Below are 144,179 nucleotides of genomic sequence, written 5' to 3'. Positions count from 1 at the left end.
GGACCCTTCCTTCGGGTCATTCTGCCAGTTAAAGGGGCCGGCCTGATTTTCTTCGGGAAGTGTTTGGCATGAACAGTGCTCATCCTGTGAGGAAGGATCAATTAATTCCTCGTCAGTAAAAAACCACCAGTCCGTTTCCTTGTTATGTTCCTGATTACCAGTCACCTTGTTACAGCTACACAGCGCTTTCCCTACTGTTGCACTGTCTGGAGTGGGAATACTAGTCATTTTTACCCCTACGCTATCCAACGCTTTCCTTACTGTTGCACTCTCTGGAGTGGGAATAGTAATTTGTACTCCTACGCTATCCACCACTTTCCCTACTGTTGCACTCACTGGAGTGGGAATAGTAATTTTTACCCCTGCGCTATCCAACGCTTTCCCTACTGTTGCACCCTTTGGCGTGGGAATAGTAATGATTACCCCTACGCTATCCAGCGGTTTCCCTACTGTTGCACTCTCTGGAGTGGGAATAGTAATTTTTACTCCTACGCTATCCACCGCTTTCCCTACTGTTGCACTCACTGGAGTGGGAATAGTAATTTTTACTCCTACGCTATCCACCGCTTTCCCTACTGTTGCACTCACTGGAGTGGGAATAGTAATTTTTACCCCTGCGCTATCCAACGCTTTCCCTACTGTTGCACCCTTTGGCGTGGGAATAGTAATCATTACCCCTACGCTATCCAGCGGTTTCCCTACTGTTGCACTCTCTGGAGTGGGAATAGTAATTTTTACTCCTACGCTATCCACAGCTTTCCCTACTGTTGCACTCACTGGAGTGGGAATAGTAATTTTTACCCCTACGGTATCCAACGCTTTCCCTACTGTTGCACACTTTGGAGTGGGAATAGTCATTTTTACCCCTTCGCTATCAAATGTTTTCACTACTAATGTTTGTATTTTGTTATTAAATGTATGTAATATTTTTTTTAATACTTTAATGTGTTAATTAAATATAGAATATTATTTTCCATTCAAAATGTTTTATATATGTGTTTATTTTATTTTTATATAATCAGTAAAGTTTATAAATTAAATAAAGATAATAAGAAAATGTAATTAAGAAAATATATGTATATGTACACATGTATTGTGTTTATAATCATTAAATTAAGTTTATTTGTTATAATTAATTAAAATATAAATGTAATTTAATTTATTTTGTTAATAATATTAATATTATTTATTTATTTAATTTAAGTTATATTATTTTTTAAAGTCGATATTTTTTACATCTATATTTTTACATCCATATTTTTGAGTCAATATTGTTGTACTTACCTGTTTAAGTATAGGGATTCGATATTTTTGTAGTCGATATTTTTACATCTATATTTTTGTTAACTATATTTTTGTTATCGATATTTAAACATGGAACCAGTCTCATTCATGGTGGGTTAAAAATATTCATCATCACGCTTATTGATGTGCTTTAGATGCTGCCCCCCCCCCTCCTTTATTTAGGTTATAGCGGTGTTTCAACTGAAGGTTGGAAAGGCTTAGCACACTGTCTTTTATGCGAAAATAGGCTAGTGTTATGAAATTGTGCATTGTGTGTAGGGGCTATCTCTGAGTGCGTGAAATGTATGTATAGTATGTATATGTACGTGTCATGTGCATATGGGTCAATATGAGAATGCTTTTGTATGGCTGGGTTGCTAACCAGGTGGCCAATGGGATGTGAAAAGCAGGCCCGAATGTGTTGCCCACATGTGAAAGACAAATAGCATTTTTATTAAAATGTGACACATTCCTTTTGCTAAAACCGTATCTCCTGGAAGCCAGTGAATGGGAGGGCAGTTTACATCAGGAGCCTGAAGGTTTATTGCAGTACAAAGAGCCCGGCTCCGGCAGGTATCACAAGTGTGCGACCTTTCACTTTTCCTAGGAACACTTTCTATCCTATTTAGGCCGAAGTAACGCACACTAGTGAGAATGATGAATTTGATTTATGTACTGACCAAATGGAGAAGTGAAGGATCCCCTGGGTTTGGGTTCATCCTATCTCCCTCCACCCAGAATTTAGAGACATTGTCATGTTTCAGATTTACCCCTTCTTCTTCCATCCACATAGAAACATAAGAGCTGTACCATTGCACATCTGACTGGCATCCCTACTTTACACCTATACCTCAACTCGGACTATCGTTGCTAGATGTTGGGGAACACCACTGTTAGTATTAGTACGACTGTGCTTGTGTCCAGCCATTAAAAAGAGTAAGTATTTTCAAAAGAAGGTCACCTGCTTAGGTCATCTACTGTCAAAAAGGGGGGAAGGAAGGAGACTGGCCCCTGGGTAAGTTAAATGAACTATGAGATGCACGACGGGCATGAAAAAGTCTTTTTGTGCAACTAACACTGCGTTTTTCGTCGGTTTCGGTGCTTGGTACATGTATTGTCGCGCCCTATTCTGTATTGTATGTATACAAAGACCGTGCATTTTATGTTTTCCTTTGGCTTATGTGCTTACTAGCAGCCCGTCCCGACGTTATCCGGGTATGATTTGCTGCCGGCCAGTAGTATATTGTTTTGTAGGATTTCGTTTTGATAGCATTTCTTATCTGTGACAGGCCTGTGAAACGCTCCGATTCACAGTGCACTGCTGATGCACTTAAGAGTGCGCATTCAGTAGTGTGTGAACTCGAGTTTCCCTACTTTATTTTTCCTTGCAATATTATATAGCGCGAACTAGATAACATGGCATGAGCACAATTTACATTACAGAAGAACACATTAATTTGTGGTAGGCACGGGGAGACAAAGCAATTTGCCTGGAATCACAGGATGTTGACCTGTTGCCGAGATTCGAACGTAGCTCCCCAGCTCTAAAGTTCGCAATTCTAGAACTTGTGGCGGGAGGTGTGTCTAAAAGTGTATATCAGTGCTGGCCATCAATCAGAGAGACCTGTGCATTTTTCAAATCGGTGGTGAAAAAATATGAGTATGTTGCTGGAGATGTGGGCCGCCGTGCCACCAATGTACTTACCGGTGGCGGTTAAACACCCATTATTCCGCAACTTTCTTTCCGCAGACCATCACTCCGCATACTTTCATTATGAAAGTACCATGACTCCGCAATGCCATTATAACGCATGGCATTACATTTTATATGCTTTTACCACACATACATTTACAACGAAATTCGTTGTAAATGTATGAATGGTAAAAGCATGTTTTTTTTTAATGTTTGGATAAGGTAAGTATGGGTATAGGGGTATATGTTTTGGGGTACTGAGGTATATGTTTTGGGGTGTTTGTGTATTTTAAGGGTTCCGATATAGTTTTGGGTTATGGGTACAGGGGTAGTTTTAGGGTTCAGGGCTAGGTTTGGGTTTTGGGGTATAGGGGTATTTTTAGGGTTCATGGGTAGTTTTGGGTTTTGGGGTACAGGGGTATTTTAAGGGTTCAGGGCTAGGTTTGGGTTTTAGGGTACAGGGGTATTTTTAGGGTTCAGGGCTAGGTTTGGATTTTGGGGTACAGGGGTATTTTAGGGTTCAGGGGTAGGTTTGGCTTTTGGGGTACAGGGTTATTTTTATGGTTCAGGGCTAGGTTTGGGTTTTGGGGTGCAGGGGTATTTTTAGGGTTCAGGGGTAGGTTTGGGTTTTGGGGTACAGGGGTATTTTAAGGGTTCAGGGCTAGGTTTGGGTTTTGGGGTACAGGGGTATGTTAGGGTACAGGGGTAGGTTTGGTTTTTGGGGTACAGGGGTATTTTTAGGATTTAGGTATAGGTTTGGGTTTTGGGGTACAGGGTATATTTATAGGGTTAAGATGGGTTAGTGTTTAAGGGTGTTGGGGTATTTTAAGGAGTAAGGGTGGGTTTTGATTATGGGGTGCAGGGGTATTTAAAGAGAGCAGGATGGACACCCGGAGATGGAATGTACAGAACCTGGGAAGAAAAAACAATGTAATATATGACACAACGTGCGCCCCGCACACGCCCACACCCCCATCACACAATATGAGACATGGCATGAAGGACGGAATGTAAAACAACAGTTGATGGACAGAATGCAGAACAATATCATACATTCACCCCAATACAGAGATCTGGGCCTAAATCCATCATTTTTTTTGCACTCCACACCACCCCAGTTCAGACATGGCCATATGCAAATCAGCCTTGACCCTTTGCCTCATGGGAACATTACAGGCCAAACTGCCAAGCCATGTCTTTCCTGGACCAGACTCAATTATCCTAGGACCAATTTCTGGCTATCAGCCGTCTTCAGCCAGGATAGCTTGACTCCAGTGGTGTGGAGAGCATGGGGCTCACGTCTGAGCATACCCATCCCACTCGGGGTGACAAATGCAAAAACAACAGCTGATGGACAGAATGCAGACAATGTCATACATTCACCCCAGTACAGAGATCTGGGCCTAAATACATCGTTTTTTTGCACTCCACACCACCCCAGTTCAGACATGGCCATATGCAAATCAGCCTTGACCCTGTGCCTCATGGGAACAGTCCAGCCCGAAGGGCGGAACGTACCACACGCCCCCCGCCCCCAGCACAAGCCCACAGCACAACGCAGACACGCCCACAAGGGACTACTTTTCTGGCATGGTTCTTTTACTTTTTAAATGTATATGGTGGGCGTCTGCATAGCCTATGTCCTTCTGCTGCAACTGCCCTTTCCAACGCTGTATTGGGTGTTGTGATTGGTGCTATGGTTCCTGAGATTACCCGCCTAAAAGGTTTGGGCTCTCTCTTTATTATATTAGTATGGATTATCCGAATTGTCCTGTACTGTTCTATGTGGTAAGTGCACTGGAGAGCTGCTTGTTGTTGTGCACTCTCTCTCTCTCTCTCCCTCTCTCTCTTTCTCTATCTCATTGAGCCTACCTACACTGTCAAGGAATGACCATGCTGGGACCAATTCTATAAGACAACTGGGTGGACTCACTCTTAGCCATTCACTTCACAGAATGCTGTGAATACGCTTTTGAATAAATAAAGACACTGTACCTCACAAGTACACGTCTAATTGGCTTTAACACAACAGTGTTTGAACAAATTGACAGGAACAAAATACCATATTATGCCATGTTTCTGCCCCTCCTTTCTGTAAAATGATGGAATTTCAATTGGCTGAAAATGAGAGGACGGGCAGACTAGACTGATGTCCCCTAATATGACCCTTAAAAGGGAGCTTTAAGTCAGTGGCTTTTGTTTGAATGCCTTAGTGGCACCACCATCATCGTTCATGTTACCACAAACATTGCATATAAGTTGTAAGGACATCGCAAGTCCTTCATTAACTAGTGAAGTAGCTAGGTTTAAAGGATGATGTAAAAATAAGAATAATGTTTACAGAAAAGGATTTGAACTAAACTGAAAGGGATGTTGTAGTAAGCCCTGCTGAGGGGGTACTGAGGTCAAGATGTTTAGTTAAAAGTAAGGAACATTAACAGGATGGGACAGTGCTCAGCCTGTGTACTTTATGGTGCACAATACTAGGAAGGGTACCTGTATGCCCATGTTAATAGCGCATCGTACTTTCTATTGTGGTTAACAGATCTTGAAGAGAATATAGCCCTGCAGGAATTTGTTTGTAACAACAGGTTTTTGCTGGAGAAGTCAGTTTAAATTTGACAGACTATATCATTAATATTTAATCATTTTAGATTTCTTGCAACAACCATAAACGTAAAAGGAATGGACACAAGAGATAATACGTATGCTGGAAATTACTAGAGGTGTTTGCAGACCTGCACAACAGTGAAGGTTCATGAGTGAATAATATACACAGATGTAAAGATTCAGAGTATCCATATTATCTTTCTTTTAGGTAAATTATACATATTTCCCCAGCTGCTTGGGATTGGGAGAGAAAACTAAATTGTGTAACGTCTTCCTCTGCCAGTACTCTAAAAATGTGTTTTATACTTACTAATAGATTCAGGACGCCCTCCAGTCATTGGAAGAGAGAGGTCGGATGCGATGCACAGCTTGGCTGCTTGTCATGAAACGCCTATGACCACGACCAAGGTGGAGCTGCAGAGCAAAGATATGCTGGATGAGGCACTATCACCGACAAGAAGAATGAAAGAGAGAAGGGCTGTCCAGAAGCCCACCGCCTGTTGATCTACTTGTGCCTGAAGTCCCAGTCCATTGGGCCTAATTGGTGGGCTCACTTGTGGGGAGTCTCTCACTCCCATCTCCAGTCTGACCCCACTCCACCCTCTCTTCCTTTGACTCCCCCAACCCCGTTTTTTCACATGGGATTTTAATCCACTTGATGAAGGAACAGTGCACAAAGATAGAATAGGGTTAGTAGGGATGAACTTCACGGATCAGGAATAAGGTGTCGGTACCCTTTCCCATCCCAGAGAAAGAACGACCTCGCCCTGCAACGTGGAATCTGGATCCGAGCTGGATGCATAGCTCCACCGCTGGTGTTCAACTGCGCCAACGCTAGATGAACAATGGGAACCTACCAGTGATGGCTCACTGTAAAGGATACTGCGAAGAAGTTTGACGAATATCATTCCCTGACCATCAATTATATTAGGTTGAATTTCTCTCCCAATCACCTTGTATTCATTATGCCCCAAATAGACAAGAAAAAGGTTTTCCTTTGAAATTCTACATCAATTGCATCCATAGTGTCATTGTATTAATAATAGCATAGGAATATCATACCATATGGAAGAAAGAGTAAACTGTGTATCACCAGGATTATACAACACCAGTTGCCCTCATGAATATACTTATTAGTTGGGCTCCTCACACAGTCCAGTTCTCAATATTGCACTTAGTGGTCCTTATCCTACAAAACAATTAGTATGATAAACTTGTTTTTGTGTTAGAATGAATTTACTGCATCATCTAGGAACTATGCTCATCACCAAGTTTAAACGTGTGGTACAGCAAATATCCTTTTGTATACACTGTCTCCCAATTTGTTACATTCACTGCATAGGTTATTGACAATGCTGTTTGTACTGATAGCGATCTTCTTCTCCTGCTGTCTGTACATCTGCCTGTACAACCTGTATGCCACCAAAGACTACAATGAACAGCCCAACTGCATGTTTAGCTATGGGGCAGGAAGTAAAGAGACTTATGGCAATAAATATTGAGAAAGAAAAATGTACTTGATAATGATACTATCCTCTACCACCCTCATTCCCCTCCAAACGATTATCATTGTTGTTTACCCACCCTCTGCTTCATGTATAATCATGTTAACTTGTACACCACCACAGCAGATGAACCTGAACAAAAATGACCTAGCTTATGTTAAAAAGCAGGGACTGTTAAAATCGATAAACTTTAGGTGTACATAAGCGGCGTCCATTTATGTTCACCACAGCCATATTGTTAAAAGTAAAATGACGATCGTGAACATTTCCTGCGCCATCTTGTTTTGTGGAAATTTCTATGAGCACGTAATCTGCAGCCATTTTATCCATCACAGCCATTTTGTATTCTGTTGGTCACCTCTGTTTCACCCTGCTCTTACTAGCATCCCTCTGACCAACCTGGTATGTGAGCTGGGGGCTATAAACTCTATTGAGACGACGAACATCAACACCACTTGCTGCCACAAACTTGTTTTTCCTCTCATCTCTGTTTACAGGCAAACCCTTGGACATTCTTACACAAACAGGTTCCAAATACCAAACAGACTCTTGCAAACATGGTTTATTACACTGCAAACAGCAAGACTTGTTTTTGTCAACAATGGGACCTGTTTTTATCAACAGAACAGACTCTTAGATCTGGCCGGTCTCACATGTTTTAGACCCTGAAGCAAGGCCCAGCTGCAAGATAAAATTGTCTGTTTGGCCTGGGTGGGATGATGAAACAATGTTGGGCTTGTGTGACAACCTGCCCGGGGTGGGGACTCAAGCTTGTGTAACCATGTTGATGAAAGAATGTTGGGATTGTGTGAAAACCTGGCCGGGGCGGGGACTTAAGCTTGTGTAACCATGTTGATGAAAGCAAATGCATTGTGTCAAACCTGTATAAAAGGAAGAGCCAAAGGTGTTGCCGGTAGATCACCTCCCTGAGACATCCCGGTGTCTGCAGTTGATGTGGTCTCCTCTTAAGAGTAATAAACCTTTTTCTTGCCTCCCAGTGTCCAGCGCCTGCCTCATTATTTTGTTAGAGAATCCAAAGTGAATTAAAGGTGACCCTGCGTCGGGCAGCTTTGGGGGTCTTAGGAGACTCGCTGCTTTTCACATGGTGAACTAAAATATATGCCCACACAGGGATAGTAGTGTCCAGCACAGAGAAGAAAAGAAGATCAAATCAACCTGAATAAGAATTTCTCAGGGATTTCTTGGAAGCCCTCACTCACCACCCTGGGTGGTGACATGCTTCATCATCGGGCCCACCAGGAGAAGCCGAATGCCTCCCTGGTGTGCTGCAACGCCAGGTTACTGCGGAGCGGGATTTTTTTGTGACAAAGTGTATGAAAAAGTGAGTTTTAAAAAATACCAAACAGCTTTACCAAACAAAAAACTTAATTCCGTGGTTAGCTGGGTATTGGTTAAAAGGTATGTGCAGGGAAATATACCAACTAATGTGTTGGGTGTTTTCCCCTTTTAAATTACAACAGGGTCAACATGTTTCTGCCCTTTAAGTGTATGGATATTACTGGGCATTCGTCAGGACCATGTAATTGTGTACCTCGGTGGTGTAGGCGCGCTAAGGCCTACCCTAGCCAGAGGACGTGACAGGTAAAAAACAGAATTATGTGTCAAAAAAGTGCAAAAAAACAAACCAGAAAAAAGGGGTTCGAACAATTTTGATGAACCTGTGGTCTGAAAGAAATGACAAACACACATGAAAAGACAATACAAACAATGTTAATAATTGGACTGGAGCGTCTTTTTGCTAACACTGATTTCAAAGTTCTGTGCTTGGACTAAGGTGAAAAAACGTGTGCCCGGGGTGAAAAAATAGAGATATTTTAAGCCTGAAGCGGTGCGGGCCAGGCTGTCTCAGGGCATACAGTTTTTGAGCAAAAAGGACGATCGCAAAGCAGACATCATGCCATTCGTGCTGGTGCGATCAATGCGCCCAAATGGATGGCTGGTGTCTATGTTGGACCCTAGCGGTTCAACCAATTTTTAACAAATAAATAAACTTAAAATGAATAAAAATGGCGAGTTTCTCACTTGTGTATTAAAAGATCCACACTTCATGGGTCTCGGGAGGGGGGTGGTGGCGACAATGGCACACCCTACAGAGGTAAATAGAGGAACACAAAACTACTTAGCGATTGGAATGATGTAAAGGTTACTTAGCTTAGCGTGGGGCAGGAAGGTGCCTGATGGTCATATCAGAAAGATTCTTACGCCCGCAACGCCAAACACCCGCTAGGCACCTAACGCTCTCCTCGAACCGGACCCCGTGGATGGATGTCCGGAGATCGAATGGCATTGAAATACTCTCTCCGTGGTAAAGCGCGCGGTGGAGGGCGTAGCTTTGGGCAGAGGTAGGCGTGCCAGGGGGTGTGTGTATGCCCAATCATAGTAGAGGACAGAAGTGAGGCTTGGGATGCAAGCCCTTGCGTTGTTGTGGGGAATGACATAACGCATGCGCCTCAGTAGCCCAACAGAGTTATGGATCAGACCGAGGCTTGTGATACAAACACTCGCGTTGTCATGGTGAGTGATTAGGTCATTCCTTGCAGTGACAGAAGGCTCGTTCGTCAGGTGACGAAGAGTCTGATAGAATCGAAAGGTAAAGTGGACAGTTGTATTTCCGATTCTAGATGGACAGAGCAGGAGAAACAGAGCAGGAACAGCGAGACCAGAACTCTGGCGGCAGTAAGTGGTATAGTTCACATAAGTGGAGGTGAGAAAAGGATCATTGGGTCTGGCGATGACCTCGAGAAACAAGAAGACTGAGGCAGGCTTACCGCTTGAGAACAGAGGACCAAGGAATCTGGTCATTAAGCCCATTGATGTGGGTACCCAGTCTATACACCCAACGTTGCTCTTTTTCGAAGAGAATATTGGTGGTATTTCTCTCCGAGGTGACTTGCTCGATTATTGTCCACCGTAGATCATTGGGCGTGTGGTGTTGTTGAAGAAAATGTTCACTCATTTTAGTTGCTGACTTTTGACACCTGATGTTGCTGCGGTGCTCGCAAATCCTTTGTTTAATTTTGCGAGTTGTCATCCCTATATACCTCTTCTGGCAGGGACACGTTACCATGTAGACGACATTGGTCGAATTACAATTAGTATGGCTCTTCTGTGTCCATATCTTTCCTGTTTCGAGTGAAAGTTGTTTCGTGTGCGTGGTAAGATGGCATACGCTACAGTTGGCACAAGGGAAGTGTCCTGTCACGGGGGGCAGGCCCCATGCATCTGTGATCGACCTTATAGTTCCGGAGGCAGAGGTATCGACCTTCGGGCGTGTGTGAACCAAAGAGTCTTTTAAACTTGTGCCTTTTTTGAAAGAAAAAAGGGGTTTTTCCCAGGTTCTTTTGTTGCTGGTTAGGATTTTCCAATGTTTGTTCACTGATTTTTTTATTGCATCCGAGATGGAGCTGTAGGTGGTCACGCAGGTTAGCGGTATTTCAGATGGTTCCCTGGTGCTTTCTTCCAGCAAAGCCTCTTGTGGTTGGTTTCTAGCACGTTTGTTCCCTTTTTCCAAGATCTTTTTGGGGTAGCCACGTATTTGTAGTCTTTTGGTAAGGTCAGAGGCTTGGGATTTGTAGTCCTTGATGTCTGTGCAATTTCTCCGTATTTGGAGATATTGGCCGTACGGCAGGTTTTCCCTTAAAGGTCTTGGGTGAAAGTTTGAGAAGTCTAGGAGGTTATTTTTAGCCGTGGGTTTGTAGTGGGTAGTTGTTTTCGAAACTGTCCCACTTACAGTGATGTTAACATCAAGAAATACGACTGTTTCTTTGCTGAAGTGATTGGTAAACTTCAGGTAGGGATCTCGGGTGTTTATCCAGGTCAGGAATGTTTTTAGATTATCCTCTCCACCTTTCCAGATCAGCAGTATATCATCAATATACCTTTTCCATAAGGTAATTGAAGAATGAAAGGGGTTGTCATTGGGCAGGATATTTTTCACTTCAAAGTCATAGACATAAAGTCCAGCTATGCTGGGAGCAAAAGTACTGCCCATTGATGTTCCAGTACTTTGCAGGTAAAGCTCACCTTGGTATTCGAAATAATTTTCTTTAAGGGCCATTGTGGCACATTGGACTATAAACTCCTTCGGAGTTACATAGTTCCACTCAATGGAGTCTAAGGCTCTTTCCATGACCCTGAGGGTGTCATCTTGAGGAATGCTCGTATATAGACTCTCTATATCGAGTGTGACAAGGATGATAGAGTTTTCTGAAAAGGTAACTTGTCCAAGGAGTTGTAGAAGGTTTTTGGTGTCCCTCAGGTACGTTTGGGTGTTTTGTACTAATGGTTTAAGGTAGAAATCACAGAAAGTTGAAAGAGGTTCAAGGACCGAGCCGATTGGTCGTCCAGGTGGTGGGTTGATGTTTTTATGGGTTTTTGGTAAGGTGTAGAAGTAAGGGATATTGCTTCCACTTCCAGTGAGGAACGCTGCTTCATGTTTGGAAATCTGGTCATTTTCCTCTGCCTCTTTGACAAGGTTGTGGATGCGTTCCTTCAATTCCGGTGTAGGGTCTGCAGTAAGTCGTTTGTAGTTGACTCTGTTGTCCAATAAAGTACGACATGCTTTGTCGTAGTCAGGAGTGTTTTGTATCACTATCCCTCCTCCTTTGTCCGCTGGCTTGATTGTTATGCTTTTGTCCTTTTTCAGTTTGTCTAGTGCTTGGAATTCTGCCGCTGAGAAGTTTTTGAACGTGGTTGGTAATGGTAGCGATTCCATGTCATTATAGACCGCCTGTTCAAAGGCCGTTATCTCTGCGGGGATACTGTGAGGAGGTGAGACAAATGTTGATTTTAATCTGAAGTTAGTATCATAAGCAGGGGGTTCATTGTCAGCTTCTGTTCTGGCTTCAAAAAAGGCTTTCAGCTTAAGCTTTCGGAAAAACTCAGCTAGCTCACAGTGGAGTTTAAATTTGTCCGGTCTGGCTTTTGGGACGAAACCTAATCCTCTTTCTAGGACTTTTTCTTCCGTTGGGCTTAGAGTTTTGTTAGACAGATTTGTGATTAGACTCCTTGACCACTGGTACTCGGTGTCACTGTCTTGCTGCGGGTGTGGTCGCCCACTCGGTCCTCTGTTTGCCAGGTCACTCGTGGGTTTTGGTTGTTCCCTCTTCTCCTTCCCCTTCCCCTCCCGCCTCTCTCTAAAAAAGGCATCTGGTGTTGATGGTGTTGGGGGTAGTGGGGCTGCATGTAGGGATTCCATCCCATTAGGGGAAATGGAGGATGTTGAGGGAACATGAAGGGAGGTGGACCGTTACCTGAGGATCCAAATTGTGCCCAACCAGGAGGCTGATTATGAAAGTTGGGTCGACCCCTACCACCTCTGCGTCCTCTCTGTTTGTGAGAGTGATTGCTAGAATTGCTGCTATTTGAGGAGTTACTGTCAGTATCGTCTGACTTGTTGGAGTCCCTCCGAGGTGGGATGTAGTCAGGTTCAGAGTAAGGGTAGACCGTCTTAAATTCGAATTTTTTGAGATCTTTTTGGAATTTTGTTATTTTAGATTGCATGAGAGATTCTTTATATTCTGTCATGTCTTTATTGATTTCCTCCAGCTTCTTTTTATAACCAGTAATCGTGGCTTTAAATTGTGATTCTGTTTGCTGGATTTCAACCATAAGTGCTTCAGATATGCGAAGAGCTGTCTTAATGATGAGCACAAGCCAGTCGCGGGTGCAATGCCAGGCTATCATCGCCCATTCCTTCCGAAATGTGGCATCGTTAAGGAATATGCGTGGGGCATTGGTTACTATTAGTCCCTTTGGTGCAGTGTTGGATGACAAGTAATGTTTTAAAATGGTGCCATGAAGAATAGTTCTGATACGGTCTCGTTTCTGCTCCGTGAGTTTCTCCCATTCAGCTGTATGGGAAATAGCTTGGGATATTCCCGGGTCCGCAAAAAGATTAGGATCGGCCAGAAGTGCGTCTACCTCTTCCTCCGAAAAGGTAAGACCGAAATTCGCCATGTTAAAAAAGTTTTGGTGACGTGGTGACGTACCAAAAAAGGAATTTCTAGAACTCTCACAGCTGCACGCTGCTAGAACAATAACAACAACTAGAGAGAGAGGGAAGAGGCACTCTCGGTCCCCCAGGTAATAGTTTCAATCAACAGAAGAGTGCCCACACAGAGATAGTAGTGTCCAGCACAGAGAAGAAAAGAAGATCAAATCAACCTGAATAAGAATTTCTCAGGGATTTCTTGGAAGGCCTCACTCACCACCCTGGGTGGTGACATGCTTCATCATCGGGCCCACCAGGAGAAGCTGAATGCCTCCCTGGTGTGCTGCAACGCCAGGTTACTGCGGAGCGGGATTTTTGTCGTAGTCAGGAGTGTTTTGTATCACTATCCCTCCTCCTTTGTCCGCTGGCTTGATTGTTATGCTTTTGTCCTTTTTCAGTTTGTCTAGTGCTTGGAATTCTGCCGCTGAGAAGTTTTTGAACGTGGTTGGTAATGGTAGCGATTCCATATCATTATAGACCGCCTGTTCAAAGGCCGTTATCTCTGCGGGGATACTGTGAGGAGGTGGGACAAATGTTAATTTTAATCTGAAGTTAGTATCATAAGCAGGGGGTTCATTGTCAGCTTCTGTTCTGGCTTCAAAAAAGGCTTTCAGCTTAAGCTTTCGGAAAAACTCGGCTAGCTCACAGTGGAGTTTAAATTTGTCTGGTCTGGCTGTTGGGACGAAACCTAATCCTCTTTCTAGGACTTTTTCTTCCGTTGGGCTTAGAGTTTTGTTAGACAGATTTGTGATTAGACTCCTCTTTTTCTGGTTTGTTTTTTTGCACTTTTTTGACACATAATTCTGTTTTTTAACTGTCACGTCCTCTGGCTAGGGTGGGCCTTAGCGCGCCTACACCACCGAGGTACACAATTACATGGTCCTGAGGAATGCCCAGTAATATCCATACACTTAAAGGGCAGAAACATGTTGACCACGTTGTAATTTAAAAGGGGAAAACACCCATCACATTAGTTGGTATATTTCCCTGCACATACCTTTTAACCAATACCCAGCTAACCACGGAATAAAGTTTTTTGTTTGGTAAAGCTGTTTGGTATTTTTTAAAACTCACTTTTTCATACACTTTGTCACAAAAAAATCCCGCTCTGCAGTAACCTGGTGTTGCAGCACACCAGGGAGGCATTCGGCTTCTCCTGGTGGGCCCGATGATGAAGCATGTCACCACCCAGGGTGGTGAGTGAGGGCTTTCAAGAAATCCCTGAGAAATTCTTATTCAGGTTGATTTGATCTTCTTTTCTTCTCTGTGCTGGACACTACTATCCCTGTGTGGGCACTCTTCTGTTGATTGTAACTATTACCTGGGGGACCGAGAGTGCCTCTTCCCTCTCTCTCTAGTTGTTGTTATTGAACTAAAATATATAACATATGCTAGGGAAAATGTACTTTTTGGAAATTATCTTTACCTGCCCGAATCGCTCCTGGAGGCTAAATTTGCATTTGCTCTCCCACTTTCCCCAGCCATTTGAATAGTTGTGGAAAAGCAGTAAAGGGTCTCCCAGGAGCTGCAAAGTGCCTCCTGGGAGCAAACAATAGGCGGACCTTAAGGGGCACAGATGACCCCTCTGACAGAATATGCAGGGTGAGGCTGTAAGCATCTTTTTTTGACATTACAGTGTCACATCAGGCTTGAATGCAAAATACTGATTGACAGGTGTGCTGGGTTTACATATAACACTTTGAGGGAGACTTGAAAGGAAGGGAAGTAGGATGCCAAAACAATTTTTGTGTGCCCACTGTTTGTTTGCTGAAAACCCTACTTTTGTACTACCAGACTTCTGTCTTTGGATTTTTACATATAACACTGGGGGGGGCACGTGTGCAAGAAAGGGAAACAGGATGCCAAAACATTTATTGTGAATCTACTGTCTGTTTGCTTGAAAACCCTACTTTATTTCTACCAGACTTCTGTCTCTGTGTTTATTGTAGGTACGGTGACTGCCCAAAATTGAATTTTAGTGGTAGATATGGGAGGACTCTTGGATTTCCATGTTATTCTTCAGTCCCACAGCCTCCAAGGCTTGAGTTTAGTGCGGCCAAAGAATTGTGCCATCTTGAAAATTCCCAAAGTGGGTGGGTTTGGCACTGGAAACATGTAGTCTATTGGCAAGAGCATACTGAAGAGTCACTCCTAATCACTAGCTCTTGCTAGTCATACATGTGGCATCTCCAGACACTTGTCCAGAGCACGCCTGCACCTGAGGAAGATCAGAAGAGGACTGAACCTGTTTTCTGTGACTTGAGAAGAGGCCTGAAAGACTAGAACTGCTCTCTTGAGCGCAGGACGAAAAAGAGCACTTCAAAGGTCATATGGCTCCCCTGAGGTCCTGGAGGCCTCTAGAATTGTACTACTGTGGTATTTTGGGACTTAATGGACTAAACTCAGAAGGTCAGCTATTTGAGCAGGATAAATCTGGTTGAGGCATCTGAACCACACTCCAGTTGTGCCTAGGTCCTGGTTTACTGTAACCATTGACTACTAGTGGCACTTTATGCTTCCTGGTGGTATACCTATTTAAATGCATATCTTGGGTTCCCCTTTTTGGACTTTTGTCATTTTGTAGCAATTGTGTTTATTACATTTCACTCTATTTTCTAATTCAGTTTGGGAATTTATTCATTTGCATTTCGACTTTATTCTAGGGGTAGGCGCTGAACTCCACTCCGCTGGCAGAGCTTGTGAAGTTTTGTAACTCTGTGCTCCATTTGAAGTGTGAAGTTCCGCAAAAGTACTCTGTCACCCACAAAGCCGCAGTGGAGTTTGCTTGCGCTGGCCCATCCCCATTAATTCAGGTGTGGTGCCTGCTATTTGGGGATACTAAACAATGTCAAAAGAGATCAGATTCTTCTCATTTTTTTTAAAACCCCCTCACTAACTTTTACTTGGCCAGTTGGACGCAGGCTTCGCTTCCTTCTCCGCAGAGCTAATGCTTATCAAAAGGAATCTCCAGCGTGGCCTCCCCCCTCCAAAATGAGGAAACGCAACCAACGACATTGAAGCCATGAGCACTGAGGGAAAATATCATCTGTTTGCCTTTTCCCCTGCCGCTGCACCTCGAGAACCCCCCTGAGAGGAGTTCGGCTGGCAACAACACAGCTGTAAGTGCCCACATGCTGCTCCTGAGCTAACTACTGAGAAGTCCCGGCACACTGCATGCAGGGCAGGCACAGGCAAGGCAAGAAGGTATGTGCTGAGGGGTAGCCAGTCCATTAAATTCTGATCGCCAAGAAATAATAGCTGTGAGTGCGCATTCAATAATTCAGAGGCCTAAATAGTTTTAAAAAAAATTCTTAGAGCAATGAACGAGCCCATTTATCAAATACAACTCTGCACGGTCTAATGATTACAGAACCTTTTGATGTCAAGCAGACAAAATCCCATAGTGTTTAATGGGAACAGGGGCTTACTTTAATGTGGTATATGGTAAAACATTTGTGCTGAATGTAAAGCAATGTAACTTCTTTCTAACCTGCCTCAGGGCTCCGATTTTTTTTAATTTTGGGAGCAGCTAAATGATTCATCCGAGAGTTGGCAGAAAAGAGCCGTCTGTCTTTGGCATGCCCAGTAAGTCAGCACTATTCACTCAGAACACAAAGACCTCCCTTGCATCCGAGTGGCGCTGCAGGATTTGTCCAGCTTGGGGTTGAGGCGCTTCTCTCTTTGTGGAGCACCTACTCCATCTGTGCTCGTGAAATGTAAAATATTGCATGCCAGTGATTCTGTTAAAGCACTATAAGCAGTCACATGGAAATCTGTTCATACGTGCGGGTAGACGGACCCCGCTAAGTATTCCCCTTATTCCCAGCACCTTCCAGCTCACCACAGATTGTCTCCAAACTGGGCCACATTCTTCAACTCACACATGTAATAAAGCCACGGGAAGGGCATAGTCGAGAAAGGAGAACGTGATGTAGTGTAGTTCCTATATTCCTGATAGGCTCTGCGCATTGGAATAATATACACTACAGTTTTGACATAGAACTGAGGCCAGTATGTCTCTATCAAGTACATTAAACTTAATCACTTGTGGGTGCCAGCTAACTCAGTGGTCACTAGAAACTTCTCGAATGAACAAGAAGGGATTGATTTCTTATAACCGCATAAACATGACAACTTTGTTTCCCTTAGAATCGGAACTATCTGAGAATAGTGGAAACAATAGATAACCGTTTCACACAGTCAATCGTGCATGCTTTGTTTCTACAGAGTTACACAGAAATAGATAGACAGGTGTTTCAATAAAAAGGGTTTATTGAACAGTCTTATTTCTCGTTCAAGAGATATGAACAGCTACAAATGTAAGCAAGAATGCGAAGTATAATGCGTACAGCCTTAGCAGTAAGATGAAATAATACTGCAATAGCATGGCTTGTAGCTATGACATATATCCATAAAAATACATACATAAATAACACAGGCTAAAATACTCATCTGGTACTTCTAAAATACTATTACCCCAGTGAACCTAACCTAAGTGTAGTATGAGGGAAGAAGTAGGTGTTGTTTAGCTATAGTCTAGTTTAGCTATAGTTGCCAAGATATGCCAAAAGTCCCTCTAGGTTCTAGTCCGCTCCATACCTTAGAATGAGTGTGGTTCGAATCTCTTTCCGGGTCTCGATCTCTAACACCCCGCAAGGAGAGTCGGAAACACTGGAGCTGGATTCTCTGCAAGGAGGATGGCAGCGTCTGGTCAATGCGTCAGTTGGGGACTTGACTTCCTTCTGAACTTGCCGTGGTGAGCCGCGTCGTGGAAGTAGGCAGCCGAACCATGGACCGTGATTCGCCATGGCAAGTGAAGGTATATTTATACCTTGAAGGTGTTTAGGAATGCCAGTATTGACCTAAAAGTCGGGAATAAGAACGTCATGAATGAACCCCTAAGGAATAGATGTTCATGCATAATAAATGAGTTCTTGGAGAAATCAATGTCCAAGCAAGGGGAAGTCCTAAAGGCTTAAGGGTCTGGTTTTCCAAGAACACGTTGTGACGTAGAAGAAACGGATGTAGGTGGCCATGCCTGTATTTGGTTAGTATGGAGAATGCCTAAATAAGGGCTGGATTTCTATGCCTAAATAAGGGCAATGTGAATTGTACCTTTATAAAAGCATAAATCGGGAAATCTATATACGGAATCTAAATCAACACACACAGCACAACAGTGAGGCAGTAAAATGAGCCACACAACAAAATATTAATACATCCCATCCTCAGGCAGGATGTAAATGTGTTGGCTGGTGCTGTTCCATTAGAGACCAGCTGCAGCCCACATCACTTGTTGCTCTCTGGGCAAAATCAGCTATTGCTCATTTAAGTACTTTGTCTTTAGGCCAACAGGTTATCATAGAAGGAGTTGAAAGGTGGGGCTTGGGGTGCAGGAGGATGATACGTTATTCCTTTATTTTGCACATGGGATAGTTTTATCCCTCGGGTGACAATTAGCAGAGTGCCTGTTATGCAGGTCCTTATGAAATTACAATGGCGGACAGCTTTTGAGGACGGGAAAGCAATGACGCATGCTGCCAATTCAAATTCTTGTATGTCAGAGCACACACAGCCTTTAGAGCGGTGTTTGCTGCCAGAGCGGCCAACACAGGCTGGGTATACTGCTTGCGGATGGAGGCCTCTAGTCCACCATGCTGGCTGCAACATGGAGGGGGCTACGTGGCACAGGAGAAGGCCTGGCTCCCATTCCTAAACTAGGGAACTCCACAGAATTCCACTGAGATTTTTTGCAACTCTGCAGTTTTTCTCTATGTGCTTAACTTTTTTAATTTAAAAAGTTTTTTATTGAAAAAAGCTGTAAGATGTTGTTTATGCAATTTTACATCTCCCTTTCTGTCTACTCTTTCATCTACTAAACCATTGAAACAATGGAAAAATAAAATATAAATCACGAAAAACCTACTTCTTTTGAATTTTGAATCACTATACTGAGCTGCTGATGCCATTGTTATATGCGATTACGAAAGGGCACTGACAAAACCCGGAATAGGTTAATAGTGGGAACATGTTGGCTTTGACGTTTTGCAAAGTAGGACAGAGGGATTTAGTTACCATACGTGGAAGGGAGGGAGTGATTTTGTGACCATCTATCAATTGCAGTGGGTTGAAATGGGCTGTTGGAGGCTTGTGGGACAACGGTCGGGTGAAAAATCTATTGCGTGGTGGAGTTAAAGCAGATGATTATGTAATGTACTGAAAGGGAATGTTCTTCTTTTTATAAAAGGGGATATATTAATGAAATCATGGTGTAGATAACATTGCTTATAATTTGTAGTATTAATTCTTGTGTTCATTTCAATTGTAGCAACCCCCGAAGAAGGGCATACAGCCCGAAATGCATTGGGTATTTAACGAAATAAAAGACTGCTTGAGATGAACTTTTGCATTATCCATATTCTTTGAAGAGGCCTGGATTGGCACAGATTGAATATTAGAAAATTGAAAAATGGCAATATACTTCTGATGTGGATGTGGGAGAATCAAGAGAAACATGGGTTAAGAGAAGAATAAAGAGTTCTGATATAACATTTGAGAACGGATTCAAAAGAAAATTTTTTGGAAAAAACATGCACGCCAGTGGCGACATGAAGCTGTGTGAGAGGTTTTGGGGCTCGTGAGTCCCATCCTACACAAAGTTCTTTATTAACTTATGGCTGTTGGGCATGCCTATCACCTTCCTGCACGCAACTAGATGAAGGAGAGACTTAAAAAATGAAGAATAAGAAGAAAAAACTGTTAAAGAGGTGTGCATCCCTATATCTGTAATAATGTTTATAACTATAGCCCTACCAACAGGGACTGCACCCGTGGGAGTAAGAGACTGAGAAAAAAGAAAACTGTTGAATACGTCATAATCCACACAGTTGGAGCGACATCCAAGTTCATCGCAAGCGGACAAGCACACAATGATAAAAAAATGAACACAGAAAAGTTTAGCGGCATGTTTCGTTTTTTGTACATGAACAATACATATTATTTAAACAAGGTGTTTGTTGGGTAATGTAGTTTGCACGACAAATGTGGCACGTAAGAGGCGGGAAAGCTTTGGTTTGTAGCCTATCGGGAGTGTCTACGGGCTCACAGGTGGAGGGATTTAGGAACGCGGGAGAGAAGTGCAGCAGCTAACTGGTTGGGAAAGAGGATGAGGACGGAAGGCTTTTAAATGAGCAAAGCAGGTATGCTGAGGAGTGGGATGTCAGACATGTTTTACTTGTAATTAAAAGCTCTGGGAGGCCTTAGAACACTTTCAGGCAGATACGTTAGTGCAGTAGGGTGAGAAGAACATAGCACCACGTGAGGGTTGAAGTATAAATAATGTCCTTATATCGGAATAGGTTAATAGTGGGAACATGTTGGCTTTGACGTTTTGCAAAGTAGGACGGAGGGATTTAGTTAGCATACGTGGAAGGGAGGGAGTGATTTCGTGACCATCTATCAATTGCAGTGGGTTGAAATGGGCTGTTGGAGGCTTGTGGGACTACGGTCGGGGTGAAAAATCTATTGCGTGGTGGAGTTAAAGCAGATGATTATGTAATGTACTGAAAGGGAATGTTCTTTTTATAAAAGGAGATATATTAATGAAATCATGGTGTAGATAACATTGCTTATAATTTGTAGTATTAATTCTTGTGTTCATTATAATTGTAGCACCCCCGAAGAAGGGCATATAGCCCAAAATGCATTGGGTTTTTAACAAAATAAAAGACTGCTTGAGATGAACTTTTGCATTATCCATATTCTTTGAAGAGGCCTGGATTGGCACAGATTGAATATTAGAAAATTGAAAAATGGCAATATACTTCTGATGTGGATGTGGGAGAATCAAGAGAAATACGGGTTAATATAATAAGAATCTCCTTGAACTTAAACAATGAAATGTAATTGTTTATTATTTTATGTCTATGGTTTATTAAGGATTTCATGAGTGCATAACAAATACATTTGAATGAGTTAAGAGAAGAATAAAGAGTTTTGATATAACATTTGAGAACGGATTCAAAAGATTTTTTTTTTGAAAAAACATGCACGCCAGTGGCGGCATGAAGCTGTGCGAGAGGTTTTGGGGCTCGTGAGTCCCATCCTACACAAAGTTCATTATTAACTTATGGCAGTTGGGCATGCCTATTACCTTTCTGCACGCAACTAGATGAAGGAGAGACTTAAAAAAATGAAGAATAAGAAGAAAAAACTGTTGAAGAGGTGTGCATCCCTATATCTTTAATAAAACCCCCAGCTTGCCACTAACATTTCTTATGCAGGCACTGGAAAAGTATTCTTACAGTTGGGTACCTTTGTAGTACCAGTATTGATAAAAGATGTTCCAACTTGCCACCAAAGCATGGTGGAGCTGCCTCAAATGTACCCCGAGGCAGATCATGTCTTGATAGCTGGAGCTTCTTTGTTCGGAAAAGATCTATCTTCATCAGAGGAAACTCAAAATACTAAGCACCATCCTCAATCCATGTGACAGACTGGCTTTCCAACTAGTAGGGACTGCATAAGCCCATAGCTTCACTATCAAGACATTGCTTGTTGTGAAATATTCCTTCTACGTCAACAATGGAGCCACATGCAAAAATTCTCTTCCAGGAGCCAATTTGTGATCTTTGACAAATAGAACTTAGATTACTATTACAAAGTAATGTTTATTAGTATGGGTCTGAATACATTTCACAGTTTGTATGTGGTGCAAGGACTACAAAGAAGGGTGTCATATTTAGTAAACATATATGGCAGAATAGATCAAAATGATTCTAATTTATACATTTTTATAAGTATCTCCTTGAACTTAAACAATGAAATGTAATTGTTTATTATTTTATGTCTATGGTTTTTTAAGGATTTCATGAGTGCATAACAAATAAATTTGAATGAGAGCAATAACCTACTTAAAATAAAGCCTTGGCTCCTTTTTTTACTTCAATGTTGGTTCATCCTTAATTTTGTATGAATCTGCTCCATATCTGCTACCCGGCCCAATAGAAGGTGTATGTCTAGTTGGTTTCCTGGGTGCCACTGAGTGCTACACAATCAACCATGAATCAATTCAAAAGCATTAATAATTCTGAACCTTAGGCTGACCTTCAGGGCACATTCCAGTCTATTATTTTGTCTTTGGAATAACAGACAGGGACCATCGGTGTGCATGCCAAGATTCAGAAATCTGAACCCAGTTTCAACTGAGAGGTCATGTTCCCTCTAAATGAGTGCCACAAGTAACCTCAAAAGTGTTTCGGCCTCTGTGTGCCAGTCTGCTACTCTTCAACGGGGTATATCTTGAGCAGACCATCTGTTATGTTATGATATGATGGTGATTTATATAGTGCACGGCTACTCGGGCAGAGTGTCCTGGCGCTGTACAGATCTGTAGAGGGAGTCAGAGCGGAACCTAGGCACACTAAAGGCCGAAGAGCCAGGTCTTAACCGCTTCCGTGCGGCTCAGATTCTTCCCCGGTGCTGGACATTCCAAAACAGGGTGTGGTCGTGACAGAACCATTCCGTCATCAGCACAGCTCAACCGTGACTGATGACGGAATGGTTCCGTCACCAGCATCGAAGGGGTTAAGGCTTTTCCTGAAAGACAAGAGATTGTCCGTTTCTCTCAGTGAAAGGGGGAGCTTATTCCAAAGCTGCGGGGCACAAGCCCAGTAAGAGCGACCTTCAATGCGTGCGTTCTTTACAGCTGGAACGACAGCTAGGGCTTGAGTGGCTGAACGTAGAGATCTAGCAGGATGATAGAACTGAACATATTTCCTAAGATAGACTGCAACAGTACCATGCAAGGATTTAAAGGTCAAGATCAGAGTCTTGAAGATGATACACTTCCTCACCGGGAGCCAGTAGAGTGAATCAAGGAGGGTCGAGGTATGAGACCTGCGGCTCAGGCCAAAAATGGCCCTCGCAGCAGCGTTCTGAACAGTCTGTAAGCGAGCCAGAAGGTACTCTGGGAGACCTAAATAGAGCACGTTGGCGTAGTCGAGCCTGGATCCAATCATTGCTTGTACAGTAATTCTTCTATGACAATGCGACAGTAGTGGGAGGAATTTCCTGAGTGTTCGTAGTAGACCAAAACATTGGCCGACTAGGGTAAGGATCTGGGGTTTAAAAGTAAGACCATTGTCAAATTTGACACCCAGATTCTTGGCGACTGCAGTACTGCCACCAAGGGCTTCATGGGATGCAGTGGGACCACTGGGGTTAGTGACCTCAAATCTAGATTACAGATTTGAAGTTGCTAACTAATCCTACAACTTGGAGACGAAAAGCTGTCCAACCTAATTACTCTTAAGTTTGTTTTACCCGTTGTCATGGATGTGCAAGCAGTACCTGGACTGACATCCAAAGAAGTCACCAGCACCAGTTACCTGCAGGGTTATGGTACCAGAATATTGCCTGAGAAAAAAATATTGTGTCTTAATCTTTATTTCTAAAAATAGTGCTGCTTTTGAGTTAATATTGAAAAATCTACACCCAATTGGACAGTATTGTTTCTACAAACTAAAGACAGTATATATGTTAGATGTTTTTTTGTCAACAACATTCTGAAGAACAACTGCCGTCAGTGTAACAGATCAGGCCATCACACGCAGCCTGCTGGCAGCCCGGAAATATGATCTAGAGTTACATGTTTTAGGAAAGCTGTGATTGGGTCAGAGGACCATAGGACACCAGTCATTGTAGGCAGAGGCTGTGCTGCATCCTTTGAACCCAAACAAGAGATACTACAGTATTCTAGGAGGAGCCAGGCATGTTCACAGGCCTACATGGTCTGAGTTCTAGCTGATACAGTAATTACTTCGTCTTAAGGATACTGGGAATTGTTTATTTGTTTTAAAACACGTTTTAGCTCATCAGACAGCGCATGTTTGTGCTCAACCGGCTCTTGTTAACCTTCCAACACTCTCTTAAGTTGTCACATGCCATCTCCTGAGAGCCCCAGGTAAAGAGCAGTGTGATCAGCATAGATCTTAAGCAGCTGTGAGCATCTCAGGACATTGTCTGAGGGCATTCATAAACATTTAACATCGCAGGGGACATTAATGCACCATGTGGGTCCACATGTGATGGTAAGATGCAGAAAAGCTGCTTTTCCTTCAACGGCTTAAACGTGCCTCCCTCGGAATAGACTTAAACCACATTAGGGTTCTCTTAGCACCCTGTTCACCATCGACTAACAATGAAGCTGAACCCCATGTGTAGCATCTTCCCCAGCTATGGTTCCTGCCAATGACTATGCTACACACTGAACTTAGTATTACACGTCTTTATTTGTCTGCTTGCAACTGCAAACTCAACATTTTAAATCAGCCTACATTGCATTCCGCTCTAACTCATACAGCACAGCTCTATTGAGTCCATCAGAAGCCAAAAGGGTTCCATCATGTTAACTCTCAAGACACTACATCTCCACCTCGGTTAAATTAAAAATTACAATTTCATTTTTACATAATATATATAGATATGTACAATTAAAGCTTCTCAATCAATCTTCTTGGCTCTCAAATTGTTCGACCTGATCTTATTACTGGTAACTAGGAACCATTAACCACATTGCTGCTGGACATATTCCCCTCCGGTGCTGAGGAATAATAGCAATGGGTGTTGTCATGACGGAACGATTCCGTCATCAGCACAGCTCCACTGTGCCTCATGACGGAACCGTTCCGTCATGAGCATCGAAGGGGTTAATGTCCAGAATCTGCATTGATGGTGTATGGGCAACAGCCTTCTCAGAGGCTATAAAACCAGTCTCTCTTTCAACATCTAGATTGGATGAACGATGACTTCAATGCCTTAAATGAGAAAAGTCCCTGGTGATAGACTTCCCATGGCGCTGGGCAGTCAGCATGTGTTCCATTGTAAACACTACTTGAAAGGGTCCTGCATCAAATGGAGCATCAGATTTTCTTCTCCGCATTTGAAGTACAAGCATTCAATCTCCTTTCTTGAAGATGACATTTTTTGCATGTCGGCCCATGTAGGTGTATGCTTTCATCTTCTGTTGTGAACCAAGTTCTTCACAAGAATTGCTCTCTCATTGTTTCTTTCTCTGGTTGGTACATTTAGGTAAGTTGTTTGTCATTGCTCTCCGGAATATCAATAATGCAGGGCTTTCACCTGTGAGTGAGTGAGGTGTTGAAAGATACCATATTAAAGTAGAGTTTAACACAGTTTTTAAATCAAGCTTCTTAAGACTAGGACGCAGCACTGCTTTCTTTAGCATACTCATAAAGCGTTCTACAGGACTTTGAACTCTCAAAATTTGAAAATCAGGCCATTGTCAGATTTCACTATGGATGGAACACCCCATGTCGCAAAGATGCCATCTAGTCTATCAATGACTTGGTGTTGAGTGGTAGATGAGAGATCTTTAGTTAATGGAAATCATGAGTATTTTCATCCACAGTCACCACCAGGCGATGTCCATTGTCGAGTGGACCAAATAAGACAATGGCTACTCTCTCCCGTGCATGCTTTGGGAATTCTGACATGTTTAAGGTGCGGCAAGTATTTTTTGTAAAAAGGCAGTTGCATAGATGACATTCCTTTCATTCTTTTTCAACCATCTTATCGAGATAAGGAAACTAGACACAGTCTTGGGGAGCTTGTTTTGTGGCAATGATTGCACAATGTCCTTCATGGGCCACTCTAATATTTTCTGTCGCAAACTCTCTGGTATCAGGATTCTCGGCCGTCACAGTATAACTCCTTACTGAGATGTAGACGGTTCATCTTTGAAATATTTGTACTTTTGATATTCGCCATCACTTGGGTGAGGGTAGTTGCATGACTGATGTGTAATTATATGCTTCAACTTTAGCATGTCACTATCATGGCTTGTGGTAGTTATAATTTGGGCTACTAAACAGCAGCTGGTCTGTTTGGTTTTACACTGAAATTAAAATAGGCTCAGCAGTTTTGTATGATGTACCATGACCTTTTATAGGTACTCTGGAAAAGTAGTCAGCAGGGTTCTGATCCTTCCCTGCACAATACACAATAGTATAATTGTACTAATAGTAGTCCCCACAGTCCGATGCGAGGAGGCATTTTGCCTTTTGGATTAACAAATATAGTCAGTAAAGCTTGATAATCATTTTCTGGCATAAAAGGCTTTCTGTATAGTGATATATGGAAATGTTCACAAGCCCATACCACGGCTAAGCTTTTTTTTCCAGTTTGTGAATAAGCATGTACTGTTTGGGACAAACCTCTGCTTGCATATGCAACTGCATGTCTTTGAGCATTTGGGTGCCCATTGTGCTGTGCAAGTATAGTGCCTAACCTGATTGGGCTAGCGTCAACAACAACCTCTGTATGAAGCTTTGGACTGAAGTATGGCATTTCATTAGTATTCTCACTGGCTTGTTTCATTTTCTTAAAACGTTTCTTGCATTCATGTGACCAATAAAATGAAACATTCTTTTTCGTCAAATCTCTTAACAGAGCACTTACAGTGTCATAGTCTTGTATGTATCTGGAACAGTAGCTGGCCATGGCAAGAAATTAATGAACCATGGAAATATTTTGTGGGGGGGATCAACATTTGACAGGGCTTGTACTTCAGCAGAATCAGGTGTCATACCCCCATCCGAAAAGATATGGGCAAGGAAATTTAGCTTTGTCTTGTGGAACTCGTACATATCTGCATTTATATTCAAACCTGCCTCTGCAAGTAAACAATATACTTGTGTGAGAGCTTTATTGTGCTCTTTTTGTGTAGCTCTGAAGACCATTATGTCATCGCTGTAATTGAACACATTCATGACAGGCTGTTTGATATGCCAAATGACATCTTGAAAAGGTTCTGCAGCTGTTGACACACCAAAACTTAGTCTTTTGTATTGAAACAGACCAACATATTTAGAAAAGGTTGTAATGTACCTGCAATTTTCTTGAAGTTTCAACTCATGATAACGTCTATTTAAATCAAGGTGAGAGAAAACGTTTGCACCATTTAATTGTGTTATCATGTCAGATATGTGTGGACCTGGATGTTGTTCTAGTTCAATTTCCTTGTTTGGCTGATGCATGTCAATGCATATTCGTACAGCTCCTTCACTGTCCTTTTTGGGCATTACCACTATGGGAGAAATCCATGGCGTTAGACCAGTAGAAAGCTCAATATTATCATGCTTAAGTAATCATTCAAGTTTCTTTTCAACAATATCTTGTAAAGGAAAAGCAATTTGCCTGGAGGTATCAGACTGGTACTGGGAGTTTGTACTCACTGGAGAAGAGGATTTAACTCCTCCTATTGAGATCTGGAGGAAGGATCTTCCGTTAGGGGACATACAAAGCGCTAGGCAAGTATATATGTCTACTCTCTGGTATGTTGTTTGTGCTGCTTCACTCAGGAGAAATCATTTATTATTGCTACAGAGGGCCTATTGGTCACCAAAAAGGCTAGCAAGGATGAATAAGAAGTTGGTCAAGTGTTGTCCTAAGTGTGGGGAAAAAGAAGCGGACGACCACCATATGTTCAGTCATTGCCTGAGCCTCCTGGTGTATTGGCACGATGTAAGTGAAGTCCTTTTAACAGCATTGGCAATGAGCCTGGAGGTAAGCATAAGTTTAATTATGTTTGGGGTTGCGTTAGAGGCAGAGACAAGGGTAATTCTGGGCAGCAAACGGAGGAACTTACTGTTTGTGATGATATTGTTAGCAAAACGTGAAATTTGTATAAAGTAGGTATCGCAACAATCTACCTTAAGGAGGGAGTGGTTGGACTCAATACGAAGGGTCCAAATATTGGATGGAAGGAGAGAGGGGATTAAGAAACTGGAAATCTGGGATCAGAATGTTTTGTTTTGATATTTTCACACTGGTGTTTTAATTTCGTTAAAACTGGTTCAGTAGTCCGATGATTAAGCAATCAGGCAATAACTCCCGGGCTCCCGGGCTCCCGGGTTGAGGACTGTTTTTTCTAGACCTTTTCTCCGGGTTGGCCCTGAGGGAATAGGAAGAATGGGGTTTTACTCCCTGACCATTTTCACCAGTTGGAGGTAGGAATGGTATCCCCCTGGTTCTCTTCCTTTTAGCTTATTGAATGAACAATGATTGAAAAAAAAGAAAAAAGTAAAGCAATTTGCCTATGTCTTTGAGCGACAGGACGGACATCCTCATTAATGTGCAACTTTACTTTCATAGTCTTATGCATTCCCAAACCATGAAACAAAGAAGGCAACTGAATTGCTATTTTATGGTGAGCATTCATGTTGCAAATCCAAAAAATCAGACCCATATCAGCAGCTGTGGTTAAGCTTAGTAAACAGGCACTTGACCCTGTACTTTGAAGCACATGGATGGGTGGGTGCACTTTCATTTTCTTGTGCTTCATTGATGCTATACATGACCCCTGGCTTTTTAATGGCCCTGATGCAGCCGATGTTTACAGTTTAGTTTTCAAGGACATAAGTTGCAGAAATGGAGAAAATTCATTGTACTTCTCCTCAGGCATAATGTTTATTGATGAACCACTGTCGATAATGAAAGGTATAGAAAAACCAATTACTCCTCAGCTGTGATTCCACTGGACCTAAGCGTAGCCTTCGACACGGTCAAATACCAAATCCTGGTCCACCGGCTAAGAGATTTGGGGGTGACCGGAACAGCCTTAACATGGCTGCAATCTTTCCTGGAAGAAAGATCTTTCCAGGTGTTCGAGGGTGAGGTCACTTCAAAATCTTTACCCCTTCACTGCGGAGTCCCTCAGGGAACGTCCCTGAGCCCCACTCTTTTTAATGCTTATATGGCTCCGCTTGCGGACATAGTCCTTCCTTTCCGGGTCCATATAGTGACCTATGCGGATGACACCCAACTGGTCGTAGCATTGAATCACATTGAACAGGCCTCCAATGGCCTCCATTCCTGCCTTGTAGAAGTTGCCAAGTGGATGAACCACTCGTATCTAAAGTTAAATGGCGACAAGACTGAGATCATGACTCTTGGCAATCCCTCCCTCTTTAAAGCTGACATAATGTGGCAGCTTGTTTGGGCCCTTCTCCCGTCCCTAAGACCGAGATAACGAGTTTGGGCATCTGGCTCGATCATGACCTTAGCTTCAAGACACAGGCCAGGAAGTCGTGGCTTCCTGTTATGGCATCCTCAGGATGATTCGCAATGTACTTCCCCTTCTCCCCTTTCAGGCTTGGAAGCTGATGATCCAGGCACTCATCCTATCGCGGCTAGATTACGGTAATGCTCTATATTTAGGTGTGCCAAGCTTATCACTTGAAAAACTCCAAACAGTGCAGATTTGCGCTGCAAGTATGCTTGTGGGAATCCTAAATCGACACTCGGCGAAACCTGCCCCGAAGTCTCTCCACTGGCTCCCTGTACCGGAGAGAGTTAACTTCAAGGCTTTATGCATCACTCACAAGATGTTATATGGGAATGGACCAGCTACCACTCACTCCATGGATCAGACCTATCCGGCTAATTGGCGGCTGCGCTCAGATGAACTACACCTGGCCGTTCTACCCAGGATTATGAAGTCCAGAAGTGGTGGTCAGCTTTTTTCCTACAATGACACAAAACTATGGAACTACCTTCCTCTGCACTTAAGAAAGGAGCCCAACCATCAAGCCTTTTGTAAACTGCTAAAAACGTGGCTCCTCCCCTAAATGACTAACCAGTTGCCTTAGTTTTTCAATCGCTTATCGCTGGGATACCTCCGAGTAGCTACGTGCTCAAGAAGTGCTACTTCGTTCATTCATTCATTTATTCACTTTCAGTGTAATCTTCGGGCAATGTTTGAATGACTTTGGTGCTTTGGCATGTCGACTTTTCGTTGGCTGATATCTCTCTTCACATGCAGCCAGTCAAGCATGTGCACTCTTTTCTGAGTTAAACATCAACATAACACAACTGTCTTCTTCACTTTCACTTGATATTGATGTGTAAGAACTGTTTGATGATGATTTAGAGGACGATCAACCTCGTTCAGTGTCGATTTTCCTCAACTGATGTTCCCGCTTTGCCTTAAGGGAGTGCGGTGAACGTTGCTTCTGGAACATTCAGGCGGCATTTTGTCTTCGCGTCATGAAGCACTTACTTTTTCTTCACTTTGCAAACCATTAGAAAATGGTTGTCCTTCCCACAGCTTTTGCATATCTGTCCAATGGCCTTTGTGTGAAAACAAAAATACACACTGGAAACACAACTTCTTAAAACATGTAGAAATCACTTTGTGTCCATCTGTTTTTTGTTTTGACTTATTTTTCACACTCATGACAGATTCATACTGGGTGCCTCCAGCCTCCATGTCAGCAGCTTGCCTATCAGCATGCTCTCCAGCTCTGGCAGCTATTAATACTTGCCTCATACTAAGAGTTTCCCTCAGCAGTCACAGTCTAAATGAATCTGACAAGCATCCATCTATAACTCTAAGGCGCATAACTGCTTCTACATTAAATTTATTGAACTTACAGTGTTTGATGAGTGTGACAAGTCTCCCCACAAATTTATCAATGTTTAACAAACTTGCTAGCCTTCTTGAATGAAAATGTATTGTTCGTAATCAACATTTGGATTAAACTTGAGATTCGAAGCTTCTTTAATCTGACGGTATGTGACTTCTCCTTTAGTTTGTGGCATTTTTTTATGACTTTCTTTACACCATCACCAGCAAGATTTTTGAGATACTTGATAATCTTTTTGTTATCAGTCTCTTCAAGTGCATCAATGAAATCATCAAATGTCTCTATCCAAACAACCCATCGAATGCCAATATTTTGCTTTTCGGCGTTATTGAAAGGTGGTGGTGGTTTCAGGATGGTGGCAGCATTATAACCATTTGTGGGAGTGGGTGACATTGAGGGTGGAGCTCTTTCAGATACTGTTGCCTGTCCACTAGACCTGCATCATCTGCGCCATCTCTGAGGCTCTACGAAAGATCGGCCTTAGGGTCGTTTTTGACAGTCTGTGGGACCGTGACCTCTTTCCTGGTCTCCACTGGAGCCCTTTCACTTTCAGAAAACTTCTGGAGTTGTTCTGCGTTGCCTCCTGGCAGCTTTGGTGGTGTGAGCCACTTCGGGTATGGACCGCTCTGTAAGCACAACCCTGGGCACTTCTCCTTGAGCCACTTCACATATTAGATTCGATAAGTCGATAATTTTTTCTTTTCTTGACGTCAGCTATCACCTGGTTGATCTCCGCCTTGCTGAGCTTCTGTTCGCAGCTTTAACTTGTAATTTGTGATTCTCACTGGCTGCTCTTTGAAAACCTTTTTGTATCCGCCTTCAGCGTTAATGCTCTGTATGATGTATGTTTATATTGTGTAGCAATACGGTACCTTTATGTACGGCCTGACCAGCAGGTTCTTGGCCAGTGATATGTAGATTTTCTGCCATACTTTCTTTGTCTTCAACTTCTTTACTGCGGTTGGAGCTGCGCTTTGACTCAACATGCATTGAGTGTTGATTTTGTACTTTGACAACAGCACCTGTGGCAGTTTGCTTGGACCACGGAAAAACTCTCTGGGAAGTGTAACTGCAACAAATGATCTATGGAATGCTGAATGAGTCAAACATTCTCCCCCAGTCAAGAGATCTGGATGAAATCCATCGTTCTTTTGCCCTTTACGCCACCACAGTTTGGACCCAGCCATATGCAAATCAGTCTTGACCCTGTGCCTCATGGGAACAGTCCAACCCGTACTGCCAAGCCAGGTCCTCCCTAGACTGGAAACAAGCATCCTGGGACCGGTTTCAGGGTATGTCACCCTTCATCAGCCAGGCTAGCTTGAATCCAGTGGCACAGTGAGCAAGGGACCCACGTCTGGACATACCCATCCCACTTAGGGTGAAAAGTGTAACTGCAACAAATGATGGACGGAATGCTTAACGATTCAAACATTCCCCCAGTCAGGAGATCTGGGTTAAATCCATTGTTTATTTTGCCCACAACGCCACCCCAGTTTGGACCTAGCCATATGCCGTAATCCGTGCCGCTGGAGTCAAGCTATCCTGGCTGATGAGGGCCGAAAGCTCAAAACCGGTCCTAGGACTCTTCTTTCCAGTCCAGGGTGGACCTGGCCTGGCAGTTCGGGCTGGACTGTTCCCAGTGGGTGCAGGGTCAAGACAGATTTGCATATGGCTGGGTCCAAACTGGAATGGCATGGTGAGCAAAAAACAATGGATTTAGGCCCAGCTCTCTGTATGGGGGTGAATGTAATACATTGTTCTGTATTCTGTCCATCAATTGTTCTTTCTGCATTTGTCACCCCGAGTGGGACGGGTATGTCCAGTTGTGGGTCCAGTGCTCTCCATGCCACTGCAGTCCAGCCAGCCTGGCTAATAAGGGCTGAAAGCCCAAAACCGGTCGTAGGATGCTTGTTTCCAGTCTATGGAGAACCTGGCCTGGCAGTTCAGGCTGGACTGTTCTCATTGGGGGCAGGGTCAAGACTGATTTGTATATGGCTGGGTCCAAACTGGAAGGGCATGGTGAGCAAAAAAAGATGGATTAGGTCCAGATCTCTGTACTGGGGTGAATGTACGACATTGTTCTGCATTCTGTCCATCAATTGTTCTCTTTGCAAACTCTCTGGGAAAGCACTGTCGATCTGCGGGTTACTTGATGTGTCTTCCCCAGCTGGGTGCCTGCAAATGACCATGCCACACACGTAGCTTAGTATTACACTGCTTTATTTGTCTGCATGCAACTGCAAACTCAATATTCTAAAGCAACCTTCATTGCATTCTTCTCTAACATACTTCACTGCTTTATGGAGTCCATCAGGAGCCAAAAAGGTTCTGTCATCTTAACTCACAAGACACAACACCATGGTCCAAAGTGTTGAACGAATCCTATATCTTCTACAATACAAAACAACTCTCAAGCACCACCCTTAAACTTTAAGGTACAACACTGACACTCATGGTGCACAAAATCACCAGGATTGGCAATGGCTTGTAAACCATATGGTTCTATATAATCCTTATAGCTAAAGTTGATCAAGTTACTTTAAAGTAAAGGTTATCTATGTTCCCTGTTGGGCCAGTATATTATTCTTTTTAATTCACAAATAAGTGAGGTGAAGATGTGGTTTCCACACCAATGATTTGTTATAATCATGAAATACCCATTTACCACTTGTTCTGAACTGTAAAACAGCCTTTCTGTTAATCTAATTGTCTGCTTTATCTCATATTACATCGCCTTCCTTCCATGCCAGTTGGTTTCCTGCCTTTTTCCCTGGCTCCCTCTGTAGCAGTCTGTATACCATTAGTCAAAGTACCTATAGCCCCCAGCACTCCAGCTGCTACAGGACCTCTTCTGGTTTAGTGCTTAATTTTCATCAGCTGTGTAATAACTTGTCTTTCTGCCTAAAGTAATTAATTGTAATAAAGAAGGCGCGCACAGATTTACTCCTCTACTTTTACAATGGTGAAAAATCAAGTTGAAGCTACAAACATTTGTTTTTGTACTGGGAATAATAGGTTGCTTAATTTCTTTCATGTATACATCTCCGTTCTAATGTACAAAACTATAAAATAATAACATGACTCTTTTTATTGCTTAATAAAAAGACGAGTTAATGTGGCTTTTTACAGTAGCACAGTAGAGGCACTTTCGATTTAAATCCTCACAAAATATCCTCTCATTATTTTTAAAGCCCTAATAAACTCTGCCGCAAGGGGCCTCTTACAAAAAACAGACATTACAAATAATGAAAGCACAGTAATATTTGATATTAAGATTCAGAATTATAGCTTAACAGGCCTCTTATGTTACTGATTTCTAATATGAAAATAATTCCAGAAAGTTTTATACTCGTAATGTGATTGGTACTCAGTTTGCGCCTTCACTGAGCCTTGCTAACAGTGCTTCTTTGGGAAAGGACTAATATTGTCTTTTATAGCATTAGATCTCAACTTGCAAATGTTACACAGTACAAGTGCTTTAAGTAGGCCAGGTTCTGCCAGGTTCCAGGCCCAGTCGTAATTGAAATCAACTTTAACTGGGTCCCTATAGGGCTCTATAGTCATGTCCTTATCTTTACTGTCAAAAAGACTAATCAATTTCTCAACAATGACAGTATAAACCCGTAAGGTAATGGCTCAAGATGGCCGCCGGATAGGAGCTCTGCCCTGCAGCTCCCGGGTCAGGAATGACTAAAATCGGTACAATTCCCACTGCATACCCGGCCATCCACCCCTAATTTTACAAACAACCTAACTCCACCTACATCGGACTACTATTGAAGAGTTTCTTACCATCGGAGACGACCCGACAATCCTTCGCCTCACCGCTCCTACCCTGGGCCGGCCCCCCTGAGCCGTCGCAGGTGACCAGACACTCCTGCCTCTTCACTCCAGAATGCAACTCTTTCACCACCAGATGCTCGAAGACGAGGTTGCTCCCAGCGCCAGTAACGCCACCCCAACGCTGGTCGAGCTCTCCCTTGGGCTGGGACGTGCTCCCTCTTGTTGCCATTTTTCGAGTGCTCTAACAGGCACAGGAGTGAGGTTCTCCCTGATTGCCCCCACTGGCAGGTCTGCTGGTGCCTATCCTTGCTCTGTGGCCACCTGCATGAGCCCTTTTAACACTCTCCACCACGGACGGGGTTGCTAGGGTCCTCTGTTTGCCTGCCGCCATGAGGAGTCTTTCGGCGCGGACCGCCGCCTGAGCTTGCTGGAACCCCTATGGTGCTTGCTTTGGATGGATGAGCTGGCAGGGGTATTGGCGTCCAGTTGGGAGACTTACGAGACAGCAGGACCTGGTCTACCACCTGCTGCCGCACAGCCGCCGATGTCACTGGACCTGCACCCTTCATCGCGCTGCTCCCCTGCAGATCCAACATCGAGGAATGTGCTCCCTGGGTGGCAATTCTGCTATGCTCTTAATTTGAAGAACTGCGGCATGGTGCTGCCCTCTGCCTCAAATAGTCCCCGGGAACCCAACGACCTACGCTACACCTCTCTCGCTGTACTCCCCAAGTGCATGAGGTTTGAAGCATGGCACTTGAAGATTCCGGAGCGACGTGTGCCGTTGCGCCGCACTGCCCCCCTGCAAAGCCGGGCTTCAAAAGTGGTACTCTCTGAGTAGATGATGAACAAAGCACCTCGCTCTGGAGAACCGCTGCGGTCTGGGCCTATAATCTGCACCGCTCTCCTACACGACCGAACTACCCTGGGTAAGCATGTCTCACAACTAACTTCTGCCACAATAGGTTGATGTATGGGCCAATTGATCAACAATCCACTCCTACCCCCGTTGGGCTTCTGATGGTCCCTCTCCGGACACTTTGGTCCCCTCCTCTCAAAGCTGTTAACTGAAGGCAGTGCTGGGGGCTTGCGCCTGCTGTTTGCCCGCAAGCTCCGCACATCGGGATACTTTTATAATTGCCGTTCAGATGTCGTGCCTCCACGCACCATTATGTGTCCCTACAATCACCCCACTGTATTGGCCGACTTTCCTCTGCCTTGTAAGCTTTAAAATGGCAAGGCCTGGTTGCTTTGATTGCCGTGCCCTATTGCTACCGCTGGCATCTTGTTCCCCGCTCTGTCCTCCTCAAAATGGTGGCCACTCGACTGCTCTAAATTGTTTCTATCGACCAACCTCTTGGACGCCTGCGATTACCATGCTGCGATGGATGATGCTCCTCTGCCTTGTAAGCATTGATATGACACACCAATTTTCTAACAATGGCCATCATGAGCGGGTCCCTTTCCAAAGCACTCCTTCTCAGCTTGTTGGGTAGGGATCCCGCATTTATGTCCTGGAGTCTCAGAGATCCCTCTGAGAGAGTCCACAGTGACAAGGGAGTCTCTCACAGTGGAGGCCTGGGTTTTTACCCCATTACCATTAGGAGCACAATACCGTACACCGCGACCGGCGCACTCAATGGAATGTTTTGGACTATACCCCCCTAGGCCTAAACTATAACCTATCTGTATGTACTGCGGTGCCCGAGCAATCTGTGGACGGTGACCGGTGGAGCTGTCCCATGCAGCTTTAGAGGAGTTTGGCTCTGGTTCACCCCTCGGGCCGCCACCTACCCAGCCGGACGTCGGACACTGTTTTTCCTCGTCTCCCTGTTGTGCCTCCTATACCCTCCCCCTCCTCTTCCCTCCATTATTCTCCTCTGCCTCCCCCATTCCTTCCCTCTCTTCCCTATTCTTCTCTCCCCTTGCCTATTTTTTTTCTCCTCATGATTATGCTATGCCTTTGTACTCATGTAATTCCTGTAACAACGCACCAGTAACTGATGTAACTTTGTAACCATGATCTGAAACAATGTTTGTTCCTCATGTAAAGGGCTCTGATACCTCCGGGTCTATCCAGCGCTATATAAAACTCAATAAATAAATAAAATGTCAGTGATGCAATCCCTGTTTACTTTTCACTTGTTTTATTCATTTTGTATTCCATAAGAATATTTGCGGTTTTTCAGGATGTTTTTCTGTAGTTTTTTGACCTGCAACATGTGACTCTCGTATAGTGCATACTTAGAAATGAGTCAACACCAGGTGTCTGACTCATTTCAGGTTGTGGGTGGGTGTCTTTGATGACACACGGTTAGGCGCTCTGTTATGGAAGCTGAAGGCAGTGAGAGTGTCTATAGGTATCAGAGATGTCCAAGCACATTCAGTCCTTGGTCTCTCTGTGACACACACCTATTGCTAATCATGTACTGCCAATGGTAATTGTGGTAAAGTATGAGATATGCAGAAGGATGATTACAGAAAACGTTGGAAGAAAAAGCCCTAAGTGTGTAGCAGAATGAAAGACTACAGAAGAAAGTGGTGTGAAGGTGGCGAACTGGAGTGTTTGAGGGACTCAGAAGGCCACTAACAGACCTTAATAATTTTTAAGTTACTGTCTCATATTTTCAAAATGTAAATATTTCCAATTGTTGTTATGTTATGTTCATTTGTATAGTGCCTTACTCACCTGAGAGCTAATCCAGGTGTGTGGACAAGGGGTGTAGGTGTGTGGTCCGAAGGTGCTTATATAAAGATTCAGGTCTTCAGGTTCTTGCGGTACTCATGAAGTGACCAGGAGGATCTGATGTGTTGAGGGAGGTCGTTCCATGTCTTGGGTGTGATATAGGAGAATGAGCGAACTTCAGTTTTGCTTTTGAGGATCCAGGGAGTGTCTGCAAGTGAGAGTGAGGCAGAGCTTAGGTGTCTGTTGGTGAAAGAATATGCAGCTGTTCAGGTTTTCTGTTCCTGTGCTGTGTAGGGCCTTGAATGGGTGCATCAGAAGTTTGAATTGGCTGTGCATATTGGAGAGCCAGCAAATCTTTCTGAGGTGCGAGGTTCCTGAGGATGTGGGTGCGGCATTGGAGGTCGAGTATCGGTCTTGCAGCGGCATTCTGGATCGTCTGGGGTCTGTGTAGGAGTTGTTTGGAGATTCAGGCATAGAGAGCATTGCCGTAGTCCAGTATGCTGGTGATGAGAGCGGTGTAACAGTCAATCTGGCGTTCTGAGACAATCAAATGAAGATCTTGTCAGAGTTGAGTTTTAGGTAGTTGGTTTACATCCAGTCTGCTACCATGATCATGCAGTTGGCAAAGTTGGTTCTAATGGTGGTTGTCTTGTCAGGGAGAAGATGAGGTTGGTATCATCGGCCTAGGGGATGAGGGTAATGTCTTGTGATTGGATGATGTTGGTGAGCATTGTCATGTATATTGTCGAAAAGACTGGGGCTTAGGGATGAACCCAGTGGCACACTGCATATCAGATTCTTGGTCTCTGCTGTGAATGGTGGCAGCCTTACACTTTGGGTTCTTCCCATGAGGAAGGGACAGATCCATTTGAGAGTGGATCCTTGTATGCCAATCACGTGGAGTCTTCTGATGAGAGTATTGTGGGAGACAGTGTTGAACGCCACAGAGAGGTTAAGCAGGATGTGGGGCCGCGGTTTCCCCTTGGTCCAAGATGTTTTAAAAGAAGTTGGTGGCCGCGATGAGTGCTGTTTCACTGCTGTGGTTCTTTCTGAATCCTGATTGTATGTTGTCCGGATGTTTGAAGTGGGTTGTGAGTTGCTTGTTAATGGCCTTCTCAATCACTTTGGCTAGATGGGGAATCAGAGAAATGGGTCGGAGGTTACTCAGTTGATTCATGTCGGCTGTGGGCTTCTTAAGGAGGGCGTTGATTTTTCCCTTCATCCTGGAAAGTGGCCAACCTGATGGAGGTGTTGATAATGTGGGTCAAGGTGGTGCTGATTGGTGATGCTCCCAGGTTTTAGATATGGTGGGGGCATTGGGCCATTGAGGCCTGTGGTGGATCGTCTCCGTGATTGCTGATGTCTTGTTTCTGGTGAGGGTTGTCCATACAGTCAAGTGGCCAACTTGGTTGGCGGTTAGTAGGTTAGTTATGAGTTCTCTGGGGTTGTGTTGATGTGCAAAGTTGTTGTAGATGTTTGGGATTTTTCTGTGGAAAAAAGTTGGACAGAATGTCGCAGAGTTATTGGGAGGCAACAATGTTGTTGACAGTGGCTGAGCTGAAATCATTGACAATCGAGCAGATTTCCTTTCAGTTTTTGGGGCTTGCTTTGATGCGGTCCCCTAGTGCTTTTTCCTAGGTGTCTCTAATTTGCTTATGATAGCTTCTGCCTGTGGTGTCATATCGGTCTCTCCGTTTCCTTTCTAGGTGTTTACAGGGATGTTTGGTGTCTCGGAGGTCTTCTGTGTACCAGCTGACCTGCTTGTTTAGTCTACTATGCTGTTGGGTTTGAAGGGTGCAAGGGAGTCTGCACAGTTCCTGATCCAGTTGTTGAAGTTGTGATGTCCTCGGCAAGGTTGTCTGTGGTAGTAGACTGATCAGTGCTGACTGTGCTGGGCCAGTCTGTATCTTTGATTTTGCCCCAGCTACGGCTTAGAGTGCTGAACCTTGTAGGGGTGTTGACTTAAGGTGTGTTGATATGGAAGTGGATGATGGAGCCCATGTAAGCTGTGTGGTGGATTTGCATTTGATGCTCTTGCTTGTGGTGAAGATGGGGGGGCCATTGTGTGTCTTGTGATGTGTGTTGATTCTTTGACAAGAAGATGTTGCTCAAAGTTTCGAGAAGAGCTGGGCAGCAGGGGTTGATTTGGTCCTCCAGGAGAAAGTTGAAGTCATATAGGATAATGTAGGCTCTGAAGTGGATGGTGAGCAGAGTGTCAAAGTTGATGATGAGGTTTGTAAAGATGGCTCATGGTCCAAGTGGTCAGTAGGTGAGGGTTCTGTCCAGGTGGAATTTTTCCGAGATTAGCTGCTTGAGGTGCAGTTGTGCCAAGAATGGGGAGATGTTCTCTGTGGTTGTTGTGCATCTGATGGATTCCTTGTAGACGGCAGCAAGTCCTCCTCCTGCATTGTGAAGGCAATCCTATTGAGAGATCTTGTAGCCTGCTGGGATTTCCGTAGCTATGGTGGAAGCCAATGAGGGGTTGAACTAGGTCTCTGTGATGAAGAGAATGCAGGTGCATCACTGCTTATAAGGTCCCATATTTCAGTTGTGTGTTTGCTGAGTGATCGTGTGTTGAGAGGCATGCATATGAGTGGGTGTTGACGTGTGGGTTTGCGTGTGGTGTAGGGTGGGAGAGTAGGCATTGTTGCTGCTTGTGTGGTATGTGTGTGTTGGGAGGAAGTGTTCAGGGGGTTATTAGTATTTGGAGAAAAGGCAGTGGGTTCAGGTGAAAGATCCTACTGTGGTCTGAGGTGAGGTGCGGCAGCAGTTGGCAGAACAGTGTCCAAGATCTAGCGACCTCACGAGTGCTGCAGACTTTCTGGGTGGTGATCAGACCAGGGTTCCTCGCACTGGGCGTGGTCCAAGTGCAGATTGGCACAGACAGGCTTGCTTTTGACATGCTTTCCCTGTACAAGCGGCGCGCCCACTGTGCACATCCAAGCAGCTGTCATTAAGTAGATCCTGGGCGGGGGAGGAGTCCAAGGTGCCTTGAAGTCATTTCCTGTGTTGGTAGGTGTTGGGAAATTAAGTCCTCCTTCTTGACTTCTTCTCTTCAAGTTGGTTTTGGGAGAAAACTAGTAATGTCACTTCCTGTCCAGATGGATGATGAGAAATTTAGTGATGTCACATCCTATGCAGGTGGATGATGGAAGCTCCAGTGATGTCACTTCCTATACTGATGGGAGGTGGGAAATGAATTAGCTTCTTCTGTAAAAGACGGTTTTGGCAGGAAAACCAGTAATACCACTTCATGTCCAGATGGATGATGGAAAATTCAGTGATATCACTTCCTGTGCAGGTGGATGTTTCTAACTGACCACAACAAATGTATTATTGTTATTCATTTATCTGCCACAGCTAAAAAGCATTGGCAAGGCCAAGAGGTGTAGTCAAGTCAAGTCAAGTCAAAACCACTTTATTTGATTAATAAAAATCATAAAAGTATGCTATACATATACAATACAATTAAAAATATTTAAAAGAAGTGTATATACAAGGTAAAAGTTACTGTACAAATTCATTTTACAATCATCAACAATCATTTAAAGTGCAATTGGGTAATGTACTTCAGCTGTTTTTAGGCGAGATGGGTTTCTTGTGCAGCTTTCAGTCTCGCCCTCCTACTTCTAACCGACATGGAAAAAAAGCTAGCAACACAAAACATAATTAAAGGGAATTCCAACAATTGTAGAAACAATAAGGCTTGTCTACACTGAATAAAATTCATATTCTTCAGTAAAGGGAGAATAAACATTTTCCTAGCATCGTGGTACAAAGGACAAAAAAATGTAAAATGCAAAGTATCTTGGGGGTAAAAGTCATTTTAGGTATGTGTGTTTTTTGTGTGAAAATGGTACCCAGGGGGCAGGTTATGTGAAGCACAAGATTTTAGTTTCATGTTTCAGCTACACCCTTAAATACATAGGCCATTCCTCTTTGAAAGGATTACTAGTTACACTTCTATGGCCATGCCTTTTTAAGACCCCTCACCTTTTTCATCCCACTTGGAGCACTCCATTATACATATTTTCTTTGTGGCAGAAAAACTCTGCAATATTTGGGTTCAGTTGGCAAATAATTTTATCTTGAGAAAGTGATCGCCAAACTCTTGTGCTGAGGGACTATAAAGCACCAGCCATCCCTTATATTATGTAGGCACAGCACAGATAATTCACATTGGGCTCATTCTGAAGCAAGCATGCAATTGAGCACTTGTCTGTGTGAACACGATTAATGGGCAAGCATATTAGGCAGCTCTAAGGTGTTAAATTCTTTGGTGATGACTTGTGCCTAATGAATGATCACAGAACTTAGATTAAGCTAATATCTGCCAAACTAGCCTTTCAAATGACTTCTTTTTGACAGTGCTCAATTTGAAAGGTTTTGTTCCCGCAAAGTTTGTTGCGTGTTTATCTAGGTTCCTGATCGATACTGTGACCTTATGCCCCTATTCGGCTATAAATCCATTTATTCCCTATATTGGCATAACCGTTCAAGTGCGATTTTCAGAAAAGTCATCTATGGCCTCACACGAACAGAGCCACATTCCAGCATAGTTCTCTGCCACTTCCTTTGCGACCAATTAGTGCAATGACAGAGCAGAAGTCACTATCTGATATTCCTAGATTAACACTCCGAGTTCTTCAACAAGATAAAAACTCAGCAAACCTGGAAATCCCCGCTTGCTGTGTTTTGATTAGTAATGGAACTCTAATGAGCAACTGATAACTATCACTTCCTAGTGACATCTTTAATTGACGTCTTATGTCCAGCAAACTTGCATCAAACCCGGCACCTGTCAGGTATAAATATTACCAACGCTGCCTTAAGCAAGGAGCTACTGTTGCTGATGCTAGCTGCCTGCAAGACCCCGTGTTGGTGAATCTAGCACTCTGTCGCTGCAGCCTGCTGTCCCTGTGGTGGTGAAGCTACTGATACCATTATCGCTGCTAAAGCGCGAACGATGGTGCAGTACGCTTAGGAGCTGAACAGCTGTCCCTCTGCGAAGACATCCAGCAGATTCCTCGACGCGCTGAAGAGACCCTCTGCCTTTCTCCTGCAGAGAAATCCAGCCCCGGCGTTTCCGGTCTACCCTCGCGGGTGACTGGGATATCGAGAGTGACCCCTGAAGGAGATACCAATCCTCCATCATTCTATTCAGAGGTATGGTGTTGACTAAACCCTTAGACGAGAATTCTTGAAACAAACCTTGGCAAAACCAACTTAACTTAAAGCTACTTACTTACTCCCCTTCCACGTGTTAGGCTTAGGTCAGGCACACTGGGGTAGGCTTAGTTAGAAGCACCAGTTGAGTATGTTAGCCTAATGTATATATGACTGTATATATGTTTTATTACTTTTAAACCATTGTATGGCTAAGAAACCATATCAATGCTTTTACAGTTCTATTTCGCAATACTTATCTTACTGTACGTACTTTTTATAATAACAAGTCTTGCAATTGTGGCAATACATTTCTCTTGTACGAGAAGAAAGACTGTTCAATAAATGTTAACCCTTTATTGACAAACGCCCGTCTCTCTATTCTCTACATCTCGTGAAAGTAAACTGCACTAGACTGACTGAGTGAAATACATGTCTATTGTTTCACACGACCCTAGAGATTGACTCTTGATCTGAGGAGCAAAGTTGTCATGTTGCACGGTTGTTGGAAAACTGAATCCCTTCTTGTCTGTGCCAAGGAAGCTGATCACTTCCAATGCAGAGAAGAAAGTTTCCAGTGACCTCTGAGCTAGTTGGTAACACACCCAATTAAGTTTAGCATAGTCAGTGGAGGCCTGGAATATCCGCTGTTCCACGTCGATACTACTGTTTATGTTATTCCAATGCGCAGGGCCTAGTGGGAAACTAGGAACTACACTACATGGCGCCCAAACGTTTGGTAAGGCGATAAACTAACGCAAGACGTTAGAGTAACTCAGTCGTGCATATTTCACACAGACCCCTTTCTCCCGTAAATACTCCAATAGACGTCTGGAGTGGGTGAAAGGTTAAAATCCGCCCGACCTTAGTAGGAAGAGATTCCTATGTAAAGCTCTGGTTTATTCAACGTTGAAGGATACAGTGTTCCAAAATATTGTGCACCTAATCTTTGTCTCCTTGGAGACCTACTCTGCAAAGCCTGCATTTCTAAAAAATGACAGACAGTGAAGAAGAAAGGGAAGCAGTTAGACTGGCAACCCTGCTGATAGAGGAAGACACGAGTCTCCTAGACTCAGACCCGGATGCTATTATCATCCCGGTCCACTTAAGAAGATCTATAACTTTAAAACTTATAGAAAACGGACTGACACCTCAAGGTGGTACAGTAATTTTCGTGATAGAGGCTCACGAATATCGGCAGACAGAGGTATTCTATTCATGGACAAACTTTCCAGCGGTAAACGCTAGAACAAAAGAGTTTCACTATTACAAAATAGAGAAACCTCCGGAAGAGTACGCTCCTTTCGAGGAGATTGAAATTCCACTTAAATTTCAAGAGCACCTGCTCTGGTTTAATGGCGCCCTAAAACACAATGATCACATTACCAGGCTCGGTCCACTAGGTAGACCAGGAGCAACGTGGCCGGTTCTAGCCAGCTACACACCACATCCTGACATTGTAAAAATGTCTAGAGAAGAGCTGTTAGTACAGCTAAAAACATTAATAAAAATACATAGGCAATTAGTCCAATATGTAATGCGGACTGCAACAGTCCAGCCAGCTGTTAATACACCACAGCTGACCCCTCATCAGGGGAACACAAATAAAATTACACCTCAGAACATACAATCATGTCTTGGTAAAACACCCGTAAAACGGGAACAAATTCCTTTCTGGTTAGCACAGAAAATCACTCAAATAGAGGCAGTATTTCCTGATACTACCCCTATTGAGAAACACAGAATCTTGACCATCTGCCTTCCTATGGGAATCGCACCACACGTGGAGGACTGTGACACTTGGGGTACAGTCTTTGCTTCCATTTACACAAAAACACACGGTGTTCCGTCTATGGCGGTAGTACCAGAAGTGCTAAAACAGATTCAAAATGAATTCGGTCCAGAGCCCGCTTTAAATCTAGGTATGAAATTACTGAAAGACTTCAAGCAGGTCTCGGCTATATTATTAGCCAACATTAAAGGAGAAGCAGCATCTGTGGCGATTTGCCAGAAGTTGAAGGAAACAGATATAAAAGATCCGGTTGAGCTTGCCAAAATCATAGAAAAATGCTATGAAGAATTAGGTAGAGACAGCTTGGGTGGGAAACCGGTAAAGCCCCAACTGCTCGAAAATCCTGAAAAATTATTTATTAAAAATAATTTAAACACTCCTAAAAAGAGCTGGGATGGAAATAAACAATCCACTCCCAAGGAAAAAGTTTTCCAGTCCAGAGGAAGGTCTCCTCGACGGAGGGAAAGAACTCCGACTCGAGAACGCCAGTCTCCCCAGAGGGAGCCCTCTGAGAAAAGACATAACCTTAGAAATAGGGATAATCTGAAAAAACCTGATAGATATCAAAGTATTGATACACGTCCCTCTCGATCTTTTCCACAGAATTCGGAAAGAAGAGGACGGTCAGACCCAGGAGAGCACACCAAATCCAAAGACAAGGAACCTGCTCAGAGTAAAAAAATCTCAATTTCAGAAAAAGAAGGTAGCCAGTATTAGAGTAATCAACCATGCCGAGAATACTGAGGACACAGTTGAAAAACGGGGAGTGGGCATTGACAATGTTGGACAGTGCAGCAGAAATCAGTATAGCGCGCAAGATCTTGATGAGTCATCTGGAGACAGTGGACACGAATGAATACATTCAGGTTGAAACTGCCGACGCCAGACTTAGCGAGCCCCATAAAATATACGAAATAACATTGCGTATAGAGGGTGATAAGACTAGGAAAATTAAGGGTCTATTTTGGGATAAGCTCTCAAAAGGCTATGATATTCTGTTGGCCCCCAGAGTTCGTCAGGGAGTGCCCTCTTGGCGAAGAAGTGATTATGCCTGCCTTCTCGAATCACATTCCGATTCACAAAAAATATACATATGCAAGGAAATGGGCAGTAGCCCAGGCACCTGCATTATATAAAAATCATGTAGGATGGGATGAGGACTCACCTCCTCACAAAATCCAATTAAAAAGTGAACCAACTGCCCAACGGCAGTATCCCATAAAGCAAGAAGCTAAAAAAACAAGTCAGGGAGATCTTAGATCAACTTGAATACCAGGGGGTGATTGAAACATGCACCTCTCAAATGAACAATCCTTTGTTTCCTGTCTCCAAGCCAGACAATTCATATCGTCTAGTTTTGGACTACAGACATCTTAATACATGTTGCAAAACTTTTGCAGTACAAAACTCGCATAATGCAGCCCTAATGAATAACATAGTTAGGAAAAAATATAAAACGACATTAGACATTTCTAATGGTTTCTTTTGTCAAAACATTGCACCAGAAAGCAGATATTTGACCGCTTTCTCTGCATTTGGGTCACAGAAAAAATTCTGTCCACTCCCACAGGGGTTCAAGAACAGCCCAGGACTATTCTCAGCTAGGGTAACAGAGTTACTACAAATATATGATGATGAGGCATTATCTTACGTAGATGATATCTATCTCACAGACGACGACTTGGATACTCACTTCAAAAGAGTGAACACCATTATACTTGGGTTCGCAGCAGAGGGTTACAAATTCAACTTTAAAAAGTCCCGAATTGCCCATCTGACAGTACTATTTTTAGGGTACGAATTATCAAGTGAAGGGAAAAGCCTAGCGGACAACTTCTTAGAGAAGTGCGCTGTACTCCAAGCTCCAAAAACGCTGAAGAATTTACAATCCATACTAGGTTTTCTGAATTTCGGAAGAACATACATTCTAAATTACGCAGAGAGGGTTAAACCTCTCTACGAACTAATTAAACCTGATTTTAAACAAATCAATTGGACTCAAAAACACACAGAAATTTTGAGATCACTGCAAACAGACATGTTAGCAAAAACAAAATTAGATACACGTGACAACACACGTGATCTTGTAATCCGAGTCATCCCAGGAAGATGCGGATTCACGTACCTAACCTCTAATGAGGGAGAAAAGGTACCAATAGCTTACAAATCACATTTGTACACAAAGGCTGAAATAAAATTCAGTTCAACGGAGAAAATCCTAACTGCGGTTCAGACTGCTGTAGCAAAAGAGAGGCCCCTAGCACAAGGTAAACGAATAATAATCGTAACACCTATACCGGCTTTAGAAGCGGTAACTAAAGCAAGCATTCCTAATGCTAAAGCTTTGCATCCGAGATGGATTCAGTGGGTTAATTCTCTTGCTGCAACAGACGTAGTTTACGAATTTGATCCTAACTTAAAAACACAGGAATTTTTACAATATGAATATGAATGTCCTCTGCCAATTGAAATCCTGCCTCTCGAAGAATACGGAAGTATTATATATACTGACGGATCAGCACAACCCGCAGTTGGGGGTAAGCAAGCTTACAGTGCTGCGTGCGCGATTGTTAAAGGTCGCTGGCACAAAGGAAAATTTAGACCATTGGTCACTAAAACACAATCTCTAGGAGATTGCTCGGCTCAACGAGCTGAATTAGTAGCATTTAAGATGGCGCTAGAAAATACCGATCGCGAATTCCCCACACTAATAGTGTGCGACTCTCATTTTTGCGTCAACTCTTACAACAATAAACTGCAGAGTTGGATCGAAAACGACTACAAAGATGACACAGGTGCCACAATAAAGCATAAATTGCTCTGGAACGAGGTAGCTCTTTTACACAAAGAACTACAAAAGACTCACGTGATTCACGCACAGAGTCTTCGACGTGATGGCGTTCACGTTGCAGGGAATTCATTGGCTAAAACAGCCAAAGCGGAAGCAACTAAACCGGCTTCCGTAGCCACAAAAAAGCGTACAGATAAATACATAGACGGGGAAACCATGCTGGCAGTAAAAACGACCGTAAAAGGCGACTGTGCAGCACTACCCGTAAACTATCCACTCAATTATGCATACATAATCGATGCAAACTCCGTTCCTTTTGCTCGAATCCCTGGAGTGGGGGACAGAGTAATTCCAAACACGAACAGGAGAATATTTTTAATAGTAGACGCACATATGGGTTTGGGTCCTAGGCACAGAGAGATCAAGGAATCACTGACTGAATTACAATCAGTATTCTGGTGGCCGGGAATGAGTGTAGAACACCAAATATATGCAAACAACTGTGAAAACTGCAATAGGGATCGCAGTAGCGAACCTTGCTACCGGCTACCAATCAGAAAGAGCGTAACGCTGCCTACACCCCATCCTGCGTCCTATTAAATAGTTAAGGCTAAACTCACTTAAAAAATGAGGCCCCCAGCTCTCGGCTGACGCTAGAATGGTTATAAAAGATTTGCGAGTCTTTATCGGCACATACGCAATTACCACATTCCATTCTGACCAGGGTCCTGCTTTCAGCTCTCGAGCTTATAAGGAGGCAATGGCCAGCATGGGAATTGGGTTGCGGTATTCTTGTCCGTCGCACCCCGAAGGGAACAGTGTGGTAGAAAGAAAAAACCGTGACATAAAGCAATCTATAACAGCGAAGGTATTAGGTTCAGGCGCTGGGTGGGTCAAACATTTAATAAGTGTCCAAACTAGTCTTAACAACATGCCAAGAACTTCTCTAAAAGGTTTAAGCCCATACGAACTATTGTTCGGAATTAGAATGCGTGTTCAGGTCCTCGATAGTCAGATGTCAGTGGTACAAGAAGAAACAACGCACTTTGATGTAAAGGATCGTTTGGCTGTTTTACAGGAACTGAATGAAACAAGAAAATCATTAAGCAACATAAAGTTAAAGCAACAGCCAAGTACCACTGACGAGGCACCACCAGCAACAGCCCCAGCAAGGCCTGTCTGGATTCCAAAGATTGGGGATCTAGTCAGAGAAAAGATCGCGGTTAAGAAGGAATTTGGGCCTTCTTACAGAAAAGCAGTACCTGTCTTAGCAGTCACCGGAACAAGATCAGTTGTGCTACCGCCCCTTGCTGGTAAAAAGGAGAACAGAGTCGTGTCTATCGATCTGATAAAACCACAAGCATGTGGCCTATAATCAACAGTAGGCCCAGTGGACTCCCAAGAAACAACAGAATACCCAAACTTGCAACAATCCAAGAGGTTCAAACTGAAAGACTAATCACATTCGATCAGCCTGCAGTGCACAATGAAGGACTATGCAATAATGCCATGGAACTCGTGCCTCTTGAAACACAGATTGAAACAGTTTGTCAAGAAACAACACCAGTCTACAATGATGTGGCATCAGAAAGTGCTACCGAAAGACAGATTGAAAGAACAATCCCATCAATTGACAGAACTGCCTCTGGTTATTTCATCAACTTCGACAACTTCTCTGAAGATTTAAATGACCCCGAAGTGATGCCAGAAACAAAAAAGACTTTTAAAGAAAAAGCAACAGAACTCTTTCATCAACTAAAGGAAATCTACCTTATTTCCCCTTGGCTAGAGTTCTGGTTCGGTCTAGGTGTATTTTTCCTCCTGCTTTGGCTCATCATGGTACTGTGTTTGGGAAAATTCATTGAGGGAAAATATATTACAATGGACACAGCAAGTCAGAACATCAACATAGTCCTGAAACCACACAGATCATCCCACGTGAAGAAAAGAGAACTGTCAACAGTAAATGTCACAGCAATTCCAATACCCGGTGGGGTAGTATGGGAGAAAACAGACTATGAGATCTATGGTCCGGTCGAAATCCTGAAGTATCCTCATCAACTAAAGGTTTCCTTAAGTAACTTTGTGACACCTGGTACATTCTCTGATGATTGGGACTTTAACAGTATTAATGACATGATGGCTGATTTAGTAATGTCAGCTAGATTCACAGATCATGATTATTTACAAGGTTCATCTAGTTATGAGCAGTTATTCTGTTACACCCACTATGGGGATCATTACTTGCATAAATCTGCACAGCCTAGAAATGTTTTTATGTATAATCAATGGGAACATTGTTCTACACCACCTAAAAGCAGTTCTAAAGCATTTTTTGAGAAATTCAAATACTTCTCAGGGTTTAACACCAGTAGTGCAGAAACGTTTTATTACAAACTATTAGATAAAACAGGACTGAAAACAATGCTGACAAATTCTAAATTGATATATTCAGAAGCATCTTATGACAAAATGATGACATTTGGTTTTGATTATTGGAAAAATAATATTGAAACGAAAACAATTTGGGGTACAAAAGATTGGCAGGTGCAAGGCATTAAAGCACTATTTAGAACCTGCATGATACCAGAACAAATGTTGTTTTTAAATGACACAATACACCAAACATCTTGTCTTGGCCTATCTAAGATCAAAGACCTTAAAACACCGTCTATACCAAAGCCAATACCTGAGAATACAACCACAGATATTGAGTTAGACGTGTCACAAATTTTACATTTCAACAGAACGCATCCTGATTGGAAAAAGTGGTTAATCTGGCCTACAGACACAAATAGCTGTCAAGATAGATTCCTGAATAAAACACAGGGGTTAAAAATGACCAGATTAGACTCGAGATATTCCCAGAGACAACATCCAGGGATTATAACAACATACAGTGTAGGGAAACTCTGCCTTGAATGGCTAACAACATCCACACTGGCTGAAATTAAGCAACTCTTGTCTTTACTAAAAGATGGTGCTGATTTGCGCGATTTCATTCTTGGACCACGCAAACAGCGTCAAAAGCGTTTCATAGCGACCAGTATCTATGCTGCTTACAACGAGGCTTGGAAAGTAAAGCAAATTGAAACTGCTGAAAAAATACGAGAAATTGATCGTATTAATTTAGAGAAATCACTTTCTGTAGTAGACAATGGGTTAATGACTCTGTCTTCCAGAATATATTCGTTGGACAATATTGTATCCTCTGCCTTTGATGTGATAGACAGAGACTTGCTAATGTTACAACATGGCCAGTCTCAATTACGCTCTATTATAAAACTAGGCTGGACGCTGCAAAATCTTCGTTCAGCCTATGTGCCTTGGCGTTTAATCAACACGACGTCATTATTTTCCAGTTTTAACCTTACTGATAAACAGATCAGTTTGGCACAGAAAGGAGCAGACTATACAATCCTGAGCATCGAAAAACTCGAGAGATTACCATTGACAATGTCAGAGAGTCCTGTCATTGAATGGATAATACACGGAATTATCACAATTCCGATAACAACTTTCCGATTTAAAAAGTTCCTTGAGTACATACCTGCTGGCCAATATGAACAATTGGGTAAAGGATATGTAAAATCTGAATGGAAATTACCATACACTCATTCTTGCTACAGTGACAGCGACAAAAATGTATTTCTTAGTGGTGAGAACTGTAAACATTCACTAAGCGGTATACTTTTGTGTCAGGGTATTAATTTACACGGAGCATGTGATGGAAATTCTAACAACCTTTCATGCCACCAGCTAGTCACACCTGCAACTCAGATAGAGCCCTTCTTTATGCAACTTTCGAACGGGAGTTACATTCTTGGAACGGATCACAGATGTTGTGGCCTCGTGCCAGGGAAAAGTTATCTAGTAGAAGTAACATCCATGGTCAAATGCTGTATGCAAGCATTGTTTCCGAGTGGGCCTGCAGACACAGTGACTCCCATCTGGCCTCGTCTGAATCTCTATTCTATACGAATTGATACATTAAGCAAAATGAAATCTGTACTTTTACAGACAACAGTGCCTATAACGTCATCTAAAGAGACATATGATCTTCTAGTTGCAAGGACAGCTACTGAAGTTCATGACCTTTTATCAACAAATTGCCCCGTGCATTTCGTAGAAATGTTCAGTCAACTCCTTAACATGTCTAGTGCAACAAGCATCCCAGGCATATTTAAGACAGTCTTTACGGGACTTCTAACACCCTTCCAGGCAATTTTGGGAATCGTTCCTAATTTTGTTCACTCTGTTTTTGGCGGCATACCATTATTTTTGGGACTTGTAGCAGGGATTTTATTTTTGACCCTCCTGCTTCGTTATGGCAAGCCTCGGCTCAGACATAGCTCCCATGGGAATGGAAGAGACAATCCTAGCAATGCGCTACCGGGACAGGATAACTAACGTCCTTGGATTGGCCAGGCTGAGAGATCTAAACATGACCTGGTTCCTTTCATTCAGACCGATATGGCAAAATTGCATTTTACCTGTGATACGGTGCATGCTTTGCGGCGATGAATGCGTGTTGGACATCTGTCTTTCACTTCCATCAGCAGTACCAATGGACGTCGATACTTTGCTCAGTCCAATACCGGCTCACGCATTGTGTTGTCCCCAGCGGCTACCAATCCTGATGACGGCATTCGTGGAGACTCCTGTGCTACAACCAAGTGGTAACAGTGGAGCGAGTAACAAAAGCAACATCATCCAGGTACAACGTTCTGTGAGCATTGCTGGTCCCGACTATGATGACAGCAATCATTCTCACACCTGCCAAGTTACAGCGCTATCTAATTTGGTTGAACTATCACCTGAATTTGTAGACAAATTCTTTGAGAGCCTGTCTGATACGATGTTCTCACCCGTACAGAAACAATAACTTTTAGAAGCTTTTCCGACACACAGCGTTCCCATGAACTCTGAATTCGGCCTTCAGTTTTGATCAACAAAAACTGCAAAAAGCTTTGGAACTCTATTTTTCCCTGTTCAAGCATTAAATTTTTTTTTTGATTTGGACAATTTTTCTAATATTGACCTTTCTTTTTTTTGGCATGAACAATTCTTTGCTTAGCGTAAAAACTATTCTTAGAGAACAGAAGCTTCACACTTCTATTTCTAAACACATCTAGAGACATAACAATATTACACCAGCCTCTAGCACATGTTATTACAATGCATTTATATGTGATGATTTATCTCGCCCTTCTTCTGTTAGAGATACTTCATGTGTAATTCTTATGCATAATCGTTCATTGATTTCATATGCAATAGTTTTTGAATGATTCTATGCTTTAAAAAACGTACAGTACCTAAATTTCATGTATTTCAAGTACGCCTATTTCGAATGCATTTATGTATTTTGGGGTGGGCAATGTTACACATGCATCTAATTGCTTTAGTTTTAGTAATTTGATGGACATGAATACGTGGAGTGGGTGTTGCGTGTTTATCTAGGTTCCTGATCGATACTGTGACCTTATGCCCCTATTCGGCTATAAATCCATTTATTCCCTATATTGGCATAACCGTTCAAGTGCGATTTTCAGAAAAGTCATCTCTGGCCTCACACGAACAGAGCCACATTCCAGCATAGTTCTCTGCCACTTCCTTTGCGACCAATTAGTGCAATGACAGAGCAGAAATCACTATCTGATATTCCTAGATTAACACTCCGAGTTCTTCTACAAGATAAAAACTCAGCAAACCTGGAAATCCCCGCTTGCTGTGTTTTGATTAGTAATGGAACTCTAATGAGCAACTGATAACTATCACTTCCTAGTGACATCTTTAATTGACGTCTTATGTCCAGCAAACTTGTGTCAAACCCGGCACCTGTCAGGTATAAATATTACCAACGCTGCCTTAAGCAAGGAGCTATTGTTGCTGATGCTAGCTGCCTGCAAGACCCCGTGTTGGTGAATCTAGCACTCTGTCGCTGCAGCCTGCTGTCCCTGTGGTGGTGAAGCTACTGATACCATTATCGCTGCTAAAGCGCGAACGATGGTGCAGTACGCTTAGGAGCTGAACAGCCGTCCCTCTGCGAAGACATCCAGCAGATTCCAGCTGCCCGCGGACGCTGTCCCCCCTCCTTCCTCGACGCGCTGAAGAGACCCGCTGCCTTTCTCCTGCAGAGAAATCCAGCCCCGGCGTTTCCGGTCTACCCTCGCGGGTGACTGGGATATCGAGAGTGACCCCTGAAGGAGATACCAATCCTCCATCATTCTATTCAGAGGTATGGTGTTGACTAAACCCTTAGACGAGAATTCTTGAAACAAACCTTGGCAAAACCAACTTAACTTAAAGCTACTTACTTACTCCCCTTCCACGTGTTAGGCTTAGGTCAGGCACACTGGGGTAGGCTTAGTTAGAAGCACCAGTTGAGTATGTTAGCCTAATGTATATATGACTGTATATATGTTTTATTACTTTTAAACCATTGTATGGCTAAGAAACCATATCAATGCTTTTACAGTTCTATTTCGCAATACTTATCTTACTGTACGTACTTTTTATAACAACAAGTCTTGCAATTGTGGCAATACATTTCTCTTGTACGAGAAGAAAGACTGTTCAATAAATGTTAACCCTTTATTGACAAACGCCTGTCTCTCTATTCTCTACATCTCGTGAAAGTAAACTGCACTAGACTGACTGAGTGAAATACATGTCTATTGTTTCACACGACCCTAGAGATTGACTCTTGATCTGAGGAGCAAAGTTGTCATGTTGCACGGTTGTTGGAAAACTGAATCCCTTCTTGTCTGTGCCAAGGAAGCTGATCACTTCCTATGCAGAGAAGAACGTTTCCAGTGACCTCTGAGCTAGTTGGTAACACACCCAATTAAGTTTAGCATAGTCAGTGGAGGCCTGGATTATCCGCAGTTCCACGTCGATACTACTGTTTATGTTATTCCAATGCGCAGGGCCCAGTGGGAAACTAGGAACTACACTACAAGTTCACACAGTCAATTGATAGCTACTCAGACATAACAAACTGCATAGATTTTTGCTTCAGTGTGAAGCTTGAACATTTGCACATAGGTGCTGGAAGTGTGTGGGGTGCTTCATCACCCCGAAAATATTCATGCTGAATTTCACGAGGTGAATGAGCATAAAGAAGACTTTAAATTTAGCTTTTATCTGGTCACATTTATTGTGTGTTGAAAGACAGAGGTCAAATGTCAGGCTATGTCTTCTGACAAGTTGCTGCTTATTCCTATAACATGGAGATTGGTGTTTACTTTTCCTGTCCTTCTGCAACTACAAAGTGAGAGGATTGTGAACTATGTGACCATCTTGCTGGGATACAGGGAGTGTGAAAGGAAAGGCTGTAGGATGTAAATGTTATTCTACCTCACAAACAACATTGAAATACCTGCAGATTTACTGTACAAATATTACAAAAATTCCAGTCATTAGGAAAGCCCACATGAGGCACTTTTTGTAATTCTAGATTGTGATGAAAACAAAGATTTTAATAGGGTCATAATAGATTATGACACTTTTCTTCTTAATAAATATTAGATGAAACCCAATTTCCATATTTAATCATTTGTGCACTACATAGTTTTATCAGTAAAACTTCATGTCTGTGCAAATTTAGCGGCCATTTCAATAGAAAATGTGCTCTCTGTAAATGACAGTGTGGTATCACACCATACTTAGATTATATTAATATACGTGAAACAGTGTGCTCTAAAATGCACTACAGGCTATATACTACACTTCCTGTACCACTCTCAGGCTGAATGGACAGAACCTATTTGCTACACTTGTATTTGGTAAAGGTGGGTGTAGTTGGCGGAGTACCACTACACGGAATTCCGTGAATACCCCGCAACTCCATTCCGACCCACCACAATTAATAAAACAGAAACCTCATACCCTTGATAAAACAACAAATAACTCTACCACATGCTAAAATGCATATAATCATCTCACAAAAGTGAAAATGAAAATACAGCAAGCTGTGAGAGAGGTGATGATTTTGATGTCCTCACTAACCTAGGGAGAGAACCAAGCAGATGCCTTGAACACGAAGAGCACATCCCGCTGAATTATTTGTGGTGGTCCCATCATCCTAGGACCACCCCAAGCACAGGTATGGGCAAAAATACAATCCCAACCAAAGGCCCTGCAAAGCATTATGGGACGATATTCTAGAGTGCAGTGAATATTATGGTATCCATTATCAAAACACTCCTCAAGGGGCAGGCTCTGGGCTCAGCTGGGAGCTAATACTATAATACTCACTAAACTCTAGAAACTTGCCCCATAATGCTTTGCTGGGCCTTTGGTTTGCATTGTATTTTTACCCATACCTTTGCTTGGGGTGGTCCTAGGAGGATGTGACCACCACAGAATCGTTCAGCATGATATGCTGTTTGTGTTCAAGGCATCTGCTTGCCCTCCCCCTAGGTGAGGGGTGACCCCAAAATCCTCACCTCTCTCATTGCCTGATGTTTTTCAAAGTTCACTTTTGTGAATTTGTTATATGTTATTTATTTAGCATGTGAAGGTAAATGTAATTTACCAAAGGGTTGTGGGTACAGTAGGTAACTTCATTCCGTAGCAGAATGGGAATTCTTGCATGAATTCTGTGTTTTCAATGAAATGCGTAATAGCCAAATCTCTGCAACTTCTGCTTCAGTGATGTAACTTTGATGGCAATACCTCCACTCTGATATCTGTCCCAGCACCACTGCTTTTACAGGCCTTTGACTTTTTATTTACCACTAAAATGTATTGGTGTATGTGCATAAACTAAAGTGTAAAACAAAAAGCTCAGGAAAATGGAGGTTTGTGGAGAATAATTTTCAAAAAGATTTGTTGCCGGAGTTTACATTGCAGAAATATGTAATTGTAGGCTACCAACTTGAATTGCACCCGAATGAAAATAATGGCTTCGAAAAGCAACAGTGGTGCACCAAACTTACACACACACATCAATCTGATCTTCCTTGATAAACACCTGGAGCACTCCATACTCAAGGCGGACCAGCTCCCCCATTCCTCTCTTACTGTGACCCTATTACCTTGAGTTTCTGCCGGGGCATGGACAGGAAGTCATGACAGGGATGCTACCACCTCAACAACTGTCTCCTCTGTGACTTGGTCATGATAGCACCAAACTAAATGCCACTCTACAAATACTTGCAACATGACACAGGAGTTATTGACAAATGGGTGGTCTGGAATGCACACAAGGCGGTCTTTAGGTGCCATTTCATCCAGAAGGCAGCCACACTTAAGCATGCATGGTCCTTCTACAAATTGCTCTGCATGGCCAACCAGCCCAATGCCTCCGCAAAGGGACATTTCTGAACTCTTTCACCCTGCCAAGGCTCTCTTTATCTGCGGAGCTTGAGGCTCATATAGAAGAGGGTAACATTCTCAAAAGGATGGGCCAACTCAAGATCTCTAAAGCTTCACCCCAATTTCTATTAGCGCTTTGCGCCCCCAACTTCTTCCGATCCTAATGATCTTCTTTACCGTGGATAGGCGGGGGCATCCACCAGTATGACAGATGCTTCCATTGCGCTCATAGAGAAACGAGGGAAAGACTCCAAACTTTGCCCCTCCTACAGCCCTTATCCTTCCTACAACATAGACCTAATACTATTTGCAAATGTTCTTGCTAATTGCCTCGATGACCTGCTGCCTGACTTGATCTATACAGATTAAGGTTTTGTCCCTGGTTGCAACATTAGCGACAAGACCAACCTCGCATTCCCCCTTATCAACATGGCCAGGAAAAAGGGAAGAGTCTCAGCCCTACTTTCCCTGGATGCTGAAAAATCATTTGATAGGGTGGACTGGAGTATGATTTTCACAGTGCTAGACCGCTTTGGTTTTGGTGACAGACTGAGAGGATGGCTCGCACCACTTTATGGCACCCCCCCCCAGGCAAAGGTGATGGTCAACGGCCATTGGCCCCAATTCAAATCCAATTGGGAGGCAGCCATTGCTGCCCTTTGTCCACCCTCTTATTCAACATCTTTCAGGAACCCCTCCTCCAGAGTATCAGGAATAAACCCAGTATAGAATAGAATAGAATAGAATAGAATAGAATAGAATAGAATAGAATAGAATAGATTAGAAGGAGAATTTATATAGCGCGATGGCTACCCAGGGGCGTCCCAGCGCTGTAAAAGAAAAGTGGTGAATTAAGCAGAGGAGGCTGGAGTTTGAGAGGCAGAAAAAGAATTAGATAGGAGTTGTGAGAAGGTGGCCTGATATGCAGTGGTCACTATTCTAGTGAACACTATGTATCAGTCCAGCAACCCTTATTGATGATTGGTTGTAAGTCAACCTTATAGACCAGCTATCCTAGTAGCGTGGATACGAGCAGTCTAAGGCTAAAGACTCGAGAGGGCGTGTTAAGCCAGCTGTTATACCACATATGTAATGTAATGTAATGTAATGTAATGTAAATACCAATTTATAACACGCGACAATCGCTCCAAGGAGCATCTAGGCGCCCAGAAAGGACCACCAGATGTTAGGTAGTTCCTATGCTTACTTGACCGAGACCCGAATTACACTAGGCTTTTGGCAGTCGTATCTTGTAGATTAAAGATCCAGGTTTTTAGGTGTTTACGGAAATCTATTTCTTTATCCAGTAATCTCAACTGGGGGGGAAGGGTATTCCATGCTTTTGCTCCCAGTACCGCCAGGGATTTACCCCCTCGAGTTTTAAGTCTGAAACTTGGGACAGTAAGCAGGTTGGCCGTTGAAGAACGCAGTGCTCTGGTTGGGCAGTATCTGCTGAATTTTTTCCTCAGGTAGGATGGGCCTAGGTTGTGGACAGCTCTAAAACTAATTAAGAGTACTTTAAACAAGACCCTTTTTGTAATAGGCAGCCAGTGTAATGCCTTAAGGGCTTTGGTTGCAGATGATCTTTTCGGCCACTATAAAACCAACCTCGCAGCTGCATGTTGCACCATCTGAAGTTTGTGTGTGACAGCTTTATTTGTACCAGCGTAGAGGCTATTACAGTAATCGATGCGTGATGTTACTAGTGCAACCATAACTGTTTTCCTTGCTTCAAGGGGCAGAAGATCAAAGAACTTTCTCAGTCCCTTTATTACCCCAAAGCACATGCCTGCCACTCTAGCCGCTTGTTGTCTAAAAGACAGGTCAGAGTCAAAATGCACCCCCAGATTACGGGCCAAGTTGGTTGTATGAGGTGGTATTTCAGCTTTTTCTGGCCACCATAATCGTGGGATGAACTCATTATTTGGGCCTATAGGCATGATCTCTGTTTTGCCTGTGTTGCATTTCAGATGGTTTAGACTCATCCATTCGAAGGTGGCCGTTAGGCAACCTTTGAGATTTTCCTCCCAGGCTTGGTTATCCTTATCCATTACCAGGATAAGTTGTGTGTCATCGGCATAGGCTATAGCGTCTATGCCAAATGACGAAATCAATTTTATCAGGGGTGCGGTATAAACATTAAACAGGGTCGGGCTCAGGCTCGAACCCTGCGGGACTCCCGTCAACAGCGCTTTTTCACTGGAGCAGAATTCCCCCAGGGTCACCACTTGCCTCCTGTCACTTAAAAAGTTTCTTATCCACTCAAGCACTGTCCCTGTGACGCCAGATGTTATTAGCCGGTCTAATAGGATGGCATGTGAGACCGTGTCGAAGGCCGCCGATAGGTCTAATAAAATCAAGACGGCCTTCTTACCTTGGTCTAGGGCTGAGCGGATAGTTTCTGTGGTGAAGAGGAGGGCCGATTCGGTGGAATGTTGGACCCTGAAACCTGCCTGGTTAGGGTGCCATGCATCACTATCTTCCAAGAAACGAGTAAGTTGTTTATTTACAATTGACTCTGTGACTTTACACAGGGCCGGAAGTAGTGAGATGGGTCGTAGGTTCGACAATGTGGTGGGGTCAGGGAGTTGTTTTTTTTGCAGTGGTTTCACCGCTGCCAGTTTCCACTCTGGGGGGACTTTGGCTGTGGACAGTGAGGTGTTGACAATGGCATTTATTATTGGATTGGCGATGTCCACAATGAGGTGTAAGAGTCTAACTGGACAGGGGTCAAAGGGGGATCCGGATTTTGTTGCCAGAATTCCTCTTTTGGTATCCTCCAGGCTAACTGGAAGGAAAGTTTTCAGCTGCATGGCTCCTTGCCTCACTATATCCTCCTCTATTCTGGGCTCTAATATAGGAACATCAAAGTCCTTCGTCAGCCCCTGTACTTTTCCCTCAAAGAAATCTGCGATCTTATCACAGAGTGCCTGCGAGGGCGGGATATCCTGCGCTAAACATTTAGGTTTGTTAAAGCCGTTGACAATTTTGAATATTTCCTTTTGTTTGCTGCTGGCTGTTTCTATTGCCAACGAGAAGTACCTTTTTTTTGCTTGTTTGATCAGCGCATGATAGGCATTTTTTATCCTTTTGTATTTGCTGCGTTCTAGGCTAGAGTAATTTTTCCGCCAGCTTCTTTCAGCTCTTCTGAGCTCCCCTTGTTTGTCTTTGAGATCTCGATCGAACCAGGGTGCAGATGTTTTCTTTCTACCCTGCCTCATTCTGTTTTTTCCCTGCCCAACTGTGCCTTTCAGATCATTCATCCATGTTCTGAAACTGATGGGATTAGCAGGTACTACCAGCTGGGGTCTACAGTTCCTGGCTATGGTTATAAGTTCTGGGTGGGACAATATCGTTTTCCATTCATCCCTTGTGACCATGCTGTGTTCCTTTTTATAATCGTTTTCTCGGTAGGACATAAGAGGGAACGTAAAAGGAATCAGCATATGGTCAGTCCATATTTGGGGTCTAAGGGGGTTAGTTGTCAAAGCGTCTAGGTTAGTGGCAATGCAATCTATTGTATGCCCTGCCTCATGGGTGGCTAGGGTGTCTTGGATAGTCAGGCCCATGACCTCCATGGTTTCCCGATAGGAGGCGGCAGAAGTATCGGTTGTGGACTCTAGGTGGATGTTTATGTCACCCATCAGAGTGAAATTAGAATACCTAAGTATCAATGGGCTGAGCACCTCTCCTATGTTACTCAGGAAACCCGCACAGGGTCCTGGTGGGCGGTAGATCAAAGCCCCCGAGAAGGAGAAGTTGTCATTGATTTTAATTATAAAACCCATCCCTTCTGCATCTGTTAACTCTTGCAGTGGTACCGTCGAGCAGCTGAAGGAGTCCCTATATATGATGGCCACTCCTCCACCACGTTGTTCATTCTCTCTATCTACTCTTTGTATACCATATCCAGGGGGCAGGGCATGAACCACATCTGGGGTGCACCAGGGTTTAAGCCATGTCTCCGTAATGAAGAGACAATCTAAGTTGTCATCTATCAATAGGTCCTGGATATGCTGGGCATGCCTCGGTACAGATCTGGCATTTATTAGGGCAGCTTTAAAACTATCTTGGGGTGTTGAGAAGGCCGAAACCTGGGACCACAGAAAAGTGTGGCGGCAGGCCTGGCAGCTCACTGGTCCTGCCCAGTATGAGGGATCAAAATTATTTGAGTCACAACAGGGCTTTGTTTGTAAGGCCAGCAGGTCTTGTCTATCATAGCGCCTGGGTATGACATTTTTTACAGGGTCCCTGGCCCTGCGCCCGGCCTGTGCGCGGACGGGCGCAGACGGGCTGGACTCCGGCTTGACTCCGGCGTGAATGCGGCGTGCCCGCTGAGCGCGTCCGCTGCGCGGAGTCATAGCCGTCTATTTTTATAGTCTCTAGCCCTACCCAAAATGGCCGCCGCCGTTTTCCTTCGCTGTCCCGGCAAGAGCGCCCTGAACTGGCCGGTTGCTCTGGGGGGAGGCTGATGTGCTGTCCGTGCAGCGCGGGATTCGGGGGGTTCAGGAGGTAATTTTTAAATTTAAATGAAATTATGCCTCCACCCTCAATAGGTGGAGACACGCGCTGCGTTAAATCCGCGCGCTGTGCAGGGGGGGGAAAGGACACAAAGGAGGTGGTATTGCACAAAGTATTTAAAAGATTTTTAAAATTCAAGTCAAAGCATCTGCCCGGCTCAAGCCTCAGGCATCAAGTGGCATAATATCTCGCGAACGGAGTCCTTCTACTATTTTTATAGTCTCTAGCCCTACCCAAAATGGCCGCCGCCGTTTTCCTTCGCTGTCCCGGCAAGAGCGCCCTGAACTGGCCGGTTGCTCTGGGGGGAGGCTGATGTGCTGTCCGTGCAGCGCGGGATTCGGGGGGTTCAGGAGGTAATTTTTAAATTTAAATGAAATTATGCCTCCACCCTCAATAGGTGGAGACACGCGCTGCGTTAAATCCGCGCGCTGTGCAGGGGGGGGAAAGGACACAAAGGAGGTGGTATTGCACAAAGTATTTAAAAGATTTTTAAAATTCAAGTCAAAGCATCTGCCCGGCTCAAGCCTCAGGCATCAAGTGGCATAATATCTCGCGAACGGAGTCCTTCTACTATTTTTATAGTCTCTAGCCCTACCCAAAATGGCCGCCGCCGTTTTCCTTCGCTGTCCCAGCAAGAGCGCCCTGAACTGGCTGGTTGCTCTGGGGGGAGGCTGATGTGCTGTCCGTGCAGCGCGGGATTCGGGGGGTTCAGGAGGTAATTTTTAAATTTAAATGAAATTATGCCTCCACCCTCAATAGGTGGAGACACGCGCTGCGTTAAATCCGCGCGCTGTGCAGGGGGGGGGAAAGGACACAAAGGAGGTGGTATTGCACAAAGTATTTAAAAGATTTTTAAAATTCAAGTCAAAGCATCTGCCCGGCTCAAGCCTCAGGCATCAAGTGGCATAATATCTCGCGAACGGAGTCCTTCTACTATTTTTATAGTCTCTAGCCCTACCCAAAATGGCCGCCGCCGTTTTCCTTCGCTGTCCCGGCAAGAGCGCCCTGAACTGGCCGGTTGCTCTGGGGGGAGGCTGATGTGCTGTCCGTGCAGCGCGGGATTCGGGGGGTTCAGGAGGTAATTTTTAAATTTAAATGAAATTATGCCTCCACCCATATACCCCTTGAACACCAAGTGAAAGGACACCACACAAGTGTTATGAAAATAAACAGTTATTTATTAAAGATCACAACAGCCCTGTACTCTTTATGAGGACAGGGTACTAAGCACAAACCAAAACTCTTACAAAAATACTTAAGTTAGCACAGTATATACAAATGCCCGAGGGGCACGGAAAACCATATACTTGAAAAGTGGAATGCGAAATTACTAGCAGGTAAGTACAGTACTAATAGGCTTTGGAATCGCTAGGACTTGATTATAGAATCGTTAGATTACTTCTAGGAGACCCAGGGGACTCGGGTGCAGTGTGTGCACTCTCACGCGAGATGCGGGACAAAGTCTATGGTAGCTAGAAATTGCAAAGTTAGTGTTCTCGGGCGAACCCGACCTGGTAGGGAGAAAACGAAAGTAGATTCTGACCCTTGGATAGTGAGGCTATGCTGGGGCACCGAAATGCCGAAGTTACCTAGCCCAGGGGCTGCAGCTGCATAGGACTCAAAAGACGTCGGGAATCCTCGTTGACGGACCAGGAGCCTGGAAGAAAGAAGTTGCTGGCAGGCGACCAGTGAAGAAAGTTCGGTGGATCCAAGCCTGGATCGATGGAAGATGACACCTGAAAGCAGAGGGGACCAAGTTCGAGACTACTAACCAGTAGTCAGTGGGCACCAGGAGGGCACCGGATGGTAGCCACCTCGACACGGCGTGTGGGTGACGCTGTGCTCGGAGATCTCACGGACCAGGAGGCGTTGTCGGCGACCAGGAAGGAGGATCGAGCTGTCCCACGAAGATAGAAGCTGTCGGCGTCGCTGGACCCAGGATTGGGCAACAAAGCCTTGGCAAATTCAAGCCCACGCGGTGGACCTAAAATGGCGTCTGGAGTGGACCAGGAGGGTCCGGGGTGCCTCTCTTAAAGAAGGAAGCAAGGGCCAGTCTGGAGCAACCAGACCAGCAGCAGTGATGCCGTCGGGCGTCGTTCAGAAGGCCACAAGCCAGCCGGCTAGTAGCCAAACAACGCGGTGCACAGCAAACAGCAGAAGGGCCCCACGCAGATCGTGGAGATGCTGGAGGGCTGATCTTCGGTGCTGGAGCTGCTCAGGGTTGGGGCTTCTCGGACCCCAAAGCACTCACCAGTGGAGCACACGGTGGGCTTGTTGCAAAGAAGTCGTGCAGTCTTGGCGATCGTCGGTCCCTCGAGGTCTCGTCGCACTCACGGTTCTCAGCTTGGCTGTAGAGGTGAGTAGAGGTCAGAGGTGCCCGGGAAGCCGGGTCTCGTCGAGCTGGGTCGTCGGATTCGTGATGAAGGACTTGCAGCAGACCGCAGTGTTCTTTCGGATGGTGCCTGCGGATGCAGGGTGACTACTCCTTAGCCACAAGGGAGAATCTTGATGAAGAAATCGTGAAGTCCTTTCGCAGAAAGTCGTGTCTTGATTCCAAAGATGATCTAATTTTAACAGGGGGCCCGCTCCCATCTATATACTAAAAAAGGGGGCTGACCCGGTGACTAGGTCCTGCCTATGGGTGGGACTAGGAGGGGGGTGGTTACACCCCTCTGCCATGCCGGACTTCCCCAGGCCAGGGGCTGGTGTGCCCCTGGAACTGGTTCAGACCGGCCTATGCGTAGTGAGCACCGGGGTGCCACTCAGCAGTCACCTTCCTGAAAAGCCCTGCCTACCCAGGATACACAAAACCATGTCTGGGACGGTGCTAGCACCGCCCCTGACAGGAAACCCTTTGTCCAGGCTCCCCTCGCTGGAAGGACTCCCAGCTGCAGGGGGTCAGACTCGTGTCTGTGGTGGCAGCATCCATTTTGTGGAGCTGAGGCTTCGTTTAACTTTAACCGGGGTTCACAGTTACATACATGTCGTGTCCCTCTAGAAGGGTGGAATGCTAACCCCGTCGCCAGAATTGGCGAGGGGTTAGTATTCCAATTCGTATGACACCTTACTCGACATGTTTTGATAAAGCAATACCAAAGTTAGCATTTAACCGCGAGGATTATAATGCACTTAAGAGTATATGGTATGCGATATCATGGAACAGCTATTAGGACTTGGTTCCGCAAGCTGCAGACAGGCTCAGCTCATGCCAGAGCACCATCTCACACGATTCCAAGCACTCTGCCTTCAGGATTGTCAAGGCCTGCCATAGGAGTGACTGATAGGAATCTGTGTGTCCATTTTAGGGTTAGGTATAGGTATACTACACCTACAGCAAAGGGTGATTACACGACTTTGCCCCAGCTGTCATGCAGCCAGTTGTGTCAAATTTAGGAGGCCAGCCAGGGGTGGCATAATACATGCTTCAGCCCCTGGCAGCCCTGGGTACACCCATGCCCTGAGTTACAGGGTCTGATAGGGTGGCCCAGTACCAATTGGAAATGTACCTAGGGTACATGGAATCCATTTTAAAGAGAGAGCAGTAGGCCTGGGGTCCTGATTGGCAGGGTCCCAGGTCGACTATGTCCAAAACCAGCTAAAACACAGGGCAAAAAGTTGGGGGCAACCATAGTCAGGAGGTACCTTCCTACACAACCCCCCCCCCCCCAAACGAAAGGAGATAAGGCTATCCTTGTCCAGGTAAGCCTCTATTACCTAAGTGGCCATATAAGGAAGGACCAGCTCTGGCTTGGTTTCCCCCTGTGTCATGGTCCACTAGGCAACCCCTCACCCTAAGGGTATCTGAGGGTCTCCACCATAGGGAATCTCTGCCTTTGGTGTGTCTTGGGAAAGAAGAAGGCTGATGCTGGGATGGAGTACTGAAGTGAGGCTCCTCTACCTTTGGGCTCAACTTCCTCCAATCACCATCCATCATGTGTGCCTTTCTTTCTTTAGCTGAGATGCACTGAGCTCTCAGGGTCAGCCTCTGGCTACCTAAAGCTGGAGGCTGAGTCCCTCTGTTTGGCTTACTGGAGGGACAGGTCAGGTCTGGGGTTTTTAGGCCCCATGTTTGGCTGTGCCCAACAGTGTCCAGCTGTGGGAGGTCCCTAACTACTTTTAAGGGGGATCCCTCAGGAGTCTGATTTATTTTCACTTGGCTAGGTTTACCAGCTTCAGTGATCCTAATCTGCTGATTAAGGAGTTCTTTTGGACAGGGGGCCCTTTGGGGTCCACCACTGGCCTCCCTGACCTCCACAGCCCTGGGCTGACTGAGGCAGGGTAGAGAGGGGCAGGTTACCTGCTCCAGACTGGGTCCCACCTGGGAAGGGTCCACTGCCATCAGGGGTTCTGCCAGGCTAGGCCTGACTACCTCTGGGGCAGTTCCTTCAACAGGGGTAGAGTCAGTTCCCTGAGGAGGCTGACTCTCACCTAGTGTCTGGGAGGGGGAAGACTCTTCTTCCTCCTCAATGCTCTCTGTTTGAGTGGAGTGATCCATTGTTTCAGGCTTCACAACCTCACTATCTGTTTGAGTAGAGGCTGAGACCATTTCAACCTTGCCAACCTTTTCAGGAGGGCACTCAGTTTGTGTTTGGGCTGTGACTGTCACAGCCCTCCTATCCTGTTCTGGAAAGTCTGTCTGAGCCTGGGCAGTGGCTACCACTGCCCTCCCAACCTTTTCAGGGAGGAATGGTGCTTGGACTGGGGCTGTAGCTATTACTGCCCCACTAACCTGTCTGGATAGGCCTATCATTCTGGAGTGAGTCTCTTGCTCCACCTCAGCCCATGCTGAGAGTTCCAGGTCATTCCCCGGCAAGCAATCTACAGGTAGGTTATCTGTCACTGCCACTCTCATGGGCCCTGTGACATTACCCCAACTGAGCTTGACTACTGCCATGGGATGCCTTCTCTTCACTCCATGAATGTCTGTCACCTGATAAGTAAAACCAGGGGTCAGTTGAGCAGAGGGGACCAGATGGTCAATCACCATGGTGATGCTGGCCCCTGTGTCTCTGAATGCCTCAACTTTCTGACCATTCACTAAAACTTCTTGTCTATACTTCCCCAAAAGGTGGGGTCCAGTAGTGAAGTTGGCAAACCCCATGCCAGTCTCACAGACAAGAGTGTGGTCAGGGGACCTGGCTAGGCCATAGTCCACCTGATTGCCCAAAGTAATGCCCACCACATTCTTGGGGGCACTCCCAGCACCTGGGGGATTACCACTAGTGGTAACAGGAGGTCTGGGAGTGTTACTTGGGGGTATGTTTTCCTTATTGCTATTTTTAGGGCGCTTGGCATCACTTTTGTAATGGCCCACCTGTTTACAGGTATGGCAATAAGGTTTCTTCTGTTCTGAAGGAGTGTTCTGGGACCCACCACCCTTGTTGGAGTTTTGGGGCCCTTGGGAAGTCTTCTCTGTGGATTTATCCCCACCCTTCTCTTGAGGCTTGGTTGATTCCTTTTTCTGGTCACCACCCTGGTTTTTAGGCCTGACCCTGGTTCTGACCCATTTGTCTGCCCTCTTACCCAATTCCTGTGGAGAGGTCAGATCAGAGTCTACCAGGTGCTGATGTAATAACTGGTTCTGACAATTATTTAAGATTTGCTCCCTCATAATTAGATTATACAATCCTTTAAAATCAGTAACCTTACTACCCAGTAGCCAGCCTTCAAAAGCCTTAGTGGCACAATCAACAAAGTCAGTCCAATCTTGAGACTGAGTTTTCTGGGTGTCTCTGAACAGCATCCTGTATTGTTCAGTGGTTAAACCAAACCCATCAACCAGTGTATTCTTCAAGATTTGGTAATTGTTAGCATCCTCAACTCTAGTAGTGAGGAGCTTATCTCTACCTTTACCATCAAAGGAGAGCCACAAGATAGCTGCCCACTGACTTTGGGGAACACCCTGCACAGTGCAGGCTCTCTCCAAAGCAGTAATCCATTTGTGGATGTCATCCCCTTCTTTAAAGGGGGGCACTATCTTATTCAGGTGCTTTGTATCAAAACTCCTTTCCCTATTGCTAGGTTTATTGCTGCCACCAGTGGGCTGTAGCCCACATAATTCTTGCTCTCTAGCAAGGGCAAGTCTCTCTTTGGCCTGGGCAAGTTCTTCCCTTTCAATCCTCAGTTTGATTGCCCTTTCTTCAGCTTCATACACTCTCCTCTTAGGGGAAGACATCCCTCTGTGAGAAGAGTTGAGAGAGCCATTGGTTCGAAAGGATCTGTTAGAGCCTCTTGATAGAGACCTAACTCGTCCATTCCCAATGTTAAGCTGACCTGAGAGTGGGCCCAGGAGTCCCCCAGTACCAAGCTCATGTCTGCTTAAGTTGGACCTGGTTAGTCTAATGACTTCTACCTGTCCCTTATCTGCCTCATCCCCTGACAACTGGTCCTCATCCTCCTCCTCAGCATCATCTGCTTCCTGGAGGGGATGGTCCTGGCTATCAAAGGGTCCCTGTAAGGAGGGCAAACTTCCTTCTGGATTAGAAGGGTCTGGGTTACCAGCCCTACTGGCATCATAAGCCTCTAAGAGACCAATCAGAAAGGAAGTGGTGGGGTTAGACCCCTGTTTTAGTTTCCTGAGAGTACACACTTGTCTCATCTCATGGAAGCTAAGAGCAGCATATTTTGAAGTAAGGACCTGTGGAGGGTCCACTGACACAAGGGGATACTCAGAGTTTCCTCCTTTGTCTGACATGCTGATTCTAGTGTGGTGTAAGTGATGCACCTACCTACACTATGTGTTTACCTACTGATCCCTTGCTAAGAGTTGCAGCCAAGGTGTGCTAGGCCTTGAGGAGCTGCAACAGCTGGTTCAGTAGAACTCAGAGTATTCTAAGTTTAGTTATATGTACTAACAGTACTTATGTGATCTTTCAACAAGATATTCTTAGGATACGTGTGGTAAAACAACAGCAAGCTCAAATCCCAACCGCTGCTCACCAATGTGAGTAGGTGGCCTGATATGCAGTGGTCACTATTCTAGTGAACACTATGTATCAGTCCAGCAACCCTTATTGATGATTGGTTGTAAGTCAACCTTATAGACCAGCTATCCTAGTAGCGTGGATACGAGCAGTCTAAGGCTAAAGACTCGAGAGGGCGTGTTAAGCCAGCTGTTATACCACATATACCCCTTGAACACCAAGTGGAAGGACACCACACAAGTGTTATGAAAATAAACAGTTATTTATTAAAGATCACAACAGCCCTGTACTCTTTATGAGGACAGGGTACTAAGCACAAACCAAAACTCTTACAAAAATACTTAAGTTAGCACAGTATATACAAATGCCCGAGGGGCACGGAAAACCATATACTTGAAAAGTGGAATGCGAAATTACTAGCAGGTAAGTACAGTACTAATAGGCTTTGGAATCGCTAGGACTTGACTATAGAATTGTTAGATTACTTCTAGGAGACCCAGGGGACTCGAGTGCAGTGTGTGCACTCTCACGCGAGATGCGGGACAAAGTCTATGGTAGCTAGAAATTGCAAAGTTAGTGTTCTCGGGCGAACCCGACCTGGTAGGGAGAATACGAAAGTAGATTGTGACCCTTGGATAGTGAGGCTATGCTGGGGCACCGAAATGCCGAAGTTACCTAGCCCAGGGGCTGCAGCTGCATAGGACTCAAAAGACGTCGGGAATCCTCGTTGACGGACCAGGAGCCTGGAAGAAAGAAGTTGCTGGCAGGCGACCAGTGAAGAAAGTTCGGTGGATCCAAGCCTGGATCGATGGAAGATGACACCTGAAAGCAGAGGGGACCAAGTTCGAGACTACTAACCAGTAGTCAGTGGGCACCAGGAGGGCACCGGATGGTAGCCACCTCGACAAGGCGTGTGGGTGACGCTGTGCTCGGAGATCTCACGGACCAGGAGGCGTTGTCGGCGACCAGGAAGGAGGATCGAGCTGTCCCACGAAGATAGAAGCTGTCGGCGTCGCTGGACCCAGGATTGGGCAACAAAGCCTTGGCAAATTCAAGCCCACGCGGTGGACCTAAAATGGCGTCTGGAGTGGACCAGGAGGGTCCGGGGTGCCTCTCTTAAAGAAGAAAGCAAGGGCCAGTCTGGAGCAACCAGACCAGCAGCAGTGATGTCGTCGGGCGTCGTTCAGAAGGCCACAAGCCAGCCGGCTAGTAGCCAAACAACGCGGTGCACAGCAAACAGCAGAAGGGCCCCACGCAGATCGTGGAGATGCTGGAGGGCTGATCTTCGGTGCTGGAGCTGCTCAGGGTTGGGGCTTCTCGGACCCCAAAGCACTCACCAGTGGAGCACACGGTGGGCTTGTTGCAAAGAAGTCGTGCAGTCTTGGCGATCGTCGGTCCCTCGAGGTCTCGTCGCACTCACGGTTCTCAGCTTGGCTGTAGAGGTGAGTAGAGGTCAGAGGTGCCAGGGAAGCCGGGTCTCGTCGAGCTGGGTCGTCGGATTCGTGATGAAGGACTTGCAGCAGACCGCAGTGTTCTTTAGGATGGTGCCTGCGGATGCAGGGTGACTACTCCTTAGCCACAAGGGAGAATCTTGATGAAGAAATCGTGAAGTCCTTTCGCAGAAAGTCGTGTCTTGATTCCAAAGATGATCTAATTTTAACAGGGGGCCCGCTCCCATCTTTATACTAAAAAAGGGGGCTGACCCGGTGACTAGGTCCTGCCTATGGGTGGGACTAGGAGGGGGGTGGTTACACCCCTCTGCCATGCCGGACTTCCCCAGGCCAGGGGCTGGTGTGCCCCTGGAACTGGTTCAGACCGGCCTATGCGTAGTGAGCACCGGGGTGCCACTCAGCAGTCACCTTCCTGAAAAGCCCTGCCTACCCAGGATACACAAAACCATGTCTGGGACGGTGCTAGCACCGCCCCTGACAGGAAACCCTTTGTCCAGGCTCCCCTCGCTGGAAGGACTCCCAGCTGCAGGGGGTCAGACTCGTGTCTGTGGTGGCAGCATCCATTTTGTGGAGCTGAGGCTTCGTTTAACTTTAACCGGGGTTCACAGTTACATACATGTCGTGTCCCTCTAGAAGGGTGGAATGCTAACCCCGTCGCCAGAATTGGCGAGGAGTTAGTATTCCAATTCGTATGACACCTTACTCGACATGTTTTGATAAAGCAATACCAAAGTTAGCATTTAACCGCGAGGATTATAATGCACTTAAGAGTATATGGTATGCGATATCATGGAACAGCTATTAGGACCTGGTTCCGCAAGCTGCAGACAGGCGCAGCTCATGCCAGAGCACCATCTCACACGATTCCAAGCACTCTGCCTTCAGGATTGTCAAGGCCTGCCATAGGAGTGACTGATAGGAATCTGTGTGTCCATTTTAGGGTTAGGTATAGGTATACTACACCTACAGCAAAGGGTGATTACACGACTTTGCCCCAGCTGTCATGCAGCCAGTTGTGTCAAATTTAGGAGGCCAGCCAGGGGTGGCATAATACATGCTTCAGCCCCTGGCAGCCCTGGGTACACCCATGCCCTGAGTTACAGGGTCTGATAGGGTGGCCCAGTACCAATTGGAAATGTACCTAGGGTACATGGAATCCATTTTAAAGAGAGAGCAGTAGGCCTGGGGTCCTGATTGGCAGGGTCCCAGGTCGACTATGTCCAAAACCAGCTAAAACACAGGGCAAAAAGTAGGGGGCAACCATAGTCAGGAGGTACCTTCCTACAGGAGTCCTATTAAAAAGCCAGGTTTTTAAAAGTTTTCGAAAGGTGAGCAAGTTGGATTCAGATCTGATAGGGAGGGGGAGAGAGTTCCAAGTCTTGGCCAGATTGTAAGAAAGCGAGCGGCCCCCACATCTGGCTCTTCTAATGCGTGGTACTGAGGTAAGGTGGGAGGTCGCAGATCTGAGGGAACGAGTGGGAAGATAGGCTTTCACTAAAGGGCGATTGATGGAAGGGCCTGTTCCCCAATAAGAGCGATGTGCAATGCACATGCTCTTGAATTCAATTCTGGCTTTCACAGGGAGCCAGTGGAGTTCTTTCAATCTGGCTTTTACTGATGTTCGACGGGGGATGTTCAGAAGAAATCTTGCCGCACAATTTTGAATAATTTAAAGTTTAGTGAGTGTGGACTGTGGGGCGCCAAGATATAGGGCGTCGCCACAGTCGAGACGCGAAAGAATTAGTCCTTGGACCATAATCCGTCTTGAATGGAACGGAAGGAGAGGGAGAATTTTCCAGAGTAGTCTCATTAGTCCGAAACAGGTGGCGGCGAGCTTGGTTGCTTGGTGGTTGAAGGTGAGAGTTTGGTCGAGCCAGATGCCTAGGCTCTTGATTTGCTCCTTGGGTTGCGGGGGGTCACCTAGACAGAGGGGCCAGATGGAATCAATGGATTTCGTGATGCTATTTCCAAGGAGCATTACCTCTGTCTTATCCCCGTTAAGTTTTAGGTGGGAGCCCGACATCCAGGCAGCGACAGCTTCCAAGCATTTGTGAAGGCTATGGTGGAAGTTATGGGGGGTCCAGCGCTACCACCAGCTGCGTGTCGTCCGCATAGGTGACAATTTTCACACCGAAGGGGCAGACGACATCAGCCAAAGGACTAAGGTAAACATTAAAAAAGGTGGGGCTCAGGGAGGAGCCCTGAGTCACTCCGCAATTAAGAGGTTTACTGGAGGAGGTGAACTCCCTCTCAAATACTTGGAAAGATATATCCGAGAGGAAAGATCTCATCCAAGTAAGTGCTTTTCCTGATACTCCTATCATACCAAGGCGTTGAAGTAAAATGCTATGATTTACAGTGTCGAAGGCGGCACTAAGGTCAAGTAGGATGATGGCTGTAGACCCGCCACCGTCCAAGATCCTTCTTGCCTCCTCCGTCACTGCAATCAGGGCAGTTTCTGTTCCATGACAGGGCCTGAAGCCCGTCTGGGTGGGGTCAAGTATGTTATTAGACTCCAGGCCAAGTCAGTCAAGACAGAATTGACGTACTTCTCCAGAAGTTTGCTGAGCCAAGGCAGGAGGGAGATAGGTCGGTAATTGGCGGGATTGGATTGATCAAGACTGGTTTTTTTTAATAAGGCTTTGACCATAGCTTTTTTCCATAGGGGTGGGACGATGCCAGTATGGAGGGAGGAGTTAAGCAGGTCTTGGATGATGAGTGATATCAGACTAGTTATCGGAGTGAGAACCCTCGGGGGAGCTGAATCAGTGGGTGATCCAGATTTGACCTGTCCCATGATTTTTTCTAGACTCATTAGGTCTAGTGCCGGTAGGCTGTTAAGGGCGTTAGGTGGGGCTGTCGTGGGGCCTATGTCGGCGGGGCCTCTAGGCAGGGTGGCAGAGTGAAGGAAAGAAGAGTTGATGACTTCTATTTTGTGGTGAAAGAACTCCGCTATTTCCTCGAAATGGGTCTGGGTATTGTTGTACACCTTTGGGTTATCGGGAAGTTGCAGAAGGGATTTAGCTATCCGGTAAGTCTCCTTGGGTTTAGACACTGCTTCATCTATCTTTTGCTCGTAGAATTTGGCCTGCGCTAGTTGGATATCTACTTTATATTTTTTAATGGCGGCTCTATAGCTCGCTTTATCTGCTGGAAGGTAGTCGAGACGCCATTTCCTCTCGATCCGTTTACAGGCACGTTTTGCCTCCCGTAGATCAGTCGTGTACCATGGGGCGGTTGGAGTGCCCCGCTTGGGATGGATACTTTTTAATGGAAGTACTAGATCTAAGGAGCTAGTGATCCATCTGTTATAATTGTCGTTGCCCTGAATGGGATTAGACGAATTAGTGGGTTTTGTGCGCTGTAAGGAATCCTGACACTCCGGTAGGGGGATTTTTTGCCAGTTGCGTGATTGTTGAAGCGTCGGGGGTTTAGGAGGGGAGTGATAGGGAAGGGTCCCAGTAAATGGGATAAGAAAATGGTCAGACCAAGGAAGGGCTTTTAACGTGAAGGTTGGGGCAGATGCTAAAGATGGGGTCTAAAAGATGTCCTTTTTGATGAGTGGGTCCAGGGACAAGTTGATGTAACTCGAGGGCATACAGGCTGGAGGAAAGCTCTCTGGCGATGGGGTCGTTCGTGTCGTCCAGATGGATGTTGAGGTCGCCCAGGATTGTAAAATTAGCGGAGCTGAGTGCAAGGTTTGCCGCTATCGGGGCAATATGGGAAAGAAATTGGCCCTGAGACCCTGGCGGACGATATATGAGCATACCCGATAAGGTATGAATGGGGCTGAGTTTTATAAAGAAAGGGAGACATTCACTGTCCGGAAGATGAACGGGAATGCTGGTGACTTCGTAATCTCCTTTATGGATTATTGCTAGGCCACCGCCTATTCCTTTCTTTCGGTCAAGACGGAGTATTTGATATCCAGGCGGATGTGCCTGAACCAGATCGGGGTCTGAGTGTTCCTGCAGCCACGTCTCTGTGACGAAGAGGATGTCTGGATGCATTTCGTCTAACATTAAGAAGATTTCAGTAGAGTGTTTGGGGAGTGAGCGGCAGTTAAGCAGAAGCATGGAATATAGAGTGGGCATCATTGACAGGTTGAGTGAAAAATGGAAGCCACACTGGGTACAGGCAGGGTGTTTTATAGATGGAAAAAACACAAAGAGTCCCTGGATGGTGGGGGTATAAACCCTACAGCGTAGACTAACCCAACCAGAAGGCTCAAAGGGTAGCTACGATGTCAAGGACAGGATAGTCTTCAGCTTCAAATACACATAATATTCAAATACAGGCTAACAGTCAGTATAGGAACCCTGTCTACAAATAACCACATTAGTTAGGAGACTATAATCTTTACCAGTGTACAAAACAGTTTATTAAAAACAATACAGTTTAAGTTTGCATACATATAACAATTATACATTAAATTATACAATATTTAAAAAAACCAAAGAGTCGACGCAGCGTTTCGGTGTCTTGTGTCGATGATAACACCTTCTTCAGGACGGGGTTTTTAGTTAAAAAAATCTCTAAAAGGCAAGATTACAAAAACATAATCAACAGGGGCCTATTATATACTGACGTTAGCATTGATATGACATTATCACAAATACGGACTTTTTTTACAAAAATTAAAAACATTCATGGTCCCTACATTCACATTTGTATGCAGAGGGAGACAGTCATTATTGTCAGGGTAGTGAACATGACAAATGTTCTGAATTTGCGCTCCTAGGAAGAGCCACTGAGTGATTTTACCCCCTACACTGCAAACAAGCGCATCACCTCTTTCTGACTGTGAAGCATGCAATCCTTTCCCTCTGGGGGAAGTCCATCACCCCTAAATATGAGCACTAGCTTCATAAATTGTGGATTTTGCTGAAACACAAGACGATTGCTCACCACATAACGGACAAATCCCCACTTTTTCACACACAAAGTCTGAGACCCAGTTCTTCACTATCTGAAATCTGATTTCTGGGGCAGGACGTGCCCCCAGAGACTTTGCGCCTTTGTCCTGTTCAAGACAACACATTTACCATGCTATGGTGTGGCCCTCTTGACAAACTATGATATGTAAGTTGCAACACTCCAATGTCCATGAAATGGGGTGGGTATGGGATGGAGGGTGGTTGCTACTGACCAAATTAGTATGCTGTTACTGCAAGCATTGTTTGTATGCCTTTCAATGTAACAGCTCAATAAAAATCATTGAAACATAGAAAGCAACACATTTAGAGGAGGAGGTGGAACTCATCTTTCATGTGGCAAGATATTTACCTAGGATCATGGAGGTAGGAGGGAGGCCTGGTGCACCCTCCCCTATGGAAAAAGAAGGAAGACTGAACCTAAGTCTTAGTCAAGAAGTGAAAAAGTGTGGGAGGACCAAAAAGCCAGTTTCTTACCCTTTGTCAGTAGGCTTATCTGCTATATAACTTCAGGGCCAGATTGCCTATTATCACCACGCCCTTCTTTTTCCCAGTCTTTACATGTTGAACCACTGCCCCCTGTGAACAGAAACCGTTCCTAAGCTGAGGGTAAATATTTCCATCCCAAGATAGCTTTCCAAAAGGCCACAAAAGTAAAGTTGGAATACTCCATCTCCACTTCCTGTGTCTCTTACAGCAAGGCCCACACTAAAGGTGAGCTAAAAAATAATGTTTAAAATGTAATTTATGTGTTAAATTGACAATGGTTGAGCAATCGCAAATCCATCCCATGGAAGGGTGTGTGTGTAAGAGGTCACGCTCTAGGGGATTCATCCCTTTCGCATCCTCTATTCTCATTGCAGTCTCACATTTAAATTGTTGACCCTGGCACTTGCTGAGCAGTGCAAGGAGGTCTGGGGGCTTTTTATATTAAATACTGGAGTAGCAGAGAGGCCGCAGCCCCAGGCATCTTTTGCTTTAAGCCTGTCTTTATATATGTGCAGTAAAACAACCACCTGACTTTAAATGGAAAAAGAACAAGTGTTGGACAGAATAATGAACAATGTCATATATTCACCACAGTACAGAGATCTGGGCCTAAATCCATTGTTTTTTGCTCCCCATGCCATTCCTGTTTAGACCCAGCCATATGCAAATCAGTCTTGACCCTGTGCCTCATGTGAACAGTCCAGCCTGAAACGCCAAGCCAAGTCCTCCCTGGACTGGAAACAAGCATCCTAGGACCGGTTATGGGGTTTCACCCCTCATTAGCCAGGCTAGCTCAACTCCAGTGGCATGGAGGGAACATCTGGGCATACCCGCCCCACTCGGGGTGACAAATGGGCCTTAATCCATCGTTATTTTGCTGCCAATCGAGTCCAGATGGAAGCAGTCTTGTGAAACACTTGAAGAGCAGTGTTTAATTTAAGTCCTGTCTAAGAACAGCTGCTTTTGCCAATACTCTTGGTTTATATGGGATCACTGAAATAATATCGAGGGACAAAATATCGACTTGCAAAAATATCGTTGACAGAATATTGACAGACAGAATATCGAGTTTGTATCTACAAACAGGTAAGTACAAAAATATCGAGTACAAAATATCGTTTACAAAAATATAGTTTAAAAAAAATCGACTTTATTAAAAACAGTGTTAAATTAAATTAATATTAAAATTTAATTACTAAAATATACTTAAAAATACTTAAATTAAATTTCATTTAAATAATAAATGAAATTAATAAAAATAAATTTTTACAATCATATTTGTTAAAACATATATATATATATAGTAACATACTATAATTAAATAAGATACTATTATATTACCGTACGATAGCAGAAGTGTAAAAAATACTATTCCCACTCCAAAGAGTGCAAGCGTAGGGAAAGCATTGGATAGTGTAGGGGTTAAAATTACTATTCCCACTCCAGTGGGTGCAACAGTAGGGAAAGCTTTGGATAGCGTAGGGGTTAAAATTACTATTCCCACTCCAGTGAGTGCAACAGTAGGGAAAGGGTTGGATAGCGTAGGGTTTTAAATTACTATTCTCACTCCAGTGGGGGCAACAGTAGGGAAAGCGTTGGATAGCGTAGGGGTTAAAATTACTATTCCCACTCCAAAGAGTGCAACAGTAGGGAAAACGTTGGATAGCGTAGGGGTAAAAATTACTATTCCCACTCCAGTGGGTGCAACAGTAGGGAAAGCGTTGGATAGCGTAGGGGTTAAAATTACTATTCCCACTCCAGTGGGTGCAACAGTAGGGAAAGCGTAGGCTAGCGTAGGGGTTAAAATTACTATTCCCACTCCAAAGAGTGCAACAGTAGGGAAAGCGTTGGATAGCGTAGGGGTTAAAATTACTATTCCCACTCCAGTGGGTGCAACAGTAGGGAAAGCGTTGGATAGCGTAGGGGTTAAAATTACTATTCCCACTCCAGTGGGTGCAACAGTAGGGAAAGCGTTGGATAGCGTAGGGGTTAAAATTACTATTCCCACTCCAAAGAGTGCAACAGTAGGGAAAGCGTTGGATAGCGTAGGGGTTAAAATTACTATTCCCACTCCAGTGGGTGCAACAGTAGGGAAAGTGTTGGATAGCGTAGGGGTTAAAATTACTATTCCCACTCCAGTGGGTGCAACAGTAGGGAAAGTGTTGGATAGCGTAGGGGTTAAAATTACTATTCCCACTCCAGTGGGTGCAACAGTAGGGAAAGCGTTGGATAGCGTAGGGGTTAAAATTACTATTCCCACTCCAAAGAGTGCAACAGTAGGGAAAGCGTTGGATAGCGTAGGGGTTAAAATTACTATTCCCACACCAGTGGGTGCAACAGTAGGGAAAGTGTTGGATAGCGTAGGGGTTAAAATTACTATTCCCACTCCAGTGGGTGCAACAGTAGGGAAAATGTTGGATAGCGTAGGGGTTAAAATTACTATTCCCACTCCAGAGAATACAACATTAGGGAAAGTAAACACTTCATAAATAATTAATAAAATGTATAAATGAACATCTATTAATAATTAATTAAAAATAAATAAAATTTGTATACAATATAATAATTAATATATTAAAATTACTATTTAACAATAATTATTTCAATTGATCACCTATTATTACTAATTAATAAAAATATTTACAATTAATTATTTAATAATGATAAAGTATTTAACAATTATTTGAAATTATATAAATATAAATAATTGTAATTAATTAATTAATTATAATGTAATCACTTCCCACCCAATTCCCCTATAAACTCACAACCCGCTACAAAAATAATTTAGTAAAATTTACATAATTCGGCGAAACAACCTCCGCTTTGTGGGCTTTCCGGAGGGGTGCGAGAAGGGGCCTATGGACGTCTTCCTTTCCCGGTGGCTGGAGAGCTGGTTGCCCCCGGACGTCCTATCGAACTGTTTTGTGGTGGAACGAGCCCATCGGGCCCTGACACAGAAGCCTCCGGCTGGAGAGCGGCCTCGCCCGATCATAGCCCGGATCCTGAACTACCACGACAGAGATGTCATCCTCCGGGAGGCGAGGCTCAAGGACACCCTGCAGTTCGATAATTGCAAAATCATGATTTTCCCTGACTATACAAAGTCGGTTCAACAGCAGCGACACTCCTTTCTGGCGGCCAAGGCCAGACTCCGGGGCCTGAAACTCCAGTACTCCCTGCTATACCCGGCCACGCCTTCGGGTCATTTTCAACTCAAGGACTCACTTCTTTGATACCCCGGAGGCCGTCTTTGCTTGGACCGACGAGGCGGTCCGGCTTCGCCCACATGTTCAGCCGGGGCTCCACGCCGGCTCTTCCCGCAGTTCTTCTCAGGAGCGGGGCGAACAGCCGGCCAAAGGGAAGCGGCACCGCAAGTCCCGATCGAGGCGGAGATCCTTGTCTCGGGACCCTCTTTTGGGCGACACGCAGCCGGAGACAGATCATTCTGGCGGGGGGTCGTGACTTCCAACGGCTGACCCTTCTACTGATATCTACTTCTCGCTTGGGGTCACCTGCTGACACGGCGGAGCGCTGTTCAACGATCCAGGCCGGATCTGGTGCAGTATTACTTGGCCTTTACGGGCCTCAGCTGGACTCATGTGGACCAATGCACTATATATGCGATGTTATTGCTGATGCTTATTGATGGAGGTGGGGGGGGGGGCATGTTTGGTGGGCTGCCTCCTGCTGTTGGGGTTGGGGAGGTTCGTGTTTTGGGGTGTGTGCTTGGTTAGTACTTGAGGGGTAAGTGGGATCCATTGGTATGCCTAACTTTTGGTGCTCTGTTTTGTGCCTTAACTACCGTATGCCGCGACAGGTACTTCATTGTTTCTTGAGGTATTGGGGTGGGGGTGGGGGGTCGGGGTTGTTTTGGTGGTGTGTCGGGGGGTTGGCTGTGTGGGGGGTATGGGAACTGGGGTACTGTTCGTTGGGGTGCACGTGATCTTTCTGACCTATGCTACTGTGGGGGTAGGGGCCTGGGCCGGGGGCCGGGGTGTGTGGGGTTTGCTGTATCGAGATGATGGCTGATGTCCCTTGCTTGGCGCCCTCTGGCGCCGCTATGCACATTCTTAGCTGGAATGTCCGGGGTCTCTTGGATAAGATAAAACGGGGGCGGTACTACGCTGGGCCAAAAGGGATCTTGCAGACGTGCTCATGCTCCAAGAAACGCATATGCTTGGTACGAAGGCCCTAAGTCTCCAGCGCTTTGCTTTCCACCAGGTGTTCCATGCCGGGTTTGCGAGGGGCTCCAGGGGGGTGGCTATTCTTGTTCATAGGCGCCTGGCGTACACACACGAGCGCCAGTGGCTAGACCCTCAGGGGCGCTTCGTGTTCATCCAAGGGAGAGTTGGTGTGGAGCCGGTGGTGTTTGGGTGTGTGTATGCTCCCCCCCCTCTGCAATGGGCTCTGGCTGAACGGTTATTCGCTCTATGGGCTGAACTCCCTGATTCTTTGGCGGTGATTGGCGGCGATTGGAATGATGTGGTGAATGTGGCTGTGGACCGGCGGCGGAGTCTTGGGGTGGCGCCTGTCCCCACTCCTACGCGGCTGGGCGCTATGTTGGATGTATTGGGTTGGGCTGATGTATGGCGGCATTTACACGCGGAGCGCCGCGAGTACACTTACGTCTCAGCGGTACATGGCTCCCTTTCGCGCCTAGACTATGTCTTCGTCCCACGGGCCTACCTTGCCAGAGTGAAGGGGGCGGCGATTCGGCCTCGCGGGCTCTCCGACCATTCCCCGGTGGCGGTCCAGATAGACCTACGTAGACCGCGCCAGCCCTTCCGATGGCGGATGTCCACGTGGCATCTGCAGCGACCCGACTACTCCCAGCATATTCGTGGCGCTATTGCCCAGTACTGGCAGGATAATCTAGATGTGGGGGTGGACGCGGTGACAGTTTGGGAAGCCATGAAACCCACGCTGCGGGGTGTCGATCTAGCATGGTGCTCGTCGGCTCGCCGGGCGCGGTTAGAGGGCATAGCCGTGGCGGCGGAACGGGTGGAGGAACTAGAGGCGCGCCACAGAACTGCGGCGGATGACATCTCCCTGCGACAACTCCTGCAGGCGCAGCGGACGCACTCTGCAATCTTATTGAATGAGGCTCGACAAGCGTGGCTGGCCACCCGTAGCCGGGTGTATCAGTGGGGCGACAAATCGTGCAAGATGCTTCATCGACTATGTCAACAAACCTTGCAGCCTCTTACGCTCCCAGGCCTTGTAGACGCTGCGGGTGTGGCTATCACGGACCCGGCTACTCTGGCCGCAAGCTTTGCGCATTACTATAGGGGTCAGTATGCCTCCCGGGAGGCTCTTGCTCCCGCCGCCATCGCCGACTATCTTGTCTTGGTCCCCCCGGCTGCGGTGTCAGATGAGGTGCGGGACGCTCTTGACCTATCCCTGACGGCGGAGGAACTTGGAGACGCGCTAGGTCAATTGAATGTGGGCAAAGCGCCTGGACCAAGCAGCTTCCCCAGTGAGTTCTATCGAAAATTCCACCTGCAGCTGGGGCCGCATTACCTACGTGCATTGGAGGCAGCGCGTGGGCAGGGCCGCCTCCCGCCGGACTGGCGGCATGCTGAGATCGTTGTGTTCCAGAAGCCGGGGCGACCCCCGGACCGCCACGACTCCTACCGACCTATTTCCCTTATTAATTTTGAGGCCAAGCTCTTGGCCAAAGCACTCGCGAACCGCCTGCTTCCACACATCACTGCCCTCGTACATCCTGATCAAGCTGGCTTTATGCCGCGCCGGGCGACGCGGCACAACATTCGGCGGGCGCAAGCGGCGATTGATGCTATCGGTGCCTCAGAGGACCAGGCGGCGTTGTTGCTGGCCGACATAGACAGCGCCTTTGACTCAGTCAGTTGGACCTTCCTATTCACTCTTCTACCGCTGTTGAACCTTGGCCCGACTTTCATCTCCTACGTCCGCTTGCTCTACACGGAGGTTACTGCCTCGGTGCGGATATCGGGGGCGGCCTCGGCACGATTCCCGGTTACCCGAGGCACACGTCAGGGGTGTCCACTCTCTCCCTACCTATTTGCGCTGGCCATGGAGCCGCTGGCTGCTAGGGTCCGCGCTGACGCGCTGTATCGGGGCTTCGTCTGGGGCTCGGATCACACGGACCGCGTTGCCTTATATGCAGACGACGTGCTCTTCTTTATGACCGACCTCCGAGTTACTGGCCCCCGGGTTCTGGAGTTGATGCAGGGCTTCGGCCAGGCGTCGGGACTCTATCTTAACCCGCGCAAATCGACTCTCTGGGTGCTGGGTGATGGCGCGATGGACCTTCCATGGGCAGCCTCCCTTCGGATGGCAGTGGAGGGAGTGAAGTACCTGGGAGTCTTTCTCTCTGCCTCGCCTACGGTGGCGTGGGGCCGGATCATTCAGCCGGTCTGGGACCGGGTCCAACTGGACATCAAAACGTGGACACGTATGCCCCTTAACATATATGGCCGGTCGGCCATTTTCAAAATGGTGGCCTTGCCTCGTCTTCTTTACCAGCTGCAGAACCATCCATACCCAATTGACCCGCAGTGGTTTCGCAGTGTTGACTCAGTGTTAGGCAGGTTCTTGTGGGCTGGAGGTGCCTCTAGAGTGGCGCTCCGTACGTGCTTCCTCTCTACCTACTGCGGTGGCTTGGCTACCGCGGATATGCTGTCCTACTATCAGGCCTCTCATCTCCTGGTGCTCAATGAGTGGTGGTATGGGGACCGAGGTGACCCGGCCTATGCCCTGGAGCACATTCTGATGGACGGCGCCTCTCTCCACACTCTGCTGTACTCGGCCAGGAGGAGACGGCTGCTCCCCCGCGTGACCCAGTTAGTGTTTGCCGTTTGGCGGAAGGCTCTACACCGCATGGGGTGGTGGGGCAAACTTACGGCGGAGACTCCGCTGTGGCGTAACGGCCTGCTGCCGGCGCTGGCGTCGCTGCAGGGCTTTGACGGCTGGGACGCAATCGGGATTTCGTCCCTGGGGTATGTCCTCTCCGGCACCACTCTTAAATCCTTTCAGGAGCTCAGCACTGAGTTCGACATGCCCAGGTCCCAGTTCTTTCGCTACCTCCAATTCCTCCACGCCCTTACTCCTAGCCTGGTAGGGCTGGAGCAGCTCCCAGACTTCAGTCCCATAGAAGCAAAGCTGTTTATGGGTGACTTGGGTGATAAAAAAGTCTCCCAGATCTACCGATCCCTGGTCACGCACTGCTCCCCCTCGCTCCTGACACTGAAGGCCCTATGGGAAGCCGATGTCGGCCCCTTGGACGAAGACGATTGGCGTGAAGCCCTGGAATCCCCCCGGGGGACGGCCATTGCAGTCCGCCTCCGCTTTATACAATTTAAATATCTGCACTGAGCTTATTTTACGAGGGAGCGACTGTGGCGGGCGGGTCTGATTGCCAACCCGGAGTGTCTGCGGTGTGGTTCAGAGAGGGGCACCCTCCTTCATACTGTATGGTCTTGTGAGCGGTTGACTCGGTTTTGGGCTGGGGTTTAGGGTTGCCTGTCTGAGGTGTTGGGATGGGATTTGCCCCGTACACCCCGGTTGGGCCTTTTGCATGTGTTGGAGAACATTGGGGGCAACGTCTACAAGCGCCACCTACTGCTGTTGGGACTGGTGGTGGCAAAGAGGGACCTGGCGCAGGCCTGGAAGAGCGAACGAGCCCCTCCTCTTAGTGCATGGAAGGCAGGCCTGGACTTCATCATGGGACTGGAGCAGCCTGTTTTTGAGGCTCGGGGGTGCCCCCGCAAGCATTTCAAAATATGGAAGCGGTGGGCGGACTATAGGGGCCTCCCCCTCGACCCTCCTATGGACATGGACGATGCATTGCCTCAAGATGTGGACCCTGCACCTTAGGCCGCTGACCGGCCCCACATCTATCCCTATTCCATTCTGGTTGCTTAATGGTCACGTGCACAGGGTTAGGGTGGGATAAGGGGTGGGCAGTAGTTGGGGATTGGGGGGAGTTCTGGGGGGTTGGTGGGTGGCTGTGTGTTCTGAATGTTTTGAAAATTGCTGTATACGAGGGGTTCGATGCTATGCCATAAATGTGCCTTTTCATACTTGCTGTTGACAGCCTCCTCCTGATTGTGGAGGGCTGTGCCTGCACTTGCTTGACCCTCTAATAAAAATGGTTTTGAATTTTTTTTTACATAATTACCAATTCATCAACTAATTAAAATTAATTACCAATTAAAATTTAATTAATTAACTATTATAAATTAATTAACAATTAATTTAAATTTACTATCAATAAATACATTTAAATATTTAATTAATTATAATTAAAATACTTCCCACCCTATTCCCCTATAAACCCACAACCCGCTACAGAATTAAATTACGCAATAATTATAAAAACAAAAATCATTATTAAAAATTAATTATAACATAAATACACACTTTTCACACATATTATACCATAAACATACACTATAAAAAATTAGATATTATTAACAAATCGATATTTTTTACTATCTATATTATATACTTCGATATTTTAACTTTCTATATTTTTAACAGTCAATATTATATCACTTACCTTAAAAACGATATTTTGGTCATCGATATTCTGTCCTGTCGATATTTTGTCCAGTCTATATTTAAAACTCGATATTATGTCCAGTCGATATTTTGGAGTCGATATTATGTCTGTGCACTGTTTATTTGCTAGGCGTATGGTGGCAAATTCTCCAGGCTTGTTTGCTTGGCGTTTGGTGACAGATTGTCCTACAGAAGTCCATAGCAAAAAAACATACAGAGTAAGATTACAAAAGCTGAGGCATCCTGAGAGGAGTTGGATGAGGTCTTGATATCACAGGTTCCTACTGTGGGTGACATATAAAGGGCGATTAAACAGTCAGTTCTGCTGTCTTTAAAGACTGAGAAGGGTTGTCACACCTAAACATCAATTTGTTGAGTTCCCTGGCCCTGAGCAGGAACTAGAGGAAGAGGAGGTTAAGCAAACCTAGAGGAAAAAGAGGTTAAGGGTAGCATTTTGCAGGACACTGACCATAAGTATGTATTACAGCACCTACGAGGGAATTTGGACTTTTTCAGATTCAGACTGAGGAGGAAGAGGAAGTGTTTTTCCTCCAGTACCACTGCATGAGGTGTGAGGAGATACCCTAGTCAAGGCTTTGCAGAGGTATTTCTCCAGATAATCAAAGCGGACTCTTTGATGGCCTGTTTGTCTTTTCAAGGGACAATTATATCAAAGGACGTCTCTCCATAAGATCCAGTGGATAGGAGGATGGATTTGGCTGTCATGAGGGTGTATGCTGAAGCAAATTTCCCAATCTTTCCATATATATATATATATATAGTAATAATACAGTGCACTCCTCGTTAATGGATTTCCAGAAAATGGCTGAGCAGGTCAAGCAAGGCGTGGACTTTTCAACCTCACTTTTGATAATGGAACAGCAGGTCTCACTTGTTGGATGTTTCATATTATTGCCTTGGTGCAGCTGAATCAATAGTAGGTTGAGCAGTGACTGAAAGGAGACAAATGTGGAAGATAGCCTAAAAGGCAAACACTTCACAAAATATTTGTTGATGCACCTACCCTGGTTGGGTTCAAATCTCTTCTGTTGCAACTTAAGAATCTAGTACAAAATCTGTGGAAAAAAAATTGATGGCCCAGTGAAACCACCTTTTATGGGGACTTTTTTTGCTTCACAAAGAGCCTTTGGGCCATAGTTCTTGGCGAAGAGAACAAACCAGAACTTTCGGGGGAAGGATCAAGGCCGGGGTATATCTTATGGGGAGAAGTCTGGACACAAGCTGCTGCACTATCCACTTCGACTGCGCTCCCATCCTGGCAATGCCAGTTAGGCCGATCAGGCCCATCAGCAGCTAACAGGTGGAGATCGATTAAATTATATCTAATTTTATGAGCCACCACAAGCCCTTTTTTTTTTACTTTTAGTAATCGTCAGTCAAGAGTGGGCAAAACTATCTTTGCATTAGGTAGGTCGCCATTAAACTGTTACCTTGTTTGAGATCTTAGGTGTCCCAAAACCAAGACCAAATGATTAAGTGTTTAGTTGTTGACATACCTGCTAAGGTGATGATAGAGGCTATGCCACGCTGGTCGAGTCCTGTCTGTTATCGTCCAATATCCTTGTTGGACTCTACCATGACTATTTTAGGAACTGTACTTCTGGTAAGATTGGTAGACTGGGTGGAGACTAATAATAATATTTCCGACCTCCATTATGGTTTTAGGCAAGGGACTGGGACCATTGAACAGTTTCTTAATCTTTCCCTTTTTAATTGGTAAATTAGTCCATGCTAAAAATACTGTTTTGCACTTGGCTTTTATGGGTTTGTCTAGTGCTTTTGAAACAATAAAATGCTAAAAATTATGAAACATCTTTGAAAGTGTGGGGTTGGAAAACTGCTGGAGATTGGTCATCCTCCATAAATAGTAGTCAGGGAGTCCGACAATGATGTATTTTAGCCCATTTTTATTTTTCATTTATACAAATGGCCTTGAGGGGCACCTCCGTCAAAAGGGGAGAAATATCCTGAGGATTGGGAATATTTATCCCCATTTTCGTTTACGCTCATGACACTGACCTCATAGCTAGGACTGTCAATGGCCTTCAGCAACTATTGGATGGTTTTATAGAGTTTTTGTGTGCTCTAGACTTGAAGGTGAACTACTCAAGTTGTTTATTTTAATCTGTGGGCCTACAAGTACCACATCAAAAAACTATTATATAGAGGGATCCCCAGGTTTTAAGGTTGATAGTTTTAGTTATTTAGGCATTCCTTTCGATCCCAAACTTAAATGGGCACCTTTGCTGTCATGAACAGCATTACAGTTTTCAAGAGCAATTGAAGGGATTTTCTGTATTGCAACTACATTGGGGCATAGGCCGGTGAGGAGAATGTTGACTTTGTTTAAATCTAAATGCATTTCTGTTGCCTCTTATGGGCCAGGTGTGTGAGGGTATTGTAATAGTTATAATCTCCAGAAGATAAAAAAATAGTTTTTTGCGAAGCGTATTATCGGTTTGTTCAGGCACAGCTACTAATTGTATAAAAATCTGGAATAACTAGGCTCTGTGGCGAAAGCTCGGATACGGTTTTGCTCCAGCCCTGTTATGACCTGCAGTTTTATCTAATGTTTGGAACAGTTTAGAAAGCTTCTATTTAATAAGGTTCAGTTTGGGTACACTGCATTATTCCTTTGCTTTTCTGCTTCAAGGATCATGGTTTGATAGTCTTCCTTTGTGCACTTGTGATAATCGATCAGTCCAATCCTCAATTCATCTTAAGCTCTTTTTATAAAATAGAACGTTCCCGATTTTTGGCGTCCAATTACTTTTGTCATATGAATTGGGCTCCCAATACCTTCAGCAGTTTGACTCACCCAAAAAGTGTTGTGCAGTCATGCATTTTATTAGTTGAATACGTAGAATTAGAAAGAGATATCCCTGATGATGTAATTATGTGGCCCACAAGTTTAACATGTTTCTGTACTCTGTGTGGTATTTAAAATGTGTTATTTTATTGACTTATTTAATTTTTAATATTCTTAAGATATGCTGGTATAACGATTGTATAACATATTTTAATAATGAACTTTTATGGCAATGTTTGCTGAAAAAAAGTTTGTTTTGACTTTGAGTTTTATAGGAACAAATGAACATTGTCAAGAAAGGCCAAGTGGTTCCTGCACATTATTCCGCAGGGGTATTAACCAGGGTTTCAGGATACCCCTGACAATTGTTTTCGACTGACATCTTTTGAGGAATCAGCAGAAAAGCCAGGCACTGTTTGAGGGAATCCAGAAGTTGCTGAAAAAAGGAGCAGTTGCCCCGGTTCCTATCTCACAGAGTTTGGGAGGGATTCTACTCAATCCCGTTCCTGGTGAAATGGTGTCAGTTAAAACGGACCTGGCATGAATTTGAAAGAGGTCAAAATTCACATTCCTAACATAAAGTTCAAAATGATGTGGCTGCAAAGAGCCTTTCACTACTTGAGAAAAAGAAATTTCCTTGTGTCTAAAGACCTTTCAGATGCCTATCTACATCTGCCTGTGCATGAATGATCCAAGATTTACTTAAGGCGTTGTGTCCAGCACAAGTACTTCTAATTTGAAGTATTTTCGACCAGGCTATCAACCACACTAAGAGTGTTCATCAAAGTATTGGCACCACTAGTAGGTGTAATTAATGCAAGAGGTATTCAAGTCATCCTTTATCTGGACAACTGGCTGATTTCTTATTTTTACTTTCATAAAGGTAGTCAGTATGTGTAGGAGATCTGCAATCTTTGGAAGAGGTTATACCTCTACTCCTTAGTCAATTGCCTGTTAAGGTTGTGGAATACGGAGTCACAGGATTATGACCGGATGGTACCAGGATCATGAGAGGTGGTTCAGTCCTTCTGGTGGTGGTTGCATTGGAAGAATTTGGACAGGGGACTGTCTCTGGAAACTTCCCTACTACAGATAACAATGACTGACGTGAGTGGCGAGGGGTGGGGGTGTCCCTGGAGGAACAGACAGTCCAGGGGAAGGGTCCATTTGTCAGAGGAGCAAGTCCTCGAAAACTGGAAAGAATTGAAGGTGGTCCAGGAAGCAATGAGGCATTTTGTTCCTGCTATCAAGAATCAGTGTTCAGGTTAGGACAGACAGCAAAGTGGTCCTAGTCTACATATATCACTAAGGGGGATCACAAGTTATGAGTTTTGCTACACTAGCCCAATAGTTAGGGTTGGGGCCAGAGAGCAATCTCCTATCCCCATCTGTAGTGTATCTTCTGGGGAGGGAGAATGTGCCTGGGAAGCATCTCAGAAGAGTTCCATTCTTGGGCGCGATGGCACTATGTCAGGCACTATTTCAACAGAGAGATATCTTTGATTCCAGAGAAAATGCCCTTCTGCCCTAGTTTTGTACCCAGACTTCATGTCCAGAGGCTTGGAGGGAATAAGCGTTGTCCTTCCAGTGGCCGGGGGTCTTCATGTATTTATTTCCTCCTATTCCTCTCATTTGAAGGGTTCTCTGGAAACTTTAGAAGGATCGGGTAGAGATGAACCTTGTAATTCCAGATTGGCAGTATCGTCTCTAATGCTTCTTCAGCTGGCAGTGAAGGAGTTCTGTTTTAGTACTCTGGACCCATATCCCCAGAGAGGTATCCCTCTACCACAGGGAACCTTAGCAGGTCTCCTATTGGGAGTCTGGTGGTTGAGATGGTAAACCTTCAAGCAAAGGATTGCTCAGCTCATGTAGTGAAGCTGATTCAACAATCTTGTCGCCCATCAGCATTGGATTCCTAAAGCTGTCGTTGGAGGAATTTTTAAGAAATTGTGCTTTTGACGCATCTCCAGGAATCTCAGGGAATCTTGCATTAGTTTTGGACTTTTTGAGAGTAGAGTCTCTGTTGGGATCAGTGGTTTTAACAATAAGATCACAATTAGAGCCTACACAAACCCTTATTTGTATTGTTTAGTACCCATGGATGTAATTTATGAGTTTCCAGGTGTCGCAGCTGCGACCTCTAGCTTGCTCCTTGTGACCCCTGGCACTGCCTAGGTGACACCTGGCCCCAGAGGTGCCAAAATCAGTGCCAGGCAGGAACACAGTGGTAGCTCAATCTTATATGTGTTAGTTGTGGCACCACTCTTTGTTTTCTTTTTACACTAATAGTGAATAATGAAGTATAATAAAAAAGCAACCTCTGGCTTGCTCCTTGTGACCCCTGGCACTGCTTAGGTGACTCCTGGCCTCAGAGGTGCCAAAATCAGTGCCAGGCCAGGAAAACAGTGGCAGCTAATCTTATGGGCGTTAGTTGTGGCACCACTCTCTTTGTTTTCTTATTAGTGAATTATGAAGTATAATAAAAAAGGAGCACAGTTCTCCTGAAGCAAAATTACTTCTTTAATTAAATTCCTGGTCTGGTTTATCTGAGACTTCCAGGCAAGGAGTTTACCACATTCTGCACCACATTCGTAATTAGCTAAATTACTCGCTTCCGACTTTTTCCTAGGGATGCCATTTAGGTGGTCTATTAGCAGTTGTCTTTTAGCTAAAACCTCTCTACTTTCCTCACTGCCTGATTTGATATCTGTGGGGGTTTTACTTTCATTCCTTGCTCTGGAAATATCGTCTTCCAATTTCTGAATCGTCCTTCTACCCTCCTTAAATTTCTTGTCTGCCAAGCTTATTACACAGCCTCTTATAAAAGCCTCATAGGCATCCCAGATTACCTCCAATGTAGCCAAGTCTTTGTTATATTAAAAAAAAGATACTGTATCTTTATTCAACTGCGATATTATTAGGGGGTCTAAAAGTAGAGTTCTATCAAAGGTCCACCTTTTAGTTGACACACCTCTTGGCATTTGTAGCGCTAAGACTACAGCCGAATGATCAGAGAGGTGCTCAGGGACATGTGTTGCAGAAATCGTGCAATTCAGAAATCTTATATCTGCCAAGAAGAAATCTATCTGGGAGAAGTGCCCATGTTTTTTGTTATGAAGTGTAAAATCCAGAGGGCCACCCAAACCCTTATACTCCTTCCTCCAGATATCTATCAGGCCTAAGTCCTTCAACAGAACTTTAACAAAGGAACCCATCTTTGTAGAGACCACCCTGCCCCCATCAGATCTATCCAGGACATGGTTTAAAAGAATATTTAAATCGCCCCGATAATAATAGGAAAGTTAGATTGCGTCAAATGGCTGTATTTAGTATTCAGAGGTCCTTCCTCATCTATATTTGGACCATAGTAGCCTACAAGAGTAGACCATTCATCTTGAATTTTAATATCACCAATAATCCATCAGCGCTTGGGATCTGCCTTAACATCACTTAGAGTTGCTTTAGCTGAGTACTTAATATTCAAAGCCACTCCTTTTGTATAACAAGTTTGTGGGGTATGGATAGAAAATTCCATCCATCTCTGCTTAACCTGAATCAATTCCCATTCATTGAAGGTTTAGTGGGTTTCCTAGAGAATAACTATGTCATACTTTGATTGACTCAGATATTGAAAAATTCTCCTCTGCCTACTCAAAACCTTTAGGCCATTAACGTCCCATGTTAATATTTTAATAGGAGCTAAAGAAGAGATTACATTTATATCTGAACCACCATGCAAGATTTAAGATTGTCACAGACAGCCAGCAAGATAGTTGCCCAGGAACCACTCTGTAGATTAAACCAATGAGGACTTTTTTTTCTTTTTTCCCTATTATGCTCCCCACTCAGTGAAACTCAAAAGTAACTTCCTCTAACTGTGCCCCCCCCCTCCCAAGGGAACTGTTAAAATCAAATCCAGGAATCAAGTAAAATTAAGTTGGTGTTTATTATCCAGCACAGCATTCATAACCTCCTTGCTTCAAGGTCCAGATGCAACAGACTTCCCTTCTCCCAAACACCTTCAGAATACAGAATGTTATTAGAATATAAACACGGCTCATGGACAGCCGCTCAGGAGCATCATGATGTCACTTACCCAGATGTTAATGAACATAGAAAAAGTGTGATACAGAATGTAACAGGAACCCTCCCAAAGAATAGCCTGGGCCTGATAATACTCAACTAGTAAAGATTACCCTCCCCTCCTCGGGAATTACTTGTACAAAAAGGCAAACAATAAGTTATCCCTGGGCCTTAATTTGATCTATAAAGGGCCCCACCTCCATAGGCTCTCTGAAATTAAACATTTTATTCTTCCACATTACTTTCAGAAGAGCAGGGACCCTCAGTTAAACTGTTGCACCTAAAGACCTCAGTGTTGGAAAGAACTTCCCCAGTTCCCATTGCCTGTCCTGTGTTATTCTAGAGAGATCCAATCTGATCCTAAACGACCAATCTCCCCTAGTAATAGAACCAGCTTTGAGTGCCATGGATCGGACGCGTTCCTTCAAAAGAAAGATTGTAAAGTTAACTAAAATTCTTCTGGGAGTTTGCCTATTTGCGTTTTTTGAAAAAGGGTCTCTATGAATTCTCAGAATGTCAGTTTCGAGGTCTGAAGAGTCAATGGTCAGAATAAACTCTTTTAAAAGATCTACAAAAAAAGCTCATGACGTTTTCACCCTCCAACCCCTCTGGAACATTAAGAACTTCAATGTTGTTTCATCTACTATTGTTCTCAAGGGCTTCAATTTTGTCCAACATAGATTTTTCTCCAGCTTTTAATGTTTGAATCTCAGCTCGGTTGATCTCTACTTCCTTATTCCAGGCCTCAACGGAGGCTTCCATCAAACAAATGCTTTCCGTAATTGCAGAACTTTTAACCTCTAATACTTCACAAGTGTCCTGGATTTTAGCCTGGTTCTATGGCAAACTTATTCTTAATCTCTGAGGATAATCCCTCTAACATCCTCATCAGATCAGATTGAGTAGTGCTATTAGGTCCGAAGGGGGCATTGAGGGACAATCGCAAGGACTCATCAGGTAACCCGGCGGGGTCAGTATCACAATCCCCCAGCACCTGGTACCTATTTGCGGTTGGGAGATCAGAATAGGTCACATGTACAGCCAGCACATTGTCACATATTGGATCCACTCCAGTTTCAGGCATTTTTTTCGGAGGTGTCACAACGTGGGAGGAAGACTCTGCCATCTCCGATTGAGGTGTACTTGTTTGCTGAATTTATTGAGGTACCTTAAGATACAATCTGAGGGACGGAGTTATTCTTAATTGAGATACCTCTTTCCGCTGTTGTGCCAAAGTCGTTGTAGAGGAAGGTTGAGTTTTTTCAAGGCTAGGAGAGATCTTCTTACTCACAGATTTCCTACCAGATTTTTTGGCCTAGCTCTGCTAGATCCCAGGGCCAAAGCAACAGCAATAGTGCTGCTTATATACTTAGAGGAATCAAATATTTTATTCCTTAAAGCATATCTGCTAGTGGCCTGGGCCCCCTTCACATTGACTGTACTGGTGGCTCCCGTAGACAGAGCCGCTGGGCGACTGGCTTCAGCTACAGGTGTAGCATGAGAGACCTCCAACTTCTCTCTATCGTTTTTCCCTGCCCCTCTCCTCAGGGAGATCTGCTGTAGTGAAATCAATTCACTACTGGGCACTCCTTTAGGGCATCTAAGGCTTATATGGGGGATGGAGAAAGAAACAACTTGAGTAGCCAGCAAATGCTGTTTAACAGACTCGGAAAACCACCACTGGGTCTGGGCTCCCAACAGCAAGGCTTAGCCACTGACTACTATTTAACGAAAAGAATGCCAATACTGTTCTACAATTTGAACATAAATCAGCTCAAAACATACGATTTAAACAATATGCTTTGTATTCACGTTTTTCTATGAATACATCTTTTTATTATTTTGCAACAAGTTTTTTCTTTATTAATTTGGTTATTATTTCACCACTTTTCATATTTCAAGAAATCATCTGTACACAACATATACATTTTGACATAAAATTCTCTTGACACTTTACCTTATGTACATTACCAAACATTCATTTATTCATTCAAACTTTCCCTCTCATGCATCCACAGACATTACACATTCATATATTTACACTGGAATAACAACATTCACAGAATGCCATAGATTACTCCTTTTAAATACTTTTTTTGAGCATTTATGAATTATTTGTTTTTATCTTATGGCTCTGACAGTCTATGCGTTTCGAACTCGCGGTGTTTATGGAGTTCTCATCAGGACAAGAGCTCTGACAGCTCCCGTGATCTTTTGTGGACCCAGAAGAATCTGGCACTGATCGGACGCCGTGCCTCGAGAAACGAGAGTGATTCTTTCTCTATCGGTGGTGACTAGCAAAATAGGCAGGAGTCACCGCGAACAACATTGTACACAGCATCCTGCGCAAACATACCAAGCCAGGCAGTCCATATAAATATTGATGGATGCTCAATCCGAAATACAAATGGTTGAGCGCCGGGGATGATTGAAAGCCATCATATATGCTCAGAATAACAGAGCTCTTATCCTGATGAGAACTCCATAAACACCGTGAGTTCGAAACTGTCAGAGCCATAAGATAAAAACAAATAATTCATAATTTATGTTTAACAGAGTCAACAATTACATCACTCCTCAAAAATAAATTTGGGGGAGATGAGAATACCTTAAGTCAGTGAATGGCCTTTTCTAGATTGCGCACCGTCAGGCCCATTTAAGTTCATTAATTGGGGCACTTGGCAGCAACAAACTCTGCCCGGGGTGCCCCGAAAAGAAATCCTGGCCGCCGCCAGTCTCTCAGCCGCTACACTACCGGCCACCTGCAAAAGCCGACCCCCGACGGAGCATAGGAGTGGCTCCTGTAATCCATGGGCCAGAATACCACAAAAAAAGAAAACAATAAAAGAAGAAACACCTCAGACCCCCTAAGACCTCGAGACCCCAGCAACTCCGACAAGAAGGGATACCCGGGATACCGGGGAGCAATAAGGATAGCGGAACAAACAGCAGGCAGGAAAACAAACGCCTTAACACAAACCGCTGCAGAACACCAACACGCAGACACAGAGTTCCTGCCTGATCCGATCAGGTCTGGAAAGGAAGCCTTGCCTTCGCAGTGTCTCTACAGGAACTGGAGTCGAAAAGTTGAGGAAACGCTAGCAGAAGACAACAGAGCACAACTGGGTAGGGGGATGAATCCTTTTTCAAATAGAATTATTTTAGCTTGCCCAGGGACATTTTAGAGAGAAGCTACAAACAAGCATATCTACCAACGAACTGATATCGGATGCGAAAGGACTATTGGATAAAGTGGATAAGGAAATTAGTGAATTTAAGGACTACACCATTAATCAGAAAACCAACCAATTTGAAAAAGACCAAAAAAGTTTCAACATAGAAAAGGTGTACCCTTATCTCCAACAAGACTTCTACTCACGGCCAGACTCCCGAAGATATTTACAAGAGAACCAGGGAGGATCATTCCAAAAATACATCACGTTCTCAGATACATCCTCATCAGGTAGCAATAGTGAGGGAGAAAATACAGAACAAAGAAGAACGAATAATAGGAGAGGCTCCTTCCAACAAAATCAACAGGGGTCTTTTTTAGGAAGAGGCCAAACAAAACCACGAGGGAAGCCGAGATACAACCAACCATGGGAGATGTGAACGAGACGTCACAATTACAAAAACTGACGCCCTCACTGATTTTTAACATCTCCAATAAAGTCCTGACCAAGGATGAAGAAAACATACTCCAGAAAGGACTTACATTTGTCCCTTCCAAAAGGACCGACTTTGTGAAACTAAAAACAGAAACCATTGAATTCTTCCGGAAAGTCAGGTTAAAAACGTACTTCACAGAAAATCCAATTACTACCAATATGGAAATTACTGGACTTCATAATAAATCAACTTTTTGCCCCCCCAATTACAAAACACCCAAGGAATTGCTTACTTTTGAGAGAACCATCCTCTCAGCAATTGGAGAAATGGAGAAAAGATCCAGTGGATGAAATTTAACATCACAAAATCGGAGTCCTTAGCACTAACAAACTTAACAAAAGATACATCGGTAGTAATAAAGCAAGCAGATAAGGGAGGATCAATCGTGATATGGGACCGACAATTGTATCAGAATGAAGTCAGAAAACAACTGAGCGACATCAAGTGCTACCGCAAACTGACTAAAGACCGTACAATGGAATTAAAACACCAATTGCATTCCATCATTGATGAAGCCTATCAAAAAGGATTTCTTGGCAAAAAGGAGTTTGAATATCTAAAGATAAAACATCCGAGGATTCCACTCTTTTACGTACTCCCGAAAGTACACAAGAACGCCAGCGCTCCACCTGGACGACCCATAGTATCCGGGTGTGAGTCATTGATGGAACCAATTTCGAAATTCGTGGATTTTTTCCTGAAACCGTTTGTTCCCAATGTGAAATCCTACATTAGGGACACAACTGATTTCATCAACAGACTACAAAATGTGAAATTTGATAAAGGAAGTGAGTGGCTGGTCACTATGGATATAACATCCTTATATACTCAAATTCCACAAGATGAAGGAATACAGGCGTTAAAATACCATTTGGAAACACGAGAAAAACCGGAACATGTTCCAACAGAATTTATCATACAGCTAGCACAGTTTGCCTTGAAGTACAATTACTTTCTTTTCGATGGAGATTTCTACTTCCAGACAGGAGGAATAGCTATGGGCTGTCCATTTGCCCCCGAATTAGCCATCCTCTTCATGTCTATCTATGAAGAAAAATTCATTTACCAAAATAATCCATTCCAACATGCCATCAAACATTGGAGTCGTTTCATCGACGATGTTTTTTTCATATGGTCTGACACTGAGGAAGAATTAAAATCGTTCAATCAATGGTTTAACAACAGAACCCAAGAGATCCAATTCAGCCTTGTTTACTCCAGAGATAAAATTCCATTTCTAGATGTGGAGGAATACCCTTCGGACGAAGGAGACCTAATAACTACTCTCCACAAAAAAGAAACAGACCGCAACAGACTGTTGCATTTCACCAGTAATCATCCCCGGAGTCTCAAAGAAAACTTACCCTACGGACAATATTTGAGAATTCTGAGAAATTGTCATGACAGACAAGAGTACGAGAAACATGCCGAAAAGCTGACAAACAATCTAATCGACCGTGGGTACCCCAAAAAACTCCTACACCGCTCCAAAAAACGTGCATGGTGGACTCCAAGAGAACACCTACTGGAAAAAAAGCCCAAAAAGACACAGGACCGAATAGTCATAGTGACTACCTATTGCCCAAATTCAAATATGCTAAAAAAGGTCATAAACAACAATTGGCATCTAGTTAAAAATCTGAGCGAAGAACTAAAAAAACCACCACTGTTCGCCTTCAAAAAAGAATCCAATTTGGCCAACAAACTGGTGAGAGCCGCACTACCGACAAAACCACCCACCAACTTAAGAAGCATGATGGGCTTACCCCCAGTGAAGGGTCACCATAAATGTGGAGGATGTAATTGTTGCGATTCAACCGAAGAAGGCTCAGTGTTCAAACACAATGGATTATCGTGGAAACATGAGCAATTTACGAATTGCAAAACAAAATCTGTAATCTATGGGATCAAATGCCCATGCAACCTCCTATATATTGGGAAAACCAATCAGGAGGTACGCTCTCGTATACAACAACATAAATCCAGGATAAAACTGAAGGTACCCAACGCTCCACTAGTCAGTCACTGGAAATTAAAAAATCATGATGACAAAGATGTCCGATGGACGGTGTTAATTAAGGTTGAACAAGATCCTAGAGGAGGAGATTTAGACATGAAGTTGTCTAAAAAAGAGGCCTCAATGATTGTCAGATTCAATTCGGCTACCAATGGGTTAAATGAATTATCTGAGATTTTCAAACTATAAGAAAATATAGACACTGATGTTATAATTGAGGAAGAGGTCCCCTACCAAAAGATGCCCCCCAGCGGAGACACCACCGGAACTGATTGCACAATTTGACACGTTTTTTCGTTAAAAAACACAACTTAATAATAATAACAACGAAAATCTCAAGGAGATTTTAAGCGAACATACCAGCAAGCATAAAAGTTAAGTGTCGACATGTGAGAACCCAACCATTCAAATATGGCGACCAGAATACTTGATGAAGTCACGTGACGTCAAAACCAGGAAGTAAAAATACCATCGGGCGTCTTCACCACTAGATCGGAAGCCGGGACCCGATCGGAGCACACAGCGATTTGAAGGTACGACTATCAACACGAACTGAAAACATCTGAATTCACCTTTATGGCGCAAACACCCATTAAAACATTTCCGTTCTTGACCCCACAGACGCGATACGACTCCGCGCCCGAACAGACACAAGATGCTGGCGCACAGCGTTGCATTTATCGGTAAGACACGTCCCGAAATGTAGTTGAGTTTGAAGGATTTAATGATTTATGTCCATCCCGCGCACTAAGACATTTCCGCTCTTGGCCCCCACAGACGCCCCTTGATCATCGACCTGATCGTCTTAAAAGCAAACTTTTCGGCGTCACTACTGAACTATCCGGTAAGAAACGCCAAAGTTATGCATGTGAATTTCAGCCCCAGTTCAAAACAACAGTCAGTGACGTAGTTTCTGTCCTTTCCCCATTATAGAACTAAGGAGACACACACCTTGCCTGAAGTAAGTATGAGGTTGAGCATGAATGTAACGAAACGGTGTCATCAGAAAGCTGCTTTAGTAAACGTATTTAATTGTTACACACGGGGTCCCGCTCCGTGACATATGTTGAATATATGAGGCACATCTTGCTACACTTAGAGAGGTAAGAGGCAAATATGCGGGTGTTGAACCCAAGTAGGCTCACGCATAAATAGCTTATACATTAACACAGGTCCCCCCCTTGTTTTTGTCATTTACAGCTATTGGTCCTGACGAGAACTCCAAAACTCAGGAGTTTGAAACGCGTAGACCCCTTGATATCACGTTTCTCTCGTGGAAACCATAAGAGAATTGAATAAATCTGTCGATCAAAGTGATTTACATCAAAAATTGCATATCTATGGTTTCTCTCCCATATATTGTATATAATTGTACAAAAAGTGTTTTTGTCTTTTAGAGTGTCAGTAGTTTGAATGAGTTCACAGTATGATTGCAATGTCTTTTTGGTATGAATGGTGTAGATAGGTGAGTTGTGATATGATTATCTTTTGTATTGTTCATTTGTAATGTGCTTCAAAAAATATTTTTGAAATGAAAAAAATAATTTGAACAAATAACAAAAATGAAGAATTGTGCAAATAAAATGCAGATTTGAACTGATTCAGTCTGAGAGATAAATTCCTTCCTGCATATAGTCTTGCCCATATGCGTGGTACGAAATAAGTGTAGTGAAATTACTTGGCAGTATTGGCATTTTGTTTTGGATTAGCATGGACATTTTAGGCAAGATACATTGCAAAGTATTCCAGAGAAGCATAGAGAAGCCTATGGCAGGACTAACCCACCGCCATGTTCCCTCAATCCCGAAGTGAATGCATTGATGATTTTTGGTACCAAAGAGGGTGGTGATGGACGGAGCATCTGAATCAATCAAACACTCACACCCAGTCAAAAGATATGGGTTTAATCCATCACCGTTCTTTAGCCCACTCTGCTACCCCAGTGCAGACATGGCTATATGCAAATCAGTCTGACCCTGTGCCTCATGGGAACAGTCCAGCCCGAACTGCCAAGCCATGTCTTCCCTGGACCGGAAACAAGCTTCCGAGGACCGGTTTCTGGCATCCCAGCCGTCTTCAGCCCGGCTTGCTTGAATCCAGTGGCAAAGTGAGCGAGGGACTCACGTCTGAGCATACCCTGCCACACTTATGGCGGCCAAAAGCGGTACAAAAGGGGGTGGGAATGGACGGAACATCTGAATCAATCAAACACTCACACCCAGTCAAAAGATATGGGTTTAATCCATCACCGTTCTTTAGCCCACTCTACCACCCCAGTGCAGACATGGCTATATGCAAATCAGTCTGACCCTGTGCCTCATGGGAACAGTCCAGCCCGAACTGCCAAGCCATGTCTTCCCTGGACTGGAAACAAGCTTCTGAGGACCGGTTTCTGGCATTCCTGCCGTCTTCAGTCCGGCTTGCTTGAATCCAGTGGCAAAGTGAGCAAGGGACTCACGTCTGAGCATACCCTGCCACACTTATGGCGGCCAAAAGTGGTACAAAAGGGGGTAGTGATGGACGGAGAACCTGAATCAATCAAACACTCACACCCATTAGTGTGGCAGGGTATGCTCAGACTTGAGTCCCTTGCTCACTTTGCCACTGGATTCAAGCAAGCCGGGCTGAAGACGGCTGGAATGCCAGAAACCGGTCCTCGGAAGCTTGTTTCCGATCCAGGGAAGACATGGCTTGGCAGTTCGGGCTGGACTGTTCCCATGAGGCACAGGGACAGACTGATTTGCATATACCCATGTCTGAACTGGGGTGAAAGCGTGGGCTAAAGAACGGTGAGGGATTAAACCCAGATCTTTTGACTGGGTGTGAGTGTTTGATTGATTCAGATGCTCCGTCCATCACCACCCCCTTTTGTACCGTTGATGATTTTTGGAGCGCAAACTCTTCTGTTGTAACTGTCCAAGGCGTGTGGGTTCTCTCTTGTCATTTCCTAGTCTGAAAGTCCATGGTGCTCCCTTTTAATTGCTGCTGAGTATGCAAAGGGCCAAATCACCTACAAGCTCTGGCCATTTGACCCGGCCCTTCTATGTTAGTAGTATGCAACTGGGCTGCATCCGGGGTGGGTTTGTCACAGAGTCAGGCCTGTGTCCAACACCCTGCTGTGCCTAAAAGCCGTGCACAGCATGGGGTAGGCTGCCTGTGGGAGGTTTGCAGCAAGTCCACTTAGGTCAGAGGGATGACTTTACTTATGGTAGTAAAATATGACTTTAAGTTTAAAAAAAACTAGAAATTCACTGAAAAAAGCAATGATTAAAGTAATGTTATAATTAGGTGTGATAAAAAGATCTGTTTTTGTTGAAAAAAAAGTCTTTAGAAATTCACTGAAAAAAACAAAGGTTGAAGTAACCTTATAGTTAGGTGAATATGTAAGTAACTTAATGCTGCTTTTTTCAGTGCATTTTTAAGATTTTTTTTAATGAAAACAGAACTTTTTTTATTCCACCTAACCATAACATTTCTTTAACCTTTGTTTTTGTCAGTGAATTTCTAGTTTTTAAAAAATGTAAGGAATAATTACCATACATAAAATGCAAATCCTGCCCGCACAGCTAGGCTCTGCATCCAGCCCCCCCCTTCATACAGCCAAGCCCATGCTGCACATGGCTGATATTTATATTTATTTTTTAATTAAAGGAGACCCCAACTACCAGGGCCATTCTAAAAATAAAGGAGAAAGGGGACCATGCAGCCCCACCTCCCTGAACCACATTAGGCCCTGGTGATCCCATTCCCCAGGGCCATGTATTCTTTAAGTAGCATACAGTGTGAGCCGGCATTTCTCCAGCTTGCAGGGAGCAGCTCCTAATACTGCTCTCTGCTGGTGGGAGCAATATTTTGGTCTGTTTCCCTGCCCTCATAAATGCGGGTTGGGAAACAGATCTAAAATGCGCTCTCAGTGGGTGGGAGCATTTTTGGATCTCCCGCCTGCTGGGAGTGGAATTGGTGTTGCTCCCGCTATGAGGGACCTTTTAAAATGCTCTCAACAAGTGAGAGCAAACACAGGTTTCTCTTCCCCTACCAATAGGGAAACCACCATGTCCTGGGGGTGGGCTCCCCGACCCATAGCTTTGGATTCAGCCTCAGGGGTGGACTCCATGGGGCCCTTAGAAGCTCAGAAAGGGGAGCCGCGTGGCCACACTCGCTCCACTTCAAATATTGTTGGTCTCAGGGGTGGGCTCCTTGGGACATTTAGAGACTCGGGGGTTGCACGCCTCTCTCCCCATTTTACAAAATGTTGGCCCCAGGGTGGGCGACCCGGGTGTTTGTGATGCTCTGAAAGGTGGGTCGCAGGTAATAAATGCAGCCTGGCCGCCATTTAGTTTTTGGATCGCAGGAATTTTTGCCTTTCTCTTTCATTTTTGAACTGGGGGAATCCCTCTGGGTCCCTCCCTTAGAGCTTATGGGTCAGGCTTCTCTACCCTGCTACAGGCCATGGAACTAAGTCTCAGAGTCCTGTAATGGCTGCCAGCAACATTTTCCTCATGTTTCTGGCTGCCATTCAGAGCGCTCACGGGATTGTGACTCCTGCGGGAGCGAGATGGCCCAAGGTAAATAAAGCTCCATGGGTCAATCAGAACTCTCTATTTTTAAATTAGCGATCCCACACTCTCGCGAACCCAACTGCTAGAATATACAATTATTTTTTACCTTAAAGTTCTCAAAAACTACTGAACGAATATACACAAAATCACAAAAAGAGCAATCTGTGGACCAAGATCTAGCTTCCTGCCAAATTTGGTGTAATTCCATTTAGCTTTTTTTGCTGATGACCGTCTTAAAGAAGACTATGGAAGATACATGGGAATTTTGTGTTTTGAGACCCCCTTTTTTCCCTCCCCCGCTTGACAGATCACCCTGAAACGTTCCTGGCAGAAGCTGAGGTGGATGAATCTGTTATTGGACTGTTTTGTGAAGAATTGTCAAATGGAGCTAAAGTTATTAGTAAACTAAAAAAATACTCTTTCCATGGAAAATCATACATATAGATATATGCGGGTTCTCACGTATTCTTTAAGTTATAGATTTGAGGTTTTTTGTCTTTTTTAGTCCTGAATAGGCCACTAAAGTAAGATGGCCATAAAGCGTCGACCCTTTGCATTGGAGAAGTCTTTTTGATTTGGATTGTTTTGCAGATAAATGTTGGACTGTGGGCAAGGCATGAACTATCAAAGCGATTTGTCTTCTGATCAGGCCTTGCCTTATTACTAGCATCAAGTGGATCAAAGACTGAAATAATTACAGTATCCACTGATTACATACAAAGATTCATGAAGGGACCCAGAATAGATGAAATGTCCTACTGATATATGTTTATGTTGTCTTTGAACTTTTTTGTACACCCAAAGAACGGTTGTACGTTTATGTTAATCAGTATATAATATAATATAATATAATATATGTTTGTTACATGTGTAATTAATGTACATATACACATTGGGTTTGAACTTTTTGCTGCTATGTTTCATTAAATAATGCATAAAAATAAGTGAACGGAGATGGGTGTGGGTAGTATTATTAAACCAGTCTGAGCAGCAACGTGCGATCTAGTTGTAATGCCAGTATGGAATGATATTGATATTGGATAGAATTAATTGTTGTTTTAATGTATCCTCTCTATTTAATCTCATTTTCTGTTGTACACATTAACAGCCCAGGTTTGGTGGGGCAATATGGGCAAACCCTGTGCTTATATATATTAATAATAGGGTCTAATAATATGGAGATGCAAGGGACTTGAGACGCAGTTAGGACTTTATTAAATAACATAAATATATTTTTGGACAAAACCTCTATGAAGAATAACATTATAAGGTCCAAATCAAATGTGCGGTTTAATGAAAACTGCAAATTAGCACGCCAGTCCCTGATGGGTGCGATTAAGTCCGGCCGAAGAGATCTCATAATCGCTTATAGAAAGGCCTATAAAAATGTCGAACATGAGGCACACAGGAACCTGCATATAGGGCAGTGGGAAGATCTACTTGCTGCGGCTAAAACTAAAAACTATACATCATTTTTGGCTCATAATCGCGAAAGGGACAAAAAGTTTAGTCAATATCCCACCACAGGTTTGGGAGGACCATTTTTCAAGACAATATGCAGGGCCAGTAAAAAGCGAGTTAGCATTTCGGGAACCCTCCAATTAGAGAGCTGACACCGCTTGTCTTTCATTCTCAGTAGATAAAATCCATGAGGCAATCACAACCATGCAGTGGGGGAAAGCTTCAGGTCTAGATCTTATGACCTCTACCTCTCCACAAATATGGAGTGTAATACCATACATTTAATGCCATATTAGAAGGAGTAGAGATACCAGACTCATAGCTGGGCATGGAAGTCGTGCCCATCTATAAAAAAGGAGACAAAAGTGACCTGATAATAATAATAATAATAATAATAATAATAATAATAATAATAATAATAATAATACTGATATTTGTAGAGCGCGAACAGCTACCTCGCGAGGATGTGTCCCGGCGCTAGATGAGCAGTTATAGGCAAAGCGGTAGGGGGGAGAGTGCTTAGGTTTTCTGCATAAAGAGCCAGGTCTTTAGTTGTTTCTTAAAGCTAGATTCTGTCGTGGCAGATTGGATGGTGGAAGGCAGGGCGTTCCAGATTTTCGCCATGCCAGCAGAAAAGGTCCTGCCACCAAGTCTAGATTTTCTGGCTCGTGGGACGAGTAGCTGAATCAGGGAGTTGGATCACAGGCACCTCTCCTGATGGTATCGGGGGAGTCTAAGTTTTAAGTAATAGGGACAGGTCTCCTTTAGTGCTCTAAACGCCAGAGTTCGAGTTTTGAATTTTATTCTGCTAGCCACTGTGAGCCAGTGCAGTTCGCGCAGATGCGGAGAGACATGCTGTCTGAAAGGGATGTGTTTTATCAGTCTTGCAGCCGCATTCTGCACAATCTGCAGGCGTTGAACCAAATATTTAGGTAGGCCAAGATAAAGGCCGTTCGCATAGTCCAATCTGGATGTAACTGTTGCATGGACCACCATTTTGCGACAGTCTTCTGGCAGAAGAGAAAGAAACTTACGGAGGTTCCTAAGTTTGTAAAGACACCCAGTTGTGACCTGCTGTATATGTGAAGAGAAAGAGAGATTCTCGTCCCATCTTACTCCCAAATTCTTCGTATTGGTGCTAGGTAAAGGAGGTGGACCCATTTCGGGAGGCCACCACAGGTCCGAGGGGGGATGAGTGTGTTTGCCAAAGAAGACGACTTCAGTTTTGCCGCCATTCAGTTTTAATTTGTTGGCATTCATCCAACTGGCCACATCTCAAAGGCAGCCCCTCATTTTACTAAAAGCTGCCTCCGACACATCAGAAAAGGGGAAACTAATTGCGTATCATCTGCATACGAAATCGCCTTGACCCCGCATTTTGCAATCAGGGTAAAGAGTGGGGCTAAATAAACATTAAAAAGTAAAGGGCTGAGTGCCGACCCCTGAGGGACGCCACAACAGAGGCGTTTTGGTTTAGAGGAGAAGGTGCCCAAGGCTACTTTCTGGGAACGATCTGTAAGATAGGAGTGGAGCCAACTCAGTGCCTTGTCTTCCAAACCTATGTCCTCCAGCCGTAGCAGCAATCTGCCGTGATCCACCGAGTCAAACGCGGCTGATAGATCCAGGAGCACCAGCATAGCTGATGCTCCTGAATCTAAGGACCACCTAATCGACTCAGCCACCTCGATGAGGGCGGTCTCAGTGCTGAAGCCTGATCTAAAACCTGACTGAGTTTCATGCAGAATCCCTTTTTCCTCAATAAATCTGTTCAGTTGTCGTTGTATCAGTTTTTCGAGCATTTTGCCTGGAGCTGCTAGTAGAGAGATTGGGCGGAGATTACTTAGGTCGTCCGGGGCGCCATTTGGCTTCTTTTTCAAAGGAAGGAGTGTGGCGTGTTTCCAACACTCAGGGAATAAACCTGTTGCAATGGACGTATTCCAGATGTGTAAGAGTGGTAGAGCAATAGAGTCCGACATCATTTTCCAAAGCTTGGGCGGGCAGGGATCATCAGGGGCCCCTGATTTACATTTTTGTATTTCCTTCAAGGCCTCGGGAAGGGAAATAGGATGGAATGGAGCTAAGGAAAGGGGGGGCAACACATTATCAGCCATGTCCGTCATTACTGTGGGCTCGGGACTAGTGAAGGCATCATAGACTTTCATAATTTTTTTATCAAAGAAGTCCGAGATGTCCTCACAAAGTCTCTCCGACGGAGTGACTTCAGTCTCAATAGCCCTAGGTTTAAAAAAAGATTGAACAATCTTAAAATCTGATAAACTATAGGATGCTTAGCCTCATCGACATAGCACATAAAATATACTGTCGGCAATTGTTGAAGAGAGTTCATGAATGAATCAGCGAGGGGGATTTGTTATCACCACTGCAGGCAGGATTTTGAGAGAAGACAAGCACTGTAGACCAGCTGTTTCGCTTCTTCTTGATCCTGTGGAAATATGTAAAAATAGGTAAAGGCTCTCTATATGTGGTATTCGTAGATCTTTTGGCCGCGTTGGATTTAGTACCATGGGAAAAACTCGGGATAGCTCTTACCAACCTTGGGATGCCAGCAAACCTCTTGTAAATTATTATCAGACTCCACACAAACAACTTTGCCCTAATTAGATAGGGAAATGGAAGAGGCTTAACTAGCTGGATAGGGGTGAGTCGCGGAGTAAGGCAGGGTTGTGTCTTATCTCCAACACTATTCACACTGTATATAAATGGTTTGATTGATCAGCTAATAAATTGTAGGGGTGATCTCCCTAAACTAGCACAGTGTGAGGTGCCTGCTCCGCTCTTTGCAGATGACACCCTGCTTATTTCAAAGTCACCGATGGGGCTCCAAAATTTAGAAGACCGATTTGGGAGGGGCTGTGAAGAACACGGTCTGGAAATCAATCACTTAAAAACAAAATTCATGGTTTTTAATCACCATAAGTCTTTTAACCAAAGCATAAAACTAGGCTCAGCTAAACTGTAGGAAGTCAAACAATTTGATTATTTAGGGGTGAGGATTATTAATAGACTCTTGTGGTCTCCCCAAGTACAAAAAAGCAAATTCTCAATAAAAAACGTGGGATCGGCCCTATGCAAAAAGTTAAAGAAGTCAAGCTACAGACCATTGATCCCAGCCACCTAAGTGTATCAGGCAAAGGGACTAGGGGAAGTGTTGTATGGCGCAGAGCTATGGGGGCAAGTAAATGTAGCAAACATTGAGAAGGTCGAAAACAACTTTATCAGATCGGTAATGGAACTTCCCCAAAATGCACCACTCACGCCCATGCATTTAAATCTAGGACTAAAGAGAGTTGCTCATGCAATTGCTCTTTGACCATTAGTCTACTGGAAGCGCATATGGGTGGATGATTCAACATTGCCATTAAAAGAGTCAATTCAAGACATACTACTATTTGATACTAAAGGGTGTATTGAGTGGTTTAACCATATTAAGATATGGCTGAACCAACTTGGCATGTCTGACCTTTGGCAAACCACCGGCAAAATAAAAAAGCTTGGTAAAACACCTCAAAAAGAATTACTGGAATTATGTTATGGATAGCTGGCTCAATCAGAGTACCGCAGGGGAATTGGCATGTAGGTTCCTCAACATTAAAGACAACATGCATCAAGAGGAATTCTTAAATCGAATAGAGCCGCCCTTTGCTAAAACATTATTCCTAAAATTTAGGTAAGGTATCCTTCCAATTAATAGTTTTGTCAGCAACTGGAATGGGGTTGATATTTTGCCTTGCTGCCCAATGTGTGAATTAATAATTGAGTCGAAAACACAATTCTAAATCTTCTATCCCATGTATCAGGAGACAAGAAGAACATGGCTAATCCCTATTTGCCTGATTTTAGCAGCAAACCGCTTAAGTGAGATTACCAGAATCCTGAAAATTGATACCTCAGAATATTTGGTTTTGCCCTTTCTAGAAACCTGCTCCACTCATGGGTCACAGAAGCAGGATAGTTAAAATTATGAACAAAAACAATTAGGCCAGGCTGAAACGACTATAGTGAATGGAAGACGAAGATAGTATGTAGAAGGCATCTTAGATGGTATTACAATTGATGGAACCTATATCATGCCAATGTTATTATTATTGTCATCAACTTGATCAAATATGTTGAGGTGTAATATAAATTACCTACAGATGTGTGGCATGCTTAGGTTAAATTGACATTGCAATATACCACAATTAAATGTTATACTTGTAAATATTTTAACCTTAGCATAATTGTAATTTTGGATGTTAAATGGTATTAGCACTATACACTTTATCAAAATCTAACATATGTATGGTTGTCATCTGAATGTTATATTATGGTCCGTGGTTACACTAATCATAGCTGCTTGGGGATGTTTTCCGTGATTTATGTCTAGGATCGAGTTGCTAGACACCACATGTATTGTAGTAACTCAACCAAGATCTCAAAGAGAGACTGTCTCGTCTTCCTTAATTAACTCTTCCTTTTTGAAAATCTTTTTAATGAACTGTACACGATGTGCTTTTATGGTTTTAATGTAAAATCGAATAAAGATAGTTGAATGAACTGTACACGATGTGCTTTTATGGTTTTAATGTAAAATCGAATAAAGATAGTTGCTACTACTTGCTACTATATAGAAATAATATATCTCTAGTAGCAGCAAGAACAGCTACATCAATGGGTGCTTGTCTTGGGTAATTGACGTAGACTCATAACCAATCTCTCACTTGGTGTAACAATAGGTAGCAGTTGATGAACATAAGTCTGGATAAGTTTGTAACATTCAAATACAGTTTGCATATTTTCATAAAAAATTTGAAGGTTATCTTGTATGCTGGGAAATTGTTTTGATATTTACCAGATCAGCTAGTGGCCAGGGAACATAGATGTGGCAATTCACTAGGGGCCAAAAAGGCTTCAAGTTGTACACAGGAGATGTCATCAAGTTCTTCACTGGCTATCTTGCTACTAGAAGAGAGGTGTTGTAGTCAGTCTCTTGGTTTCTGCCACCTTCTGCACTGGAGTCTTCCTTACTACTACACTGCTTCAGCACAGTAGGGTATATAGTGAGGCTAATTCTGGGTAGCAAGTGGTGTCGTCATGTCAGCATCTCATCTCATCCTTGCACCAGATGTGTTGTCGCTTGCTGCAATCATTGTTCTTGTTTGCACTGGATATGCTTGCACCCTTACTGCCAGTCTATTAGTCAGCACTATGCAGGCACTTCCTAGCACAGCAGCACTAATGCACTAGGACTGACAAAGAAGCATTAGGCTAATGCCAATTAGAATCTTAAAATGTTTATTAACAAAAGAAAAATATATACCTGTGAATCACAGTATTGCCTGAAAAGCAACTGTACAGTGAATGCTGATAAGCAAAGGCAATACACATACGAATACTGTGCATGGCCTCCTCCATGCAGGTTTCTGATCAATAATTTAACTGCAAATGTTGCACTGATACTGTCAATGACGTCATGAGTGATGTGATATATGCAGAAATTAGCAATACATGGTGAAGGTGCAAGTTATATTTACCTTATCGCATGAGTTATAGTTGCTTGGGGTAACCATAACAATAAATGGTGAATTTCAATGTTTTTTTAGATTTTAAAATCTTATGTTGCTACTGAACATTTCACCTGACAATAATCTTATTTCTAGGGTTTTTTCAACGTAAAGTAATATTTTATTACCATAAGTAAAGCCAACACCACAAGAACTTTGCATTTTCCCTGCCTGCACTTACTTGGGGACACCATCAGTGAGACATCCCCGGGAGATCGGGTCCCCGAGGCCATTGTATTGCCCCCCCCCCCTGTATTTAAAAGAAAGTCCTGAGGTATGGTCATTGCTCGGGGAGTGGGGCCGTGCAGCCACCTTCCCCCTTATTTAAGATACCGGCCCAGGGGATGGTGTCCCGGGGGATTCTTGGAGGCTTGTGGAAGGGGCAGTATGCCCCCTTCCCCTTTAATTAAGATACTGGCCCCGGGATGGGGTTCTCAGGGCCTCTTGGAGGCTTGGGGAGGGGATCAGAAAGCCCCTCTCCCACTATAACATACACTGTGCTGCCCCATGGGCCTGGCCCACCCGGGGGAGGTTCAATAGAAGCGGGCAGGGGCCTGCAGTTTTTATTTTATTTTACAGCAGGTTTGCAGATCCTCTATGAATTCACAGCAAAAGTCTCTGGGACCCCACCACCAGGCCTATGGAGTCAGAGTATTCCTACTTTGCTAAAATGGCTGTCACTACTTCCCGGTTGAGATGGTGGCAGCAAATCAGTTCTCAGGACGAGATCTGTTGGCTCTGCGGATCCTCGGCTGCGTGATATATTCAGTTTTTTAACCTTAATTTCTCCAAAATTACTGGACGGATTTACACAAAAACACAGGTAGAACTCTTTCTGTACCAAGATCTAGTTTACTGCCAAATTTGGTGGTTTTGGCTGTAGCTTTGTCTAAATTTCGTATGGAAAAATTAATAGGGAAAAAGTGTTTTGGGACCCCCCCTTTTCTTGGGCCACCACTTGACAGTTCACCCAGAAATTCTCCATGTGCAAACTGATCAAAAATAAGCACTTTTTGGGAAGTTTCCTGGAGATTCATTAAACAGCGCCTAATAAATTAGCAACACAAAAAGGTCATTTCCTATAGATCCTAACTTTAACTACCCAGTGGTAACCGCCACTAGGTAATATACAAAGGTAAAAATGCAGCAGTCAAGGAGCTCATTTATCCAAATAGGCTTACAGCATAAAACCAATAAATTTGGACCAACATGGTTGGTAAGTCCATTGTTTGTGTCTTTACAATATATAATCCATCCTAGTCGTTATACAGCATAGTAGTCCATACTTCTCCCATTTTAGTCTATAATGAAAAACTATGGGATATGTAGTTCTTACGCATTAAAAGAGTTATTCATTCAACCTTTATGATTTTCATTTTATTGTTTTTTCACTGCAGCATGTAAGTTACAGAGCAATATAGTTTGATTGTCTTTATTGCTTCCTGTGGACAATTAGCTATTTTATCGTGATGTAATTATCTAATTGTTATGGCTTTGAGCTATAATGTCTCCAGGAACTTTCTATTGAGCAAATATTTTTAACATTTGCGAAATTTCTGATCTATCATTTTATTTTTATTTGTTTCAAGTTTTCATTGTTAATAATCTCTTGTCAATAAGAATATTAACATCGAAAACTGTCAGCGAAAAACCTATAAAGCAGACCCGGCCCTCTGGTATCACTCAAGCAATTGCGTTACAGAAAATAGATTGCTGCTCACTTACATTGGGAGCGCGGTAAAAGTCTACAACAGTGGTTCTTAACCTGTGGTCCGGAGCAATAAGGTGTATATAAATATAGAAATGAAATTCACATTTTTAAGAAGTTCTGTAAATGTGAAGAAATTTGTAATTGAAGGCCACAAATTCAGATAGTATCCTCAGTTTGGTTCGTGGGAGCAGTGTAAGGGCATCAAACAGAATCTGGTATGGACAATGAGTGGCCTCATTTTAATTTAGAAAGGCTCTAACCTACCCATTAACATACAAAATTAGATTTTCCTACATTTGTTTGTAAATTAAATAAAATATTTATAATTTGTGTATTTTTATGATGAACGCTTTATTTCTGTATTTTTTGTGTATTGTTTTGCTGTTCAAATCATCAAAAATGCTTAGAGCATGGTCCCCTGCTTAATTACTCAGTGGGTGTACCCGGATTCCAGTAATGATTCCGTGGAGGTCCCCGGGTTAAAGTAACGATTAACTGGGGGTCCACAAAAGTCTAAAGGTAAAGAACCACTGGTGTACAAGATTGAAACTATCTTTACACTTGCAATTTACTTGCATCTGCATTTGTGCGACCCCGCAGATGATTATTTGTTCACTTTCTTCTGTTAGACCAGTCATGTGGGAATTCCCTCACTCTTGCACAAATCTATAACATTTCGTGGCCATGGGACCCTTTCATTTTCTACAAACTTTACACTTGCAATTTACATAGGGTAGTAGGTTGCATCTTTCATGTTGCTAACAGTTTCAGCCATCCAGTGCTTAATTTGTAGAAAAATATGTGCAGCTTGCACCACACATTGCCCCTGATAGTAAAAGCATAACTACTAACCATCACACTACAAGTGTGACAATTCGAACAACAGCCCCAAAATTATAAGAATGGCTTGGGCGGTAGGTAATAGTCATTTTGAATATATATTGAATAAATAATTAACAGCCCCTGTGGTCATCTCTAAATTAGCGAGATAGGGCCACCCTGTTGGAGACTGTCACAAGCACTGGTGTTGACAATTAAGTGCCGGTGGCGAGCACCGGAAATCACAGGCTCAAATTAAGCACTGCAGCCACCCCTAAATGGCCTCATCAATCTTGTGTGACGTGCTGCGTCCTGCTATACGTTTGCCTGGCTCTCTTTATGGCTGTACGGAGTGCACACGGACAGCACCCGCAGAAGACAGTGTGATATGTTTTGCATTAAAGTGTGACGCCATCGTGCCGTGGGGCCTGAGTACTTTGCCTCATGTGCTGCCCCGTTTTCATTGTTTGCTGTTTTTCATCTTTTTTCTACCACTTAAATTAAAGCAGTTCATCACTGTGTGTCTTTATTACTATATAGTCAGTGTGTGGGTTGGCAGCTCACAGCACTGGGCTCAGGGGAAGCAATAACTCTGCATGATGCATAGAGCGCACTAAGCAAAATCAAAGCTCAACTACCACAAAAAGGAATAGGAAAAAGGAGACAGTTTGAGAGAGCCACTTAACCCCCCCCCCCCCACCCCAAAAAACACTTTATCTTCAACTTTTTCCATAATATAATATAATTCTGAATCTGCTTGTAGCCTAAAACATTTCAAAAAGTCGTAATTTCGTTCTCCCTAGTCCATCATGTTAGAGACATCCTCACACAAGCAGTGCTAATGTTCTCACTTTTAACATCAGTCCACTGCTTAAAGAACCAAATGGCCCTCGGCGATATCAAATTAACCATCAGCATTTACCAAGAGGAGAAGGATTCTCAACAACTCTCTTGCATAGTTAAAGGTGCCCAGAGGGCATTAATGACATGTTAGGTGTCTTATCATTAGTATTTCCCATGACATCAGCTAATAGTGACTAGGCTTTTTACTTCTGCAATGTAGGTCACTTTACCTGATTTCCGAAGGTGAAGAGAATGAAGCTGTGGTATGGGACAGAAGTAAAAGCTGCTCTAGCAATGAAGCCGCTGCTCCTCGCCTCAACAAGGTAAATCCAATCTTTTAAAGGAGCCATCCGATAAACTTTCACAAAATCTCGAATACCAGAATAAAAACCTAACCGTGGGGAAGAACAGGGATTTCGCTGAACATGTATGAAAATCCTCTTACCGGAAAGAAAAAATATTTTCTAGAGTCCCCTCACCCACCAGGGTTTCCCCTAGGTGACATGCTTCATCATTGGGGTCCTCTCAATCCAATGCAGATTTGCGGAACTACGTAGAAGCACTAAGTTGTGGAAAATGTGTAGTGTAGTGAAAGTGGAGTGAAAAAACAAAATGTTAAAAATCAATCAATCAATCAATCAATTTGTATAGCGCGCTACTCACCCAGAGGCATTACACTAAAGGGGCTTTTACCCAGGCAGTCACGGGGACCTGGGCGCTATGTGGTACATATAGATACGGGGTCCCCGTAAGAAAGGTGTGATGTACTAGCTGTACTAGCACTTAACAAAATTCAAGAACAAAGTTCACAATTTTAAGAAACTTCCAAGTATTGCAGTTTATTAACAACACTGAGCACCTGTAATGGTGACATGCACTTTATATTAATTAATATGGAATAGGAAGCCCCAAGGTGAGGGGAGAAAGGAAAAGAAAGGGGGGTGCTTAAAGATGTGAAGTTCAAAAAGAGATAGGCACATTTAGTCAAAAAAACACAATGTTGATACCACAATCAATACAGGAGTGTTGTTAATCTTTCGGAGCATGCGTAGGATGTTAAAACACGATGATGAGACGGCGTTGACTTGTCTGGTCATCGAGAGGGAGGAGTCTAGGATGAAGCCCAGGTTGCGTGCATGGTCCGTTGGTTTGGGTGCGCTGCCTAGGACCGGGGGCCACCAGGAGTCGTCCCAGGCAGAGGGTGATGATCCGAGGATGAGGACTTCCGTCTTGTCTGAGTTCAGTTTCAGGCAGCTGTTCTGCATCCATTCGGCTACTTCTTTCATCCCTTCGTGTAGGTTGGTTCTGGCGGTGGTAGGGTCGTTGGTGAGGAAGAGGTTCAGCTGGGTGTCGTCGGCGTAGGAGATGATGTTGAGGTTGTGTTGGTGTGCGATGGCTGCGAGGGGGCTCATGTAGACGTTGAAGAGGGTGGGGCTGAGTGATGATCCTTGTGGTACGCCGCAGATGACTTCGGTGGCCTCTGATCTGAATGGGGGGAGGCGGACTCTCTGGGTTCTTCCGGCCAGGAATGAGATGATCCACTCTCTTGGATACCGACGTTGTTGAGGCGTTGTACTAGGGTGCGGTGGCAGACAGTATCGAACGCTGCGGAGAGGTCCAGGAGGATGAGGGCCGCTGTTTCCCCGTTGTCGAGCAGGATCCGGATGTCGTCTGTGGCTGCGATGAGGGCGGTCTCGGTGCTGTGGTTTGCTCGGAAGCCGGACTGTGAGTGGTCGAGGGAACCGTTAGTCTCGAGGAATGCGGCAAGCTGACTGTTGATGGTCTTCTTGATGACTTTGGTGGGGAACGGGAGGAGCGAGATGAGGGCGGTAGTTCTTGAGGTGGGTGGGGTCTGCTGATGGTTTCTTCAGGAGGGCGCTGAGTTCGGCATGCTTCCAGCTCTCCGGGAAGGTGGCGGTGTTGAAGGAGCAGTTGATGATGTCTCTGAGTTGGGATGCGGTGACGTAGTCAGCCTTGTTGAAGACGTGGTGGGGGCATGGGTCGGTTGGCGATCCGGAGTGGATGGTGTTCATCGTGCGGATGGTGTCTTCGGTGCTGATCGGGGTCCAGGCGCGGAGGGTGGTGGTGGGGGGCGTCGGTTCTGTGGTTGTGTGCGTGGTCTGATCGCCGAAGCTGTTGTGTATGTCTCCGATCTTGCTGTGGAAGAACGAGGCGAGTGAGTCGCAGAGGTCTTGTGAGGGAGTGATGTCGTTGTTGCTGGTGCTGGGGTTGGAGAGCTCTTTGACGATGCTGAAGAGTTCCTTGCTGTTGTGGGCGTTGTTGTCTAGTCGATCCTTGAATGCTGATTTCTTGGTGATGTGGATCAGCTGGTGGTGTGTGGCGTGCTTGAGGGCGGTCATGTTGTCTGTGGTCGGGTTTTTCACCAGGCTTTCTCGAGGGTACAGCAGTTCTTCTTGGAGTTCTTGAGGTCGTCGTTGAACCAGGAGGCTTTCTTACTACCGGGCCTGCTGTGATGGTTTTTCAGGGGTGCGAGGTTGTCAGCGCAGTTGGTGATCCACTGTGCGAGGTTGTTGGCTGCTTGGTTGGGGTCCGTTGATCTGGCGGGAGGGTTCTGGTTCAGTGATGCGATGAGCTGGTCGGTGGTGATCTTGTTCCAGCTCCTGCGGGGAACCTGTTGCGGGTGGTGGTGGGTCGTGGTCTTTCTGAAGCTGAAGTGGACGCAGCTGTGGTCTGTCCAGTGGAGTGGCTGAAGGAGATGTACTTGCTGGAGGAGAAGATTGGGTCGAGCGTGTGTCCGGCGTAGTGGGTGGGGGTATTCACCAGTTGCTTGAGTCCGAGGTTGGCGAGGTTGTCCAGCAGGGTGGTGGTGTTGTTGTCGTTGTTGTTCTCCAGGTGGAAGTTGAGGTCCCCTAGGAGAATGTAGTCATCGGAGGGGAGGGCGTGTGGGCTGATGAGGTCTGCGATGTCTTCGCTGAATTGTGTGCCGGGTCCTGGGGGTCTGTAGATTAGGGTGCCTCTGAGTGTGGTCTTGGGGTCGGTGTGTATCTGGAAGTGAAGGTGTTCGGCGGCTGTGAGGGTGTCGTTGGAGCTGGTCGTGATGCGGATGGTGTTCTTGTGGACGATGGCGTTGCCTCCTCCTTTCTGGTTGACGCGGTCCCTTCGGGTGATCTTGTATCCGTCCGGGATGGCGATGGCGATGTCGGGCGCTGAGGAGGCGTTCATCCAGGTTTCCGTGAGGAAGGGGACGCCCGGAGATGTGGTGTTGAGTAGGTTAGATAGTTCCACGGCGTGTCTGTGGACGGAGCGGGTGTTGAGCAGGATGCACATCAGGTGGTTGTTGTTGGTGCTCTGCTTGGCGGGTGCGGGTGCAGTGTAGGTCCGGATGCAGGAGAACTTGCAGGATTGGCAGGTGAAGGGTCCGTGGGTGCGTCCTGGGGCGGCTCAGTGGCAGCCGGGGAGTCGGCCGGTGTTGAGGGCGCTGAGGGTGGCGGCATCGTAAGCCCGGCGGGTGGGATGGCCTCTGCGGGGGCCAGGGGGTCTGACGCTGGGCGCAGTCCAGGCACAGACGGGCTTGCCATTGGCGCGCGAGTGTGAGAAATTCTTGGAATGCTTTTTGTATTTCTGATATTTTGTTTTTTTAAGTATTACCTCAAAATCTGTCATCATTTTATTTAATTCCTCCAGCCTCTTTAACTCTGTGACTGTTTGGAAGTTCTTGAGGTGTAGGTATTTCTTCTTTCATCTCCTGTGACAGTCGTGCTGCTGTTTTCATGATGAGTACCAACCAATCTCTGGTACAGTGCCAGGAGATTAGGGACCAATCTTTCTTGAATGATGTATCATTATACCTTCATTATGTAGGTATGACCACTAGAAAGGTCAGCTCCAGAATATGCGAGCACTGAAGCAACATCAGGTGCAATAGAATCACCACAAAAATGACATCACATTTTAAAGAAATGCAACATACCCTAAGCAATCTGCATTGGGTGGTGTTAGAACACATAAAACACACTGACAATCTAGAACACAGGCTACTAGAGAAAGAACAAAGATGGGTGTACAAATTACACACGCAGGGCTGTGCTGAAAACTGGCTAGAAAAGAGGGGCCCCTTTAGACCAAAGGAATAGGGTACTATAAGGTGAGTAAAGAACAAAATCCTTTGGACAAAGCTGTTTTATTCAAGCATCACTCAAACCATACGCTACATTCAAGCCTAATTTCTCACCGTTCCTACTCACTCATCCATACTAGGGAAGATGGAGCCATATATAATCAGCAGATAAACAATGCAAAAAAGTTTGCAAAAATGTACAAATTGATTTAATAATGATAAAAAATCACAGATAAAACAGGACAGAAAGTTAATTGACATGATCCCTCACAATACTCATTGACAGCATTACTTTGCACAATACAATTACATAGAACAATAAAGATCAAAACAATAAAAAAGAGAGTGTAACTAACACAGACAGGCACAATATAATGAGTATAAACCACAAAGTACCAGGTTCCACGCCATAGGCATTGTTACATCACTGATGTGTACATTTTAAAATAGTTAAGAATGTATAAGCTAGGTCTAACACCTGTATTACAGTGGTCCACTTGTTTAGAGCCCACATACCATTACATTATTCTTAGACATTCCAAGATGGCCTCGCCGTTTTTAGACATTTTAGAAGGCTTCCTTCCATTTTATCTCCAGTCTAGCCAACCTCTCTTTTAGAAAATTCTGTTTGCACTCAATAACCAGACCCTTAAGTATTTCACTTTTGGGTTGGTTTTATATCTTCAGTTCCCATTTCATTTATGAAATATGCCACTCGGAGGTCTCAACGAAAGGCATCTGAGTCACTCGCACAAGATGTCCCCCAGTATTGCCATATGGAGCGGTCATTTTGGAGGTTTACGGTCTAGCTGCCAAGGCAATCATGACTGGACGGTTCTGGCAGTATTTAATGGACTCCGGGAGACAGACGCGGTAAGATGCGGTCTCCTGAGGTGGTGCCAATAGGTGATTTGCCAGAGGTGCACTTTGACGAAGTAAGTCTTGCTAACTCGTTTCTTAGGAACTAATGATTTTTCAATATCCCATTGTAGATCAATTTGAGACAGCAGGAGAAATTCCCCCTTTCCATGCTAATTGCCACACTGTGTCCCCATTATTTCCTTAGGGTGTGACTACAAGCCCAGCTACCCCTGCAGATCATGAAGCAAAATTCAGCCTAAACGAAATTATATGTCACTAATATGCTGACAATTAGGTGTTATATTTTGTATGTCATGTAGTGTCTCTACACGAATGCTTTTCCTTATATATTTACCCACTTATTTATTACCAGGCGTCCCGAGTGTGAGTTTCTTACCACGCTGGATGTTCACACTAATTATTACTTTTAATTGCACCCACCCACTGTAGAGGAATACATTGATTACGTTAAGGCGATGCATGTGTCAAGGACCTACCAGCCTGGCTGGGAGGCGGGTGTGTTTTTAATTCTTTCTTTGCTTAATTTCCTCAGATACTACGTGTCAGTGATTAACGTATGTATTACATGTTAGGTGTATACACAGTAAGTGTGTACCTCATTAATTCCTAATTATAGGTTTCCTAGGAGTAGCGAGGCATGCACGGGGCTGGTCCTCGTGTGGTCCTGAAGAAGAGCTTTGAGGGGCAGCTCGAAATATGTCGACCCAATACTAGGGACTCTATACTCATTATAGTTAGACTTTCGCTATTATTTACCTAAGCTGGTAGGGCAGCCTCATAACAGATGCAGAGTTGCTGTGCCAAACCAGCAGAGAGACACTCGGATCTGGTCCAGGTTTTTGTGGCGGCACGAAGGAGCACAAAGGAGGCAGCAGCTGCAGCAAGTAAGGGGCAGCGGAAAGCGAAAAGACCGTAAGAACCAGAGCTGCTGCCCCGTTGAAGCCGTTGAAGCCGTTGAGCCCTAAAACAGCCGAATCGCTGCAGGGACCCGCAGGAGTCGCATAGAGCGGCGGGAGCCTTAAGGGGAGCAGCGGAGATCGGACGAGGTGAGCGGCGCTCAAGAGAGGAGCCTGGGCCCGATTTTGGAGCCTGAGCCCGCACCTGAGCCAGTCCTGAGCCAGCCCTGACCCAGGACTTGGGTTGCAGCGGAGCCCTGAGAGTCCAAGTGAGGCACCCGAGGTGAGGAGTGGGTGAGGGGGGCAAGTATCAGGGGAGCAGGGGGGGCAGTGTGAGTGGCGAGAGTGGTGAGAGTGGTGCAGAAACCTGATCCAGAACCTGGGGCCTCTGGTTAGCCCACATCTCACTGCACACAGTCCACTGCCACACAGCTCCACCACCTCTGCCATGGCCCGCCTTGTTTTCCATCTCCCATGCCCTCTCAAAAAAATTAATAAATCATAAATAACTGTTACTCCCCTTGGGCAGCAGCCCCCAAGGCAAGGACCCTTGCACTGACAGCACCAACCATGGAAAGTGAAGGTCGCTGAAAATCATCAAACTACTGAAACCACCTTATAGTCAAAACTGTAGAACAGCTGTCTTGCTTTCCCCATAGCCCTCAGCTCCTAGCCCCAGGCTCCAGCCCCTGCCCGAGCTTCCAGCTCCAGCTCTAAGTATCCAACCCTCCAGTCTCCAGGCTCCCTGTTCCCAGCGCTCTTGGTGGGGGGCCACAGTAGGCCAAGAGGAGCGGACTGGAGCGCGTGGGACAGGTTGGTGTGGGTTGTGAGGTATACGGCAAGGGGTGTCCAGCCGACGAGCGAGAGCTAGTACATCTCTAATTGAGGTGAAATCCAGGCAAGCTCGGACATTAAAGATCCAGTCCTTAGGTAGGTCACTGGAACAGCACTAGCACAAGCAGGAGGACGCCAAAAAAGTGACACAGACTCAATCCTGGCTCCCTCTCCTCGCTGAAGCCGATCTCCTTCCACCTCGAGGATTAAACCAAATTCAACTTAACCCAAATTAAAAAGGGCTAATCAAAAAGGGCCTCCGATTGTTAGATACATTCCAATCAACTTCAACAATGCAGGATTGCACTGAATAAAAGAAGCCAGAAGTTGGAAGCTTTAACTTACAAATAAACAGACTTTCAACTAATCAAGCTGCCGTATATCAGGTGCCCTACATGAGTGTCTTCTGCAGCAAAAAACACATCTTGGACTCAGACAGATAAACAGATAAATAGACAAATAGATATGAGGCCGGGCAAAGAATGGTGGAGTATTACAACAGTTATCAACAATCAGAAAAAGAAAAACAGGATCCTTAAAGTATCTGCCAGTGCCCAGGAGAAATCAATTACAACAGATGCGTCGGTCAACATGGAGGACAAAGCGCTAGTGAAACTAGACAGGGAAACAAAAACAGAGGGAGCAGCATTACTATCTACGGAAGCACCAAAAATCTTCCTCCAATCAAAAAGATGCAGGGGCAGTGCTGAATTTCAATATACCACATAACACCTTATGTCTAGGGATCGGGTAAAAGAGTGAGCGGAGGAGACCAAGTAAGTGAATGTATGTCAAAGGGTTAGGGTATCAACCACCTCAGGGAAAGAGGAGAAAGCTGTGTTGCCCAGAACCCATCATTCACAGTACCTGAGTTATCATCATTTGGGTCTGGCCTCCTCTTGATGCGGGTCCACAGTCTAGGAAAATGACTGGAAAACCCTCAGCTGTTTATCAATCAGTGGATGGCTGGCCCGACCGAGCATACCATGAAACCCATAGGCATGGACTCTTGCCAAGTGAAGAGGGTTAAGAACCAAAAATAACAAGTGCAGCGCTAAACAATACGAAAAAGGTGTGTTAAAAATAACTAAGGGAACTCCATAACAACTTTATTCTCAGAGTGCCCCTGTCATAGTTAAAAAGCAGACCGCTAACTGTTGAATTCAAAAGTTAGACGATGAGGAAGGTCGACATGTTTCTGCCCTCACTAGGATCTACAAGTATCGGGGCATTCTTCAGGACCAATTAGCTAGAAAATATATGTAGCTGCTGCTGAAAGTGAAAAAAACAAAAAGTGCTAAATACACAATAGACAATTCATATACTCTACCGACATTATCCAACTTGGCTGTAGTGGAACCAATTGTCGGTCACCTGCAAAACAGTTTTCATACATTAAAACAAACTCGTCATCCCGCTCATGATTTACCACACTAATAGCCTCTCAAATAAGAGGCCCTGTTAACAGTAGATCTAGCGCGATCTCAAAACCGTCTATATGATTCATATAGTATGTGCACTTACCAACATAAGTTGGGTGTCACCCTCACCTCTACCTGGTAATTACTCAGGGAAGGGGGCCCGCTCTGTAACAGAAAAACGTATGAACCATGAACATTATGCGAATGGTAAACTCTTCTATTACAGCAGATCTTCGTGATACCAACCGGCACCCTCATAACTCACTACCTTAACCAACTCAACATGTTGACTGTGGGAGTATAACTAGACACTCCCTATGGAATTTAAAAGGATCTAAGGTTATTGCTAGCCGTCCTCACTGGTCCGTCCTGGGTGGGGACAGTAAGGAACTTAAGACACCCTGGTCTCTCGTTGTCATGCTAGCAATTATTAACACTCATGTTCTCTCATTAGCATTATTATCGATGTTACTGCACGGGCCACTAAGTGAAAAGCAGACCCCATGTGAACAAAGCCGATCTTACGGCGATGTTCAAAAGGAGGCACATGGCACTCGGCAGTAATACGGGCATCCATACCGACTGTGATTATTTTAGTGGTTGACAGTTACACACACGCTGGGATACAGAACGCTCGCGAATATGGCGAACGCTCAAACCCTACAAACGCGTGCCGTACGTCACTCTAAAGACAACCCTAGCCTCTTAGCATGTCACATTTCTGAGTCCAATATGATTGTTCGTGGGAAAATGATTTAAAAATACGACACATACACAGTCACAGACCACGTCAGTGTCTAGGACAGCTCGCAGACATGGCGGACGCTCAACCCACGAATGCGTCGTATGTGTCTCAAACAAAACCCTTCAAGCATTAAATGCCACATTAGACAAACACGTATTGGCCTTACCTGTCCGTCGAGACCCCGGGGCGGTCTATGAGCAAAGACCGGAGGCACCGACGGCGGCCATTCCTCGTGTTTAAGACATCTCGGCGGGTCCTTCGAAGAGGTGCCTAGCCTACTGCCCGAGGACCAGCTCTCCGATATGCCTAGATGTGCGCATGTGCAAAGAGACAGTGTTCATCCCGGGTGCATGAGGATTCTAATAGTGGTAAGACGCTAGTCACCCTCCCGCCTGTGAACTGTGTCAATATCCCGTACCAACACGAGGGGTGTTGTTTAAAAGGAGTCAGTAACTCAGTGAATAAGACTTCCAAACTCAAGGTTTTCAGACAAAGATGATTAGACAGAAGGGGTTTAAAATACTTGCCGCCAGCAGGCTTACATTTAAGTCAATATGCAACTCGACGTTCTAGGATCTGAATCTGTGCCATACCATGAACTATTTTAATATTAGTGCCCAATTGAGTTCAGCTAAGCTGAGAGCTAAGAGTTTCATCTAAACCCAGACATCAATTATTAGCTCAATCATAGGCAATGAACTATATAATGGAAAGTCCTTGGGGGTTAAGAGTGAAACCACTAGGCCCTTCAGGCTCTAGAGTTTCACCACTTACGGAGTGAGGATCAGAGAGGACTGCTTTTACAAAGACAACCATGGTATCTCGTCGTTCAGTCCAAAACGATCACTCTGTAACCTAAACACCCATCTTTGTTCTCTACATAATAAAAATTGTTGGATGTCTGATACGTGGGAGGGAATGTATGGTGTTTCCAATATACCCAAATGTAGGTCAGTGTCGGAGTGTCCCGCTGTAATGTAATGGTTCATGAGCTTGGTCGCACTCGTTTACACCGAATGGTGCTTCTGTGCTCCGAGATTCTAACTTTGATTTTCCGTGAGGTCATGCCCACGTACCTCTTCTGGCAAGGATACGTTATCAAGTAGATCACGTGATCAGAGTTGCAATTCGTATGTTTGTTCAGTGACCAAGGGGTAGAGGTGCCAATATCTACCTCAGTCTGGTGACTGGTTAACAGACAGACGGAACAATTACCACAAGGGAAATGTCCCTTCACAGGAGGAAGACCCCATAAGTTCGCTTCAGTAATGGATGCCTTCTCCCTAGGGCGAGTGTGCACCAACTGATCCTTTAAGTTGTTACTACGCTTGAAGGCAAACAGTGGTGATGGTAACGGTTTCCCATCAAATTTTCAGAGTTTTCCAGTTCTTCAATATACTTTTCTTCAGGGCATTAGAGTAACTGCAGAAGGTGTTAACGCAGGTCATTCTCTGCGACGAAATGTCTGTTGCTGGTATAACTTGAGGTTCTAGAAGGGCATCTCTATGATTGTTGAAAGCCCTCTTCATAGAGGTTTTCACTGACCTCTTAGGATACTGCCGATCTCGAAGTTGGACAGACAGTAGATTGGCGTTTTCCTTGTTCCAGTGCTGAATTTCACCAATGACACACAAAAGGGTCTTCCCTCTCCTTTGTGTCAGGAATTTTTTTTTAAAAAACAACAGAGAGAACAGACTTACCAGGGTCACCAATGGAGTCCTTACAGAAAAATGACAGAGTAAGAAAGCTACTCTTGGAGCCAAAGACAGAGTCAAAAACGGAGGAAAGTGGAGAAAGAATATGCGGCCGAAAATTAGAACATGAGGGACACAGGAAGCAATCCAAATGCAACAAGGATATCAAAGAAGAGCCTCAAGTAAAGGGGAACGAGAAAGCTGAGAAAGATGACGAGAAAGGAAACAACAAAACCACGCAAAACGTTGGAAACATGCATGTTACACGCCTCCAGGAACCCCCAAGAGTGTCACTGGAATCAAACATTATAATTCAACCCTGTCAACATGGGTCAAACTCAACACAAGACACAGCGGTATTAACCTCAAATGCATTCAACCCTGTTTCTACCCTTGGTTATACCACAGAAAGACAGGATAGCAATCATGACATTGCTGACTACAAATAAAAAGCGGAGAAGAAAGGACCCTTCAAAAAAGCATAGACAAATCCTTCATAGTCCAAATTAAACCCGCTCCAATACCGATTACAGCCTCAGACAAAGGAACAGAGAACAGCAGTGTCCCACAAGAAGAGACCCCCAGCACTGCCTGAAGTAACTCATTCTTCCTCACAATGGAAGAGTGGGGAAAAAATGGTTTACACTTACTCCCAGGGAAAGAGTAATACATCACAGCAGGACACAGAAAACAAAACGAAGGAAGTGACAGAGGATTTAACAACAGAAGAGAGTAACCTATGGGCGTCTCTATTAAATACCATGAATCTCTCAACAAAGGCTATGTAATACCACTCCGACAAGATGGATATCCAACTAACTCTTTTAACCTGTTTAGCCACGCATGTTACAAACATCGATAACAAGCTTTCAAAACTGAACAACATCTGATTAAGAGAGCCCAATCCGAAACGGTAATCAAACCTCCAAGCTACACCTGCTATTCAATCATTGACAAACTAGCCACGCTACCGGCCGTAATGGGCGATCTTCTAACAGATATAAAGATAGCAAATAATACCAAAAGTAAGGGAGTCATAAATGCAGGCAGACATGTAGAAAGAACAAGTGAAGGACACATATCAAAAAACAATTGAATAGGTGAGGCACCGAACCTATTTGAACCAAATAAGGAAGTAAACAGCATAGAGGCCCCGCCCATAGAAAGGAATGAGTTGAACACAGGAGAAGGAGTCACGGATGGACTAATGCAACAAGGGAGTAAACCCTTGGAACTAGATTGAACAGGAACCTCAGATGTACACCTACAAGAAGAGCAGCTCTAGAGTAGCTCCATTGAGCAGCTAAGCAACTTAGAAGGTGGAGATCAACAGTTCGTCATAAAGCAAACATCGAAACGACGACGAAAAATGAGGAGAAAAGGGAGAAATAAAATACCCACTTTCTTCCAACCGGCAAGCAAATCCCCAACAGAGATTCAGACGGAACAAGGAGAAACCAGAGATGAACCAATTTGTATGAGAAGCAGAAATTCACCAACAAACTCCGACCAAAGGGATCAGAAAGCATGACCCCGCAGACCAAACGTTCACCAGCAAACGAGAGCAAAGAAAAAGAGGAGGAAACAGACCAGCAAGATTTCTAGGAACAAAAATAAAGATTGAAATAAATTATTTAGAACTAAATAGAACAGCAATCCAATCCACTGAAAGTATGGAAATACAAAAAATAGGGAAAATAGGCACCCAGCACTTACCGCTGCTACAGCACCAAAAATACGGATAAAATAATTTGATGCTAATCTCAAAATGGAGATACATAACCAGGGGTGGAAAGACCCTCAAGCATCCAGAAGACCTCAGAGAACAGAAACTGAACTAAAGACCAAAAAATATCAGGATACCAACGACCACAATGACCTCAAATCAATTCTATTCATCCCTGAGTATAGCCCAAAGGGTCGAGAGGACACCTTAAACAGAAGTAACATTCTTCGAGTACTAAACTCTATTAGTAACCTTGCAGGACTAGCTAGATCTGGAAGCCGTAGAATTCAAAAGTTACAAGCACCTGGCGGAACAGGAAATAACAAAAACCACCTGGACCTCAAGAGAGATAGTGGAATCATTTTTAAAAGAGGAATTGCAACTACAAGCATGGGGAGCCGCATAAAACCTTATTATAATGTCGGCTACCCCGAACCATTACTTCAGCACTTTCAAGACTATAATGACATCACACAAAAAAGAGATTGGACTGATGCTCCCAAAAAATCTGTATTAAGAGGAGCCTGAGGAGTCTCAGCTGAACTAAAGGCTAGAGGCATCCCGACTCTCAGGGGTAAAGGTGAGAAGGATACAGGGAATGACTAGTCCTGGGTAGCAAAAGCCATCAACACCAGACCCATAGGTCCATGACAGATCGAAGAACAAAACAGGAACTCTCCATTGCTAAAACCATTGTTAAAATTATGTTTCTGGAATATAAACGGCCTAGGATAAAAAACTACGAAAAAAGATCTATGACGTTCTTCCAGCAGTATGACTTAATTCTACTCCAAGAAACCTGGTTGGAAGAGTCGTTTCACCTTCAAGGCTACAAATCATACCACCTTCGAGCCAGCAGAAATTCAAAGTTTGGTCACCGAAAAGGAGGCCTCACCACTTATGCCTCAATAAAAACAATAAACACAGTCAAAAAACTGCTGACAAGAATACATCTAACAATTGAATTAACGCAATATAGTTGGAGATCGCAGCCCCAGGAAAAATAAAACAACAGCTAATCCTGGTAAATACTTACTTGCACTCAAAAGAGAAAAAACTGGCGCAAAATCCCTGGTGTCAGAACTGACCAAACTAATCACGGAAGTTGAAACATCGAATTACATCATATCAGGAGATTTTAATATGTCCCTCTCAAGGAGCCCCGGAAACGATCAGCCTGCAGATGAACAATTCCTTGAAAGAGGGGTCCCACCTCAGGAAGAGAGTATGTGGGGAAAACAAACTAAGCTATCCAAATATCTACTAATGGACTTACCAAGTTTTGGCCTGATTTCACTAAACAGGCAAATACCTGGCGATCGCCCCCAAGCAGCAACCTACCACAATTCCATGTCCAGTACTGGGATAGACTACACTTCCTTACCTCACCCATTTTTTCAATTAGTAAGCGATTTTAAGATTGGTATGTTAGATTGTAGCGACCATCTGCCACATGAGCTGACCCTGACGGCACAGGGAACAGCACTAACTTTCCCAATCGAAGCGCAAAACTTAATTGCCACTTCAAATTGCAAAAGAATCAAATGTAAAAAGAACAACCCGGAAAATCTCGTGAAATAGGCCAAAATCAGTTGGGAAGAATTCAAGTCATAGAATGATAATTAAGCCCCTGGGAGATCTTTTTGAAAACTTTGGACCAGCTAATTCTAAATCTAAATCATCAAAAGTAATTCTTGGATCAAGCAACCAAAAGGAATAACTTACCAAGCCCATAAACAATCAAAAAATCCACCCACCAACAACCCAAACCTGCAAATTAAGGCAAATAAAAAGCGACATTAACAGAACACTCCGTAGACTCCATAAAAAAGGTCCAGACAGCAGCTTACAGATGGAGCTGAGTAAGCTAAAAAGTATCTGCTTTGGAGTCTGTAAGATTGGTGATAGCATCATAATTTGTGTTGTATATGTTGGTGTGCCGTGTCACGGGACAGACAATGAGTATAAAAATTGGAGAGGACACGCAGAACCTGGAGTATCCAATATAAGCACACTAATAAGTGTTGCGTGCTACTGGGGCTTCACTTTCCGTTTCTATAAGTGTTGTCCAAATGTCAAACCGATGCAACTCCTGCATAGAAGTTGTCCCCCTGTGCACAGCATAAAAGACCAAGGATTTGGTTTAATCTTGTTGTGAAATAAATAAGAGTTGTACTGCAACCAAATTAATTGCCGATTGATTTTAATGACCAACCGTCCATTTCAATGTTCATTCCGTTCAATTAATCATCATTATTCAAAAGTTCATAATGATCACATGTAAGCTTCAAAGCTTTCAATCATTGTTAATCCCCGTTCATGATTAATCCCAATGCATTTTGGGCATGAATTCTGCCCTTCGTCAGGGGAACATTCTGCAAGTGAAAATAACATATATACTCGGTCTTAGTAAGGAGAACCGCACATAGTCTCAAACAAACATTCTGAAAGTAATGCATAATGGTCATGAGCATGTGTAGACTATGGTGAATGATGGTGTGTACTTATGTCAAACCATAGGAGGACAAGGGGTGATACTCGTGCTTGGAGAATGTCGAAGTAAGTGATAGTATGGAGCGGTTACAGAAAATGTGACATGGACTGAATCGTCACGGTGTGGACAGAATAGAGCCAGTGAACATCGTAAGTTAGAAGTGAACCAAAGGTGAAAGAAACGTGTTCAAACAGTAGTGGGTAAATGGAATGATGTTCGAAATGCAAAAAATAGAGCGTGTCGATGGAATCGATACTAAGTTAATGACAACGCAGATATCGAACAATAGGAGAGGTGCCAAATAAGTTACTGCGTGCAGGGAAAAGTGACAGTGCAACGAAGTCTAAACAAACAATCAAAGTATCTCACGTGATCACGGCGGGTAGCGAGACTGTGATCTCTGTAAAAAAGCCGAAAAGGTTACAAGTGGTGGAACTGTTGCAAAACAAGTCCTCCAATTGAGGTACTTACTGGTAGAGCTGTTACAGGGACAAATGTGAATCCCGATGGTGCATGGCGGCACGCCGAGTTGCCAAACAAGTGTTCACGGCATGTAAAACGCCGAGCTAATAAAGCTGAAAGACGCTAAGGGGCGAACGCACCGATACAAAGTAGAACATGAAAAAAGGACTAAATGAGAAAAAGTGACCGCCATATTGGAACGGAATGTGTGTAAGAAGCGCGGGCCTGTGGGTGAAAACCAGGGGTAGATGTGAAGTGTAAACATCCTGTGTGTAGTGGATGGCGTTCGCCAAAAGTGAGGCATATGTTCTGTAGCAAAAAACAAACAATAAAAGGTAACTCCACATTACTTAACTGCAGTAGTGAATAAAATAAGTTATAAGACAAGAATAGCGTGCAGTGGTTGCTATGAGAAAACACATTGTATCAAGAAAAAATCCAAGTTCATAATGTAAAAACAGATGGTACATCAAAGATAACACAAAAACTCCATTTTGTCATTAAGCCCGTTAGGCTGCATTGTGCACAGATAGCGTATCCAGAAGGTCTCTCTCTAAAGGAGTTTATTCTTGTTGTTGCTGCCTTCAACCTGCTTTATTATTTCAAATATAAGAAATTGAAGTTGCGAAACGTTGTGTCTTTTTTCCTTGAAGTGTGTAGCCACAGTGGATTTGGCATTCTTAGTTCTGATATTGCTTTTATGTTCCAGAATGCGGGTACGAATTTTCCTCTCTGTGTGGCCAACATAGCATAAGCCACAGGTGCATTTAAGTAGATAGATGACGTTAGACGTATTACATGTGGCGTTCACTCTCAATTTAATATTAGTTCCTTTCATGGGATGATGAATGATACTGCCTTTTATGGAGTTGTGACAATTACTACAATTGTGACATGGTATTAAACCTTTGTATGTAGTTGCTTGCGAGTCTCCTGAGGAACGCGTAAGCAAATCCTTCAAGTTGGGTCCTCTAGTATAAGAAAAGATAGGTTTATTTTCAAAGAGACCTCTAAAGTCCGGTTCCCTGCTTAGCAATGGCCAGTGTTTAAGAATAATGTTGTGGTACCTGTTGCTGGTTGTTGAGTATTTAGAGACTACTACCATACGGTTCATGTCTTGTTTCCGCTTGACTGACAGTAAATCCTGTCTATTGAAAGCATCACATCTGGTTTTGGAGGTTTCCAGAATATCTTCTGGATATCCATGGTCTTTGAACCTTGTTGACATATCATCAATTTGTTTAGCACATTCTGAAGGTTCTGATACGATGAGTTTCACTCTCAAAAATTGAGAAAAGGGTAGATTGTTCTTTAGACCTGGTCTGTGAAAGCTGGTATAGTGTAAGATGCTGTTACGATCTGTCTCTTTGCGGAATAGATTGGTGGAATATTTGCCCTGCGCCAGTTGTACTTGGACATCCAGGAAGTTGATTTGACGTTGATTGTACTCCCATGTGAATTGTATACGATCATCTATGTCATTAAGTTGATGTAAAAATTGCATGAGTGTGTTGGCTGTTCCTGACCAAAGAATAAAAATATCGTCAATGAAGCGGAGAAAAATCTTGCCATGTTCTAGCCACGTGTATTTGTTGACAATGTGTTGTTGTTCGAAGTGGTGCATGAACAGGTTGGCATAGGCCGGAGCTGCACAATTGCCCATGGAAGTGCCGCTTAACTGTAAGTACCAATTTTCATTCCATTTGAAGTAACTCTGATAGAGTGTGAACATTAACACTTCCAATAACAATATTTGTAGTTATGGTTCTATGTTGGAATCAAGTGAAACTCGCTCAATCGCTTCAATGCCAAGGTTATGGGGAATTGAAGTGTACAGTGATTTCACATCAACTGTACAAAGCCATAGTTCCTCTTCTGGATTGGTTTGAATTGCATTGATTTTGACCATAAAGTCGGTAGTGTCTCAAATATATGATTGATTGGATGTTAATGACAAAGGGTTGTAAGTATTTATCAATAAACTTCCCGATAGGTTCATGGATGCTGCCTTTGATGGGGACGATTGGTCTGAATGGAGGTTTTTGCTAATTCTTGTGAATTTTGGGTAGCATGTATAGTGATGGTGACCTGGGATTCTCTTGTATCAGATATTATTTGACCCTGTCTGTGATGGTGCCTTCCTCAAGTGCTTTCTGTATAATATTCAACAGTAGAGACGCAAATTCGTGTGTGGGATTGTAATCCAATTTGGCATAGGTGTTGGTGTCAGAAACATGAAGCAATACTTGTTCTAGGTAGTATGCACTATCCATGATAACTAAAGCGCCGCCTTTGTCTGCATTTTGACAAGTTATAGAATGATTGTTGGCGAGTCTCTTCAGGATACTTCTGTCTTTCATAGTTAGGTTAAAGTGTTTCGAAGTCTGTCAAAATTTTAGAGACGTAATTTCTTGTTTGACTAAGTTTTACAAAAGTGTCTATTATTTTATGGCTCACTGGAGCGAGAAATGTACTTTGTGGACGTTACCCCATCAGCATATCTTCTTCTAGGGTGGTTGTTTGAACTACGTTCTCAAAATAGTTCCTTAGTCTGATGTTTCTCATTAATTTGAAGGAGCTAATTTCTAGTTCCAGGATGTTAGTGGTTGTGGTAGGCACAAAGGTTTGTTCCTTCTGTAATATGCGTATTTCATGTTGTGACAGCTGTTGTGAAGAAATGTTAATGACTAAGTTGTTGAAATCCATTATCTCTTCATGCCTCTCTTGTTTTTGATTTCTGTTGGTTCTTTTGTTTTTTCTACAGTTTTGACCCCGCCTGGGTGTTCCTGCCCGCTTGGGCCTTTCTCTAAAAAATTAACCACAGTAGCAGATGTTGTGGGAGATTTTTCAACTGGTCCTTCTTTGTGTTCTAAAGTTTAGGATCGTGATTCTCCTTCCGAAGAAGAAGTATCTGTTGCAGAATATGGATTGTATGGCCGGATTTGACGGCGGCGGGCATACACTTCTGCCCAAGTGTATACCTCCCCAAGTTTGTAATCTATAGTGTCTCTTTTGAACTTTCGAATCTTGCGTTCTTGTATTTCTTGAGTGTATTTATTCAATTGCACATTGATGTCATCCAAGGTTTTAGTGAAGTCAGTCGCTTCCATAGTGTTAGTCAATTCTGTTTTGATGATGTTAATCTCTGTTGAGAGTTCTTTCACGGCTTTCGATAGCTCCTCAATGATCAACAAAATAAGATCAAGAGAGCATTTGTTGAGAATGGCGTACCATTTCTCAACAAAACGAGAGTTGTTCTTACACAGTAGGGGTTTTAAGGGGACTGGGGATACGTTGAGCACGATGGTATTTAACGAGCGTGCTGGCGTGTAATCTTTGATTAGATTCTTTCTTAAGTAGATACAATAGTTTTTAATGTTACTTTCTTTATTTCTGGTGTTGGACAAAGGGGAGATGTCTTCCTGAATAAGACCGTATATTTTTGTGACATCGTCATCAGAAAATGCAAAGGTGTCTGCTTTGGAGTCTGTAAGATTGGTGATAGCATCATAAGCATCAAGTTAAAAAGTAGCAAGAATAAGATCTTGTGGCGAATAAAACAGGAAACCACAGAAAAAACATGGGCTAAATTGCTTTATGATGTAAAAACTAACAACAGCACAACATTCTGGGTCGCAGTAAACAAAATAGAGAATCCTAAGGCCCCTGAAATCAATTCCCACATAACTGAGGAGGCCTGGGTAAAACACTTAGTACACCACTTCAATAAAGAAGGAGACGGAACAAAACAAGACACTGTGGTCCAGCAGCTGCGCCTGGAGGAGCTTCTAGTCGAGGGGACCAACTTCCCAGGCACAATCAAACAGATGAAGATAAGAATCGCGAAAGGCAGGAAAGAAGGGGCCCCTGGGCCAAACGGAAGTCCCCCAATTCTTTATAAACAGGACCCAAATTACTGGGCTGAGCAACTGCACCCCCTCTTCATAAATATCTGCGTGGCAGAACGAATCCCCAACTCTTGGAAGAGATCAATCATCACCCCGATTTATAAAAAAGGCAATAGGAGCGAAGCAGAGAACTACAGGCTCATTGCTCTAATAGATATAGACGCCAAATACTTTGCGGGCCTTTTATTGGAAGAAATTACCGAATGGGCATCAATGAAAAGCTTAATTCCCATTAACCAGACAGGCTTTCAAAAAGGCACAGGGACAACAACAGACATTCTTGCTTTCTCTCTTTTAATAGATGCCACCATAAAACTAAAAAAAACACTATTTGTCTGTTTTATTGATTATTCGTCCGCATTTGATAGTATAGATAGAGGAAAACTCTGGGATAAATTATCAGGCTGGGATATAGACCCTAAACTTTTGAATCTATTAATTGTATTCCACACAGACACATGGATTCAAATAAAGCTGGGGACAGGCAATTGTCTATCAAGGGAAATACCAACTACAAAGGGGCTGAAGCAGGGTTGCGTCCTTGAACAGACCCTGCTCAACCTCTTTTTGTCAGACCTCTCAGCAGAACTTGATAATTGCAACCATCATGCCCCAAATCTAGGGGGCCTTACATTTTCTGTAGGCGGACGATCTAATATGTTTATGTTTGGGAAATTTGTATTGCGCACAACTACCCTCGGGTGTCTCGGCGCATAAGACCATACCAGCCTAAAGAACAAGAGGACGCTACTGATTAGATAACCAGGTCTTTAGTTGTTTCCTAAAGATTAGGAGAGTGGGACAACTTCTGATGGAAATGGGAAGAGAGTTCCATAATTTTGCGGTGGCCACAAAAAAACCTCTGTCTCCCCAAGATTATGTTTTTGTTCGAGGGACAGGGAGACCAAGGGCCGTAGAAGAGCGAAGAGTTCTAGTGGGGGTGTAAATGCGAAAGGCGTCCACAAGAAACTGAGGCCCTGAGTTATGAATGGCCTTATAGGCGATACAAAGGGCCTTAAACGTGATCCGGTTTCGGACCCTAAGCCAATGAAGATGGAGAATGGCATTCGTAGTTGATTTAAATTTGGGAATCCGGAGTACCAATCAGCCGAATCCCTGTAGGCCTTCAACATCTTAGTTCAAGTTCAAGTTCAGTAATTTGTATAGCGCACTACTCACCCAGAGGGTCTCAAGGCGCTTGAGGGAGGGGGGTACTTTACTTATCGAATATCCTCGTTTTTAGTTGCTTTCTGAAGGAGAGGTGGTTCTGTGTAAGGCGGAGGTGGGTGGGGAGAGAGTTCCAGGTTTTGGCCGCTAAGTAGGAGAAGGTTCTTCCCCCCAAGGTGGATCTATGGAAGCGCGGAATTGCGGCGAGGGCTTGATTGGACGATCGTAGTTGGCGGGTGGGGGTGTAAAAGGACAGGCGCGTGTTGAGGCATTCAGGTCCTAGATCGTAGAGGGCTTTGTGTGCGTGGGTGAGGAGACAGAACGTTATTCTCTTGTTGATGGGGAGCCAGTGGAGGTCTTTCAGGTGGTCGGAAATGTGAGCTTGGCGGGGGATGTCTAGTATGAGTCTGGCTGAGGCGTTTTGGATGCGTTGGAGTTTTTTCTGTAGTTTGGCTGTAGTTCCGGCGTACAGGGTGTTTCCGTAATCCAGTCGGCTTGTGACCAGTGCGTGGGTGACCATCTTTCTTGTTTCGGTGGGGATCCAACGGAAGATTTTTTTGAGCATGCGTAGGATGTTGAAGCATGATGATGAGACGGCGTTGACTTGTCTGGTCATCGAGAGGGAGGAGTCCAGGATGAAGCCCAGGTTGCGTGCGTGGTCTGTTGGCTTGGGGGCGGTGCCCAGGGCTGGGGGCCACCAGGAGTCGTCCCAGGCGGAGGGTGATGGTCCCAGGATGAGGACTTCCGTCTTGTCTGAGCTCAGTTTCAGGCGGCTGTTCTTCATCCACTCTGCAACGTCTTTCATCCCTTCGTGGAGGCTGGTTCTGGTGGTGTCGTGGTCTCTGGTGAGGGAGAGGATCAGCTGGGTGTCATCGGCGTAGGAGATGATGTTGAGGTTGTGTTGGCGTGCGATGGTGGCGAGAGGACTCATGTAGACGTTGAAGAGGGTGGGGCTGAGTGATGTTCCTTGCAGAACGCCGCAGATGACTTCGGTGGCCTCGGATCGAAACGGGGGAGGCGGACTCTCTGGGTTCTTCCGGCGAGGAACGAGATGATCCACTTCAGTGCCTTCTCTTGGATGCCGGTGTTGCTGAGGCGTTGGACTAGGGTGTGGTGGCAGACAGTGCCGAACGCTGCGGAGAGGTCCAGGAGGATGAGTGCCGCTGTTTCCCCGTTGTCGAGCAGGGTTCTGATGTCGTCGGTGGCTGCGATGAGGTATAAAATATTAGGCCACTAATTAGGTATTAAAATATTGTTTTTCCACTCCACTTTCACTGCACTACACACTTTCCACAACTTAGCACGCTTCAATCTGCAGCGGATTGAGAGGACCCCAATGATGGAGCATTCCACCTAGGGGAAACCCTGGTGGGTGAGGGGACTCTAAAAAGAATTTTTCTTTCTGGAAAGAGGATTTTCATACATGTTCAGTGAAAACCCGGTTCTTCCCCATGATTAGCTTTGTATTCTGGTATTCCAGATTTTGTGAAACTTCATTCAGTTCGGAGGGTAAACCTAACCTCAACCTCTCTCTCCCCTATCTTTTGATTGCCATCTGATGAACATCACAATAGGTCTCAAAATCCAAGCAGAGGTCATCAAACCAATGAGCATTCTGGAATTCCTATTGTAGGTGAATGATGAAGATAAAGGACTTAGTAGAGAGATTATTTTTCTGTACGCTGGATGGCCCCTTCAATTAGGATGCCTGATATAGTGTTGCAATAATGGTATTTAGCCACCTAAAATGGAAAATATGAACATATTAAATGATGAGATGGAACGACAGAGGGTTATACTAGCTGAGAGCTTGATAACTTATATACAGCTGCAGTTTATGCAAGTCAAGACCTTGTGGAAAAAGCGTGGAAAACTTGGTTTAGTTTGAAATGAAGGCATCAAAATTGAAACACTGGCAGGAGTGGCTAGAAAGGACAAATCATTCATTCATTCATTCATTCATTTAATTAACTTTATTCGACCTTAGTCATTAAGATCATAAAAGTGTGGAAGTCATACAAACAATCGATTAATATATGTCATTTTCATGGCATAATATTAAGTAATTACAGATAAAAACAAGTTAAAGAAAAAGTTGAGTTTAAAAATATAGTATTAAAACAGGTACATTAATTTGAAAAATAAAGGATACATACAAGACAATACCATCATCAGTTAGGGTGCAATCTATGGGCTAATTGATCTCGGATTTACTAGAGCCAAACATAGACACGTCGCTAGGGAGAAACATACATAAAGCTCAGGTAGCATTTGAAGGAAAAACAGTGCTGGACGACATTGGGCAAATTTATATTTCTGGAATGTTGGGCGAATAATTGTCAAAAAGAATCCCCATAGGAACCCTGGATTTCTGTTGTAACTCTTTCCTCTCCGAGGGCGCGTATCTAAAAAAGAATGATAATTTTTGGAATTGTTCCTGCAGTATTCATCTCTATTCTCGCCCTCTTCTTCACTGCTGGTCTCCGAAGTATCTGAGAATGTGATCTGTTTTTTCCCTCCTCTATTATAGATGGGTCTATTTCTGGGTCTCTCCCACTCAAATTCTTGTCTTTGCTGGTAATAATTATCTTTTAAAAAGGGATAAACAGACTCTTGACTAAATCTTTCCATATCTTTTTTCAATTTGTTGTTTTTTTTGTTTAGAAGGTAATCCCTATATCCATCTATATCTCTGTTAATATCCTCGCCGGCATCCCTACAGACCCCCATGATATTTTAAGGTAACTTATGGAAAAAGAGTGTCGCTGGGGCTGCACAGCTACATTTCTTTATGTAGGAACTTAACCTGTTTTTTTATTCAGGTTTTTTCAGTTACGTGACAATATTTAATCAGTCTATGTACCAGTGGAGGATTTGATACCATATTTTATATGGATAAAGTGAACCCATGAGGTATTTTCTGCTCGGGTTTTGATATAGACTATTGTTATATTTCAATAGCTACATCGTTTTAAGCAGTACCTACATTGTGTGTTATACTTCAATAGCTATATTGTTTTAGGCAGCGCCTACATTGCATCTCAGATGAGGTTTTATGGCCCGTTCCCTATACGATGTTGTTTGTTATATATACTCAAGGGGTAATAGATGCGCTGATCGGTGTAGAAGGTTGTTATAATATATTTCTCCACTCCATGATCTCCTTTACAACTATACAAGTTGCATGTAAGATTACATGAGCTGGAGGCATGCCTGGCTATATCTTTATTAGAAGCATTGGGATTAATATATATGATCTGTAGGGCTATAGAGGCCTGTACACGTTATAAACTCTCGGACTATGCAGGTTGGTCATGTGGTTAAGATGATAGAATGGGTATGTTTTAGCAGTATGTGTGTATGGTGGTTATCACTGCATTCGGGTAGGGCTGCTAGTGTATATCTATTGGCCTCCTGGGTGATTTGATATGATTTATTTTTTAAACTTAATTGTGGATGTATGGATTGTGAGCCATTGAACCCTATCAGTATATTTTTTAACCTTTATGTTATGTTTTTATATTTGTATAAATACAGTGGGAAGAATTGTTTTGTCCTGAAAAAGGTGAGGTGTTAATGTGATTGGACCGACCGAAACGCGTCGACGCCTTGGTTATATGGAATTGATCACGGATAATCAAGGAATACAAACATTTGCTTTATGATCAATTTAGCAATTATCTTGTATTGTGCAACAACTCTGTGTACATACTGACATATTCAATTACCGTGTTCTTTCCTGATTTGGAACTATTTGTTCTTGCTTGTCTTTTTTTGTCCCACTTTTTTTATTAATTAATGTTTTTTCTCATGTTTTAATCGCTTATTGTGTATAAATATTTTTCATGTGTAAAGTTGCTAGCTACAACGTTAGGAATAAATTGTATGCAACTTTTTGTTATTGTGTTTTGCACTGAATAATTTCTCTGGCTCACTGCGTGGGGATCATATGTGATCGGAGAATGAATATAGCTTTGATGGAGTGGTATGTCTGATTAAAACAGTCCTTAAACGGTTCCCAAGGGGATTCTTTTTGACAATTGTCCTTTGGCACCTTACCCCTGTGATGATTTGGGTCCCTCTCTCTTTGTTCTGATATTGGGCGAATATACTTTTTATGCTCAGTGATATAAAAGAGCAAAGGCAGGCAAAAGAAAAGGCCATGAGAGGGTGTGAGATCCATCCATAATGATCTCTAGAGTATCTCACCCCTTGGGGTCAATCCAGAACAAGCCCTTCTCTCTCTACATGATGCTGACTCTCTATGACAGATTTTGTCTGATCTCATGTAGAGTGATAAAAGGAAGAAAATCTAAGGTCTCCTCTTTTCTAACTGCAGATTGCACTTCAGCTCTCGATAAGGATGATTTATTTCAAAGTGGGAACTCGATTACCGCTATGCTGACTCTCAAAACCCCATGTTAATTTTCAGAGAATACATAGCAAAGAATCAAACTTAAATCAGGAAAGTATTGTCTTTGTGAAGAATCAGTTAAGCCAAATATTTGGGCCAGATCACAAAACAACTTGCACTTTTTCGCTTCCTTCTTGGTAAGTTAAGGCAGGGCTTGATATATTTTGTATGTTTATTTGTGTTGTATTTTGTTGTGGCAGTGATGTGTTGTTTTTTGTGCTGTTGCGCTTTTGTGAAGCATTGCAATGATGTTTTGCAATGTACTGTCCTTGTTCAAGTTTTAACTATTTTGTGTTTTGTCCTGTTATGTTTTAATTTTGTTGTTTTGTTTTTATATGTCACTGTGTTCTGATCTGCACCTTATTTTAGAAGTGCTGCTAGATTTCTGTCTAAATACAACACATCCCTTAAACGTCCTGTGACAAACCACCATTTATCACTGGCAAAGGCAGTAAAATAGCGCTGCTCCAGCGCTTCAACTATTTAAGAAAAAAGTCACCACAAAACTATGGCAGAGAATAGTCTTAAATTAGGTCTTAAAGTGCTCACTTTATGTGCTACAGCCAAGGTGACAAATAATGCATGACCAATTATAAATATTTATTGGCCATATGAAGACAGCAGATTATTCATGCCTTCTGGTTGTCGCAGGGATTCTGCTCCTACACAGAACTGTGCACAGTGACCCAGGACCTCAGTGAATTGTGGTGTACCAAAAAACTCAGCTGAGTGCCTAGAAACCCCAACCAGCTAGCATCAGTTTCACAGTAGCTCTTCGTCCTATAGCAAAGGAACCAATGATTAGACAACCCAGAACATGCAACTTAGGTTATACTCAGGAATGGTGGGAAGCAAGAACACTCTTTCGTTATACTTTCATACCAGTCCGCAACAGAAGTAAAAAAGAGACACGGAAAGGGTTATTTTAACGACGTGCTCTAAGATGCAGTATCTTTGCTAACATAAGCAGGCATATGATTAGAAATAATATGATAAGCATTGTTACAATTCCATAAAACACACACGGAGAAATCATATTACAATGATGGTGAAAATAGGTCCAATAGCGCCTAGTGAATCACCCTCCCTAACTAGGAACTATGGGCCAGATGTATCAAGGCTTTTGCGACTCGCAAAGGCCGAAATTCGCAGAATTTCGCCTTTGCGACTCACAAACTGCCGATTTGCGATTTTTTCATATGTATCAAAAAATCGCAATTTAAGGAATCGCAATTATTTGCGATTCCTTATTTTGCCATAGCATTTAAGAAATCGCAAATTTTGCGATTCCCTTAAATGATATGTATGACACATTTTTGGTTTGCGAATTTGTGTTAAGAAATCGCAATTTACCACCAACTTGTAGTTGGTGGTAATTTGCGATTTCTTTTAAAAATGCCCTAATTGGCATTTGTAAGGGTGGCATGTGACACACATACATGCCCATAGGGCATGTATGTGTGCCACATGCACACACATGTAGATTTCAGGGGTGCAGCAGGGTGTCTTTGAGACACCCCTGCAACCTTGAAATAATTCTCAAATTGCGATTAGCAAATTGCGAATTCGCAATTTGAGAATTATTGCACTATCATTCCTATGGGCCTACTGGCCCATAGGAATGCATTGGAAATTATTCTTTATTTGCGAGCAGGTGAAAAAACATTTTTGAAAGGTTTCCCCACAAATTCTTTCATCGACTTAGAGGCGGTACCACCCTGTTTTTTGCTTACAGACATATTTGTCTTTGCTCTTTTCTTTGTCCCCTTCTCTGGGCTCAACTCGGGGCTCCCTTCTCTTTCTTCGGAGGTTCTCGGATTAACTGAGGTTGTTCTTGACCTCAGATTATGCTCCAAGTTATTTTTAGTTTTCTTGGGGGCTATCCCTGATGCTTGACATTGGGGTTGCAAACTCTACGATCTCCGGGGTTAGGACCTTGTCCTTTAAAGGCTCAGCGAGAGCAGCTACAAACCAACCAGCAATTCGTCGAGCAGTCCAGTTTCACAGGCTCTCCCAAAATCAGCACTTACCTCTGTTGTGCACGCTGTTTTTCGCGTTCCCGTATCTGTATCAGTGAAGCTGCTGAGCCATACGGTGTCCTGCGTCTTTCCGCTACCGGCCGCTGCCAGCCGGCTCCACTCGTTGTTCTCCTCGTCTCCTCCTTGTCAGTGTTGTTGCGTTAGTGCACTGGTGCTGGCGCTGACGCTGACGTATGGCGTAGGGCAGGGCAACTGCAGCAGGAAACGGGAGTATGGAGTTTCGGCACAACAGAGATTCAATAGACAATTCTGTTGTGCTGAGGGGTTTTTAGGGTTCAGAGATTAGTGAAGTTTAGAGGTGGTGAGGGTTTTTTAGGGTTCAATAATGGCTTACGTTTAGGGGGAGAAGGGGTTTCAGGGATCAAGGATGGATGACGTTTAGGGGTGTTCAGGGTTTTTTAGGGGATGGGTGGAGTTGAGGAATGGTGAGGGGTTTTAAGGGTTCACGGATCCTTGTGATTTAAGTGCAAAAAGAGGTTTATAAGGTTCACAAATGGGTGGAGTTTAGCAGTAGCAAGGGATTTTAGAGTTCAAAGAAGGGCGGAGGTTAAATGCCTGGGATGGGTGCTGTTTTGGTATGATGAGGGCGTTTTAGGGTTCATGGATTAGTGAAGGTTAGGAGTAGAACGGGCTATTAGGGTTCAGGGATAGATGAGCTTTAGGGCTCAAGAATGAGTGCAGTTTAGGCATGGTGAGAGTTTTCAGAGAGCAGGGATGGATGGTGTTGATGGGTGGTTAAGGGATCAGGTATGGATGGTGTTTGGGGGGCTGAGGTGTCAGCAAATTAAAAACATTCAAATTAATTGTTTGGAAAAGTTAAGATATACATCCAAAATAATGTACCCAAGTTTTGTAACCAATGTTTTGATCCTGTGAGAGCAATACTTGTTGTATTGAAAATCAATAAAATCCCTCCAACAAAAATGCTGCTGACAATAAGACTACTAATGTATGTACACTATGCAAAAGGCATTTTTGGAAAAAAAGATAATCTATAAATTGGTTTCTATAAAATGGTAAATGTCATTCATCTTGCAAATCACCACAAAACAGTTCGGTGAAATGGTTTCTTAGTAATGGTATTTCATGAACTAATTTTTCCATAAAATCACATACAACCACAATAAAATGTAACATGGAAAAACAGGTCTTTGGTTTACTGTACCGACCAGGCCCCAGTTTCTAACCACCCTCTTATAAAACCTACACTCTTCCTCAAAGTTGTGATGTAATCAAGTGCATGAAAAATATTTTCAATATAGAACACATGACACAATAATCGTGCAGCAAGTGATTTTATAACTTTACACTCTTTACATCAAGTGCTGTGGTCTTTTCAACATCCTCGGTAAAATCTATGGTGCGTATAATGAAAAATCCCAAAACAGATGAATTTTTACATAAATCTAAAACACCTAGCTCCTCACATAAGACACTTAACAGCTGCCTTTACCCCTCCTTCCTCACTAAAAGATTTTCCCTGTACCTACTCAGAAGCTACCAAGCTGTGGCCTTCCCTAAACAATTGAATTACCCCGCAGAAGCTCCCTATCAGGAACCAATCTGGGAAGATGAAAATAGGAATGTGTTCTTCTCTCGGCTGAACACGCAGAGGCAGCTGGACCCAAGAATCCCCAGAAATCATCCAACAAACACTGAACGAGAGACACCAGTGCTCATCCAATAATCTCAAGGGAAGGGAGTTTGGGACCAACAATAAACTAAAATAAATAGTTAAAATAAGAAACAACTGGTGCACATCGTGCTAGTGGAGAAGCGAACTCTGGTCATAGAACAATCTGGGACATCTGTCCTAAAGCTGGGAATGAGTATGGAGACCAGCTCCTGTAGCAGTAGTAAAAGTGGTCATAAACACTGCAATAATAATATACACCTTTGTCAGCAAGAACTATGCATGAATTACATAAATGATATAAGGAGGAAATTACCAAAATCCAGGCTTTGTAGCGTAAAGTAAGCTGAGCGGGAACAAGAGGGAACTGTTACATAGGAAACAAAGTCAGGAAGTCTCTGACTGCGAAGAGTTTCATGCGCACTTGCAAGCCCAAAAAGGATTTAGACATCTGTGAGTAGCAGCAGCAGCAAGGATGGAACAGGACTCGTCTGACCGGCACCTGCAGAGAAGAGCTGTCACGCTGCAGGATCTTTAACAGGAAACTCAATGTGAAGCACTGAAGAGGAGCCTGTGTGAGGGTTAAATACCTTTCGTCAGGCTGTTGAGTCATGTAGGCTGCTGAGTCATGGAGGTTGCGGAGTCAAGGAGGCTGTTGAGTCATGGAGGTTTGTTGAGTTATGGAGGCTGCTGAGTCATGGAGGTTGCTCAGTCATGGAGGCTGCTGAGTCATGGAGTATACTGAGTCACCAAAGCGAGTTGAGTCATGGAGACTGCTGAGTCATGGTGTGGTCTGGGAAACAAAGATAAGGAAATTACCACCACATACCGGAGCTGAGAATGAAAGAAATATAAGTTAACTTTTCTTCCTCAGGAAACACAGGGAGTGAAAGAGGGGAACGAGCCGAGTGCGAGAGCGCAAGAGGCATGTGTTGAGAACTTGCTAGGAGCCCCCACCTGACAGGCAGTCTTCCTAGGTAGTGAGTGAAATGCACTTGGAGCCCTGGGGTTTACCCTGATTAGTTCGCCTGCTACTGCTGGAGTGCGCAAGGCAGTGGGCAGTAAGATGGATCCTGAGACTCCTTCCATGTCCCGTGAACCAAGGCCATCAAGACACTTCAGAAAGTTTGGGGTTTGACCAGAAGGGTCTGCCAAGGTCTAACAACGGGATTACTATGTAAATGTTGTTTAGTCAAGTTTATTTATCAATTCAAGGTAATCAATATAGTGGAAATGGATGTCAATATATTGAAGAAGAGATTTTATCTGCTATGGAAACCTCACCCACGCTCCCTACAGCAATTCGCTGTAATGACTTGCCATGTAATGGTGTTGCGTACTAACAACGTGGTCATTGTAATGACTGCATTGTAATTGCATTGCGTTGGGGGAACAGCATTGTAAACGTTGTTTCCCTGGTCTGGTTTCTTGACAGATGCTACATTTTTGTGGACTTGTGGAAAATTGGCAGCGATCGAAGTTAACATTTAGCTGAAGCCATCTTGTTACCAGCAGCCATTTTGTCTGCCATGTGCTTGTCATGTGCTCATTCCTTCTTCTCTGTTGTTTACCCTTGTGCTCTGCTCAAAGGACTGGCTATACTTAGCCTTTGCTACTCTGCACATGCTGAGTTGAGCTTGTAGCTGCCCATGCACCTGTTTAGGTCTGTTACTGTCAGGTCAGTATGTTTCTACTGAAGTCAGCAACTGTTAACTCCTCCTTCTTTGTTGACTGTGCATTTCTGTATAACCATTTATGTATGTAACTCTCCTATGTGTACTTGTACCGCCTTCTTTTGAGCTCCTGTGTGGGTATAAAAGACCCATGGTTCTTCTACTCTTTATGCTACTTCTTGCACTACTGAAGGGTGTTGTGTGAATGTCGTTCCACCTGATGAGGTTTAATAAATACATGTTGTTACCTTTCAGTTTCCCTGCCAACTTCTATTTACTGGTCTGAGGACTTGCATGCAGAGAAGGGCGAACCCCTAGCCCTGGTAGGCCTGGCTGAGGCCCACCGCTACAAACTCAACCTCCCCTTCTTATGGTCCTTTTCCAGACACCAAATGTATTTTAGGGTTTGGGTCTTTAAAGTTTTATGTTAGGGTTCTGCTTCTTACAAATTAGAATTTCTCCTTTTCATTTTCCTTCATGAAAGTGCTCTGCCATAGCAGGCATGACTCTGAAGCTGAATGTACACAATGTAATTCATGGGAGTGACCAGAGTTTACAACTGGATGTCAGCCACAGTGATTAGTGCATCAAAGGGTTATCGCAGACTCCCAGTCCTAACTTTTTCATTCCTTCCTGTGCTGTGTCTAGGACCCTTACTCTATCACTTACTCAAAGATCAGTCTTTTTAGATGTAAAGAGGTCTCTTCTTTCCCTTCAGTGTGTCCCCACATAGCTCAAAGGAATGCAACAATAGACAAATCTGTCTGGGGGAATTCCTCACCTCCTGTTGTCTTTACCGGGGAGGCCTGTGCTTCTCAAAATGGAAAACGGAACCCATTGTCCTTGACATAATGTACCATTGCAGGCACACTTACTGACTGTACATTCATAGCACACTTTCTGTTCAGCACAAATATCTCTATGCATTGTACCCTCACATGTACACATGCATTCAGCAGATACAAGTTTGTGTGCACTTTTGAGCACTGAAGCTTTTCTGTCTTTAACCAGGGTGTATAATTTGAAAACATATGCACTGCCAGCACACACACTCGCATTGTGCGCTGCACAAATCTTCACCCTTCATGTATTGTACTTCACACAAGCATACATACGCCTAGCACTTGTGGACCCTGCACACTCACTGCACAGAACTACATTTCTCATGTAATGTATTCCTCCCCAGCATACACACAACCAGTACATATACTAACTATACATGTACTGCACAGAACTGCGCCATCGTTGTAATGTACCATTCCCAGGCACACATACAAATAATGTAGAGTCACTACTCCTGTTCAATGCAGCACTATATGTAGGCCAAGGTTGAGTTAAGCATACAACAGCAGAATGTTTAAAAAAAAGGGGTGAGTGAGGCTGTAGGGCTCACTCCAGTGACATAGGGTAAAAAGATCCAGTTCACTACTACTGATCACTACACTGTGTGCTGCCACCATTTGCTCATGCTGCGTAACTCCTGGTGAAGACAATAGCCTTCCCCCACTTTGAAGGTGGCCCTGAGGGCGCCCCTCTAGGTCCAACAAAACCACAATCCTATGTCATGGAACACATGCAAGCTCCATGTTCGCTTATGATAAAAAAATCTGCATTAGGGATTCAGGCAGCAGTACAGTTGGGCACTCAGAGTAGGGGTACCTGCCACAGTTTCTAATGCATAAATGTTCTAATTTGGAAGCAGTTCAGACAATTCACAAAGAAATACAAGCAGAAATGCTTGTTTGTGGCATCTGTCATTTTGTTGGAGGTAGCAACTGATGGGCCATGGAGAGCATATCAAAATAATATTTTTCACCATCTGCATGGTAAGAATCTCAGAAGTGAGTGGGTGATCACCCTCTTCCTGACTGGCTGGCTGGGAGACCATGTTCCCTATGACCATCCTCAGAGTTTCCAAAAATGACATTTCCATTTAACTTCCTGAAACAGGAGCATGTTGGTGGCAAAGATAAAGCCACATATGTGTTCTTGTGTCTCTGTAATATTGGGGAACAAGATACATATACGTATTCAATTGGTCTGAGGTGCTCACAGATTCCCAACAGGACACCATGCAGGACAGACAATTTCAGAAGCAAATGGCAGATAATTAAACTTGGTGACCAATCCACAAAAGTTTATGATTGAAAATACCATTCTCCATACCTGACAGGGGTTCACAGATGATTCCTTGAAGGTATAACTAAACTTACTACTGCACCATGCATGCAGAGAAAGCCACAATAGTAATTCCCACGCAAGGGGTGGGAAGTGGGTTTTCCAAGGCACAGTTTGTCTTGGAAATTTGATAATGCTCACAAACATGTACATATTTAGGCCTCCCCAACTCCTGACCAATCCCTTTCCACACTTGAAATGGTTGGAGATCTACTCCAGGCAAGGGCTGTATTAACTTTTCTTCCAAGATGTTAAGGGGAATGGATCAATCCCATATTTGCTGGAAGGAGTAGTGGAAGAGACTTATTTTTCCCCGTGGAGAAACGTAACTGCATTTGTACAGGTATATGTTCCAGAGTGATTGTCCCCAAAGTTTGGAGGTAAACCAATTAGTTACTTGGCATATGCTGATGACATTATTTTTGTTTCGGGACTACAATCACAGTTACACAATTTACAAAAACATAATGTCGAAAATGACCTAGAAGTTAACCTTAGTAAAACAAAGATTATGATCTTTAGGAAACCAGTTGACAATTGAGGACAATCCTCTGGAAGAAGTAACAACATACCATTATTTAGGAATTTCAGTGGATAAGTCATCTTCCCAACTTAAAAACAAAGGCCCGGACAGTCTCCCTTTCAGTTAAAAAACTTATGAGAGCAGACAGAGAACATGCGGTATGTCAGTCCATAGGGGTGCTGGAAACAAAACTAGTACCCTCTTTACTGTACGCAGCATCAGTTCTGCCAGAAAAATCCACAAGCAATCTGGATAAAATCTATATGAAAAAGTTCAGATCCTTCATTCATCAATACCCCAATGTAAACTGCAAATGGAGTTATCTTTGGTTTCATTCACTGTTCGCCACTCAGCAGCGATCTTGAGTTACTTCTGTGAATGTGCATGAGTGAGATCTCTGTGATTTACAATGAGGTAACCATGTGATTTACAATGAGGTAACCCGCAGACATTGTGGAAAACAGTCTACCACTATATGCAGATCTCATAAAATTGCCCCATGTGGAGCAGAAGAGGGTAATCAGACAGTCTTTTTGGAAGAATGCAAGAGCTGTCGATTTACTGACATTGCAGAAATATCGAAATGTTAAATATACGACGGAATCATATTTTACATTAAAACATGAATATTTAGCCTCTAATTTGAACCCAGGATGTACACAAAAGTACATGAGATTTGGGTTCCTGTTGATACCAAAAGCTGAAAAATTCAAATTGAAGGGTCTTGGAACACTAACTGTTTACCCTCATGGCCTGACGACTGTGCAACTACATAGAGGAGTCGATTGAGCACTCAACATGCTTATGTCCTAACTTACTAGAGCTACAAAAGAATATCTTAAAAAAGCATTTAATGTAATAAATTGTAGATATATCAAAGAGGCTGACGTGCACTGT

The sequence above is a fragment of the Lissotriton vulgaris genome, chromosome 1_1 (genome assembly GCF_964263255.1).
Source record: "Lissotriton vulgaris chromosome 1_1, aLisVul1.2, whole genome shotgun sequence".
Taxonomy (NCBI): Eukaryota; Metazoa; Chordata; class Amphibia; order Caudata; family Salamandridae; genus Lissotriton; species Lissotriton vulgaris.
This window is presented reverse-complemented; position numbering follows the sequence as displayed.